The 144,179-nt window shown below is 45.8% G+C and overlaps 1 protein-coding gene across 1 annotated transcript; it reads left to right on the top strand.

Moving 5' to 3' along the window:
• Nucleotides 1-27,555: 27,555 nt before the first annotated feature.
• On the top strand, nucleotides 27,556-102,601 carry SERPINE3 (serpin family E member 3). Its single transcript, XM_086933444.1, has 8 exons — nucleotides 27,556-27,836; nucleotides 39,893-40,126; nucleotides 54,289-54,486; nucleotides 60,637-60,835; nucleotides 70,470-70,570; nucleotides 71,373-71,459; nucleotides 90,974-91,057; nucleotides 102,415-102,601. The coding sequence occupies exons 1-8, from the start codon at nucleotides 27,578-27,580 to the stop codon at nucleotides 102,456-102,458; spliced, it is 1,206 nt and encodes a 401-aa protein (XP_086789570.1). The 5' UTR covers nucleotides 27,556-27,577; the 3' UTR covers nucleotides 102,459-102,601.
• The last annotated feature ends 41,578 nt before the right edge of the window (nucleotides 102,602-144,179 follow it).

The raw sequence follows: 144,179 nt of genomic DNA on the forward strand, positions 1-144,179 counted from the left end.
AGTTTTTCTCTTTGAGAGTTTTTCTTGACTTCTTTTGTGTTTTTACTCTCTTTGGTGTCTTCCTTTGTCTTCCTGGAGTCTGTGGTAATCAAGCCTTTGGCACTTAAACTTTGGTTTACTCATCCATCAATCTCTTCTTAGGTCAAGACTAGCTAGCAGAGCATGGGCTGCTCGCTTTGCGGGTCATTATGCATTAGGGTATGTTTTAGAATTGGTGTGGAAGCCCCGCCCATATTTTTCATTGGCTGGCGTCATCGCCCATGGTACATGCTGGCGTCCGATTAATAATGAGGCTTCTTAGTCCCTCCTTCTTACTGCCCTGTCTCCTTTTGTGACCACCCATCGGGACTGGATCTTTTAGTTGCAGCGTTACACTGTCTCCTTCATTAGCCGGTAAGCATGATATTTTTTTCACAATGGCAACAGCTTGTCTGGCATTTTTATTCAGGGTTTTGGTGCGCAGCTGTAGAGCCAGGGAAACAGGTCAGCAGAGCCGCTCTAGAGCCATAGTACCAGGTCAGCAGAGCTGCTGTAGAGCCAAAGAACCAGGTCAGCAGAGCCGCTCTAGAGCCAGAGGACGAGGTCAGTAGAGCTGCTGTAGAGCCAGACATCCAGGTCAGCAGACCTGCTGTAGAGCCAGAGAACCAGGTCAGCAGAGTCGCTCTAGAGCCATAGTACCAGGTCAGCAGAGCTGCTGTAGAGCCAAAGAACCAGGTCAGCAGAGTCGCTCTAGAGCCAGAGGACCAGGTCAGCAGAGCTGCTGTAGAGCCAGACATCCAGGTCAGCAGACCTGCTGTAGAGCCAGAGAACCAGGTCAGCAGAGCCATTCTAGAGCCAGAGAACCAGGTCATCAGAGCTGCTGTAGAGCCAGACCACCAGGTCAGCAGAGCCGTTGTAGAGCCAGAAAACCAGGTCAGCAGAGCTGCTCGAGTGCCAGAGAACCAGTTCAGCAGAGCAGCTCTGGAGCCAGAGAACTAGGTCAACAGAGCCACTCTAAAGTCAGAGAACCAGGTCAGCAGAGCTGCTGTAGAGCCAGAGAACCAGGTCAGCAGAGCTGCTCCAGAGCTAGAGAACCAGGCCAGCAGAACTGCTGTAGGGCCAGAGAACCAGGCCAGCAGAGCCACTCTAGAACCTGAGAACCAGGTCAGCAGAGCTGCGGTAGAGCCAGAGAACCAGGTCAGCAGAGCCGCTGCAGAGCCATAGAACCAGGTCAGCAGACCTGCTGTAGAGCCAGAGAACCAGGTCAGCAGAGCCGCTGTAGAGCCATAGAACCAGGCCAGCAGAGCCGCTCTAGGGCCAGACAACCAGGTCTGCCGAGCTGCTGTAGAGCCAGAGAACCAGGTCAGCAGAGCTGTTGTAGAGCCGAGAACCAGGCTAGCAGAGAGAACCAGGCCAGCATAGCTGCTGGAGAACGTAAATGTAATGTAATGTAAATGTAAATGTAAATTGATACTTGTATAGCGCACTACTCACCCGCAAGGGTCTCAAGGCGCTTGTACGAATACCGCTGTGGAACCCGTCCTGGCTTTCCCTGTGAGGCGTCCACTCCTGGGTGAAGGCCAGGCATCCTTAGCGTTGTGGGGGCCGTTGTGGAGATTAAGCAAGCTATTGCCCAGAGTTGCAGAGTGGGACTCTATGATTAGAATAGGCAACGAGGCGAGAATTATCAGGTCAGTGGAATTTTGAGCCCAAGACCCGCCGAGGCGGGGAATTGAACCCTGGTCCCGGGCTAGACCTCTGCATCAGGGTCTGCCGCTCTAACCATTGAACCACACTTCTCCACAAGAGAACCAGAGAATCAGGTCAGCAGAGTGCTGCAGAGCCAGAAAACCAGGTCAGCAGTGCCGCTCTAGAGCCTCAGAACCAGCTCAGAGAGCTTCTGTAGAGCCAGAGAACCAGGTCAGCAGACCTGCTGTAGAGCCATAGAACTGGGTCAGCAGAGCCGCTCTAGAGCCAGAGAATCGGGTCAGCAGAGCCACTCTAGAGCCAGAAACTCCAGGCCAGCAGAGCTGCTGTAAAGCCAGAGAGCCCGGTCAGCAGAGCCCCTCTAGAGCCAGAGAACCAGGTCAGCAGAGCTGCTACAGAGCCAGAGAACAAGGTTAGCAGAGGCGCTCTAGACCCAAAGAACCTGGTCAGCAGATCTGCTGTAGAGCCAGAGAAATGGGTCAGCAGAGCCCTTGTAGAGCTAGAGAACCAGGTCCGCAGAGCTGTTCTAGATCCAGAGAACCAGGTCAGCAGAGCTGCTAAAGAGCCAGAGAACTTGGTCAGCATAGCTATTGTAGACCCAGAGAACCAGGTCAGCAGAGCTGCTGTAGAGCTAGAGAAGCAGGTCAGCAGAGCTGCTCTAGATCAAGACAACCAGGTCAGCAGAGCTGCTGTAGCACCAGAGAACCAGTTCAGCAGAGCTGCAGTAAAGCCATAGAACCAGGTCAGCCGAGCCGCTGTAGAGCCAGAGACCCAGGTCAGCAGAGCTGTTGTAGAGCCAGAGAAGCAGGTCATCAAGCTACTGTAGAGCCAGAGAAGAAGGTCACTAAGCTGCTGTACAGCCATAGAACAATATTAGCAGAGCTGTTGTGGAGCCAGAGAACCAGGTCGGCAGAGCTGTTCTAGAGCCAGAGAACCAGGTCAGCATAGCTGCTGTAGAACCATAGTGGCAGGTTAGCAGAGCCGTTGTAGAGCCATAGAACCAGGTCATCAGAGCCATTGTAGAGCCAGAGAACCAGGTCAGCAGAGCCGTTGTAGAGCCAGAGAACCAGGTCAGCAGAGCTGTTCTAGATCCAGAGAACCAGGTCATCAGAGCTGCTAAAGAGCCAGAGAACCAGGTCAGCAGAGCTGTTGTCGACCCAGAGAACCAGGTCAGCAGAGCTGCTGTAGAGCTAGAGAAGCAGGTCAGCAGAGCTTCTCTAGATCAAGATAGCCAGGTCAGCAGAGCTGCTGTAGCACCAGAGAACCAGTTCAGCAAACCTGCTCTAAAACCAGAGAACCGGGTCAGCAGAGCTGCTGTAGAGCCAGAGAACCAGGTCTGCCGAGCTGCTGTAGAGCCAGAGAACCAGGTCAGCAGTCCTGATGTAGAGCCAGAGAAGAAGGTCACTAAGCTGCTGTACAGCCATAGAACAATATCAGCAGAGCTGTTGTGGAGCCAGAGAACCAGTTCAGCAGAGCTGCTGTAGAGCCATAGAACCAGGCCAGCAGAGCCACTCTAGAGCCAGAGAACCAGGTCAGCAGAGCTGCTGTAGAGCCAGAGAAACAGGTCAGCTGAGCCGCTTTAGAGCTAAAGAACCAGGTGAGCAGAGCTGCTCTAGAGCCAAAGAACCAGGTGAGCAGACACGCTCTAGAGCCTGATAACCAGGTCAGCAGTCCTGCTGTAGAGCCAGAAAACCAGGTGAGCAGAGCTGCTGTAGGGCCTAAGAACCAGGGGAGCAGAGCCATTGGAGAGCCTGGGAACCAGGTCAGCAGTCCTGCTGTAAAGCCAGCGAACAAGATCAGCAGAACCATTGTAGAGCCTGAGACCCAGGTCAGCAGAGCCGTTGGAGAGCCTGAGACTCAGGTCAGCAGAGCTGCTTTAGAGCCAGGAAACCAGGCCAGCAGAGCCGCTCTAGAGGCAGAGAACCGGGTCAGCAGAGCCGCTGTAGAGCCAGAGAAGCAGGTCAGTTGAGCCACTCTAGAGCCAAAGAACGAGGTCAGCAGAGCTGCTCTAGAGACAGAGTACTGTGTCATCAAGCTGCTGTGGAGCCTGAGAAACAGGTCAGCAGAGCCAATATAGAGCCAGAGAACCAGGTCAGCAAGCTGCTGTGGAGCCTGAGAAACAGGTCAGCAGAGCCATTGTAGAGCCAGAGAACCAGGTCAGCAGACTGGCTCAAGAACCTGAGAACCAGGTCAGCAGAGCTGCTGTAGCACCAGAGAACCAGTTCAGCAGAGCTGCAGTAAAGCCATAGAACCAGGTCAGCCGAGCCGCTGTAGAGCCAGAGACCCAGGTCAGCAGAGCTGTTGTAGAGCCAGAGAAGCAGGTCATCAAGCTACTGTAGAGCCAGAGAAGAAGGTCACTAAGCTGCTGTACAGCCATAGAACAATATTAGCAGAGCTGTTGTGGAGCCAGAGAACCAAGTCAGCATAGCTGCTGTAGAACCATAGTGGCAGGTTAGCAGAGCCGTTGTAGAGCCATAGAACCAGGTCATCAGAGCCATTGTAGAGCCAGAGAACCAGGTCAGCAGAGCCGTTGTAGAGCCAGAGAACCAGGTCAGCAGAGCTGTTCTAGATCCAGAGAACCAGGTCATCAGAGCTGCTAAAGAGCCAGAGAACCAGGTCAGCAGAGCTGTTGTCGACCCAGAGAACCAGGTCAGCAGAGCTGCTGTGGAGCTAGAGAAGCAGGTCAGCAGAGCTTCTCTAGATCAAGACAGCCAGGTCAGCAGAGCTGCTGTAGCACCAGAGAACCAGTTCAGCAAACCTGCTCTAGAGCCAGAGAACCAGGTCAGCAGAGCTGCTGTAGAGCCAGAGAACCAGGTCTGCCGAGCTGCTGTAGAGCCAGAGAACCAGGTCAGCAGTCCTGATGTAGAGCCAGAGAAGAAGATCACTAAGCTGCTGTACAGCCATAGAACAATATCAGCAGAGCTGTTGTGGAGCCAGAGAACCAGTTCAGCAGAGCTGCTGTAGAGCCATAGAACCAGGCCAGCAGAGCCACTCTAGAGCCAGAGAACCAGGTCAGCAGAGCTGCTGTAGAGCCAGAGAAACAGGTCAGCTGAGCCGCTTTAGAGCTAAAGAACCAGGTGAGCAGAGCTGCTCTAGAGCCAAAGAACCAGGTGAGCAGACACGCTCTAGAGCCTGATAACCAGGTCAGCAGTCCTGCTGTAGAGCCAGAAAACCAGGTGAGCAGAGCTGCTGTAGGGCCTAAGAACCAGGGGAGCAGAGCTGTTGGAGAGCCTGGGAACCAGGTCAGCAGTCCTGCTGTAAAGCCAGCGAACAAGATCAGCAGAACCATTGTAGAGCCTGAGACCCAGGTCAGCAGAGCCGTTGAAGAGCCTGAGACTCAGGTCAGCAGAGCTGCTTTAGAGCCAGGAAACCAGGCCAGCAGAGCCGCTCTAGAGGCAGAGAACCGGGTCAGCAGAGCCGCTGTAGAGCCAGAGAAGCAGGTCAGTTGAGCCGCTCTAGAGCCAAAGAACGAGGTCAGCAGAGCCGCTCTAGAGGCAGAGTACTGTGTCATCAAGCTGCTGTGGAGCCTGAAAAACAGGTCAGCAGAGCCAATCTAGAGCCAGAGAACCAGGTCAGCAAGCTGCTGTGGAGCCTGAGAAACAGGTCAGCAGAGCCATTGTAGAGCCAGAGAACCAGGTCAGCAGACTGGCTCAAGAACCTGAGAACCAGGTCAGCAGAGCTGCTGTAGAGCCAGAGAACCAGGTCAGCTGAGCTACTGTAGAGCCAGAGAAGCAGGTCACTAAGCTGCTGTACAGCCATAGAACAATATCAGCAGAGCTGTTGTGGAGCCAGAGAACCAGGTCAGCAGAGCTGCTGTAGAACCATAGAAGCCGGTTAGCAGAGCCGTTGTAGAGCCAGAGAACCAGGTTAGCAGAGCCGTTGTAGAGCCTGAGACCCAGGTCAGAAGAGATGCTGTAGAGCCAGAGAACCAGGCCATCAGAGCCGCTCTAGAGCCAGAGAACCAAGTCAGAAGAGCTGGTGTAGAGCCATAGAACCAGGTCAGCAGAGCCGTTGTAAAGCTATAGAACCAGGTGAGCAGAGCTGCTGTAGAGCCAAAGAACCAGGTGAGCAGAGCTGCTGTAGAGCCAAAGAACCAGGTGAGCGGACATGCTCCAGAGCCTGAGAATCAGGTCAGCAGAGCTGCTCTAGAGCCAGAGAACCAGGTCAGCAGTCCTGCTGTAGAGCCAGAGAATCAGGTCAGCAGAGCCATTGTAGAGCCTGAGACCCGGGTCAGCAGAGCTGTTGGAGAGCCTGAGACTCAGGTCAGCAGAGCTTCTGTAGAGCCAGGAAACCAGGTCAGCAGAGCCGCCCTAGAGCCATAGAACCAGGTCGGCAGAACTGTTGTAGAGCCTAAGACCCAGGTCAGAACAGGTGCTGCAGGGACTGGAGAGGTTAAAAACGTAATCAGACACAGAAGAGGTGCAATGTTGCACCGTAATATTGCACATTTTGTTGCAATATTTTGCCATTTTGTCATTTTCCAACACAGTAGTACTGTCTGGGCAAGCGTTTTTCCTCATTAGGTGCACTCTAACACCCGAATATACCTCTCCGCAACAAAATGGTGACAGTTAATCTTTGCATAACGTCTGTCCCCCGTGGAACCACAGCTGATACTTTTTGAAGCCTCTTTTGATCCATCTGAGCTAGAATCAATGTCTGTAACTGGTACAGAAGATCTGAATCAAGCGGCAAGTGTGGAAAATATGTCAATACTTTGAGAACGGTCACAATATTGCGTTATTCCAGTGGTCCTGCCTATGAGCAAAGACTAGTAGTGTATGCCCTTTATTTACTGACTGTGTTGTAAATCCATAGAACTGTCCCCCAGAAGAATATTTGTGCACAATATAACCTTGAAGTACTGATTCTGTGTACTCATAAAGTAAGGGTAAAAGTGAAGGCCATGCAAGGTCACTGAAGTGAGGAAGGAATGGGCATTTCTGGGCAGCATTGTCATTCTCCAGGTAGGAATTTTTATGCAGGGCAGCGTCAAGTAGCTGGGAGGAAACAAGCATTTGCAATGCAATAGGTCTCTCATTTACGAGAGCTGAAGCTATTGCCATCGTAAATGTCTTTTATTTATGTTTTAAGAACCAAAACATAAATAAAAGGCATTGTCATTTACAATGCCAATTGCTCAAACTTGCCATAATGCGAGACCTATTGCATTGCAAATGCTTGTTCTGAGAAGTGTCAAGGAGGAATCTGGGGAAGGTCACCCTTTTCATCCCCCAGAACTGCAAATGAAGTCGAGGGCAGGCCGGAGGCTATAGCTTGACACTTAAGTATCACTGTAGTGACACTTTAGTGACACTACAGACATGGCTTACTTATAACCAAGAAGTGTCCTCAGGGGTTCTGTGAATCAAAGTGGTCAGTAAGGAAAACTGCTTTATTGCAGAAAAGTAGCACATTTCATAGATACATGGAAAGAGTGTGGTTGCTAGTTTTAGGTTCAATATGTTCAGTAGTCTGTTTGCCTTTTGGTATAGGGGATATATAAGGTATTTAGCAGTGTATCTCAGAGACCAAGGGCAGAGAGAGTGGAGAAAAGATGGCTTAGAAAGGTGGATGTGGGACAATGTGTGATAATTGATAACGTGGGTGTTCAGAAGGGTAGTAGGCTTTGCGGATTGCTAGACAAAGAAGTAGGATGACCAGGGTAGTTGATGATAGCATTAAGACAGTAGTTCTATAATGTACAAAACATGCAAAAACAAAAAATGGCCACTTAAAGATAGCACTTAAGAATCTAAAAATTTATCATTTTGTGACAAAAACATAATTTATAGCGATTGTTGAGGTTAGGAACACTATCCTCCAGGCTGAGCGCCAAATTGACAACGAAAACGAAGTTTCATGTGTTTTTATTCAGTTCATCAAACATGGTTCAAATCAGTTGATTTTGTAAGATTACATGATTATCCTTGCCAACATAATCTCCTTCTTATGTAGCAATGTCTTTAGACAATAATCCACTTTATCATAACACCCAATACATTTTACGTGCGTCGACTAGAGTGCCTTCCTGTAAACCTTATAACGTTCAGAACATTCATGTAACTTGAGTGCCCGGGATAACATTGTGTTCTAAAAACATAATTTATTCAGAGGACTAATCTAGGCAACATTTGCTGAACTGATATGTAGAATCATTTACCAGAAGTTGAAAAGCACAGAGAGTGTCGTAACAAATTGAGTGTCTTTATCAGGTATGTTCTCCCTGAAAGTGAAAATAACTACTAGGGGATAAGAAATTACGTCTTAAAACACATTATGAACTAGCTGCAAGATCCCCGTTATGCCTTTGTATATTTAGAAATTACATAATCGCAGATAGCAGACAGTCTTGAAGTGTACATATGGTTTTACTAACGTTATTGAAAGGTATAGTTTGGGTGATTTATAGCACGCTTATATCCAATACATTAGCCCTCATTACAAGTTGACTGGACTTTCTATGACGATACCTGAGGGCAAGAATTAAGTTTACCTCCCGATATCTATGCTGCAAAGTCTGATCATGACAAGGTTTTATTTTCACCAAAATGCTCATACTCGGGTTTTCTCCATTCTATCCAAAAAACGCTGACATTTTCTGCCTGTTCTGAGCAGGCGGAAAGTCATCGGCACTGCTGATAGGGTTTGGGGGTGTTGAATGTGGGGGCACTTGTGAAGCACACTGGAGCCTGTCCAGGGATCTGAAGGGGAAAATCGAATATTATTCAGCATTCCAAATATGCAAGGAAAGCCACATTGCATTATTGGCCATGAAATAAAAATAAATGTCCATCCCTCATACATTATCATTTTAACAAATCTAGAAATGTTCCTGAATGCCTGCCTTAGCCCCTAACTCTACTGCTTCTCTTAGAGGCCCTTTGACTCCGGCCCTTGAATTATTGGGTCCAGAGATTTTAAACCTGATGATTCCACGACTCGCTATAGCATTATTCGCCCAGAGTTACTACTCCAAGTGAAATAACCAGTGGGGAAGAAAAATAGAAAACCTCACTTACCGGCCGGCCGGCGCCTCTCCTCCATCCTCTTATGTTCCTGTGTACTCCCAGTAGCCCAGAGGCTCCCAGACTCCCCTAAGCCAATCATGACGCTGCTGTCATGCTGGTAATAGTATTACCAGCATTAACAGCACCGCGATTGATCTGAGCCGCCTCGTTTGCCGCTCAGACACTGCCTGAGAGAGAGCTTCGGACTGTTCTCCACCTGGCTGTACAGCACAGCCGGATGGAGAAATGCTAAGTGCGCATGTCGGTTTGGCTGTCCTAAGATGACCAGCCAAACCATCATGCGTTCTTATAGTGCCCTCCATTCCTACTCCTTGCTCCGTGGCGACAGCCCAGCCCGACCCACTCTAGATTGGCTCAGTACTAAAAAAATTAAATGTTAATAACATTGTGTTATTATCATTTTATATTTATTTTTTGCACTGCTCAAAAAGCATTGGGGCGAGGCTCCTCCACCTTAACACAGGAGCCCCTGCTGGGAATAACACAACTCGTAATAAGGACCATAGTGCATGGGCATGTTATTTAATATGCATGGATGGATGACTGAGGAACTTCACCCACAGGATAAATCTAGTGCATACAATGGAAGCACTAATGATAAATTACAATACATTACTGAACTGCTTCTGCAAATACATTCTTACTGCATCAGCAAAGCAAAGGTAAACCCTCACTTTTCTACCTTCCTTACTGACACTTTCCCACACTTATATGGGAGGGTTCGAAAAGTGCAGTGAAGCCTTTGCTTGGCAGAATCTGGGCTCTGGGAGGAGGGTCAATAGACCCCTCACCCCTGGTCTTCTGCATCACTTCCAGACAGAGTATACCACTGCGTCGTCTTCAACGTGGGAAATAGCGCAACCCCAACTCCACACATCCTGAACATTATTGTCCACATGTACTTCAGAATGCAACACGTTAGGCAAAACCCCAGAACAAGAAAAGGACTTGCAATCATCCCCAAAGTCTCATGACTTCCACGTTCCGGGAATCATCAAACCCCACATCCCTAAAACGCCAGTTTTGCCACTTCCCTATCTATCAGACAACTACATTCAACATAATCTATAGACCACCAAGAACCACACCAGATTTATCAAATAGATTACTGACCACATAACAAACACATCTCAACACCTCACCAGCAATATCTGCCTTAGGGACTTCATCCACCTAGGTGACCACTACTCAGAACTTCACTTGTCTTTTTCCCAGGCACCATCAACATTTTACAATATATGCTAAAACAATTGGATCTCCTGGACAACAATTGTGATCTAGTTATCAACTCCATGCCATCTCTCAAACGTCCGCAAGACAAGGGAGCCAGCCCTCTCAGAGGCAACTGAGGTCAGGGAGAAAGAGGGGAATGATAATCAGAACAACTAAGCTAAAAAAGCTCCCCTTTGACCTATATTTCATTACAAAAGATTGTATCTAGTGTGGGTGTAAGTACAAGCACATGAACAAAGATACATAGTTTGATAATACAAATATAATTATTTCTTTTTTTATCTTTTACTTATTATTCATGGTACCTTTTTTAACCAATGTATCATTTGAAACAACATATAACAAAAATTTGAACTTTTTTCCCCCCTTTTAGTCACACATTTTTGTTATTTTTTATATAAACATTGATACAAAAAATTCTGCCCCCCTATTGAATGATCAGCATGATATCATTGATAACCTCACTCATTCATTCAAAGCAACCATGCACAATCATTCAAAACAGATATGCACATGATTTACACAGAATGTAAAATGTCTCCAAGACAGAATTAGATGGTCTGGACACATGAGGTAGACGCACGTTTCAGTGGATTGAAGCACGATGTGAACCACCTTCATCAGGACCTTTCCCAAATAGTTTAGGTTTTCATACAGACAACTCAAAGAGGGTACGGGTTTCCTATGGGATCCCAACACTTAAAAGATGCACAGAATTAGGTAGAACTTAGGACAGCGGTGCCTATTTCACATGTGGCCTAAGTCCACTTGACTTTCCTGTAGTTTTTTTATACGCGATAATATCAGATTTTTTTTAATCTGTGTTAATAAGAAGGACCACCGCAGAGATATATGCAGTTATCATCAATTCATGTATAGGAGAGAAAAATTCTATATACTGAGTCCCTGGCTCAGAATGAAGAATGTTCTAGGCAGGTATAGAGAATTGTGTTCCCGTAGCATAACCAGAGAAGCAAAGCATTTCGTTCCCTCAATGGATGTCCCCATATTTTCGATAGTGTCCCTTCTAAGGCTCCATGTCCGTCAAGTGCGTTCGCCGAAGCAAATGGATTGGTTAGATGACCGTTCTCATTCTCACCCACCTCACACCAACTCCTTGCAAAAGAAGGCAAGATCTGTTAAAAACAGTATATCATTTTTAATAACATGGCCATCAACATAGACATTCAATACATCGTGTCGGCCAAATCAGCACACTTCTCGGCGAAAATATTTGGCACCAGCTGTAAATCTAAAACTATTTTCTCCATCGTGGACGAGTTGGTCAAACCTGACCGCGTCACTGCTAAATCCCCCTCATCGCAACTTCTTTGCGACTCCCTTAATAGCTATTTTATCAACAAAATTACAACAATAAAATCTAGTATCCCTGCTGCTATCACTATGCCACACCCCTCCATGGCTGCCTCCAACCATTCCCATTATCTTGCGTTCCCCACTCTCACTGATGACATCTTCCTCTCTCTCTTAGGGAAAGTGAAGTCGGGTTTGCCTCAGGATTGTTGCCCTCCTGATTTTAGCCATGAGATCTTTCGCAACATCCCGACGCCCCCTCTTGCCCTTCTCAACAATTCCCTCTCCTCTGGAGTGGTTCCCCTTTCCTTCAAAACTGCGGTGGTCTCCCCAATCCTGAAAAAAGCAGGATCAGATCCCGACATTCCCTCCAATTTCCGTCCAATTTCCCTCCTTCCCTACCTGGGTAAATTCTTGGAAGTCTATGTGGGTAGCTGCTTGAGTGACTTCATTGAATCCTCTCACTTCCTTGATCGCCATCAGGCGGCCTTTAGACCCCAGCACTCCACCAAGTCTATCGTCTTGGCCGTTCATGAGGAGTTAAGAAGGGGGGCGGATCAGAACATCCCTCAGGCTCTGGTGCTCCTGGATTTGTCAGCGGCGTTCGACACGGTAGATCATTCCATCTTATTTGAATGTGTCGAGCACGCCGGCATCCAGGGGCTACCATTGAAGTGGATCGCCTCCTTTCTTCAGGATCGTACTCAAGCAGTGTCCCTCCCACCTTTTCCTCGGTGGGAAAACATCTTACATGTGGAGTCCCGCAGGGCTTCTCGCTTTCACCACTTCTTTTTAATCTTTACATTCGTCCTCTCATCTCGGAGCTTCAACAAAAATCTGTCACTATTTTCAATTACGCGGATGACCTCCAGATCATCTTCAGCATCGTCTCTTCCCCTTCCTCTATACAACATGTCCACTCTGCAATGAACTTCATAAGCTCCTGGATGAATTATAATCAACTCAAACTTAACCCTGACAAAACGGAGTTAGTTCTCACTGGTCCCCACAATAAACCTTGGAACTCGCTTTTCTGGCCTCGTTCACTTGGTCCCTCTCCTTCCCCTGTTGACACTGTCAGGAGTTTAGGGATCACCATCTCCAAAGACCTCTCTATGAGGGCACAAATTAAGTCTGTGGTCTCCACTTGTTTCTACCACTTGCGCCGCATACGAAAAATCAGCAGATTCCTTTCCCACAAAGCTCTTGTTCAGGTCACCCTGGGGCTGGTTATCTCGCGTATTGATTATGCGAACTCCTTATTTGTCGGCATCCCTGCATACCAAATCAAAAGTCTTCAACTCATCCAGAACCAGGCAGCCAGGTTGGTCTATAGACTGCCTAAATCCACTCATACTAAGCCCCTGTTAAAGAGCCTTCATTGGCTCCCAGTGGCTCAGCGCAGCCTTTTCAAACTCGGCTGCCTGATTCATAAAGCTCTTTCCTCTCAGGGACCCTCTTTCATTTCTTCTCTTTTGCACCGATATGTTCCTCAGCGCTACCTTTGTTCTTCCACTCACAATCTCCTCACCCCGCCCCTTTAGGCGGAAAAAACATGGAGGCTTGTGGCTCTCCACAAAGGCCCCTTTTTTTTTGGAACTCCCTTCCCCCTGCACTGCGTCTTCTTCCTTCCCATGCTCACTTCAGAAAATCCTTGAAAACCTGGCTCTTTTCGTTAGCATACAACTGAGTTCTTCAGACTAGTTTTAGACAGCTCTTCCACCCCAGCGCCAAGATACCGTAGGTGAACGTGCGCTTGACAAATATCATTTATCATATCATAACCGCCCCATTCATCATAATACAGCCACTATCAACGCATTCCTAGCTTTATTTAGTGGAACTGGAAAAGCTGATATTGATATCCATCTCCCAATGGAAAAGCAATCCATAAAATCTAAGCCCGCCAATCAGTGGTGTATCCATATTCGGCATTGGCAATAAAAAAGGAAATAGCATACCCCACAAATAAAAGATAAGCTCACAGCACTGAAAAGTCTCTACTCTACATGCAGAAAGATCATCACCACAACTCCATTCTACATGCTTCTACTCAATGAAGCCACTAATGGAAGCAAACACCACCTTCAAATTCATTATAAACTGTGTCAACCCCTAGCCAGACTAGTCTGTATTCAAGCCAACTGAATAGTGCAAGAACGTCAAACTCTTTATAGAAACAAATTCCTAAATCAGACAGCACATCAACAGCAGTAAAAAGGCTAGTAAAATGGTACCCGTCTTACCACAGCCAATGGTTCTTCTTTAAAACAGTTTGAGCTACACACTTTAAGTCCACCCTCACTGTGTCAGGGGTTCAAGCAGTAGAAAACAATACATATATTTCCCTACAACTTAACCCCCAACACTGGAATACAGTGTCACAATGCCAACCCCCAGGAAAGTTAGTGAAGGGAAGGGGTAAATAAACACTGGATACTTCACCTGCAGTTGCCACGAGCATGGTCAGTCATGGGACCAAAACTCCAGGAACTAATATACAGATAAAAACCAGTAGCATCATAACCATGCATGCAGTGCTTAAAAAAACAAGAAAAAGAGGGCAGCGTTCTTAACAGTCTTCCTGTGAAGGCTAACACGAGACCTAGGGAAGAACCTGCCGCGAGAAGGTCCAGTTGGTCAAGGCTGCAACATTGGTCATATCATAGTTAATGTTACAAAATTATAACACTTAAATCAGGAAATACAAGACCTGAATGGGAATCAATTGGAAACACAAAGTAAAGGTCCCAAAGAGACAACATGGAAGAAGACATTTATCAGCCCAGCTGTCTGGGGATATGTGAAAGCTGTTGTGAGGTCTGCACTGATCTAGAAAATGCTGTCGTCCAGTCACAGCAAGCACTACGGGGGGTCATGGGTAAAAGCTGTCCCTAATACAATGTTTGCTGAGGTTGTTTTGTCTCTGATCTTACCGTACCTTGGAGGAAACCAATGTGAATCACAAGTTACCTCTAGAACCTTGAGGGCAGCCTCAATCCATCCTATGACCTGAATAAGTCATGGGGTGACGTTTTGTACAACTAATTTTACTCTTTATTCCTCAGAATTGACTAGTATTTCAACTGTCTTGATTACAGACAGAGCTGTGTTGGTTAAAGAATAATGTTAACCTCATGGGACTGATCAGACTCCACACAGAATATACTGTGACCAAATCTCGTTTGATGTCTGAGCACCAGGGCCAGACTGGCCTAACGAACAGGGCTGGCAAAGTTGGGCGTGTTTCACTGTCGGTGGGGGCCAGTTTAGTTGCTGGGAGCCTGCTGAGCACGTGCCTGCTTTCTGCACTTCTATATAAAAATGCAAAAGCAAATGCTTTTAATGTACACTTCAAGTACGCTTTGTAGCCCTTCTACTGTGAAAGTGCTACAAGCAGTAGCCTGGCCTACTGGTCCCCAGCGACCAAACTGCGGGCCAAGGCAATGAAACTGAGCCCCCCTCCTCCCAGCCCACCAAAAAGCCACTCCGACCTGGTTAATGACCCCCACATTTTATGCAAACATATTGAGATATCCACATCACTGCAATAATGGACCAAAAACATATGAGTCATTATCATTCACAGAGTTTGACTTCAGGGAAACGCCCTATAGACCCCACAATACCCCTGTTTAGAAAATGATCCTTGCTTAAAGGGTGAGCATCAAGAAATCTGTGATAAGCTATATGTTTAAACTGCTTGTACATTGTAGGTACACGTTGTGTGTAGTGCCTCGCCGTTTTCTGTGTTATAAAAACATCATTCATGAGTTATGGCCTCTTCCAAGAACAGCTCTTTCTAGAAATTATGGCTAAACATGGCCCATTGTTTGTTTTCTTTATACCTGCAGGAAATGCCTGAGGCAAAGAGCTTTTTACTAAGAAAGAACCATACTCTGATAGTGTGTGTTCTGTATGTCTTAACATATTTATGTTATATGTTATTTCGTCCTGACACTAGAATCTTGGAATGTTAAACAAAGCCAGAGCCCTTTATGTCCTGATGAAGGCCACTGACCCTTTGGAGCATATAAAATTGTCCAAAACATGACAACCATAAAACCCGATGGACGGATAATTATAGCCCAGATACCATCAAACCTTGCTCCCCCTCCCACTATAATCTCTTTTAAAAATAAAAAAAATGTTCTTACTCCTGCTTTATTTCCTTTTTTACCGCCTAGCTCCCCTTCCTGCTCTACTCTCATTTTTACACACCCCTTGCTCCCTGTTTACTACTTTTTCGAACCCCTTGCTCCCCTTCAAGATTTACTTTTTTTACACCCCCCAATATCCACTCATGCTTACTCCCTTTTTCAAATGCCTTCCTTTTCCTCCAGCTTTACTTCCTTTTTAGGACTCGGCCTACATCCCACGAACTGGGTGTGGCTTCAGAGTCCTTTTGAGAGGACTTCGAAAATCTAACCTACGAATTCCAGAGAAGCGTGTGAATTTTGTTCGTTATTTATGGCAGCTGCATGGCAATTGGCCCTCGCATGGCTGTGTTTTTACAAGACAGCACGGAATAGGCCATAGTCTGTAGAGTTGCTCCAATTCCTGCATATTCCGTGCGGACACGCGCAGCAGAAGGCTATAATTCATCAATTACCAGCTGTCAGGGGCCGCCGCGCATTCACCTCGTTCCAGTAAAAAAAAAAATCAGCTGTGTGTGCGCGCATGCTGGCTCCCTGCCAAAGCTTGTGGGCCCGTGGTAATTGAAGCCAGATGCCGGGCGTGCAGAGGCCTCTGACATCGCCTCTTCCAGCCTGCTCCTCACTGCAGCCCCCACCACTGGAAACGACAGGCTGGGAGCTCACTGAAGCCTCTGACATCACCTCTCCCCGGCGTCCTTTCAGCCGCCACCGCTGGAATTCGAAGCCGGACCACGACTCCTCCCTACTGGACGGCCTCCCGGACGAAATCCCCTCAGCCAGGCAGACACTCACTCACCTTCGCCCCTGTCTCGCAGGGAGGCACACCACACCACATCATCTGGCGTGACTCTCGGCCACAGTCCTCCCACTTCTCAGGGCTCACTGCGGCTCACAGTTCCTCCGTGGCACCGGGGGCCCAGCGCAGAGCATGGCGGCGGCTGCTTCGCACGGGCCAGGTGGGTCAGATCCCTGGCCGCCATACATGTCCTTTCCGCTCCTCTCTGAACCGCCATCCAGCAGGCTCACTGCACACTTCACCGATCCGCAGACAGTGCAGTATCCTCCATTCAGCTTAGGCACTCCAGCCCACCATCTTGGTGACAGAGGCCACACTCGCTGTTCAGCTCTCCTGTGAATTTCGCCCTCCTCAGTCCGCCACCATCAACAAAACTGCTATTAGCCGCTTCACTGAAAGGTCAATTACATTTCCTGTCTTTTTCAGGTGCTGTCAGTGGCCCGATCTGCAGGATAAATGGTGGATGATCCGTCCAGCCAGCAGAGCCTCACTAGGTGGCAGCCATCTTGCACCTAGTGACAAGATGCCCCCCCCCCCGGTCAATGACATCCTTAATGACATCACTAATGACAACTCAAGTGACATCCTTGATGATATCAATGATGGCATCATCTGGAGAATGTGAGTGCAGAGTTCAGAGTGCGGAGTTCAGATTCAGAGGGAAGAATGCAGATTGTGAATGCAGAGTGCAGATTGTGAGTGCAGTATGTGAGTGCAGAGTGCAGATTCAGAGTGCAGAGTGCAGATTGTGAGTGCACAGTGCAGATTGTGAGTGCAGTTTGTGAGTGCAGAGTGCAGATTCAGAGTGCAGATTGTGAGTGCAGATTGTGAGTGCAGAGTGCAGATTCAGAGTTTCGAGTGTGAGTGAAGAGTGCATTTGTGAGTTCAGAGTGCAGAGTGCAGATTCAGAGTGCAGTGTGCAGATTCAGAGTGCAGAGTGCAGATTCAGAGTGCAGAGTATGAGTGCAGAGTGCAGATTGTGAGTGCAGAGTGCAGTTTGTGAGTGCAGATTGTGAGTGCCGAGTGCAGATTCAGAGTGCAGAGTGTGAGTGCAGAGTGCAGATTCAGAGTGCAGAGTGCAGATTCAGAGTGCAGAGTGCATAGTGCAGAGTGTGAGTGCAGATTCAGATTCAGAGTGCAGATTCAGAGTGTGAGTGCAGAGTGCAGATTGTGAGTGCAGAGTGCAGATTGTGAGTGCAGATTGTGAGTGCAGAGTGCAGATTCAGAGTGCAGCGTGTGAGTGCAGATTCTGAGTGCAGAGTGTGAGTGCAGAGTGCAGATGCAGAGTGTGAGTGCAGAGTGTAGAATGTGAGTGCACAGTTCAGAGTGCAGAGTTCAGAGTACGGAATGCAGATTCAGTGCAGAGTGCAGAGTGCAGATTGTGAGTGCAGAGTGCAGATTCAGAGTGCAGAGTGCAGATTCAGAGTGCAGAGCGCAGATTCAGAGTGCAGATTGTGAGTGCAGAGTGCGGATTGTGAGTGCAGAGTGCAGATTGTGAGTGCAGGGTGCAGATTGTGAGTGCCCAGTGTGAGTGAAGAGTGCATTTGTGAGTGCAGAGTGGAGATTGTGAGTGCAGATTGTGAGTGCAGATTGTGAGTGCAGAGTGCAGATTCAGAGTGCCCAGTGTGAGTGAAGAGTGCATTTGTGAGTGCAGAGTGGAGATTGTGAGTGCAGATTGTGAGTGCAGAGCTCAGAGTGCAGGGTGCAGATTCAGAGTGCAGATTTAGAGTGACTGTGAGTGCAGAGTGAGTGCAGAGTGACTGTAGAGTGATAGGGACTGCAGAGTGACAGTGACTGCAGTGTTTGAGTGTGCAGGGTGAACACATGGATAAAACACATTGCCATTTACAATGCCATTACCTCTAACTCAAAAAGATCCGTGACCTATTGCATTTCCAATGCTTGTTTATAAACCCTTCACTCCAGTTTTTAATCCTTAACCCCCTTGCAGTTTTGCTCCAATGTTTTACAAGACTCTTTTCCCCCTTCCGTGTTACTCCCATTTTTAAACATATTTTCTCTTTCCCACTTTACTCTCTTCCTTTTAACAAACTCTTTACTCCCACACCTGCTTTACATTCTTTTTTAAACCCCATACTCCACCCCCTCCTTTAATCCCTTTTGTATAAACCTATTGTTGTAATGTACTCCTTTTACGAGCCCCTTACTCCCCTTAGCTTTACTCCGGTTTTTTAAAATCCTTACTCTGACTCTTACTTTTTCCATTTCTTCAAACCTTTACTCACCTCCCTTCCGTACCCATTTTTTTTTACAAACCTCTTACTACCACTTACCTCTTTTTTCTAACCTCTTACTACCCCTCCCACTATACTTTTTTTGAAAACCCATTATTCTCCCTCCAGCTTTATTCCTTTTTACAAAACCCCTTACTCCCACTCCCACTTTATACTCTTTTTCAAGCCCCTTACTTTCCCTCCCACCCTACTTTCTTTTGTATAACCCCCTTACTCCCACTCCTGTTGTAGTCTATTTTAAACCCCTTACTCCCTTAACTTACGTTTTCTTTCAAATCCTTTACTCCTCCCACTTCACTCAATTTTTCCAAAAGCCATTACTCCCACGCCAGCTTTACTCATTTTCAGATACCCCCCACACTTTACTCCCATCTGTTTACAAAGCCCGTATTCCATCTCCCACTTTAATCTATTTTTTCAAACCTCTTCCTCCCCCTCGAGCATTACACCTGGTATCCTAGCCCCTTACTCCCTCTCACACTTTTCTCACTTTTTTAACAACCCCTTTACTATTTCCCCTTTCTCATCCAAGTCTTCACCATTCTGTGTAGCCACCCTTTTCCCCTTCTTACCTATTTATCGTGCTTTCCTTTAAATGAAACATTTACCTTTTCCACTGAAGCATATTTTCATGGAAAAGGTATCTTGTAATTTAACCTTTCTCTGAAATGAAATTTAATCAGCCTATTTTCTTCAGGCTGGCTTTTTGCGTTTTAGAAATTTCTCAAAATTACAGATTACCTTTTTAAACACCCAAGGCCTGATTCAAAACGGTAAACTTAAATGTGTAAATTTACGATTGTTTGCTATTCACAAAGGGATTTACGAGTAGTATCTTTCAGAGTGAGGAGTAAAATTAAGATTAAGATACTACTCCTACCTTTGTGAATTTTGAGGGAAATCTACTGCTTGCCTGAGCAATATAATAAGATCTTAGGTCAGGTTTCTGGCTGGAAAGGAGTTAGAGAGTTCTGGTTTTCTTTATACAGCCTTATTGTATGTATAGTATTTTGGCATGTGTATAATAGTACTTCTCTTTTTAGAAAGTAAACCACTGACTGAACTGATAACCTTATTATCTGATATTATTACTGTGTACTGATGTCTAGTCCACACCAGCACATTGAGTAAGCTGTTGACTTCTCTGCCTCGTTAACCAAAGTACTAAATAAGAGAACTTGGTTTTCAAGGTGTGGGTCGAATATTCTAATAGGCCCAGAGCAAGAATAGTAAGTGATTCCAATTGTTCCAACTGGAGCCCTCTAGCCCTCAACTGCCCTGTGATCACCCATACCTTGCCTCACAAATAAACTTAGATGGCCTGTAACAACCAGGCAAGGAATATCAGGGGCGGGTAGCAATTAAAAAAATCGGTGGGGCATGGCATGCCGTAAAACTCACTGATATGTTGCTTTTCTCCTCTCCTGATGACGACGAGCAGGAAAGCAAGGTGGCTTACTTCCTACATGCGAATCCAACCAATCCTGGAGCAGCTCCAGGATTGGTTGGAGCAAGCTAACCCACTCCTGTACCTGCAATCCCTCCGCGGTTTTACTGCCCTGGGATTGCAGGCTCTGAAGTGCGCATGGCAGATTGGCCGGCTGTAGACAGCTGGACAATCTGTCATGAGCACTGAGCATTTGAAGCAGTCGTCCTGCAATACGCAGGAATCTGTTTGCCCTGTCCCCACCATCACGCTTGCGCTAGGGAGGTCAGCGGTACACAGTATAATAAAATGGTAATGATTTATAATTCTGGGTGTACCTGCTGTGCTCGAAGCAGGTGTGGTGACGCTCCTACACCTTAGCAGAGGAGCCTCGCTGAGGTATATGTTACTGACCTTGGAAATGCAAAAGCTATTAGTAACTGACAATACGACCCAGTGACCAATTACATACACCAATAGGTAATTAACTAAAACAACGGTATTTAACTTGTGAAAATTATATTAAGTCACACCAAGGGCATTCTAACAAAAAAAAGGTCAAGACTTGTTAACTGGGATAGGCTGTATTAGTTGCCGCAGATTGCTTTGGACAAAAGTCAGTAAAAAAAAATAATAATTCTAACCCCCTGAATTATTGGGGGAAAATGTAATATGTGGACTATATGCCCTTGCTTAGTTCACTTTTGTACCACTGTCGATGGTATTACATGAACTATGTTTCATTATTCTATTTATTGAATCGGTATATCTTGCCTAAAATGCCTCACCTGGGGTCATATCACGTAAATAGCATTTTGCCGGCACTTGTTGGTGTTAAAAAAAATCAGCTTTCTTTTATTATTTAATTTTGTTGTGCTAAATGTTTATTGAAATAACGTTGCAACAATGCAAAACATATAAGATGGTGCAGTATGTTACTTGCAAGTTGCAACACCACACGACGTTTTGCCACTGACCAAATGAAACACCACCGACACAAAATTGTTTCTGTGAGAATTGCTAAGGCATCGAAACACCAATGCACGTTTGCGGTAGTCTAATCATGAGAACATAACTTGTTACTTTTCTACACTACTTTGCCAGTACACGTTTTAGACACTTTTATCAGAGATAAGAATTAGCAAAGATAAAAGTGGTTGGCAGTTCTGATCCCTCTGTGATTTTTAAACACAGTGTATGCGGGGCCCACTGTGGCTTCTTTGTTCAGGTCTGGATTAAGTTTGGCAGTCGTGGGAAACACACAAATTACACTGTTTCGGGGCTCGTCGAGTTTTCGTTGGGCACTTTTTTTTAAGGAAAGTCGGGCGCGCACTGATCGTGCCAGGAAGCTTGAACAATAATAATAAAGGGCGGGGTGTGCTTTTGATATTTGATGAATGTCCGGGCCCTGAGTCCAGCGTGTGAACCAGAGCGGCGGGCCGCTCCTCCCCGGGTACCAATCTGTTCCATGGAGACGGATTTGCCGCTCAGGGAAATACCTCTCTGCCTGGCTGTGTGCGGAGCCTCCGGCGTCCAGGAATTTGGACAGAGTGGTACAGACATCGCCAACAGAGGCCGCGGTCACCGACCCCCCTTTAAAGGCAGCGCCGCCATGGCTCAGGCCACAGCCATCCATCCACACACCGCCGGGAGGAAGCGAGGCGCGCAGGCAGGAAGTGAGGACGGCAGCGAGGAGAGACATCCGGAGCCACCTGTGAGTAGACCTCTCAGCAGTGCGTCATCAAATAAATCTGCGTAGTCTTGTTTGCACCTCGTGGGCCTCATTTATGAGAAAAGACGCATAGCTGCGTGAAAGCAGTGATGCCTCACTTCTCAGTGCACACTCCTTGCGATATTCCTGACGCATCATGTCGCAAGGAGTTACAGATACGTCAGTATTTCTGACGTATCTGAAAGCGCAAAAGTGACGCATTGCAGGGGTGTGTCACAAAAGTGACCCAACTCCAGCAATGCGTCCTTTCACATGGGGCAAGCACCATGTCAAAGGGCCTGCATCAGGCTTACGCCTGCTGTGAGGCAGGCGCAAGATTTTGACGCAACGGCGTCCTAAAAGTGACGCAGTGAAAGCTCATGGATTTCACTGTGTCGCTTCTACGACCCTTCCTTGCGTCAATACGCCCCCCCTTGCATACATTATACCTGGCGCAGGTATAATGTGGCTCAGGGGTTTACAAAGTGACGCATCTACCTAGATGCGTCACTTTGTGATTATGGCGCATCAAGGCACATTTTTTAACGCCACTGCTGCGTCACAAAAAGTGAGGCACCGGCGGCATAAAAGTGACGCACAGCCTCATAAATGAGCCTCCGTGATTCTTTCTTCCACCATCCTACACTTCCTGTCATTAAATACATATAACTCTTACTGGTTATTTTCAAGCCCTGCTTTCCCCCTTTGCAATTGTTTTCCTTTCCCCTTCTGTCTTCCTTTTCTTCCAGTCTCTCTCTTGCTCTGGGTCCAAGTCTCATGGTCACCAGTCTCTGTACTCAAAAAAGTGCACTGGATTAATTGCAGTTTTTTAGAACTAAAAGCCTAGCAGGTGCTACTTCACTTGAATTTATGACTGAAGGAGACCACTCTATGGCATTACTGCAGCGGAGTCCAATTTCGGTCCAGGATGGCCACATACATTTTGCATTTTCGCAATCTACATTTACATTAAATGAATCTAAATGGAGTTTGTTTAAATATACAGAGGTTATCCTGAAAATCTGGCATGCTGAGTGAACAAATATGTCTTACTTTGTATTGAGTGATGTATATACAGTAGTACTGCTGCAGCGCTGCTTTACTGTGTCGATGGCCAGAGGACGAAGGCATGGCGCGCCTACCGTTCTATACCTGCAGCTGAACACACAACACCGCGGCGGACAGCCTAAATAAACCTAGATTTAAAGTGTCCCACGACCCGGCATATATCTTTTACCACCAATACAGTCTACTTGATATTATGTTATGCAGATTTGTTGAGCGTGCTCTCAGCCTGGGTGGGAGGTATCCGGGCACTGACCAGGTGTAAATCTAGGCACACCTAGGGCCTAGTGAGACTACTCGAAAAGCCAGGTCTTCGGCTTCTTGCGGAATTCATGTAGTGAGGAGGAGGCTCTTATTGGTAGTGCCAGGTCATTCCAGACTTTCGGAGCGATGTAGGACAAGGCTCGACCACCGGATCAGGTTTTCCGTGTGCGTGGGATTTGTGCAAGTCGGAGTCCAGACGAGCGGAGATATCTGGAAGGTTTGTGAAAGCAGATGCGATTGTGAGGTGTGCTGGGCCAGTGTTCTTGATCCCTCATGATGGAGGTTTACTCTGTCAACTTTGCAACATTACCGTTAATTTGTATTTGCTATAGCTTAGCTTTGAGTCTCGGTCACCACTGAAAAACCGGTCAACCCTACAGAGAAGACTATCAGAAACCAGGTGCAGCAACTCAGTTGCTTAAAGGAAGCCAAATAAATTCTTGTCCACACACCATGCTTTCTCAGCGCCCACAAACTACCCTATGACAGTACTGCTATAAAAGAGTTTAAGTGCTTCAAAAAAATGAGTGATGTGAGGAATTTCCAATCATGGAACGTGTCATTGATCACGTTGTGCCCAGACAAGCTCTGTCAGCCAGAGCTTTATTTCAGTGCAGTGGCCTTAAGATTTTGCTCGAAGCTCGCCGCCAGCACTGGTAAACCACAGTCTTGCCGAATAACAAGGCTGCAGGGGCGCAGCTTTTGATGGTGCAGTAGGCACAGTTAAATATTTGTATTCCTTTTCCTAGGACCATGTTCCATTGTTCCCTCTGGCCAGGTTCGTACTTAATAAACACACTAAATAAAACAAATAGAAAAATAATAACACTAGCTTTAAGAGAACAATAAACCCAAAAATATCCCTTGGGGCTTCCAAGAATAGAGGGATGTGGACTGTGGGAATGTGTTGCCCTTTAATGTAGTTTAAACTTGTCACTGGTTGGTTCATGTGGGCCAAAGCCATGCCAGGTTTTCAAGCTACCTCATGAGATACCTTAAACAAGCATTGGCAAAGCTAATAGGGCACACCTACGCAAGAACTATTGGCTTTGCCAATGTTTTAGCCATGCTGCACACCAGCGTGACTGCTGTGCATCATGGCTAAAAGGTAGTGGTGTAAAGGAGAGTGCTGTGGAGTGGAGTGTCATAAAAGGTAGTGTTGTTGAGTAGCGTGCAGTGTTATAGAGTGGTGTAGGGAGTCGTGGAGTGACGTGGAGTGGCGTAGAATTGTGTATAGTTGCGTATTGTGGTGTATAGTAGAGCTGAGTAGAGTGGAGTGGCACAGAGTGTCAAACAGTGGAGTGGAGTAGAGTGTCATGGACTTCAGTGTCATAGAGTTTAGTGTTGTGGAGTGGCATGCATGCAGTGGAGTAGAGTGTCATTGAGTGCAGTGGCATAGAGTGCTGTGGAGTGGCATAGAGCAGAATGGAGAGGCATAGAGGGAGTTCTATGTTGTGGAATAGAGTGTTGTAGAGTAGAGTGCAGTAGAACAGAGCAGATTGTCATAAAGTGGAGTGGGATAGAATGGAGTAGTATGCGAGAGTGGAATGGCAAAGGGTGGAGTAGAGTGTTGTGGAGAGACGTAGAGTGGAGCAGACTGTCAGAGTGAAGTGGCATAGAGAGGAGTGGAGTGGCATAAAATTGAGTGTGGTAGACTGGAGGAGTGTGTCGTAGACTGGAGTGAAGAAAAGTGGCATGGAGTGGCGTAGAGGGAGTTGTGTAGAGTGTCGTAGAATAGAGTAGTATCAAAGAGTGGCACAAAGTGGAGTAGAGTGGAGTGTCGTAGAGTGGAGTAGATTGGCATAGGGTGCAGAAGTATAGAGTGCATTTGTTTTGAGTGAAGTGGTGTAAAGTATATTGGTGAAGAATGCAGTGGCGTAGAGTGCAGTGGCGTAGAGTGGTGTAGAGTAGAGTGGTGCAGCGTAGAGTGCATTTGTGTTTAGTACAATGCCGCAGAGTTGAATCGTGCGGACTAGAGTGGCGTACAGTGCAGTGGCGTAAAGTAGATTGTTTCAAAGCAGAGTGAAGTGGCGTAGAGTGGAGTTGTGCAGGGTAGAGTGGAGTGATGCAGGGTATAGTGCAAGGGTGTAGAGTAGAGTGGCTTAGAGTAGAGTGGCACAGAGTGCAGTGGCCTAGAGTGGACTGATGCAGAGTAGAGTAGAGTGCATTGGTGCAGATTGCAGTTGAGTGGCGAAGAGTTCATTGGTGGAGAGTACAGTTGTGTAGAGTAGTGGCCTAGAATGCATTGTTGTAGAGTGCAGTGGCATAGAGTACAGTGGTGCAGAGCAGCATAGAGTGGTACAGTGTGGAGTGACATAGAACGCAGTGGTGTACAGTGGCATAGCGTAGAGTAACATAGAATAGAGTGTTGCAGAGTAGAGTATACTGGCGTAGAGTGTAGTGACGTAGAGTAGTTGGCATAGAGTACAGTGGCATAAAGTACATTGGTTTTGAGTAAGGTGGTGTAGGGTACAATCTCGTGGATTGCACTGGTTTAGAGTAGAGTGACGTAGAGTAGAGTGGTGCAGCATAGATTGCAGTGGCATAGATTGCAGTGGCATAGAGTGGAGCAGTGGCATAGATTGCAGTGCAGTAGAGTAGATTGTTTCAGAGTAGAGTAAAGTGGTGTGCCGTGGAGTGGTGCAGGGTAGAGTGGAGTGGTACAGAGTAGAGTGCATTGGTGTATAGTGTAGTGCTATAAAGTGCAGTGGTGCAGAGCAGAGTGGTATAGATTGGTGTGGCGTAGTGTAGAGTGGAGTGGAGTGGTGCAGAGTAGAGTGGGATGGCCTAGACTGGAGTGGTTTAGAGTGCAGTGGTGCATGTTAGAGTGGGGTAGAGTGCATTGGCATAGAGTAGAGTGGTGCAGAGTAGAAGACAGAGGTATAGAGTGAAGAGGCCTAGCATGCAGTGTCAGAGTGCCTTGGTGCACAGTAGATTAGAGTGGCGTAAAGTGGTTTGGCATAGAGTGCAGTGGTGGAGAGTCTAGTGGCGTAGAGTGTATTGCATAGAGTGCAATACAGTGGCATAGAGTAGAGTGGTGCAAAGTAGAGTGTAGGCGCAGAGCAGTGTGGCACAGAGTTTAGTGGTTAGTGGTCATTGTAAAATCAGGAATATCTTCAACATTGTACACCCATTATATACACCACCTAGTGCACGACTGTTCAGATTTCTTTTTAAATGCCATAGAAAAAAGTATGTAGTAGAAAAAATATATTGTCCGTTATCTCAGGAGATCTCCAGTTGTCCCTTAGCAGGCTTGAGTAGCTCATTCAATCCTGTTTTTTTTAAAACGTTGCTTTCTGGTACCTGCTGTATGTAGTTTGTAATGGAAAATGCTGAACTGCAGCTTCGCAATGCAAGGAAAAATCAGGACTTGTTCATACATAACGATGGTAAAGATTGAGAAATATGCTTCTGTTTTTGTGGTAATTATGTTTAATTAAATTAAAGATGCACAGTTATTTAATATACATAATTGTACTGTATCTGTCTTTGTTACCTACTGATTGAAAGCACATTTTCAGAGTGATTTATTCCATGTGATAGGATGGACACACGACTCGTTACACCCTAATTCGCTAGTGAGACATTTTCTCTTACCAACAGTTGTTTTCTGGTACTCAATTTCAATTCACAAATGACCAACTTCCAACAAACATTAGCTCGTTAAACGGAAGTACAGAACTATAACAATAGTGCGGATAACATGGCATCATCTGGCCCATTTGTCGGTTGACGTCAGTCGTGCGGTGGGGTCTGTCACTGGTCCCAGATCGTCTGATTTACAAAGTTGCCTATGGTCATATGTTTCAAATTCACTCTGATTAATGTAGGTGCGAAAAATGAGGAACACGGGGCCTGTTCTAGCAATTGGGCCATATTGCACCATTCATGTGGCTACTGTGCTTTGTATTAAAAAATGAAACTACGAACCCCAGAATACAAAGTGATCTTGTTTGAAAAGCATAATCTGGCTGAAGGTGTCACACGTTATTTAGTGCAACCTGCCAGGTATGACTTGTCAGCATGGCCACTGGAACTATGCGTTTTAGCAGCAGTTGTGTTTTCAGCATAATAATAGATTTGCCACATAATCCAAAATCTACAGATTTCAGGGAAAAAATGGACCACGATCAAACGGTTCAAAAATGTATTTAAAAAAAACAGCAGCAACACATTATTGCACAGTGGAAGGCCCTTCGCAAAATTTGTCTGTTCACCTTTCTAAAGCGTATTTTTGTTCTTGGGTGTCAAAGCGGTACGAATGAGGTAAAACCTTTGCCCAGAAAGTGTTAACGTGTAAAATTCAAAAATAATGAGGTAATACTAACACAAAACGGGCTTCATTTCTCCGCATAATTTGCCTTTATCTGTTGCATAATTTAGTCGACACTGCAGCATAATTTGGTCCTCACACATAATACCAGTGGCCCTGCCTATTAGGTCAATTTTTTAAATTCGAACACTCGCGTCAAACCTTCAAACACAACACATGAAACTTTGATTTTGTAATTATTAATAAAAGGAAACCATCGCCATACTCTGAAAGGTATAGTTTGTGGATTGGCAACATTGTCGTCCCCTTACAGTCCGTGTGTTCCTCTGTTTCAGGTGCGTCATTCCCGCCTCGGCGCCCCTCATGCATCCTCACTGCTTGATTGCGTTGATTTTGTCATCTGGCGCCCTCGGGAAAGGATGCTGCGGCCGGCACGATGCGCTGAAAGAGCAGAGCACGGACTTCGCCGTCAGCTTCTACCGGAAGTTGTCAGACGCTGACAACAGAACCAACCTCATCGTTTCCCCAGCCAGTGTTTCCTTTTCCTTGGCTGTGCTGCAGTTTGGGGCCCAGGGGAACACGTTCCGACAGCTGGAAAGAGCCCTTGGCTACAACGTGCACGGTACTGTGTCACGTTAAACATGCATGTTATATGATAGCAAGCGTTATATAAATGCAAACCTTTTCCCTCTTCTATCCCTCCACTATCCTTCTGAATCCAGATAACTGACTAAGACTCAAATAACTTTCATATTTCACTTTACTAATTCAGCACTAATCCTTTATGGGTTCCGGAATAGAATGCTACTCGCCGAAAAAGCGCATTGACGCCTCGTGAGGGGTAGTAGACGCTATATAAATGCAATTACAATACAATACAATATGATGCAAGAACTTTTTATAGGTCAGAGATTTAGGCCAGATTTACAAAGACTTTGCATCGGGTTTGAATTACTTGTTTTATGCAAACCCAACAAGGGGGAGATTTGCTAAGATTTTACACTGTGTTTGCATCACAAAAGTTACTCAATGCGGCAGTGGCATAGCTAGGCCTTTTGCTGCCCGTGGTGGTCCCAGCCTTTGCTGCCCTGCGGCAGCAGTAAGAGTAGGAGGGTGCTGGCAAACGAATCCTGCATTTGCAGTGCTGGCATAGGTGGGGGGGGGGGGGTGTAGGAGGCTGCCGACCACAAAACTCTGCCCGCCCGAGGCAGACTGCCCCTCCCCCCTTGCAATGCCACTGCAAATCGGCGCAAAATCGTTTTTTATGATTTACTTTTCAGCGCTAAACTTGTTTAGTGCTGGAAATAACATGAAAGTAAAGTAGAGCAGCACATAGCGCTGCTTTCCATTACTTAGCACCAATGGGCTTACCATGGGTGGAGCATGGGAGTTCCTATGCAACCACCCATGGTTTCTGACGATAAACTGTATTTACTAAATAACGTTTGCAGGGTTTAGCGTCAGAAAACTGCACTCTTTTGAAGTAGGCACAAGGAAGGAGAAATGCTTACATTTCTATTTCCTTTTCCAACTTTGTACATGTGCTGCACTTTACAGCACACAGACCAAGATGGAACAGGGATAAAGTCAGTCTAGGCATGGTATTGTGTCCTGGAAGGCTAACCATCCAGAACAAAATCTATGCTAGACTCATGGAGACACCTTTGCACCATGGCACAAAGGCGTCTCCGTGGCGCACAGCAGCTGATTTCAGTGCCAGCACTAGGGAAAGGGGAGGAGAGAGACATATTTCTGTAAATATGGTGCTCTTCTCTCTCCTTTTCACACAGCACTTTGCGGATTCTACACTGCGCTGCATGATTAAATGTTATATCTGCCACAAAGTGTTGTTCTAGTATTTTCAATCAAAGGAAAATCTGATTTGCACTGGATTGTAACAAAGACTAAGGCAAAGCTGTGAAGTGCAATGCACTGCCTTGAATTACCTCGCATGAAAAGGGCGTTCCCCGGATGGTGTATGGGCATTCCTATGCAACCACCAGTGGGTTTTAAAGCAAATCCCTATCTACAAAGAATTGTATGCTTACACAGCGCAGGCACCCTAGCACTATGACGCAAGGGTGTCTGCCTTGGCTCATGGTAGCATAAAGTGCACCAGCCCAGGGAGAGAGCAGAACAGTGCCGCATCTTTGTAGATACAGTGCTGTTCTGCTCTCTCTCCAGTCTCACAACGCAGAGCAGCAACTTTACTTGTGTGATGTATTCATCCTTTGCAATCGTGTATAGCTGCAAAGTGTGGCTTCACATCAAATGTGAATCATTTAACCATTCCTTTTTAGGCTTTTCAGACAGCAGTTCCACCAGCCCTGTGTCAGAAGGAGGAGTTGTTATGTAAACATACATAGTGATGTCAGAGCTCTATAACTTATAGCTCTTACTAGGTACTGAACAGTAGCGGTCGGTGGAAGGAGTAGCTGCCGGGCGGTGACGTGGGGAGGGTGGTAGTAAACTATGGATTATGGCCGATTACAGGTAAGTAAACATATAAATAAATAAAACGAATTTCGTTGTGCGCACTGCATCGCATTTGGGGATGCAGTGCGCGCAACGAAATTCGTTTTATTTATTTATGTGTCTACTTACCTGTAATCGGCCGTTATCCATAGTTTACTTCCCCCCGGCCTGCCCCTCTCCACGTCACCGCCCGGCAGCTACTCCTTCCACCGACCGCTACTGGTACTGAAATAGAGTAGGAACCTCCCAGACACTGGTTTAAGCAGCTATTCACGAGCCTGAACTGCAATCCAGGTTAGCCGCTGTGAATTACTGCGCCTGTGTCGCGATGCAGTGTTCCAGGACACTTACAGATATAGAAAATGGCGTCTGTGCATCGCTGTGAGGGGCTGTTGCTGGTTCACTTTCCTTTCCAGCGCATCTGGCTGAACGATCTAATTCCCTTTGTTTGGTAGTGGTGTCATGGATGTGAACAGCTGGCGGGCAGAGCCAGCACAGACAAAATATCAAACCTGGGCTCTGCGCCCAGTGGTCTATTCAAGGCAAACCAAATATAAACATGCAGTGTAAATTCACAAGTTGAGAAAATGAAGCTGTTAAAGTTTTTTTGACTAGCTCAGACTCTGGGTCTATGTAATCTGCATATGCTCTGTAGAAATGCCACATGTGTCTGTCTATGTGTGTGTGCGGGTGTATAAGTGTGTGTAAGTACTCTGGTAATTATATAAATAGATATTAAATTAATGCCAATAGGTCTGGCGTTGGCCACCAGCCTTCTAGCAATTCTTGTTTTGTTTTGTCATGACTTTTGTATAACTTTTTTGTTTGGGGATATTTCTGACCCTCAAACATCTGAAAAAAAATCACTTGCTACTTGAAAATAGTTTTTTTGTCTCAAAATACCACACATTACCATAGTGCTCTTTTGCATTGAAGGGAACTACTTAAAAGGTCAATCAGTCTGGCATTTGCTGCAACCCTTTAGAATGAATGAAAGAGACAAAGCAAAAATAATGAAAGAAGGCAAGACCAAAAGAAGGCAAAAAAGAAAGAAGACAAAGAAAAAAGAATTTAAATTTAAGAATGAAAGAAAGAACTCCAAAAGGATTTACAACAGTATTGGCTGGAGATATGCTCTGATAAAGATGGATTCTGCATCAGAAGCAACCTCAGGCTCTAAACACAAAGGCAACACTAAAGTAATGATACAGAAAAAACAAAAACAATGGCACTGAAGGGAACTTGCTTGTGTGTGGAGGTGCGCCCTTTGAGAGAGCAAAAAGCAGTCTATCAAAGTTAACCAGTGGATTATGTAAGCTGATTAACCGCCCCCTTGCTAGATGCTGTAGTGGGTGGAAGTAACATGTGAATAGCACAACAACAGAATTTTGAGTTTAGTGGGAACACCTCCGCTCGCTCAGTGGTATTCCACTTGGTGGCTTCACTTGCTGTGAACAGGCAAAATAACCAGGTAGAATATCAATGAAAATATGCAGAAACTACTTGATGAGTCACCCCCCCCCCGAAATCCCATGTAACAGTAAATCCAGGTGAGGGAAATAACAGAGGGTTTTATCAGCCAGTCGTATTAACGGTCATTGTGTTTATTACGTCCCATTGAATCTCATTTTATCAACATTACAGTAAAGACAGATCGATTTTAAACTTACTGCAAGGTATCACACACACGTCTTTGCAAGTCACATGTGATTGTGTGAACTGGGTGTATTATCAGGATTGTATCTTGCCGATACACAAGAATCTTTGTGGCACAATGATTAACGCATTGAGCTCTCATGTATGAAATACATATCTGTAACCTACACTTACACCTCATGCTTTGCAGCAGGCATATTAACCCAGATAAATCAAGACTGCAGAGTGCACACCTATGTCTCCAATATATGCATGGCGCACCAGAGTTATACCCTGGAAGGTGCTGGATACACGTAGATCTCTGCAACAGGCGCCCCAACCCCCTAAGATACCTTAAAATGCAATTTGTTTGTGACCAATTGATTAAACTAGAAAAAAGCTGTACTATCACATCTCTCTTTATTTCTAATTTCTTTTGGGTGCCGCTCGAAGCTGCGTGTTTGACTGCGCTGGAAGGACTCTGCTTTTGTGTCCCTGGTGTCTCTGGGAGCCCTATCAACTCTACTGGACGGCGAGAGAGAGTGGGACTGCGAGTCCCAGGAAGCCTGCGGCTCTGCCATCGGCCGCACCTGTGCTGACTCTTCCCCCTGACCCCGCCTCCTCCCAGGAGTTTAAAGACACGCCTCGCGGCCCCCGCTTCGCGGGTGCCGCTCGAAGCTGCGTGTTTGACTGCGCTGGAAGGACTCTGCTTTTGTGTCCCTGGTGTCTCTGGGAGCCCTATCAACTCTACTGGACGGCGAGGGAGAGTGGGACTGCGAGTCCCAGGAAGCCTGCGGCTCTGCCATCGGCCGCACCTGTGCGGACTCTTCCCCCTGACCCCGCCTCCTCCCAGGAGTTTAAAGACACGCCTCGCGGCCCCCGCTTCGCGGGGGCTGCTCGAAGCTGCGTGTTTGACTGCGCTGGAAGGACTCTGCTTTTGTGTCCCTGGTGTCTCTGGGAGCCCTATCAACTCTACTGGACGGCGAGGGAGAGTGGGACTGCGAGTCCCAGGAAGCCTGCGGCTCTGCCATCGGCCGCACCTGTGTTGACTCTTCCCCCTGACCCTGCCTCCTACTCCCAGGAAACCAATAGAATCACTGGGTACATAAACATAGAAGCTAACGCGTCACACGGGACGCGCGCGGGCGGGCGCCGGGCTAAGCCCGGGCAAAGGGCGGGCCGTTCTAGGCCGTTAGAGGCCGGCAGAGACCGGACCGGGCCATCTCTCTAACGCCCTGCCTTTACATCACTATCTTCTTCTTTTTTGGTGCGGCTCGTGCCTCACAGGCGCCCCATACACATGGCTAAGAGAGAATCCAGAAGTAAGGTTGCCCAACAGATTTCTGGAACCATGGAAAAATGTATTACCAGGGCTAACGTTGTGGTTAACAAAGGACTCACTGTGCTAGGAAACCAACTAGATGAGGGTGCAGAAAACTTGTCATTGGCTTCACCTGGCTCCTCAATTAATGCTAGCACACCACTACTGCTTGATGCCTCCCATCTGTCGCTTATGGATAGTATTGACCAGACTATTGAGTCAGTCCTGCAGCAACTGAGGACACCATCCACCACCCAGAGGGATAGAGACTCACTACGCCTCTCTGGGATTGTAGAAACCTCCTCCAATGCCGATTTTGTAGAGATAGTGTCGCAGGAGGGGGGATCAGTTGCAGCTTTAACTGAACATAAGAGCAGCAGGGGGGGACTATCCGTCTAAAAGGAAGAGGTCAAGAAAGCCAAAAGGTGCTAAAAGGTCTAAAGTCGATCGAACAATGCCCACTCAAGGCGACAATACAGACATTATGGACTGTCCCGGGGTAGCATCCACCATAACCAAGTCAGAACTTTCTAGTTCCCCAACAGCTCCATCTCTATCGGTGTGCACGGGGCCATATATTTTTTGTGGGGCCCCTCCGAATACTACAGGTCTGCTCATTAGCTCACTCACGGACATCTTTAGAGATTTTCTGAATCCCCTGTCTGTTAAACTAGACTCTATAGAGGCTAGATTGACGGCCATAGAAAAACTCTGTACGGCCAATAGTGCCGATCCTGGGTTGGGGGTAAACTCACAAAGGGCCCCCAGGGATAGTGCTAGGATCAGTCAATTGCCCCCAGTTACAATCACCCAGCCCCCAAATCCTCCACCAGTTCAGTCAGGGGAAGCCGCAAGAAACATTACTGTACCCGTCACCCAACCGGGTCCATCAGTGCCCCAAACAGGGAGGCCTCCGGTACCTGCACCTAGAAGGTCAAAACAACTTGCTCCATCTCAACAACCTAATCAGGAAAGACCACTCAGTGGGCAAACTGGTTGTCCTATTAGCCCCAACACCAGGCGTAGGACGGTTAACACCTTGGCTGCTAGGCGTTTTCCCCTCCTGTGCTGGAAAATGCTTTAGTACATGATTCATGACGAGCTCAGCTCGTCATCAGCACAGTTCAACTGTGCATCATGACGAGCTGAGCTCGTCATGAGCATCGAAAGGGTTAATCTGCCCCCTGAGGCTGTAGCATATACTGCGATCTTGGTGGGAGTACCGGAGTTTACTAGTGGTGCTTCGGAATCGCAGGATTCCCTACGTAATAAGGTAATAAATTGGCTAAATATTCACAGGCCACTCCCACCCAATCTAAAAGGACATGTTCTTATGGTCAGAAGGGTTCCATGGATTGGGTCTACTCCCAAAAAATGTGTGGGCAATTGTATAATCGTTAGTTTTAAAAGTCCACAGGTTGCCCCATATATTTGTAACTGGCTTGGCAGTGCTGGCAATACTTCTATTGAAGTAATGGCCCTTTCATACTTCTACCCAAATGCAGGTAATTCTGCCATGAGGAGGGAAGAGGGTTGGACTAGAGTTGGCTTTGCAGTGGATGGTTCACGATATAGGCCCAGGTACAATGCACTCCCTAGCTATGGTAACTTCATCCACCCAAACAGATATTCTTGCCTTGACCAGGTTGATTGACCACAAAAGGGCGCTATCCAACAGGCCCCCCAAAAAACTTCTACTGGGGAGGTGGACAGGGGGGTGAAGGGACCTGCTTGTAAGTATAACACTCGGTGCAGGACTCCCCCAATAAGAAAAGGAGATCACTTGGAAGCCTGGGGGGACAAGTAGCCAATTCTCTAAAGAGATTAACGTGTACGAACTCGACTACGGTGGCCGAGTGTGCCCCGCTCTCGACACTGGTACCTCCAAACGTTCCGGAAAGCCCCGACCCTTCCCAAGCCATTGTAGTAACCACATACGATGGGGTAGGAACATCGCGTACTCCACCTATGAGGGTCCTCTCTTGGAATGTGGCGGGGATCGCAAATAAAGTGAACACAATGGATTGGGATCTTCTGATAGATGGCAGTGATGTTTGCCTCTTTCAGGAGACCTGGGCGAGGGAACCCCTGAGTAGATCGGGGTATGAAATTTTCGAAATTCCGGCCAAGTGGAGTGGTATAGGGAGGCCTTCGGGTGGCTTGGCGATCTGGGTAGCGAGTCACATTGGGTGTCAGGCGGAAAGTATGGTTACGTTCTCGCAGGACATCCAATGTGTCCTGCTCAGATGGCCTTGCTCAGTAACCTGGGCAGTTATTAATGTATACTCACGGCCTGTTGCCGTGGCCAAGGAGTCATCTACTTTAGATGACCTCTCATCCTTTTTGGGTCAGCTTCCAGGTGATTATAAGATAGTGATGGGTGGGGATTTAAACTGCCATTTCGAACCTCTAGCAGGATTAAAGGAGGGTGTCCTCACTACTGAGGACGATTTGTGGGGAGTCCCACCATCTTCATCCCCACACCCCAAAACCTGGTCCCCTCTGGCAGTACAGATTATGTCCCTCACTCTGAATTATGCAATAAGGGCCTGTAATGGGCGTACCCCGTCTGATACCCCCTCAATGTGCACCTTCAATAGGAAAGAGCATGAGTCTAGGTTAGATTATATATTCATAGACATTACCATGTGGCCTAAAGTTCAGGATTTCAAGGTGGTATCCAGAATAGATAGTGACCACAACGCGCTTCTACTGGAGGTGCAACATCCTGCACCTGTAGATGGGCCTTCATCCTCCACTTCTAGCGTTGACCCTGGGAATCTGCTTCTCACTACCAACAGGCGTCGTGTTAAATGGGGGAACCTGATAAAGGGGGAAGGTGCCATGAATAAGTTATATGAAATAGCACTCCCCAGGTTTAAAGAAGTAGATGATCTCATAGACCAACCGAGACCCATAGATTACAATAAGAAATTAGCGCAAATTCATGCGGAACTTGTGAGTGGTCTTGCTGAGGTTTTCCATCCAGTGGTTCCACCACGTAGGAAAAAGACTCGAACCCCGACCTGGTATAACTCGATTTGCAGGAAAATCAAGTCTGAGTTAATTGCTATCATAAAAGCGGGCTCGAATAAGGTCAAGGTTGCAGAACTCAGGAGGGATTATAAAGCGGCAATGAAAACTGCTAGGGTAGAGTGGGATTGGGACCCTTGGCATGATTTATCTGAAGCCCTTGACGCTAAAGATTCGAGGAAATTTTGGGCTCTCGTGAATAATGGGACAGGGGAACTTAAATCAGCAGTGGAGCCCAACATTGCCCCCTCAGTGTGGGAGGCACACTTTGGGTCACTCTACCAAGACACCACCTCACCGCCTGATGGTACGGAGTTCGAAGCTTCTGCTTCTTTGGAGGCGGGCCTGGAACTTACGCTTGGTGAGGTGATGACTGCAATGGAGCGATTAGCGATGGGGAAGGCGCCTGGGTTAGACAGATTACCGGGGGACCTGTTCAGACACCATCCTGAAATCTGGGGTCCGTACCTCTTCATTCTGTTTAATGCCATCTTAGGAGGTATGGCGATCCCCTGTTCTTGGCTGGGGGCAGAGATTGTACCCATATACAAAAAGGGCTCTCCTCTGCTCCCGGCCAACTACAGGCCGATCAGCCTCATAGACGTCCCCCAAAAGCTATTCGCTTGTCTAATCCTGAACCACCTGCTAGACTGGGTGGAGGCCAATGATATTCTGAGTCCCCTTCAGGCTGACTTCAGGAAAAACACGTCCACCATGGACCAGATCTTCCGCCTTGTTTTGCTTTACTGGAAGATGGTAACGATAGAGGGTGGAAGGCTGTACATGGTGTTCGTGGACCTGAAGTCAGCTTTTGACCTAGTCCCACGTAAGAAACTGTGGGAGGTACTGAAAAAGTTAGGGGTACCCGCTCAGATATTAAACATCATAACCAGGCTCCATGATAACAACTATGCACAGGTCAGGTGTGGGAGGGATGGTAGACTGTCATCTAGGTTCCCTGTGCGTAGAGGGGTGAGGCAGGGCTGTGTCCTGGCACCGACCCTGTTTTGCCTCTTTATTAATAATGTTATAGCCCATCTAGCAAATGTCAAGGATAATAATGCCCGCATGGCAGGCGGGTCCCGGCAATTATGTTTGCCGATGATACCCTCCTTCTTTCCAAATCCACAATGGGAATCCAGAGGATTTTGGATGGATTGGTCTTTTCTGTAGCCAACATGGTCTAGAGATCAACACAGAAAAGACCAAGTTCATGATATTTAATCCACCTAAAAAAGCCAGACCCAATCCGACCCTGGGTAATGCCAGCCTTGAGAGGGTAACTACCTTTCTGTATTTGGGAGTAACGTTACAGGAAAATCTATCCTGGGACCCCCAGATAACAAGATCACGGCTCAAACTGTCCCAGCTGTCGGGTGCAATACTGAAAGTGGCAAATACTTCAACTTATAAGCCCATCAGCCCGGCACTTGAACTGTACAAAACCCAAGCTGAGGCAGCTGCAACATATGGGAGTGAACTATGGGGGCATAAAGTAGGCCAAGAACTAGCAAGAGTGGAAAACAATTTCCTGAGACGCCTCTTGGCTCTCCCTCGAGGCACACCGCTCTTGCCTCTGAGACTAGACATGGGCCTCCCCTCTATTACTGAGGAGCTAGAGTCAAAGCCGGTAAGGTTCTGGCATAGGCTATGGTCCACCAATGAACTTCATCACTATAGGCAGGACCTTATCCATGTCATGAACCTGAACCAAAGTAAAAAAATCTCTTGGCTCGCTTTTGTTAAAAAAGAACTTCACGCCTTGAATCTATCTGAGCACTGGGAGGACCCTGAACAGGGCTGCCGAAGGGTTCCACGCAAAAGCTTAGTCCGAATGTTTAAAGAAAAAAGACTTTCACTCCTGCTGAACGCACAAACCAGCCGCACTCTCACAGATCGGTTCCTGGAATCCAAAAATTCCTATGTTTTTGAAAGTTTTATGGACCTTATTTTTCCTATCCTTGCGAGGAAATTATTTGTACAATGGAGGCTAGGTACACTGCCCACTAGAACACTTACTCACAAATGGCACAATGGTGGCGATATAATGTGTCCAAGCTGTAACACTCATAAGGAAGATGAGCTTCATATTATGTTTGTCTGTCCTGCCTACAGTAAATCTAGAAAATACTGGTTAGCGCCCCTCTGTAGAAACTTGGGGTTCAGTAACCATTCACACGCATACAGAGTAATGAAAACCAGCACTCTCGCCCATATTGTGTTTGCAGTAGCCAAATTTTTAATGGCAGTTTGGCAGATTAGGAAAAAAAACCCTCTAATGTGTGACATTGAGTTGGCTTGCTCTAACCTCCCTTTTTCCTCCAAGGTGGGAAATCTACCAATTTTAAGACTGTATGAAATGAGTTTTTATGTAAGCAATGTTTTTATGTCTTATGTACTGTATCTTTTATGGTCTATATGACCGAAATAAAGAATTTTTGGATTGGATTGGAGATATTGTATGAACAATGGATAGGTTGACTGCCATTCACCCTGCTCCTTTTGAGCTGCCCCACTAGACTCTGGTCCTCATTACACCCCCAGCCCCCTACACCCTCTGTCATTACCTAAAATTATAGGTTGCCACAGTATCTTTTCACCCCATCACTCTTTTCACTCTGATTTCAGAATTATATTTACATCAGTTTTGATCACCTCTAGCAATATCACAAAACATCAGCCCCTCTGGCATTATTGTAACATATTTGAAGCTAACAAGTGTATCTGAGTCATGTGTGACACATTCAGCCAGCCCTGGGGTCTAGGGCTTGCAGTTTTTATTTTAACGTTGGAAGTATTATGGCCACTTCATTGTTACAAAATAATTCAGTGTTGTAAACAACCCAAGTTGGCCTGGTAAGGGATTTGAGGAGCCAAACCCAATATTAACATTTGCCCGTTTTAAGTATATGTTTGTCCATGTGCATAAAGGCTGTGCTTTACTTAGAAATAAATGGGAGTCCACCCAACTTTGTGTCCTGGAAGGACCCTGTACCACATTTTTAGAATCTTAATGTAGTACCTTTTTGTGTGGCTTGTGTAATCTCACTGGGGCCACAGTCCATTTCCTGTACCCCAATTTCTGTGTTGTCCAGAAATGCAGGTAGTTGAGTATTTCTACTCTACCAGATTAAGAACACATCACTGTTGAATTTCTAATATTTTTATATGCACACCTGCTTGAAAATGTGTGCATTTTCATATATCTTCATAGATATGTTGCTCATGTTAGGGCCACATGACACACCACGGAAGTTGCAGATGTTAGTTTTGTTAAAAGTCAGCAAAAGCAAAACATCAAAAAGGATGCCTACCATCTTTGCAAGATCAAGCGAGTGCTTACCTCCATGACATATACATCGCAAACCAAATTAATACACGTGGGAAACGGCTCGCAGATAGAGTTGCCTGCAGTGCCACACCAATGTTGATTGGCACCACACAAATGCGAATGACATAACTCGGTTGCAAAGATGAAGCAGTCTGTGGCCAGCAGCGCCTTCACCTCATTCTTTTGTGATCTGAATGGGGCCATCTAGAATTTCATCAATAATGTCTTTGTGAGGGGAGAGGTGTGTTGTCTGAGTGTGTGTGTGACATCATCCATTGGTATCATCAAAGGCAACATTGAAATCCTAAACAATTTCTCTTTTGAACATCTATTTATTGACAATCTTCTTATTGCATTCAGCCATTGGGGGAAAATTGCATATAGAAATTGGTAGTGCATCCGAAGGGTGGGCCCAAAGGGCTGTGTCATGAAGCGGATAAGCGGATTGGTTGTAGTATGAGGTCAAAAGCCACACCCTGAAGCCAAACTAACTGAGCATAGTCGCAGACCATGCCTTGCAAGCTCTGAGATTCATGCATTTGAGATCTCCGTGAAGAAACAGACAACACTGATTGATTGAAATAGTTCCTAAATTATGGGCTGTATGGTAGGGCTTCCTACTTGCCGAGACATTGGAAACTTTGCCTTTTGTTGTTGAACAAGTTACAAAAAGGCCTCCTTAAGGCCACCAGGGATTGTGGAAAGTTTGGTGTCTGGTGGTTTGGAACACAAATACTTCAGTCTTCACCTGAAAATTTAGATCCCTAAGCAAAAGTATTGGGCCACCTGTTTCTAGTGCTAAGTTTCAAAAGCCTCATTCTCCTGGTAGTAGGCGCTGTAAGATAATACTCATTCTTTCCTGCGGATCTTCTTTTTCCATCAGATGAAAGAGTCCAGGACTTCCTGCGTACTGTGTATGAGGAGCTGGCCAACGTCAGTCAAGGCAGCGTCATTCGCCTGGCATGTGCGCTTTTTCTGCAAGCTGGCATCCGTCTCTCGCCTCACTTCGTAGAGCAGACTGCGCTGTGGGCAAACAGTAGCCTGCAGCCAACAAATTTCAGTGAGCCTTCAAGGACACTTGCCCAGATAAACGAGTGGGTGATCCATCAGATTGGAGGTAAGAAAAAGATTCCTGCGACCCGCTCAAGATGGTTGCGCTACAGGTTTACAAGTCACCTTGCAATGGCATGCCAACATATACACAGCTGGGTCGCCATTTACATATAATTGTTTCCTACTAACAATACTTGTGTGGGATGTTAACTGTTGTAAGCTATGACTGGTTGATCTTGCATTTAATATTCTAATATTAAACTGATTTCAAACAGTAAAAGTACAATATTTACATACAGGAATGTTAGAAAAACCTTAGCTATAGTATGTAGGAAATGTAAGAGCTGTGAATTGACTTCTTGCAGTGGATGGGGGTGTTGAACTTTGTGAAAAGTAACTGTATATTGGTAACCCAAATGGTACATTCAGGACATTCATTGAGGTTTTTACGTTTTTAATTACTGCCAGTGGAAATTACAGGTTTATAAATATATATCCTCATTTTGTCTATGTACCCGTTGCATCGATGCTTCTATTTGTACCTTAGCAAAAGGAGCAAATGATGGACTGAATGCGGAACAATGCAAACATTCACCCCAGTCACAAAGATCTGGATTTAATCCATCGTTCTTTGGCTCACCACGCCACCCCAGTTTGGACCCAGCCACATGCAAATCAGCCTTGACCCTGTGCCTCATGGGAACAGTCCAGCCCGAACTGCCAAGCCAGGTCCTCCCTGGACCGGAAACCAGAATACTGGGACCGGTTTCACCCACATCAGCCAGGCTTGCTTGAATCCAGTGGCGCAGTGAGCATGTACCTTGGCATCTCTGTGAACTGTGAGAGTCTTGCCTGCCGCCCAGCTGTATAAAAAGGAAGAGAAAATATTACTGTAGTCTTAATAATGTATTTTCTCAAAGAACACAGAGTGATAACGAAATTAGAGCATACAGGGAGCTCACTGTAGCAGCACATCAAAAGGAGAAATAATACCAGCAGTACCAGAGAGCCAAGGGAGCTAAACTGAAATGCAAACACTACTATATTTGAACATCACACACTGTGCATTGGATTAGTTGAGATGTATGTATATATGGATATTTAAATATAATAAACCTTGCTAGGAAGCAATGAAGCACTGGGATTACTCATGGCTTAGAGTCTGTATCCATAGAAGGCAGGGCCGCTCTCTCCCATCCACCTTTTTATTTAATGTGAGCAATATTACCCGTCTCATTCACAAGCACCCGCCGCCATTTTAGAGACAAAGGCCCAGATTTACTAACACTTTGCATCAGGTTTGTGTTGCAACCACAGAGGGGGGTTGATGCAAATCCATCTTTATAAAGAATCATTGACAGGGATTTGCACCAAAATCCAAGACCTCCTTGAGACAGGCACAAAGAGGAAAGTTGTTTTCATTTCTCCTTGTTTTTCCTACTTTGCACCACATACATACAAAGTGGGATAAGCTGTAAAGCACAGTTTTTTTTACTGGAACGAACGCCTTCCATTACAAAACGTATGCTTTAGAGAACACAGACACTCTTGCACTTTGGTGCAAGAGTGTCTGCATTGGTACACGGCTGCCAAAAGTGCGCAGGTGGAAAGGAGCAACAGCTCCACTTCATAGTAAGTATGGTGCAGTTCTGCTCTCTCCCTTTCATACCTTGCGGCGCAGCAACTTTAGTTGCAAGACTTCTTACTAAATCCGGCCTAAAGTTCCTGTCAACATCTATGCAACATCTGAGCTGATGCAAGACAAATGCTTAAGTAATTATGATGTCATCATTTATAGTGCAATTGGGGGAATGCCAAGCTGTCATGATGGTGGAGACCATCACCTCTGCTTTCTCAACAGAACACCACTCTTCATAATTAGAGATAATTTTGCCGCAGGTGCAGCTTTTTATGCAGTGGAAACTCTTTAGGCAAAACTGATTTGCTCAAACGCTCCGTCCATCATCCCCTTTTGTACCGCTTTGTTCGCCCTAAGTTGGCAGAGTATGCTCAGATGTGAGTCCCTTGCTCACTTTGCCACTGGATTCAAGCAAGCCGGGCTGATGAGAATTATGAATCCGAAACCGGTCCTCGGAAGCTTGTTTCCGGTCCAGGGAAGGCATGGCTTGGCAGTTCGGGCTGGACTGTTCCCATGAGGCACAGGGTCAGACTGATTTGCATATGGCCATGTCTGAACTGGGGTGGCTGAGTGAGCTAAAGAATGGTGATGGATTAAACCCAGATCAGTTGACTGGGGGTGAGTGTTTGATTTGCTCAAACGCTCCGTCCATCATCCCCTTTTGTATCGCTAAGTAATTATTATGGCATCATTTGGAGTGCAATTGGGGGAATGCCAAGCTGTCATGTTGGTGGAGACCATCACCTCTGCCTTCTCAACAGAACACCACTCTTCATAATTAGAGATAATTTTGCCGCAGGTGCAGCTTTTTATGCAGTGGAAACTCTTTAGGCAAAACTGAAATGCCAGACGTTCACCATGCATGGTGGATGGCCAGAATTTTTTTGTTTGTTTTTGTTTTGCATAAACAAATGCCTGAAATGGCGGGTTGTTTCTTTAAAACTAAATATTAGTGGCTCCGACACGCAGGAATCCTTGCCCAAAAGGGTAATACTGTCAAAACGTATCGCTTTAAAGTTGTGTTCTTCACTTCATGATTAGTGAAAAAGCGTCCCGTAGTATTCCAGCATGGTATCGTCTCGATCCTTCCTGTTGGAGGGTATGGGTTGTATGGGTACGAGACATATTATTTTTGGTAGAAAGATTAAAGGGTCTAAAAACAAGCGTTTGTTGGTCTGTGAGGTTATCTATATTGCATTTACAACCTTGTATGCTACATTTGGGGTAGGGTTCACCCTCAGATACCAAGGACTGGGACAAGGAAGGGAGAACAAGGGGGTAATGCTGTAATATCCCGAGAGTTGTCAAGTAGCTGTAAGTAGTCATTTGGTCAAGAACTGTCTAGTGCAGGTACCAATCATTCACTGTTGAAAAGCAGCGCCTGCAGGGCCACAAAATATTGGAGAGGAATTTCTAGTCCGCTGAGTCATTCACCACAACTCTGCCCCATTGTCACAGACTTTTGCGACCTTCTTTGCCTTTCAGGACCCAGTGGTTGCCGGCTCGTGCCTATAAGCCAATGCATGAAGGCATTTTGTTCCATGGAGGCTTCCGTTCCTTGCCTGCTGTGTTCTTCTTAGTAGGCAAGGTGACAGGGGCTGAAACCATGGTTCTGGCTCACTAACATGCTTGAATGTCATCATTTGTGATCCGTGCACTGCGCTGTTGCGTGTCCACTTGCCCAATCTCAAAGCAGATGAATCCCACTTGTACTCGGGTACTTGTAGCACAGAACGTTTTTGAACTGCACAAGTAAATCTTAATTTGTCGCGTTTTTTTGTGTAGCACTATAGAATGTATATATATTTTTAACTGTTTGCCCCAATCCTAAGGGAATTGTACTTCTTTTGTCTTTTAGGTCTCGCAGAGGTGTGGGCGGAGCAGCGAAGCTGCTGCCACCCCTCTGCGAGAGATATCGTTCTAAAAAGGGTACTGTAAGCCCCGCCCTCTTTTCCATTGGGTAGCGTCAGCGTTCATGGTAAACGCTGGCTTCCTATTGGAAAAGAGGGGTTTTGGGTGTCACCCTGTCCCCTTTTCGCACTGCCCGTCCGGACAAGGTAGCCTGCTTTGTGGCTGCCTGCCGTAAAGACTTTTCTTATCTTTATGGGGCCATGTGTTTCTCATCATGTCCTAATAAAGAGAAGAAATTGGAGCCACCCATCCTGTGTGTTCTCTTTCGGGTAGCAGAGAGTCACAGCTGACTCATTTTAACAGCAGGATAAGAAACGAAAATAAAAGTGCAGTGCTAAGCGTTTTCCTGGAAATTGTACATTTTTCACTACTATGTGTTTTCGAATCAGCCACATGCCTACGTCGCTAATAATTGCTTAATGTGTTTTAAACATTTTTTATTTAACAAAGGGCGGTGGTTAAACACAGTTAATCAGATGTGAGGTTTTTAAAACCGATGTTTGACATTGTAAATTCCACCGGAGGCTCTCAGCAGATCTCTGAGACATTCCGCCTGATTACATGCCCCCCCTCCTCACCCCCCCCCCTCGCCTCAATCACGTACCCCCGCCCCGTCTCCAGCAGTGTGCCATTCGTTTTAGCTGTACACTTTTGGTTGCACGATCGCCTTGTGAGTGAGCGCTGGGACGAGGTTAGGCACTGGGAATGAAAATGCAGGAGACATGTTTAGATAAAGGAGATTCATTTCACTGCAGAATCATTTAACCCGGCTTCTCCCCAGGCTGGCCTGGAAAGCTTTCTGACTTTACTGTAGCCGCTATCTGCAGGTGTAATAATCCTCTTCTTCAGTTCAAGCGCCCATAAAACAACAAAACTACGACTTCCAGAATGCAATGCGGTTTGTAAATGACACCCCTGGACTGGCGCTTCAGCAACCTGAGTGCCAACCCTTAGTTCCATTTTTTTTAATTTAAAAATTATATTTTTTAATTTTGGAGGGCGTCCTGGTGCTGTTAAGAATTACATAGTGCGTGAAAAAGTTGTTATAGTTGCCTACTATGTTCAATCATGAGGATGACTTTTAGCCAGTCCTAGTTTTCTCCTTCACTACACTTAGCATCCTGGGCTATCTCTTGGATTGGAAACAAACTACAACTACCAGAAGGTTTTGGGCTGTTGCCTGAAATCCCATAACTGTTTGACAGTCACCCCCAGGACCAGCTGGGACATATGACGTTAGTTGGTAGTTTTCTTTCCTTCATGACACCCCCTTTCATAACTGCCTAGAGTCAGATGGGACACCTTTAGCCAGTCTTGGCTTTTTGAGCCAGCAGCACTTTGTATGTGTGGCTTATTGGCAGCCACACAACAAGTCCCTGAATGCAGCGGTTTGTAACAAAGTGTGGAGAACCGCAGCCTTAAGGCCCGGCGGCACAGGGTACGCCTGAAATCCCCGGAATTCACCTGCCTTGTCAGAAACAGAGACACAGACTCTTCGTCTGGCGTAGAAGATTGTATTTATTAGCTGCAGCTAGTACAGTGGTCTTAGAAGTCGTTGGTATAACGAGATTCAAAAGAGACTGACACTTAACTCCGTGGCGCACAGGTTTATATACGGTACAATACAACGCAAAATGCAATCACACAAGAGCATGAGACATAGGCAAAGGTTATAGACAATGCTTTAAGTCCAAAGCAACTCAAGTTCCCGGTTATGTTTATCGCTCGAACCCTTAAACAAATTACAAACAAATCCACACAATTCGATTTACAAGTAGATAAAACACAGCTGTATGTTTTAGAAGGACAGTCGTGAAACAGGAGAATGCATGAGACGTGTAGCGAAGGACAGCAGAAAAGATAACTTAAAGGAAAGAATGGTGCGAACCAACAAATAGTCCAGACGGGGATTAATCAGCTCAGACAGGAATTAGTGTACCCGGCCAGACCCTGACACTCGTTAGTAAACATAGGCAAAGAAGCCACCTGACACGTAAATGCAGAAATGACAAAAACATCGCATTCGCCGCGCTGCCTGAGTGAGGGCAACACAAGATGGCGGCGACTACAAAATGGAGGCTGAGCACGAACAAATTCGTAATTTACAGAACCTCAGACCCTCCTTTTGTCATTACTAAGGCAAAAACAAACCAACTCATGCTAGTCTGAGTCAGAATCAGCATCGATATTCATAAAATTCTCAAGCTGTTGCTGGACCATCATCCTAATATTCTCTGTCTTCTGAGTTACAGGTTGTGGAACACATAAAGTAGCCAGTAGGCCACAAACTGCAGGACCACATTGGACACACAGACAACAAGAGAATATGATGGCCAAAATTGCTCCAAGGAACGTTAAGATCTTCCATCCCCAAGTTGGCAATATTCCCCAAAACCATCCCATAAAAGATCAATCCCCTTCGTCCTGATGAATCGACTCGGAGATGGTATGCAAGTTGGAAATGGCTTGGTATATTGTCGGAGTATAAATATAAATGCAGCAGCTAGATCCGATCAATCTACAGACACCTCCTCGGTCTGCTAAGATCACATCTAGCGCAATCCGATTCTGTAATGTCATAAGACGGTCAGCCTGAAGCTCTGCTGTAATGTTACCTATCGCACCTGCAGTAACATTAATATTGGTCTCAACCACACAAACCAATTGCCTGATGTTTCTGCTGTTGACCATTGGGCCCCATAAGGGAAGGAATCCTTTAAGGAAGTCTCCTCCCTCTTGTCCTGCCGTGTCCTTGGCATTGAATATACCCAGGCTATATCTAACTCTGTGGTGGTCTGACGGAGCCGTATATGTAGGGGGAAGAAGGAAAGATATATAACAGGTTCCAGAAAAGTTAGAAGGGAGCCATGTATAAGCTCTGTCATTACAAACAAAATATGTTCCTTGAGACGGAACCAACAGAGGGAAATCAGGGGACGAGAAAATGGAGGTGTACAGACAACTCTGCTTGCTGTCAGCTTTCTTGCTGTTGACTTGGAGACAAAAATTACCTTGATAGGGTACAGTCCATACTGGAGAAGACTCACCCTTTCTAGTTTTGTCACCAAGGCTAGAAACATAGTGGGTAACATTCCATCCTTCATAAGCTCTTTTCTCGTCTAATGGAATCTTGTTCTTCTCTACAATCTTAGCCATCACCACTATACCTTTAATTAAAGGGCTGTGGCTAAAATCTAATCCATTCCCAGAAGTCTTTGTCTGTTATGGTATGCGGCCGAAAACATAGTCAGATAGGCTGAACCTTCATATGAGAAAGGAAGAACCAAATATGGCATTCCCTTTCATGTATTGTGTGGCATAAGTCAGCACACCCAACAATCAGTCATATAAATAGCCAACTGATGTTGGTGTAACAACTGGACAAACGTGTTATTCATATATTCGGCTCTCCTTATCTGCTCATGAGGAGGTAGAGTATGCATTTTATGTGAAAGGACAGAAAGAGGAGAAGGCAAAGAAGTTGTAGAATTAACAACATTTCTCTGTTGCAGAACATGTACAATCCAACCTGTGCAGGCTAATAAAATACACAAAAACATAAAAACACAAAAAGTTACACCGAATCGACTACGCAATAATTTACAATACTTCGATCTCATTTCCTGCTTCCTATTTTCCCTACCTATGGTTGTTGTACCATCCATCTTTATCTTTAAAAAAATGTCGCTCACGGCAATCTTCCTCAATCACTCAGCTACTCACTTCTGTATATCCTGAGGCACAAGCCACTTGCTAAAAGAACAAAAAAACAGGTTACATTCTGAGTCTCCTACCGAGACCCTGCGACGGATACAGATGGCACATCTAATACTAAATATCACACAAAAACAAGGAGGCAAAAAGATCAAAATGTCTTTGGGTAATAAGGAAAAGTGTTCAAAGTGTTCAGTTCCTTTGGTCAACTCTCGGCCTCAGATTGTAGCGTGTTTTGCTCGGCACGGTCTGGTCCTTAAACAAAGTCTCTGGATTGGTAGTGTCTATTCGAAGATGCGCAGGCACAGCGGCTTGGAGAATGTCGTCATCCACTTTCTCAGACTGAGTTCCATAAATTTGAGCATCACTGAAAGGCACAAAACAAGGAATCACTGCAGAATCAGATTCCTTTATGCCACTGCGGATCCACTGGTCGAAGGGTAATGGCAATGGCACCTTTTTACAGTGCATGCCATGTATCCAATTCTTCTTCCCGACCACTTTCACAGCTGTGCGGGTGACGAGCAAAACTTGCCTAGGCGCAGACCAACGAGGCTCCAAGTTCTTAGTCCGCTGAAAATTCTTGATGTAAACCCAGTCACCGGGCAAAATAGTGTGACCTGGGTCTGTGGAGGCCTCCGGCAAAGCACTTTGTACCTGTTGACGAATAATACTTAATTTAGCAGTCAAGTTATGCAAGTAGTCAGTTAACAGAGGATATGGTATGTCTGAATATTTCTTGGGACGAGGGACACCCCAAACATTAGCTGGGCGTCCGAATACCAATTCATATGGGCTAAGTCCCATACGAGAGTGCACAGTAGTTCTGGTTGACAAAAGAGCCAGGGGCAAGGCGTCAGGCCAAGCAAGGCCCGCACTGGCTTGAATCTTGGCTAGTTTAAGCTTGAGTGTACCATTATAACACTCAACCAAACCCGCAGACTGTGGATGGTTTGCCGCATGAAACTTCTGTCTAATACCAAGACCAGAACACACTTTCTGCATAATTTGACCCACAAATTCACTTCCATTGTCACTCCAGACAATACGCGGCAAACCAAACCTGGGAAAGAACTCTTTAAGCAACACTTTAGCAGTTGACAGAGCAGTGTTATCTTTCAAGGGGTAGGCCTCTATCCAACGGGAAAAGGCACATACCACCACCAGAACATACTTAAGGTTGTTGCATTGATCCATATGAATGTAATCGATCTGCAACACCTCAAAAGGATATGACGGGGGAGCGAAATGACCTGCCGGAGTTGGGGTACCCTTTCTTGGGTTATGCATTAGACAAACAATACAATGCTTAACCACATTCTCTGCACATTTCGGGATTCCTTTATTCTGCCACACAGGAGCCAAGAGCTTACATATGCCTTTCGCACTAATGTGAGCTGGACCATGAGCCATAGTCACAACCGGCAACACATAAGCGTCCGGTAATAACCATCGCTGATGTTCCGACAACTCCGTCCAACAACCCATCGAGTCTAACATTCCCGTACTTTCTTTCCATATACTCAATTCCTTCTCAGTAGCCTCTCCCTGAATCGTTTTCACACTCTCAATCATGTCTTCACACATTCCAATTTCCCTAACCCAGTTTGCAGGACCTGCCACATACATTCGGCTAGTGGTGTCTCTAGCTGTAGTTTTTGCTACCACGTCTGCAAACGCATTTCCACGACCCACATCATCTGTGACTTTCCTATGCGCGCTGCACTTTATGATCGCTATCTGTGCAGGTAAAGTAAGTGACTCAAGAAGATCAGTTACTAACTGACCATGCTAGATCTTTGTCCCGTGAGAGGTAAAGAATCCTCTCCCCCTCCATAATTTACCAAAGCTATGTGCAACGCCAAAAGCATACTGACTATCAGTGTACACATCCACTCTCTTTCCCTTCGACAACACACACGCTCTAGTCAAGGATATCAATTCAGCTGCTTGAGCTGAATTATGTCCGATACGTGCCGTCTCAACAATTGTGCATAAGGTGGTGACAGCATAGGCAGAAGTAGTCTCCCCATTTGGAAGCTTGAAACAAGAACCGTCCACCCATAGGATCCAATCCGGGTTCTTGAGCGGAGTGTCCTTCAAATCAATCCTACCCTACGTTTCTTCTTCCGTTCGAAGAAAACAATCATGTTTTTCCTGAACGTCTTTCTCATCTGGGAGTGGCAACAGTGTAGCTGGATTTAACGTGTTACATCTTTTGATATGTACATGACTCGCAAGAAGTGCCAGATCGTATCCAGACAAACGAGCACTCGTAAGATGCTGTGTTCTTGTTCTGTTCAACAAGGTATCAACTGCATGTGGAACCATTACAATGTGTGTGTTATCCAACACTAATCCAGCAGACTGTCTAATAGAAATCGCTGCAGCTGCTGTAGCTCTGAGACAACTGGGCAAAGCTTTAGCTACTGGGTCTAGTGTAGCGGAGAAATAGGCACATGGCCTCTGCTTATCTCCAAATTGCTGTGTCAAGCCTGAAATCCCCGGGATTCACCTGCCTTGTCAGAAACAGAGACACAGACTCTTCGTCTGGCGTAGAAGATTGTATTTATTAGCTGCAGCTAGTACAGTGGTCTTAGAAGTCGTTGGTATAACGAGGTTCAAAAGAGACTGCCACTTTACTCCGTGGCGCACAGGTTTATATATGGTACAATACAATGCAAAATGCAATCACACAAGAGCATGAGACATAGGCAAATGTTATAGACAATGCTTTAAGTCCAAAGCAACTCAAGTTCCCGGTTATGTTTATCGCTCGACTCCTTAAACAAATTACAAACGAATCCACACAATTCGATTTACAAGTAGAGAAAACACCGCTGTATGTTTTAGAAGGACAGTCGTGAAACAGGAGAATGCATGAAACGTGTAGCGAAAGACAGCAGATAAGATAACTTAAAGGAAAGAATGGTGCGAACCAACAAATAGTCCGGACGGGGATTAATCAGCTCAGACAGGAATTAGTGTACTCGGCCAGACCCTGACACTCGTTAGTAAACATAGGCAAAGAAGCCACCTGACTCGTAAATGCAGAAACGAGAAAAACATTGCATTCGCCGCGCTGCCCGAGTAAGGGCAACACAAGATGGCAGCGACAACAAAATGGAGGCTTAGCACGAACAAATTCGTATTTACAGAACCTCAAGTGTGTTTTTACCTTCAGCACAAAACGGGCCATTCCAGGCTGCAGCTTTCTATCTTGTTTCACTGCAGCTTTCCCTACTCCTCAATCAAACTCAGTTGACTCAGTTCTTCTACTCTTCTCACTTGCTGCCTCATTCATTCCATACCTCTTCCCATTGCGTTTGCTCCCACTTCTCCCCTTTTCCTTCCACCCTCTCTACTTCCTGGTACCACCAGCATCTTTACCCCCTTGCAGGCTTTCTTTCCGTGGCCCCCTCCCACCTCCATTGCACGTGCTATGTCAGTAGTGTAATTCCCCTTTCCATTTAATAGGGTGCTAGTTACAGGGTGTGGTTTAACAGCCAGAGCTGCCGACTTTTAAGCTGGGGAACCAGGTTCGAGTCTCGGCGTCACCTCCACATCCTGTGAGTCAGGGTAAATTACTTTATCTCCCTGAACCTACCAAAAATGAATGTGTACTTGTGTAACCTAATTGGTGATCATATAAAGTGCTCCAATGCAAAATATAACAATAATAATAATTCTTAACAGCGCTGTGGATTGGCATGCAGTGAGTAGGCACTATGCTACAAGACTTTAATATCAGGACAGTGCAGGGGTTTAGTGGAAACCCCACAAGTGACATAGCAGAGGGGGGCAGGGGCACCGTCAGGATGGCTTTTCTGAGAAACCCAGGGACTGAGAGTAAAATATTGAGCAGGTGAGGAAGGAGCCGAATTGCTATGCATTAGGCGGGGCTTCTTTGACATGCCAGGGAGTGTTTAACTGGCAGAAGCTGTGAGGTGCCTCTCCCCCAGCCCCGGGCCTGTGTATGTAGCGTTTTATTTTGTATACGAGTAATTTATTTTAATATAATAATAATGTGGCCCCTGCCATATTCAGTCGCCTCTTGTCTCCAGTGAGCCTGTTCTCTCCTTGGACTTACAGTTTTCTGTCCGGTCTAGTGGCGGCAGACATGGTTAGCCCCCAGGATTTGAAGAGTCTTTAAACCAATGGACAACAATGATTTTGATGGTCTTCATGTCAGATCGCCTTCAAACGTCAACCATTTAGTCGTCCCTTGAGTGCAATGTTGTTTTATCCAGAATTATTGGCACTAACTATGTGGACTTTTTGCGGGATGTACAAATGCAGCGAACACAATCTTAAGGACGGCTTTACTGTTGCTCACGTGTCCAAAGCTTGGACCTTGGGCAAGCGTCGCACTTCAGAACCCTCCTTTATTCAGCCAAAAATAGACCCAAAAAACTATTTGATCTCATCAAGAATACTAACTGCTCTCCCCCAACCTCCAAGCTGGAGGATTCCACAAAGAAAGCAACTGATTTCACTGTATTCTTCGACGAAAAAGTGAAATCACTGGTGGAGCAGGTCACTCATCCTATCCCTCCAGGGGAGCGCAATACACTAGTCATTTGGCAGAACTTTGACCCCATCTCTGAAGATGCCCTCGTCAATTGCATCCGCAAAACAAAGCCCTCCAACCATTCTCTTGACCCCATCCCTTGTGCCATTGCCATCGACTTCTATACCCATTCTCTTCTCTATTGGACCACTCTAGTCAACCTCTCCGTCTGTCAAAGCTCCCTTCCTGTTCCCTTCAAAACTGGGCAGGTCACCCCTCTGCTTAAAAAACCCACTGCTGATGCTAATGACCTCAACAGCTTCCGCCCCATCACTATCCTACCCTTTCTTGCGAAGATCACAGAAAGATGTGTAGTAAAACAACTCTCTTGTCATATCAAGGACAATGATCTTCTTGACAATTTTCAGTCTGGCTTCATCCAAAACTGTAGCACTGAAACAGCCCTGCTGCAAGTGATTGATGACGCGCTGCGGATACTTGATTCAGGAGGGTCTTCTCTTCTAATTCTCCTTGACCTTTCTGCAGCCTTTGACACTGTCAATCACAACACTCTCCTCAACACTCTTCAACAGAGAATGGGCATGGAGGGCACTGTGCTTAAATGGTTTGCTTCCTTCCTCTCTGATAGATCCCAAATGATCAAAATAGCGAACAGTCTTTCACCTCCTTCGGCGGTAGGTCAAGGTGTTCCTCAAGGCTCTATACTTGCACCCACACTGTTCAATCTCTATTTAGAACCACTGGGAGATCTCCTAAGTAAATCCGGGGTTCACTATCATCTCTACGCAAACAACACTCAAATCTACCTCAAAGCTGCCTCCACTCACTATCTCTCCGTCCTAAGCTCTACTCTGGACTCCATTCAAAACTGGATGTTAACACATCAACTGATTCTGAATCCCTCCAAAACTGAATTCCCCCTCCTCTCCTCCTCACTCTCTCCTCCCCGGTGCAATCATGGATGGATCATTTGAATCTACTTAACAATAGACCCATCATTGGTAATAGCGGAAAATCCCTTGGTGTCATACTCGACAAAAAACTCAATCTAATCTCCCACATCAACTCCATTGCAAAGTCTGCTCGATACCAACTGCTCCTTCTTTGGGGAATTTGTCGCTTCTTCCCAGAGCAAGACCTTAAAACTCTGGTCCAATCGCTGGTCCTCTCCAGACTGGACTACTGCAATTCTCTTCTCACTGGCCTCCCCAAATCCCACCTGTCCACCCGTAAATCTATTCTCCATTCAGCAACTCACTTCATTTATGGGGCCAAAAGAAATGACCACATCACACCCATGCTATCCACCCTCCGCTGGCTTCCCATTGAGGCAAGATCTATCTACAAGACTGACTGTATCACCCACAAAGCCTTACACTATTCCTCTCCTTGCTACCTGGCCAACAAACAAACTCTCTGGAGGCTGTAGATCATCACGTAATGCCGAAAATGTACTGCTTGAACCTCCCACTTTCAAGAAGGAAAGATCGATGGCCCAATCCTTTTCAGGCAACGCAGTGAGAATCTGGAACTCACTTCTGCCTCAGCTCCGGACCACCACCTCCTCCCAGGCCTTCAAAACGGACCTCAAAGTTCTCCTCCTTCAAAGACACTTCCAAATGTAATTCACACCCTCTCTATTATCTGAAGGAAGACCCTCCATTATAGGGAATCCTTTTCTCCATGACTATGGAAGTGCCTTCCCAGTGTGTTCTGCCAGCTACTGCAGTATTATCCTTCTACCTGTGTTTGGTACTCGTTTGTAACATGCACATGTCACTTTTCTCTTGTAACATCCTGTTTGCTACCTCTTACATTTTATTTGCTTTAGATACTTGTACAAGTGCCACCATTGCCTACGTAACGTTTGTTCTTGTGCTTGAGTGTCTGCCATTTATTGCAGTATTATACCTCTACTTGTACTTTGTACGCTGTTGTAACCTACACACATGTCACTTTTTCCTCCTGTAATGCCCCGTTTGCTACCTCTTGTATTTTGTTTGCTCACAATTGTCATTTTTGCCTCATGTAACTTAACGTTTGCTTTTGTAATTTGTTCACTTGTAATGTTCTCCTCATGTATCAGTTCTGTTCCTAGTGTGAAGCGCTCTGACACCTTCAGGTAAAGTCTGCGCTATATAAAAACGCATAAAATAAAAGCAAAAGGGAAAACAGGGAAGAAAGACTAGCAGGGCAGATACTCTGGGGTTATGGCAGACAAAGCACAGTGAGTACACTAGTGTAAATGCAATAGGTTTCGCATTTCAACTTTTTTTTTAGCAATTGCCATATCAAATCACAATGCATTTTATTTATGTTTTACAAAAGAAAAACAAAACCAAAAAACAATGTTGTTTACAATGTCAGTAGCTCAACATAATGTCAGTGCGAGACCTATTGCATTGTAAATGCTTGTTTATTTCTCAATTAGGTGGAATGCTAGACTTTCTGACCTTGGATGCCCCTGCCTCACCTTTGACCCAAGTAGCTTTGGTGAGCACCATGTATTTTAAAAGCACTTGGCAAAAGAAGTTCTCCTTTACAGACACACAGACGTTGCCGTTCATCAGCACTGAGGGATCCGTCCTGAAGGTACCCATGATGCACCAGACAGCTGACGTCAACTATGGTAAATATGGCGGCAATTTATAGTATGTTCATACACTTCACCGACTTGTGTTTTAGACTATAGCGCCATAACCCTGCCCAAGGGCAAAGTGGAAAGCACTGTTTATTTGCCCAATAGTAGGAGAATTTTGGGATGACATGGATGAGTAAGCCCAGCTCCTTGGATTCATTATTCTCTGTGAGCGAGTTCATCTTTTTTCGATAAAGGTCTGCTGCACTTTCCTTCTGCCAGCTGTTTGGCGGTTTAGATAATTGGGGGGGGGGGCATTGTTGAGTCAGTCCATTTCAGAGTGAGTGAGGAGGTATCCAACTCACGAAAACTGATTGTTATGTTTTAAGCACCACACATGTAACTTAGGTGTTCTTATATCATAGAGCATTATCATACAGAGAAGTAGGTTTATATTGTAAACCAACAGCTGTAAGGACATACTACCACGCATGGGTAGTTGAAAATGACGAGTAACAAAATATCCTTGCGTAGGTGGAGAAAATACCGGGTGTCATAGCATCCTAGCTTTGGTGGTGAACATATTGGGTACCATATAATTCGAGCTTAAATGGAGAAGCAACAACTAATTGTATATGGGGAGGTATCGATAACAGGGTGTCGAAATAAGAGGGCCATTTAATGTATGTCATATACAAGGCAAAGCAGACAGGACACTACAACACGCAACTGTTGCAATCGTCACACAACAGGTATATCAAGTGGCTCGCGTCCACAGTGTGAGCATTCCAAATCAAAATCACAACACTTTATCCCTTTTACAAAGGACAATGTAAATAGAAAACAAAAGGATAAGAAGGGTATGAAACAATAAGCAAAAAAAGAAGGACTACAACACAGAGATGATAAAATATAAAAACAATGAATTGGTTACATGATTCTTGAGTTTTATGGGGTCACGCTCGCCTATCACAATGTGCATGAGTACAGCTCTCATCGCAGATCCATTAAAATGACCATTGTTGTAGCCATTATTACTGTTACAGCTGCTGATACCTTGTTCAATCTCAGAACTAGTTGTGTCTTAGGTTAAGTTAGAATTACACCCACCAGGACGTGTTTGTTCTCCATTCATTGTACTGATATTGCATTGCTGTGTCCCAAACTGTTTAGCAAAATCTAGAAAATGAAAACGGCTGCTAGAGAGTTGCCTAGTTCCAGTGACAATCAAACTCTCCTGTGGAACTTTCCATACTCGGTTGACATTCCACCATTTCCCTTCTTTGGTCCATAAAGAGTTTTTCCTCATTTCTTTACTTGACATGGATGAGAAGCGTTAGCAATACTGTTGTGATTAAAATAATGTGCTTTTCTGATTCAGTCATTAACCTTAAAACACTTTTCTAGAACCTGTATCTCTTCTCATAATAAGTTTTATATTTCCCCTGCTTCTCCCCAATTTGGCTTTTATTTTGGTCAGGTTCTTCCGTTCCTGTAATGAAATGATTCGTTCTTTCCATTTGCATACTCGCTGAGAACAGTGGAAGATTGCCTATGCATTAGGAGGGAAAACAGTGTGTCTTCAGTAGCACTCTGTGGTGTAATACGTGGCCTACAGCTGAACTACTAGCAAAAGCCTCTGAACATAACCCTACATAATGCAGTCTGTTCCCCCTAAAAGTCCATTACCTTGTGGGTGATATCAGGCTGTGAGTACACGTTCTATACCTGTACCAGCTAGGAAATTCCTCATTTCAAGAGAAATAAACTGCACTTCATTGCCACTGCGAAAGATACCCTTCCCTTTCAAAGACTTCATTGAGAAACGTAATTATATCGACTATACTGGATTCACCAATTAATCGTCCATCAAACCATTTAGAAAATAGTAATGGTGACTATGTGCTTGTTTTTAGATCTGAATTTAGAAAATGGTCTCATAAAATCAATGGCAATAGTATGCCAATGTTGCATTGGCACTTAATAGATTCTAAATGAGCATCATGATTATGTATGGTTGTTCACAAGTGTTGCAAATTCATACTACCCGGCAGTTGTTAATTTGTGGTAAGTAATTGCTAGAGCCCTTCTCAGGTGGCCACTGCAGCTTGCACCACTCATTGCCCTTGTCAGCCCTGCCAATGACAGTACCAACACAACCAATAACCATCACACTCCCACAAGTGTGACAATTCATAATATCTCTGGCCACCCAAAGCTATAAGAATGGTGTGGGTGGCATTTATTATAAAGTTTTAGTATACATTGAATCATTAAACAACTGTTGTTGTGCTTATCTAAAATGAGACAATCTTTGAGGTAGCCATTTAAATATCTTATGAAGCATGCGGAGGATGAAAAAGCAAGAGTAGGAGATGGAGTTGATCTAAGTCATCATGGTTAGCTGGTTGTCCAGAATGATACCTAGGTTCCTAGCGTGGTCAGTGGGGGTAGGAATAGGTCCAATTTCTGCAGGCCACCAAGATGCGTCCTATGAGGACCTTTTGTTTCCGTAACCTCTGTCTTGTCTGTGTTGAGCTCCAGGCAGTTGTCCTTCATCCAGTTGGCGACGTCTGTCATGCAGTTGTCGAAGTTGGTCTTGGTGGTGTCTTCAGAGAGGGAGAGGATGAGTTGTGTGTCGTCAGCATAGGATATGATGCTGAGTCCGTTGGTTTTGGCGATGCTGGCCAGAGGTTTAATACAAGTGTTGAAGATGGTGGGGCTGAGCGAGGATCTTTGGGGTACTCCACAGATGATTTCCTTGCGTTCTGAGGTGAAGGCAGACTTTTTGCTTTCTTCCGGTGAAGAAAGAGGCAAGTCATCTGAGATCAGCTCCTTGGATGCCTCTGTTGTGCAGCCTTGTTATGAGTGTGTGGTGGGAGACTATATCAAAGGCTCCTAAGAGGTCTAGGAGGATCGGAACCAAAAGTTGTCCTTGGTCGAGTAGGGCTCAGATTGCATCGGTAGTCATGATGAGGGCTGTCTCAGTGCTGTAGTTGCTGCAGAATCCGGATTTCGAGGAGTCAAGTAGGAGGATCCATTCCAAATGTGCAGAGTTGTTGGTTGATGGCTTTTTCTAATACTTTGGCCGGGAACAGTAGAAGGGAGATTGGTCGGTAGTTGTTAAGTTTGCTAGGGTGTGCCAATGGTTTCTTTTGTACGACGTTGACTTCTGCGTGTTTCCAGTCCTCTGGGAAGGCGGCAAGTATGTGGCTGATTCTGGCTTCACCTAGGTTGAAGATGTGGTGAGGGCATGGGTTGGTTGGGGCTCCTAGGTGGAGTGTGTTCATGATGGAGGCAGGTGTCTTGTGTAGCAAGCTAGCTCCACTCGGTTATTCGGTTGTCTATGGTGGTAGCGGGGCCGTTGTGTTGCTTGAAGAAGTCGGTGGGTTTAGGTTGGGGTTTGAAGTTTCTGTAGATGTTGGCGATCTTGTTGTGGAAGAAGTTTGCAAGGCTGTTGCGGAGTTCGTGTGAGGGGGTAATGCTGCTTGTTGCAGCTGAGGAGTTGGAAAACTATTTGATGATGTTGAAGAGTTCTTTGCAATTATTTGAGCTTGATTAAATATATGAGGCTAAGACCTTTTCCTTTGATTCTCCCAACTGTCTGTGGTAGAGGTTGAGGGCTGTTTAGAAGGCCGTTTTGTCGGTCATGTCCTTGCTGCAGCGCCATCTCCTTTCCATTTGTTTCCAGTGTCATTTAGTGGTTTTGAGGTCTCAGTGTGCCAGCTGACCTGCTTGGTGGACCTTTTGTGGGTGTTGTTGCAGTTGAAAGCAACGCTGTTGGCGCAGTTGGTGATCCAATTGTTTTTGATGTTCTGGTCTAGATTGGTGACAGAGATGGAGTGGATAGTTTTGAGGGCATTAATGCATGTTTCCTTTGAGACTTTGCTCTAGCTGCAGTGTGAGGCAGAGACTCGTGAGCTGGTGATGTTGAAGTGGACATTGGAGTGGTCTGTCCAAGTGAGTTTGGTGTTGTGGCTGTACCTGATGCTGTCGCTAGAGTTAAAGATGGGGTTTAGCGTGTGGCCTGCGATGTGCATGGGGTCATTGATGAGTTGAGTGAGTCCGTTGTTGTTGAAGCTTTCGAAGTGGTTGGGAGTGTCGATGTCAATGTGGTCGTCGAGATGGAAGTTGAGGTAGATGAGGAAAATTCAGTTGTTGGAATCTATGGCAAGGGGAGCAATGAAGTCGACAATGAAGTTGCAAAAAGCTGGATGTGGTCATGGAGGATGGTAAGAAAGAGGGCCCCTGATCGTTGTTTTGCTGTCTGCTTGGAGTCAGAAGTTGAGGTGCTCCATGGCTGAGGTGATGTCATTCGTGGAGGTGCATTGGATGGATTCATTGTGTATGATGGCGATCCCTCTGCCAGGCTTGTTGATGTGGTTGTGATGGATGATCTTGTATCTTTCGTGTACTGCGGTGGCAATTGTCGGGCACAGAAGTAGGGTTGAGCCAGGTTTCAGTGAGCAAGAGGATGTCGGGTGTGAGGGTAGAAATGAGGTCACAAATTTCTGTGATATGTTTGCATAGTGAGCGTGTGTTGAGAAGGGCGCATGCAAAATGGTGTTTTTGTTCAGGTGGTGTCTGTGGTGTGTTCAGTGTGGAGGTGGTCAGTGGGCTGGTGTGTGTGTTGTGGCAGGTTAAGTGGCAATGGGGGCTGGTGAATGGTCCTACCATGGAACATGGGTCAACGCGGTGGCATTGTTTGTTGCAGAGACAGACATTCCTCCACCTCTCTTTCAACTGGGGAAAACATCAATGGAAGGTACCGGGGAAGATGGTTTAAGATCCACCATTCACTCCTTCCTATGGATCTCTGGAAATCAGCGGAGATGGTTTATTCAGCCCCCTCTATTCCACCATTTACCTCAGGTCTTTGGAGTCCCAGCAATGCAGATTAAGGCGGAGAAAGTGGATGCACTTCCGTGTGTATCATAGGATTGGAAAATTACTTTCGTTTTCACTAGGCCAAAGGCATCTTGTGGAAACCAAGTAGGATATAATTACATTCAAACACAATTAGATACAGGGCATCACAGCACCCATGCATTAAGGGTAAAAGATATAGGGTGCATTTTTTCAAATGTTTTTTCACTCGGCCAAAGGCATCATTTTGAAACCATACACAACATGTGATATAATTACATTCAAGCGCAATTAGATACAGGCCATCATAGCTCCCACGCATTAAGTACAAAAGTTATAAGGTATATTTTTTCAAATGTTAGTGAATTTTTAAAAACTTTAACATGTACCCATTTCATATGAATACATTACATCACAGTACATTTTCAAATCTGAATTATGCTTTGGATAAAAGACGGGTAAGCAGATCATTAGTTTGTATTGGATCTGTTACCAGCAATTTAAGGTAGTCTAATGGGGAGCTCCTGTCAATGCTGGAATCTATGAGCATCTTAAAATCATCTGTAACCATATTGATGCATAAGTCAGTCCTTTTTATATATTTCCAAAAGCAAACTAGGAGCGGTCCATGATGTTCTAGCTTGCTCCGTTTCAGCCTACGTAAGCAGTCCTTGAGTGGTGCTTCATTGTGACGCAGGTTTTCTCATCTACACTTCTTAGCGACCTAGCTCTGTGCTTCATTTCTTTTTTTGTTTGTAAGATGGATAGGTCTCCCTTGTATTTTAGACAGCACATTTTTAAAGAACTCTGCATCAGTACTTTTGGGATGTATCTTGAGCTATTCATTAGATTGTGTAGCAGATGGGCAGCATGTTCCAAATACCTCTGGGTAAGTATTGAACCATTGCTGTTCTATGTCTGGACCAGGCCTTTTCAGATTGGCCATCGATAGGGTGAACTGTTTCTTGGTGGCTTTGATCTCTGATTTCTCTATGTGGGTTTGGAACATTGCTGTTCTATGTCTGGACCAGGCCTTTTCAGATTGGCCATCGATAGGGTGAATGGTTTCTTGGTGGCTTTGATCTCTGATTTCTCTAGGTGAGTTTGGACCATTGCTGTTCTGTATCTAAACCATGGCCATTTTAGATTGCCCATCGATAGGGTGAACTGTTTCTTGGTGGCTTTGATCTCGGATTTCTCTTTAATATGGACCACAGACCATCAGGTATCTGTATTCTCTCAATATTGACTTGACTATGAAGAATGACCAATCATTCAAGCAGACAAAATACATAAAACACCTGCTGATGCATGATTGTATCAATTTTTCTTTAGGTCTATTTCAAACACCTTCCCAGTACCGATTTACAGTGACTGAGCTGCCGTACATTGGGAATAAGGTCAGCATGTTCGTGGTGCTTCCTAGCGACCGAATGACACCTCTCTGCCACATAGAATCTCACCTCACCGCCAGAACCATTGCCCAGTGGACCAATGGCATGAGGAGGATGAAGATGGACATTTTCCTTCCGAGGTAGATTTGTCATGTGTACTCGTTGTGGGCATGTTTGCAGATTATTTGTATATGCTAAGCATATAATATGTAAATGTAAATTGATACTTGTATAGCGCACTACTCACCCGCAAGGGTCTCAAGGCGCTTGTACAAATACCGCTGTGGAACCCATCCTGGCTTTCCCTGTGAGGCGTCCACTCCTGGGCACCCCCAAGGTAGAGGCCAGGCATCCTTAGCGTTGTGGGGGCCGTTGTGGAGATTAAGCAAGCTATTGCCCAGAGTTGCAGAGTGGGACTCCATGATTGGAATAGGCACTGAGGCGAGAATTATCAGGTCCGTGGAATTTTTGAGCCCAAGACCCGCCGAGGCGGGGAATTGAACCCTGGTCCCGGGCTAGACCTCTGCATCTGGGTTTGCCGCTCTAACCATTGAGCCACACTTCTCCACTATGTCATGTTTAGTAAATCTACTTAAATAAAACCTGTGCACAAATATCAATAGAATAAAATATAGAGAAAGGGATCAAGTAAAAAATCAAATGTATGAGTGAAGGTGGAATAAAATGGCATACCAGAGAGGTATTATGTACTAATACGCTGCTCAGTAACCCTTTGAGCATTACATAGTTTGATATTCATCAAAGCTTTTGAGCATAAATCCTGAAACTATTTTAAGACTTTCATTTTTTCAAGATTTCATTTTTTTTAACGTTAGATCTGCATGATCATCTTTGTTGTTAGTGACTTCAGTGGTAAATATGTAGAAACTGATTACAGATATGGAGCACCAACCATATCCTGCCTGTATGATCTTTCTTTATGAGAAATGGCGGCGTGAGCTATAATTTGCGCAGGTCACTGTAACAGGAATTTCAGGGTTTTTTTGTAAATTTAACTGCACTTTTTCATGGAATTCATGACATTTTTATAAGCTTTAATCTACATTAAGTAACAAGGACAATGGATAGATGGATGGATGGATGGATGGATGGATGGATGGATGGATGGATGGATGGATGGATGGATGGATGGATAGATAGATAGATAGATAGATAGATAGATAGATAGATAGATAGATAGATAGATAGATAGATAGATAGATAGATAGATAGATAGATAGATAGCTAGCTTTAAGTGGGATGAAAAAACTGTGGGGTCTCTCAAAGGGGCATTGCGACTGTAATTAAGGGCGTGGCTTAAAAACATGTAAACTAAAAATCTGCACTTAGCATAGTGTGTCACCGACTTGTATTTTGCTGTTTCTGTCATTGCATCCAGATATATGATACAACAAGTAACATCATACCTACAACAAGTCAGGACTATTGGCTTTGTCAATGGTTATTAGTTGCATAAGATAAATAAGCAGCAACTATGGACCTCATTTATGAAAAGTGACGCATCGCTGCGTGAAAACAGCGATGCAGCACTTTTCATTGCGCCCTCCTTGCAACATGCTGGATGCATCATATTTACAGTATGCCGCATCATGTCGCAAGGAGTTACAGAAACGTCAGTATTTCTGACGTATCTGTAGGCGCAAAAATGACGCATTGCTGGAATGTGCCACAAAAGTGATGCAACTCCATCAATGGGTCATTTCGCTTGGGTAAGTCCCATTTCAATGGTGCCTGCGTCAGTCTTATGCCTGCTGTGAGGCAGGCGTAAGATATTGACGCATTCGCGTCCTAGAAATGACGCAGTAAAATCTCATAGATTTCACTGCGTCACTTCTACTTGGCTTACTTGCGCCAGAACGCCCAACCTGCATACATTATACCTGGCACAGGTATAATGTGGCGCAGGGGTTTACAAAGTGAAGCATCTACCTAGATGCGTCACTTTGTAAATATGACGCAACATGTCGCATTTTTTACGCTGTTAGTGCGTCACAAAAATTGAGGCACCGGCAGCGCAAAAGTGGAGCTGGGGCTCATAAATAAGCCCCTATGGCTTTTATATAATATTGAAAACGTTTCCACATAAATCCCTAGTGACACCAGGACAATGTTGCTGCTCCTGAGTTTCAAAAAGAGAAGGGAAATCCAGAGAGAAAATTACTCTCTTTAAAGGATTTCCCTTCCCTTACAACCTCACCTGGCATGACGTCATGCCATAACTTCTCCACTAGTGAGAAGTGAACAGTGTAATCACGGCACATCGGTGTGCCTGCTGTGACTGCAGGCCGAAAAAAGAGACCACCTGTGCCAGGGAACAAAACTGAGCCCGATAGAGACCCGTTTCGAGGCCCCCTTTAAAATTCTGCTGGTGCTCTGCACCGGTGAGACCCGACCCACTTAATTCCCTAGATAGATAGATAGATAGATAGATAGATAGATAGATAGATAGATAGATAGATAGATAGATAGATAGATAGATAGATATTTCTTCTGAGTCATAAATTGTTTAGGTAGTTAGTGCACTTGTAGAATTGTTCTAAACTCGAAACAAAGACAAAGATGCTTCTTTAGAGATTGTTGGATCACATGGACTGGCATAAATTGGAAGTTCCCTCACCTAGGGTTTCCTCTGATGCAGTCCCCTGTCTTTGCCAGCAGTAAACACTTGACCTGTCGCCGTGCCTGCCCCAGGCCACCATGTCATAATGACGGCTGTGTCTTGGGGCAAGGCAATCCTTACTTGATTTTCCTGCCCAGGACCGCCATGTGGAGCGTAGCTTTGATTTCCAGGCTGAGTTTTGTGTTAAAAAAAAAGTTTGAGAGCGGGGCTAAAACGACATGGCACGAGTTAGGCAAAGTCTTCTGCTGCTGCAACTAAGGTTGTGCTAAAAGGCAATGATATCTATGCCAAGAAGCAGGCACCTCATAGTGGGGCAGGGCTAGGCTGCACTGTGCCAGGGGGACAGAGACCGTTTCCTTCGACGACCTGATGGGGCTTGCGGGCCACCCACCAATGTCTGCATGAGCTTTAAAAACTCTTAATCAAATTGTAACTGTGTTTTCTTAAAATTTATATATGTGTGTGTGTATATTTCTTAGGCAGGTGGCGACTATATGGGAATACGCGGTAAGGAAAGTAGTGAAAAAGGCCCTGTATGCCCCAGAGGCCCCGCTTTGGGCGGTGGCACCATTTTGGAACAGATGCCTATCACTCGGTGAACGGCGGGAGGTTGTGCCACTATGGAAGACTTCTATTTGGATCAGCGTTTTCTCACCAGAGAGGAGGCTGAATGGGCGTTTAACTTAGGACATGGACAATTCCTTCAGTACACCAAGATTTCGGCAATTGCGCGAGAGGTTTGGCCATCATTCCCCGAAGAGCCGCCCATATCGTTACTCTTAGGACTCTAGTCACGATGGTTGGGGGCCGCAGACTGGTGTCCCATATATATAAGACGTTGTGTGAAGACTTTGCTGTAGGTCCGTTGCCAACACAGGGCAAGTGGGATGACATACTTGAAACACCCTTGACAGAGATAGAGTGGAAAAGAGTACATACAGAGGTCAAACAAATTAGCTCCAACCTGCGATTTAAGCTTATTCAATTTAACATTGTACGCCAAACATACTTGACCCCGCACACATTACATAAAATATATTCAGACAGGTCCTCTAAAGCCCGAAGTGTGGTTATGATGATGCTAGGTTCCTACACATGACATGGAAATGCCATTCGTGTCCCCCTTGTGGGGGGCGGTCTTGGATCAGTTGAAGCAAGTTACGGGGTGGTCGATTCAGCACTCCAGTACGCAGGTACTCCTGGGACTTATATCACGGCCCAAAGGCAGGAAGCTTTCAAGATGTTTCCTGCAGCTGGGATTAGTGTTGGCAAAGATCCGGGTGGCGATTAGTTGGATGAGTGCACATCCACCTATACTAAAAAATCGGGCCAGGGACCTGGTGGAGTGGTCGACTGCGGAGGTGGTTCGCATGAGACAAGTCTGGGGGGACGATAAATTAGAAGGTGATGTAAGAGCTTAGCAGGTAATGATTCTAGAGGTTCCATTACAGGTGGAGAGGGAGGCCTCCCCTGCACGAAATACTAGGAGGACGCAGGTAGTTCAACTCGGTTTGGATGACAGAGAAGGTACACAGCTCATCCCTGTCTAGTGGGCACATGGATAGGATTTCGCAACTGATTCCCTTAACAAATTTCATGCTATGTAGATAAGGAGAGGTGTGTAGCTGGCTGACCCTGGTGGGAGGGTAGGGAGGGAGTTTTTCGTTTATAAATTTGAATATGTTTCAGATATTGTTCTTTCGGATCCCACTGTATCAGGAGAGGTACAGAAAAGGCATCTGATATCCACTGATACTTTATAAATAGAAACTGTATAGAAATGTTCTTGATCTATGTGTTGGGACGGATTGTTGGTATAGATGTGATCATTATGATTGTGGCATATTGTGATGGTTTTTGGAAGAACATGAAACAAAAATATTTTTTTTAAAGTGTGCATATATATGTGTATGTTTGTGTGTGTGTGTGTGTGTGTGTGTATATATATATAAAGAAATTCCGAGAGCTGACTGCAACGGATCGGAGCTTTGAGGCAAACAAATTAAACGAGTAATTGCAGTGCAACAATGTCGTCTGACATAGTTAAAGAACGAGAAACAGCAGCAATATTGATGTTTAAAGGGGCGAGAGCAGAACCAGATAAGGTTAACAATGTCACTGATAAAAACAAAGAAACAAACACCACACTGAAGGATAAATTCAAACTATTGGAAAAAAAGAGTTGTGCTGAACAAAGTAAATGGTGGGAATCACGCTCCTTAAGAATGTACTTGGATGTGGAAAGAGTCCCCCGTGGACAATGTATCCTCCTTGCACCTAGTTATGAGGCGCCTAACCCTTTAATGATGCGTGAATGGGCGGAATGCAATCTTGACTCCTCCAAACGCCTAATACAAATCCTGACCAAGTATGCAGACATCGATAGAACTGCACTACTGGAAGAGATTGAAAAAATAAATGGAGAAATTGAAACAATTAACCAAGAAGATGAAAAACAAAAATTACGTCCGGAAATGGTGACAAGGCTTCAAAAAGAAGAAGACAAAATAAAAGAGCGTAAAACATATACATTTTTTCACGACAAAACGGACTATGAAATGGGCCAGATAATTACCTTTTCAAAAAAATATGAGGCTTTGAGAACAAACAAGTATTGCAAAATCCAAAGGGGCGAGAACAGATACAATGTCGTCAGGCTCCTCGCAATCAGAATTGAGTTCAATTCCTGACAGTGACTCGGAACGCGAAGGGCAAGCTCGGGAAGCAATACCCAAACGTACACTGGATGAGGAGCTGGCCCTTTTTTGCGAGGACAGAAGGCAAACCCTCCGCCCTCGGACACAGAGGGCAAACTATGGCACAACAAGAACTGGAAATGGGGACAACGGCGGAAAGCAAACCGAAACCGGAACATGTGCGCAAAAGGAGAGGCGGATGGAGAAAGGGGAAATAATAGCTGCCCCAAGTTCAAACAAAACCATTGTAAAGCTGTCCGATGTGGAACTCAGCAATGAAGAAAAAGAAATCTTGAGTCTGGGTCTCACCTATTGCCCCACAAGAAATTTCAACTATGTAAATACTAGACTGGACATTTTCAAAAGTACGCGAAAGCTAAAATTGAAAAAATACTATGCTCTAAACAAAAACATGAAGGACCAAACACCATCGCGAATGAATGAAAATGTAAATATCACTGAAAATACTCAAACCACTGAATCACTTGTCAATGAAATACATGAGCTAAGGGATGCAGAGTCCATGAGTGACACTGGAGTATCAACAAGTCAGGCAAGGCAAACAAATGTAGATATTGACCAATCAACATTCCAAGCGAATCAGCCACTAACTGGATTTCAACCAAAATCAACATTCAATCCGGTCATGTTGAAAGACGCAATTGACCTTTTTCATGATCAAGTGACCAATCAATTAAAGGATTTCAACATCAAAACCCACAGAGGTAAAACAAAATACAATAAAGAAAAAGCAGAATATAACACCTTGATAACAAAATTGAAGAAAAACAACAAAGTGATAATTCGAGCATCAGACAAAGGGGGAAATATTGTCTTAATGCATAGAGATATGTATACTAAGGAAGCTCATAATCAACTGATCGATAAATCTTGTTACACTAGATACACTGGAACAGAACTAAAAACTATGTACTCCAATTTTAATAAACAATTGTCCAATTGGAGATCAGAAGGGCTTATCACCGGACAAGAGCACAAATTCCTTAAAAACAACTTCCCTGTAGTACCAACAATATACTTTTTACCAAAACTGCACAAGGATGCCAAAAATCCACCCGGCCAGCCTATCATCTCGGCAAGGAAGGGATGTCTTGAACATACGTCTCAGTACGTTGATTTCTTTTTGCAAAGTCATGTAAAAACTCTGCCATTTTATGTAAGTGACACCAGTGACTTCATGCACAAAATAGAGGATATCAACTGGGAAGAGAACTACCTACTGATAGCTTCAGATGTCAGTTCGTTATACACTAGTATTGTACACTCGGATGGCCTTAGAGCACTTGACTTTTATTTGGAAAAATCCTTGGGAAACATGCCTAAACAAAAACAAATGTTATTGGAAATGGTGGAGTTTTGCCTAAGTAACAATGTTTTTATGTTCAATAATCTCTTGTATAGACAATTACGCGGTGTTGCCACGGGGGCCAGCTTCTCCCCCAGTTATGCATGTCTTCACATGGGCTGGTGGGAGGAGCTGGTCCTCATGACGGAACACGCAGAAATAATAACTTCCAAGGTAAAGACCTGGCTTCGTTTCATAGACGATTTATTTGTAATATGGGACGGTAATATGGAGTCAGCAGAGAAGTTTGATCAGGATATCAATGTCAACAATCTTAACTTGCACTTCACTGCCAATATTAGCTCTACAGCAGTTACTTTTCTAGATACAGAGGTTTTTATTGTACAGAATAAAATTGAAACAAGGCTCCACCACAAATCAACGGCAGGGAACTCTACACTCCATGCCAACAGTTCGCATGTAAAACATTTAGTTAACAGCATTCCATATGGAGAGATGTTGAGGTTGAAACGTATTCATAGCAGAGAAAATGACCTCAAAATAGTCCAGAAGGAGAGTAAAGAAAGATTCAAAGAAAGGGGCTACTCAGATAAAATAATTGATGCTGCTATTGCTAAATCCATGCAGAAAAATAGGTCAGATATGTTGGTGGTAGGAGATAAAATCAATACTCCAAATACTGACAATATAGAAACCAACAAGGAGTTTAGAATCATTGTCCAATACAGTACACAACACAAGAAAATTGAATCTATCATTAACAAGAATTGGCCCATAATCCTAAGTGATCCAATAATAGGTGCAGGACTACCTAAAAGACCCTCGATAACCTATAGCAGAGGACAATCGATGAAAGATGAGCTCGTAAAAACTAGTCCAGAAGTCATTGAGTCATCAAGCTGGTTACAAACCCACACAGGCTTTTTCAACTGTAAATCGTGTAAAGCCTGTTTACAAAGTGAGAATAGAACTACTTACTTCTCACCTTTTGACTTAAAGGAACATAAAATTAGCAGGCTACTCACATGCAAAACTGAGTATGCAGTTAATGTATTGTCTTGCCCGTGCAATTTGCTCTATGTGGGGAGCACTAAGCTCCCTGTCCACAAAAAATCGTTCAACACCTTAGAGCAATAAATAATCAAGACAATACATATCCGGTTGCAAGACATTTTAAAGCCAACCATGACTCTAAAAGTAGAGAGCTCAAGTACTTTGTCATTGACTGTGTCCCTGCAAGCAGAAGAGGCGGAAATAGAGAGGAGAAATTGCGCCGCCTTGAGACCCGATATTTATTAGAACTAAACACAAAACAGCCGTCAGGTCTCAACATTACAGAGGATCTATTTACTTGCCTTTAAACATTCTAACATGTAAATAGTAGTAATAAATTATCTGCAATTCCATAGGGGTCACATATTGGTCAGGTACACAACAACCAATAGGAATTCTGGAAATATATGTCTTTTAAAATGGGTTTTTTAACATAAATATATTTATAGCTTATAGTTTATAGTTTACAATGGAACAAAATTATATGCACTTTTTATATGAGTTAATTACAATGATAATGACTTTTAGCCAGTATTTAACCATTTTTAAGGTTTTTATCCTATGGCCTATTTATGAATTATTTATTGTGTAACTATGACATATGATGATATGAGCATGAAACAGTTCCTTCAAATCCATCTCGGATCAATGAAAATATCCGTGAAGTGTTAATCGATACTACAGCATACATATATTTTGATTGCCACCAGATATTTATTTGGTATTCATACCGACATATGATCAATATCTCTTTTTACTGAAAGCACCATGAACTGAAAGCACCATGCACTTTATACCTGAGAATGTGGTACAGAAACAACGGTATAGCATCGGGGCTCCGATGCTACCGTTCTGGTTTTTCTGCTCTAACCCGCCAAACAATTTAAAAAATGCAAAAAACAGAAAAACTGGAGAGAAAAACAGAAATTATGCAAAACAACCTAAATGCTGCTATTTACTATGAGTAAAACAAACTTTAATTATTTTGCACTATTTTGCACTACTTTGCACACATTTATTAGGATTGTTGGTTTTGCACATAACAGCTTTTAATCAATTATGCTTTTAGCCTAAGGTCAAATTATTTATATTATACAAGTTGTTTATTTATTCTTGCATATAATGAAATTTTGTAGTTTTTACCAGGAATAGTAACTCTTCTATATCTATGCAACTTGCAAACTAAATCATGTGATTGACAATGTGTATATTTAAACAAATACCCTAGCGATCTCCTGTGTCATGTGATCAAGCGCTCTGGCCAGCGCGAAACGCGTCATGGCGATTTGAAGCACTGAATAAAAAATCTCACCTGCACAAAGTTTGGGTCCGTATCCGTTTCTTTGCCTGGAGTACCTCGAGTGTTCATGAGATCGGAATCCTTGTCGTGTGATCAAGGCCTTTCGAAGCAGAAACGTTATGGCGGCAGCACTGAAATAAAGAAACCAGCATCCGAATTTGGTGGTCCGTGTCCTTTCTTACCTGGCATCTGAGGAAACAAGCAGAGCAAGGAGATCGGAGTTTTTGAGAGAGAGATATATATATATATATATATATATATATATATATATATATATATATATATATATATATATATATATATATATATATATATATTTATTGTATCCATCAATAACAGTTGGTCATCTGAGTCCATATTGTGCTGATCATCTCAGGTTTTATTACATCTGCTTTCAAACTCCCCCAACGTGTGTGCGTGCCAGCGTGCGCGTATGTGTCTGTCTGTATGCCATAGTCACATCAGAAAAACGAAAGAAAGTGCAAGCATTCTGTAGCTGCCTTTACAAGTTTCGACACTGTTTGCACAAATGACAACAATTTTCCTGAAATATAACGCTTGGACCCGATGTTACCTTCTCTTCCAATGCTCTGGGTTTTCCCCTTTCACTGTGAGTAGAGGCTCAATTACATTTAAGGCCATTGACTTGTTAAAGTGATATTATGATTTGACGTGAATTAGCATCCATTAAAGCATGTGTTGTACATACAAATATTGTTACCATAGTCATGCATGAGAATTGTTTCCTTACGTTTAGATTTAGAATCCAAAGTAACTTCAGCCTGAAAATGGTTTTACCTACATTGGGGATCACAGACCTGTTTGACCCCCGAAAAGCAGACTTCAAAGGAATTTCAGGTAAGCTCTATCATGTCATATCTGCTCTCGGTAATAATTCTAAGTCACGTGGCTATGTTGTTGCTGTTCGGTACAAAACTGAAGGTTTAACTTCACTATAAAGTCTGTGTTTGTGAATGTTGTTTTTGCAGAATGATTGGAGACACAATGTAGACACCTAGGTGAACAGCCACTCTTCCAGCCAATCTGAAATGGAAATAGGTCGATAATTTAGAGCTGCCCAATACTAGTCTTGCTTCATAAAACACTTTGCACATCCTGAGTTATACATTGGAAATCGCGTAATAAAACTTTGCAGATCCCTAATTGCAACAAAAAATCGCCAAATATAACGTTTTTACATCTTTAATTCAAAATCAAGTAATAAACACTTTTCATATCCCAAACTATAAATTTGAAATCGAGTAATATCAATTTTTTTTAATCCTAACTATAATTTTGAAAATTGCGCAGTAAAAACTTTGCATATCCCAAACTATAAATTGAAAATCGGTTAATATAAAGGTTTTACATCCCTAACTACAATATGAAAATCGCATGATAAAAACTTTGCACACCATACCTAACAATTCAGGACTTTTAGTACCAGAATCCGAAGAAAAAACTTGGGTGGATTCTGGAAAATTGCTATCTCTCAGACAGTAACCAGAATAATTTAATGTTGTAATAGGTCAGGTTTAAAAATGTTTTTAATACTATCTACTCTAATTGTTGCCCTTGAATGTGCAAGAACGTTTTCTCTATGAAATGCCAGTGTTATAAAAGAAAGTAATAATGCTCTGCTTTTTTTCTTGATATCTAGATCAGGACAACATTTACATTTCGACAGCAATCCATAAGGCAGAGATTGAGGTGACAGAAGATGGAACAAAGGCTTCAGGGGTTACAGGTACCTATTTATCGAGTGTCACTGCAGGCTTTGCTGCCTCTTGTCTTCTAATACGAATGTCAACATACCTTTTTAGTTGGCAGATGCACGGTCTGCCATCGCACTCTAAAAACATGCCTCCAAGAAGCCGGTATCCAAGAGAAGTCCCTCGACTGGACTACATCCTTCCTCTCCGGCAGATCACAGAGCGTCCGCCTCCCTCCCTTCCGATCCAAGGCCACCGACATCATCTGGGGCGTCCCTAGGGCTCCTCCCTCAGCCCAACGCTGTTCAACATCTACATGGCCCTCCTCGCACAAGTGGCCCGCCACCACAACCTCAACATCATCTCCTATGCCGAAGACACTGAGCTCATCCTCTCCCTCACCAAGGACCCACGCACTGCCAAAACCAACATCCGCGACAAAATGAAGGCCATCGACGACTGGATGAGGAGCAGCCGGCTGAAACTGAACTCGGACAAGACGGAGGTCCTCATCCTCGGACCCAACCCCTCGGCCTTGGACGACTCCTGGTGGCCGACCACTCTCGGGACAACACCGACACCCACCAACCACGCACGCAATCTAGGATTCATCCTCGACTCCTCCCTCTCCATGTCCAAACAGGTCAACGCCGTCTCCTCCTCCTGCTACAACACCCTCCGCATGCTCCGCAGGATCTACAAGTGGATCCCGACCGAAACAAGAAGAAAGGTGACACAGGCCCTCGTCAGCAGCAGGGTGGAATACGGCAACGCACTCTTTGCCGGAATCCCAGGCAAACACCTATGACGACTACATCGCATCAAAAATGCCTCCGCCCGACTGATCGTCAACGTCCCCCGCCGCAGCCACATCACCCCCCACCTGACAAACCTACACTGGCTCCCCGTCGATAGGAGGATCACCTTCAAACTCCTCACCCACGCACACAAAGCACTCCACAACACCGGACCAGCCTACCTGAACAGCAGACTCAGCTTCCACACCCCCACCCGCCAGCTCCGCTGCACCAGCCTCGCCCTTGCCGCCGTTCCCCACATCCAACGAACAACCACCGGCGGCAGATCCTTCTCCTACCTCGCCACCAAGACCTGGAACACCCTACCTACCCACCTACGGCAGACCAAAGACCTACTCGCTTTCAGAAGACTCCTCAAGACCTGGCTCTTCGAGCAGTAGCAAAATTACCCCCGCCCCCCATCCCTCCCTCTCAGCGCCTTGAGACCCTCACGGGTGGGTAGCGCGCTTTACAAATACCATGATTGATTGATTGATTCCTGATTGCACAAAGCACCACTGTAGATGAACAGGCACGGCAGACATTACGCCTGAATCTGAGATGCTTGTACCTTCCTAAACCCTTGCAGCATCTTGAACATGGGGAGTTGTGGCCTAGAGGCTAAACTGCAGACTTTGGAATCAGGAGGACTTTATTGTAATCCTATCCTCCTTCTTTATTAAATCATACAATCCTAGGCAAATAACGTTAACTCTCTGTGACCAGGCGTCCTTGCCTGCTCAATAATCAGAGGGCTGAGAGTCTAATCTGTTTGCTTGTGTTAGCTGGACAAGAAAATGTAATTCAATATCTCCAGATCAGGGTTATGTCTGTATTGACAGCATTTTCAATCATTGTAAAGGTCGGACTGGGGTTGAAAATAGGCCCAGGCGAAAATATAAAAATAGCCTCATTTGCGAAAAAGACTGCTCAAAAAAGTCTCCCATATTCTAAAAATAGGGCCAATTTTTAAATTGTAAAGACACGTAGTATAGGTGTTTTGCAAGGTTTGAAAGACTACTTGCCAGCCGCAGCCTGTGCAGGTAAGAGCGGTGCAGCGAGGTGGGGGGGATTTCGACAGACGACGACGAGGGAAAATTTATTATTTTATTACTATTCCCTCGTGGTCATCCGTCGCATCCTCCACCAAACCTGGTCCCACTGCTCTTACCTCCACAGGCCGTGGCTGCTATATGCTACATTTAAGCTTGCTGCAGGCATTGTTTGTGGTAATATCAGTGAACTCAAAAGTAAAACCTGGGGGCGTGGCTTAGCGGCCGAACATGGCGGTCGCATAGCTGTAAGGCTCCGTGAGTGAGGCAGTGTCCCCACTAAAATCCGCACATTAATCCGGACTAATTCAACCTCTGAACGGAGGAACCCGGCTCCAGGACTGAGCGGGAATCACCCAGAGGAAAGACGGCGAAATCGGATGCCGGGAGGCAGACTTATGACCTCCGTCGTCAGACGGCCTGCGTCGATCCTGCAACACCGGGCTCCGGTAGGATTGGAAGCCGGGCGGAAGTGAGTGCAATACGGAAGAGGGCGACCGGAAGGGCGCGCTACCCGGAACACCCCCCCAGTGACACTTCGAAACCAATAACCGGAGCGCTCCCCTGGCCCCCCCGAGTGACTGTGTTCCCACTCGGCCACAGAAGGGAGAAGTCAACGAGCGGCGTCGGCGAAAAAAAGACATCGACGCACAGAGATAAGTCCCCCCAGCAGTGCGCAATAACGACGGGGTAGGACGGAGTGCCCGTTCGGGAAGGGCCCCTGCATGACGGCTCGCTGTCTGACCCCCCCCCGGAATAAAGGGGACTGCACACACGCAACTCACAGCACTCGCCGCTGCACACAGAAATTTCGCGCCAATTTGAAAAAGCGACGTACTTTACTAGGAAGCAAACTTTGCCCTTACACACGGCTGGGGAGAGAGAGGAGAGCTGGGGTGCAGCAGCAGTGGGTGCGTGGGCCAGAGAAAAACGGATGCACAGGCGGGGAGCCCTAAAACCGACATAAAGGCCCATAGACTCGCCCAGTGGCCAGGGGGAGACATTGCTTCAACATCACTCAGGCACTGAAGTTGTTGTCTGGCAAAGCATCACCGGACAACACGATCACAGCGGAAGGCAGCGACCGAGGGCGCGGTGGAACGAGGAGGGTCAGGCAAAGCTGCTCTGTACATCGGGACTGACTGCCCATTCATCAAGTAGTGGAAGTGGGTGAGCAACGCCACTGGGACACACCTTTAACCTGTTAGGTACGGACAACCCCCTCCTGGGATCATTTGCCACAGAAAAGGTGGATAACAAGAATACCGGAAAGAACTATGGCTGGCAGAGGCCCGAAACACGCCATGTCGCAGTCTAAACTGGAGAAATTTGCGTATGACAGACAGGCGCAATCCCAGGCAGAACCGCGCACATCGACGGGGAAGACACCAGAGACCGATGGAACACAGAAAGCAACACTTGAAGACGTGATGAAGGCGCTGGCGCAAGTACAGGCAACAGTGGGGTCCACGGCCACTGAAGTCTCACTCCTTAGGGCGGACTTTCAAAAAATGGGCGAAAGAGTAAAACAGGTCGAGGTGGTCACCAAATCTCTGGTTGAAGATGTATCAGACCTACAATTAGCAATGGAGCGAGTGGCGGCGGAGAATAAGACACTGAAAGAGAAGCTGGACGATCAGGAGGGGTGCTCCAGGCGCAACAACGTAAGAATTATTGGGGTTCCGGAATCGGAAGGAACCAGAGCCATGGATCTATACGTGGAAGACCTGATCAAGACACAGCTCAAACCCAAGGGTTTATCGCAATTTTTCTCAGTTGAAAGGGCGCATAGAGTTCCGGGGGGAAAGCCCAAGCCTGGAGCCCCCCCTAGACCAATACTGGCGAGACTCTTTAACTTTCGTGACCGGGATGCGATCCTACAGGCTGCAAGGGTGGCCACGCCGCTACAGGTTCAAAACTCTACGCTAGCCTTTTTCCCGGACTATACTGCGGAGGTGTCGCGCCGGAGGAGGACCTTCCTTTATATCAAGAGGGAACTGAGAGCCAAGGAACTGTCGTACTCTATGCTGTTCCCAGCTCGGTTGCGAGTGGTCGCGGACAGTAAGGTTTGGTTTTTCGACACACCAGAGTCAGCGCGCGAATGGTTGGATGGATGGCGACAAGTAGGACTACCCCGCCGCCCGCACAGAACACACCAGAGCCAACGCGGAGACAGCCAACCGAGGTTTCAGGCATCGGGTGGAATTGGATCGATGCACTCTCACACGGCGGACAACACCAACACACTGGAAGATGTGGATGAATAGTCGCCCGGCACCAAGTTGAATGAACACTGAAAAGGCTTCTTGGGTGAGACCCGACTTGGACACTGACCCAGGGGAGACCGGAGAGGGCAGGGGGCCTGTCTACTCCGGAGGACACTTCACCCAAGCAAGCAAGTAATGTTTCTGGGTTGGGTAAAGCACTCTGCTGAGTTGGGGAAACGTGCAGTTCTAGGCCCGTTTGGCAGGGAGGCAGGGAAGGGGGAGGAGTGGGGGGGTTGTTTAAATGTTCAATGCAAACCGCAAACTGAAACAGGATACACATTTCACCATGTTCAGATTGGGAAGGGAGAGGGGAAGTTAGTTGAGTTTTTTAGAGATCTACACGATGGGTCGGGTTGTGCTGGCTGGTACCCGCGTTGCTTTCTTGGTAGGGAGGGGCGGGACACCGAGGCCGCAAGACACACTGGATACATGAGCATCTACACGGCGAACTATGGCAGATTGCTCACAACGTAGTCGGGAAGAGGGTGCGCCTAGATCTCAGGGAGCACCCCTTCGCATACTAACATGGAACGTAAGGGGACTGGGAGATAAGGTCAAACGTGGGCTAGTACTTACTGCACTGAAAAGACAGGGGCCGGCTCTAGCACACCTTCAAGAAACTCATTTACAGGGTGGGACTTCCAAGGCGCTTGATAGAAGAGGCTATAAAATGATGGCGCATTCAGAGTTCACATCAGGCTCTCGAGGGACTGGTATTTTACTTAAGAAATCCTCGCAGTTTATACCAATGAGTACGAAGATTGATGAGCAGGGTTGCTTCGCGGCCCTACAGGGACAGTGGGAAGGAAGACTTATTAATGTGGTCTCGGTATATATCCCCCTGGCACTTCCTTCGGTCATGCTTCCGGCACTGGGTGAGTTTCTCCTGACCCTTCCAGAGGGCGATATCATACTTGGGGGGGATTTCAATACCACTGTAGACAGTATACTTGACAGGTTCCCAGCCACAGGTTCGACCGAGGGTCCCTCATGCTTCCAACGTTTCTTGACCGCTATGGGTCTAGTTGATATGTGGCGGCATGCCCACCCTAACATGAGACAATACACTTTCTACTCTGCTGTTCACAATAGTTTATCGAGGATAGATTACTTCCTGGCACTGGGAGAATGCATACAACACATAGACACCATAGACATTCAACCCAGAGGCATATCCGACCACTCCCCGAATATTTTAACACTCTCCACCCAGGAGAAAACACGCAAACGGCTTTACCCCATACAGGTGGCATACCTCAAGGTGCCCAAGGTCAGGAAAGCACTCAAGAAGGCGACGATGCATTACTTTGAAGAGAATCTAGAGTCAGTGCAGGCGGCAGCGACCCTGTGGGAAGCATACAAGACAGTGTTAAGGGGGCAAGCAATAACCACACTTACAGGCTATAGAAGGGAAAACGCGCTCGAGTTTGCTGAAATAGAGCTAGGGCTGCAAGAAGCAACAGTAAGACACGAAACACACCCCAAACCGGACACGGCCCATGTACTGCACCTCCAACAACACTCGTATACGGAATATTTGAGGCACCAAGTGAGGGGGCAAATAACAGAAACAAAGAACAGGATTTATGATATAGGAGATAAAGCGGGCAGGATGTTGGCTTGGTTAGACAAAAAGGGGGGGAGCTCTAGAGGTATCCAACAAGTAGAAGACAGGAGGGGTACAATGCATACAAGCCCGGAGCGAATCGTAGAAATACTCGCCGACCACTTTGAGGGTGTTTACACATCTGACAGGGAGGTGACAGTAGAAATGGCCAGGGCGGCACTAGAACCTATCCACACACCGACGCTGCAGCCGGAGGCATTAGCGGAACTGGAGGCAGATATAACCACGGAAGAAATCCAAATAGCAATACGAGCGATAAAACCCGGTAAGGCGATTGGCCCAAATGGCATCCCGATAGAGTGGTATCAGGCCACATCGGAGAGGCTCAGTAAACACCTACTTGCCATGTATAAGGATTGCTTATCAAAGGGCGAACTCCCACCAGACCAAAGAGTAGCGACCATCATTGCGATACCTAAACCTGGGAAACCACCGGAAGATTGCAATTCCTACCGCCCCATATCCCTGCTCAATGCAGAAGTTAAAATACTAGCCAAACTCCTGGCTACCCGATTAATGACACACCTACCAGACCTCATACATCCCGACCAGTCCAGGTTCATGCCGCACAGAAACACGGCACTGAATTTGCGAAGAGTACACGGAGTGTTGGCAAGAGCGGATTCGATTCCCGAACCAGCGGTTATACTGGCCCTCGATGCAAAAATGGCATTCGATCTGGTCGAATGGAATTACCTGTTTGAGGTCCTGGCACACTTAGGGTTTGGACCCAACTTCATAGCATGGGTCAGACTGCTGTACGCCAGACCGATGGCGCAGGTGGTAGCGAATGGCCATATCTCGCACACATTTCCCTTGGGAAGAGGCACTCGACAGGGTTGCCCCCTGTCACCACTGCTTTTCGCAATCGCCCTAGAACCGTTAGCACACCTGATACGGTCTACCCCACTGCTTAGAGGGATTTCCTGGGCTGAGGAATGGGAGGACCGCGTCTCCCTATACGCAGACGAAATGCTAGTTTACCTCACAGACCCGGAACATAGCATTCCAGCGCTTCTGACACTGTGTGATGAGCACGGGAAAGTCTCTGGATACACGCTGAATTGGAACAAGTCGGAACTATATGTTCTGAAGGGCCCGATCCCGACACTGAGTGCACATTGCCCCTTGAACGAAGCCGGTTCATCCTTTAAATACCTGGGCATACATGTCACCAAGGATCCAGTAGAATTTGCATAGAAAAATCTGAAGCCACCCATAGAACGGCTTAAACAGGACGTTGGGTTTTGGGCCGGACTGCCCCTAACGATGCTGGGTAAGGCAGCACTGTACAAAATGATGTCACTGCCCCGTTTCTTATACATCCTGGAGAATACGCCGTACCCGGTGGAACCAGGATACTTCAGGAAGGTGTCAGCGTTGGTGGCGGGTCTCCTGTGGAGTAACCGCCCGGCTCGCATTGCGCAGGCCAAACTGCACAAGGGGTGGTATGACGGAGGGATTGCACTGCCATCCCTGAAATTGTATTACTGGGCAGCGCAGCTGAAAAACATAAATCAGTGGATCCACGCCCCCCCAAAACGACCCAGCATTCAGAGCAGACAGGACACAATTAGGAGCAAGTACCCTATTGGCCCCCTTGTACGACCAACGAGTGGTACGCAAACTGGTGGGACCCACAAGACTCACAGCAGCGATATGGCACATGGCGCTGAAGTCACTAGGTTGGAAAGGGAGAATAACCAAACTTACTTCCCTGTGGGACTCCCGGGCTCTGGGGAACCTACGAAATAGCAAGGGCTTCTCCCAATGGGATGAGATAGGCCTGTCCACAGTGGGAAACTTGTGGGAACGGGGCACGGTGATTCCATTTGCACGGCTGAGAGAACAATATGAGCTGGGACCACGGGAGGCGTTCCGATACACCCAGATTTGGCACGCGCTGCTTAAAGCCATCCCCCCAGAGACTGAGGTACCAGAGGCCTTCCCGCTTGAAGACCGCCTCCTTACGGACTTTATGTCAGAGCGAGCAACCTCGCTCACATACCGTAAGTTAATCAATAATTTGCCAGATCCCATGGGCAAACTTAAGGAAAAGTGGGAGGGAGACGTAGCAGCTATGGACGAAAACGAGTGGAATGAAGCAGTGGCATCTCCCAAAGAAGTAGGCATCTCAGCTAAGTTCCGGCTCGTACAGCTCAAAATTCTACATAGAGTATATTATACTAGAACGACACTACACCTCATACACCGCGCTCAACACCCATTCTGTCTCCGAGGGTGTGGGGAGGAAGGGACATTCTTCCCCACGATATGGGACTGCCCACGCATTCAAGAATACTGGAGACGTATATTGCGCACAATATCACAGACTATGGGGACCTCCCTGGTCCCTGAGCCACGAAAATGCATACTTAATGTGTGGGAACCCAACGATTTGTCCAGACATGGCCAGCAATGGGTCACCTTGGGCATGGTCATAGCTAAAAGGGACATAGCACAGAAATGGGGGGCAACAGAGGTGCCGACGAGAACACAATGGTGTGAGAACATGGACAGGGTAATGATCACGGAAAGGGAGGTGTACGCTAGCAGAGCCTGCTCGAGAAAATGGAACAAGATCTGGACCCCGTGGAACACATACCGGGGTGACATTTGTGAACCCTTACCAGAAGACGAACCAATATCATCTGATGAGGAAGGGGAGGACGATTAGCGACCCTAGGGAGGGGTTGAGTGGAGGTAGGGGTAAGAACTGAAGGAGACCGTGGAAGTCGGGAGGGTGGACACAGAGGGACAAATAGGGCAGGTACCCAGTAGGAATTTCCATGTACACCTATCCTTAGTAATAAACACTATGTAAGACCTTGCAGACCTAAGTGCAGATTAATTTGTCAGAAACTTAGCACGGCACGATGTATGCGGATTCACTTCAGCACGTGGCGACCTACCTGTGATTTCTTTGTTGATTTTTACGTTGTTTATTGTTGGGGAAAAAAAAAACTATCCAAATTGTACACTACTTGTGATTGATGCGCCTTTACTGTAGTGCGAAATAACCAAACCCTGAAAACAGCAACAAATGTACGGACTCTTCCAATAATTAGACTATTGTGGCAATGGTATAGCGGCCGGCCCGCTGGGTTGCAGGCCAGAAGCTGTGTAAGACTAAAAGGAGCAATAAAGGTTTTGGAAAGAAAAAAAAAAAAGTAAAACCTGGCTTACCTGTCTATATAACAGGCCCACAAATGGACAAAAAAACACAGCCCACATTCTGACCTGTCAGACCAGCCCTTCTGGCACTGCCAGTGCAACCCTGATCCTCTTATTTACCCAATGCCACAGCCAGACTACCTGCTCCACAAGCCCAAGCTGCCCCTTTCTTCACACGTTCAAGGCACTAGACAACTCAGACCCCACATACTTCAACAGTCGCATCTACTTCCACCAACCACCCAGACACCTCTGCTCCATATTACTCATACTCGCCCATATCCCACACATACACAGAACAGGTGGACAGGCATTTTCCTACATCGCTCCTAAAGCATGGAATGACCTATTCCACATTAGTCTCATCCTCGCTTCTTGAATTCTGCAAGAAGCTGAGGACCTGGCTTTTCAATTAACCAACCTACCATAGGCAGGGCTGGGCACACACCTGCTCAGAGCCAGGATACCCTTGCGGGTGATAGTGCACTTTACAAAGACAACTAACATAACATAGAATGAAGGATGCAAGCCAATCACCAGCAGCCTGCCGTATCAGCTCACAGGAAATAATTGTTGTACATTTTAAATGTACAGACTGCCCACAGATATTTGTTCTAAGAACGCAGTGAATGACAACAACCAATAAAGTGCTACGCCAAACCAAAATAGAGACCTCCAGGAACTGAAGTCAGAAGTAGGAGACAGAAAACCCATAGGCAGAATACGCACACCATGGCCTTGAGCCACATTGAAGCTTCTGGGGGTGTAAGTCATGGAAGTAATGTGTCACAGCCTAAAACACCAACTAGATTTCTGCCTCAAGTACAAACTGGCCCTCCTAGTCTCTCAAAAGAACACAGGGAAAAAAGGGGTGGAAAATTAATAACTTGCCAGGTATCCTTTTTCTAAGTGAGAACAGAGTTAAGGGGCATTAGTCTGGTGACCTGGTCCTCCTTGCCATGAAAACGATGATGGGGAAGGAGGATTGGGACATAAGGGCAACTGTTGCCTACTCCTGTCGTTCTTCACTGGCATTTTATTGAAGGTGTAGGGGACCAGGAATGCTAATCAATAAATCAATCAGTTATGACATTAAAATTGTGGCTACCCACTAGGAGCAAGATCTGTCATTGTAAAGCTTTTTTCAAGCTCTAGGGTAAAGTATTGATTGGCCATGTGGGGTGAGGGCTGTTCAAGGTGTTTGGAGAACTGAAGGGACAATAGGGCCCCCTTTCCTGCCACCCTTGGGCATGGCAGTACGCAAGGCCAGGTGGAATTCTTTGTTCTGGGATGGAGAGCAACACAGCATACCCTGGCCCGTGTACAAGGGCTGGAGAATATTAAGTTGCAGAAGGAAGCAGCTGTATGGGCAAATCCCCCCCCAACACACACACAAACACACACAAAGCCATGCTTATTAAGCTCGATTTTGAATTTGGATTAAAGCTGCAAGGAGCGGAAATAACTCTCTCCAGTCTTTCCGAGTGTCTAGAGGGAATGTGAGTTCCAGGGATGGCTGCTAGGAGAAAAGCAGTAATATCTTACAAGGTATTTTTTCACTTAACTTGAAAACAGCTTTAAGAAAATGTACCAAACCAACACGAGTAGGCAAATGAAACTTTGCTCTGCCTGCCTATTTAATGTTGTGTTTTTTCAAGGGGAAGGGAGGTTTCAGAAGCATCCAGGTATAGAAAACACAGTTTGCTAAGAGATGGGCGATTTGAACTGTAAAATAAAGTCTAGTCAAAGTAAATACCAAGATGTCCACTTTGTATCCCTTAAAACACTTGTGCCTTACTGTGCACACATGGAGCCTGTTCCACGAGGTAACTTTCTGCCCTCCTGGAGAGACATGCCAACGATTCTCAGGAAGGAGAATAATGCAGGATTACAGGCCAGGGAGGTTTCATCTCCCTTCTGCAGGAAGCCACTTGGGTGTTAGCCCCAAAAGACAGGTTTCAAGGGTGAAGCTGCCTTTGAAAGGCAGATGTGTAACACCAGGGGGAAGGCTGCTCTATTGTTGAGGTAGACAGGCTAGCACGGGGAGCAGAGAGGGGAAAGCAGTTGCAAAACCGGGTTCCCCAGGGGCGTAAAACCCTGAGTTAGCCACACCCCAGAGGTGGGCTAGTGAGTTCTGAACACCGAAAGAGAGGTCACGCCAACTTGGGAGTCAGCAGAATGGTGCATCCTGGAATATGCAGATGCCACACTCCAAAGGAAGAGATCAACTGGTGAAAAAGAACCTAGTAACCCATTTGCTACCAACTGCATCCTGCCCTGAGGGCATTTCCTGGCATCCATATCTCAGATGTCATCTAACTTGGAAGAAGGACCTAAGAAGAACCGCCCTGCTGCACTAAGGGACTTGGTGATTCGCGAAGAGAGGGGCTGTGCCTGTTGTGTCCTGCCCAATGAGAAGCTGTCGCCAGAGCCCAGTCAAGCCAAGAGAACGCCAGGGGACAGTTTACTGGCTTCCTGTTCGCTGCAGAGGGACATAGCAGCTGAAGAAGCCTGCTTAGGCAAGTTGGTAGCTCAAAGTCTTCAAGATGCTACTACTGCCCTTGTGCAGCACAGAGGAGCAAAACACGATGCAAAGAGTTGCACCCAAGCTTGCTGAACCCAGGAGTGCCGTCAGAGAGTTGCTGGGGCCATTATAAGGTGCGTTATCAACTCAGGAGGGGTTGGCCTGTGACCAAGACAATGGGCAACTGGTAGTCCAGTGCAACTGGACTTTTGCCAGACCAAAGGGGAATACATGGGACGTCGATCCTGTAACATGACCCCCACCTCACGATCTGCTTTAACCAAAGAATCCCTCCAGGTAGACCTCTGTCGTCCCCACCGCATCCACAGCATCCTTAGAGAATCTTCAGAATCCTTCATCCCTTGCACCAGAACCACTCCATAGGAATCCATTGCTATGCAGATAAAGTGTCTGGAACTGCTGCAGTATGGCTTCTTCCCGGAAGGTAACTATTCTTGAGGAACTTGCTGGTCTCACTGACTAGCTCCTTACTAGAGTTGGTCGCCCCAAGTACTTCTAATCGACCGCATTGACACGTACTCAAGTGTTCTTTGAGAAGTGTCTAATCCGTTGAATTTGCAGAGGCTTTTTCACGGTTGAGTGGAATTGCTTTAAATTATTATTGCTTGTAAAATCTATATCACTGGATCAATTTTTATAAATTGGTGTCGGATTTCTCGAGTGTCATGTCGATTTATTCTTCAATTGTTCTGGTGCTGTTGAAATGCTTTACACTTCTTTCTCTGTTTAAGACTTGCAACTCAGTTATGGCACTGGATGGATGGATTAAAGGCAACAAAGTGGATACATTTAAGGGCTCTACGATCTATTGGTTAAGGAGTACATTTTAACATATTGTTGAGAAAGTTGCACCAGCATCTGTTGGACTCATTGTGGTCTAGCCACAGGGAGCTGGGCAATATAGCCCATGAGTCAGTAACAACAAATGTCCCTAAAAAGACCAGTCCAAAGGGTTGGCTACTGTAGAGATTGGATGGGAAATCGTCTTTATAGATCCCAAAGGGTACACAGAATCCGCCTTAGTGTCCCTGGGTGGGGAGAACGTTGAGCCTTTGGCCCACTCACCTCCAAGCATGGAGAAGTAGTGGCAGTGGCAGAAATCAATGGGGTAGAGGTGAAGACTCTGAGGGATACAGGTGCCATTATAACCATTGTCATGGTTAAAATGGTTTCCCCAGACCAGATCCTACCTGAGGAGGCACACGAGATTGTCAACACTGATGACATCACAAATCACACCCTATGGCTGTGGCTGACTTTGGGTGGGGAGTAGTTACTATCCCAAAGAAGATAGGTGTGTCCTCTGCCATCCCAGTGAAGTGTTTTTTGGGCACTGACTTAGAGACTTCTTCTTGGGCTGAAGTAGAAAGGAGGACCCAGGGGGCCGTGCTGGGCCTCTCTGAATGGATTCGTGTCACAATCAGAACACAGAAGTCCCTGAGAGAGCCAGGAGATCCTGAACTCTGAAACATTGTACCAGGTTCCTAAAGCCAAGAGGAGGGGCGGGAAGGCTGACAGCCAAGCCTCCAAAGGTATGCAAGCCCAAAAAAAGCCCAACCCTCAAGGGGAAGGCCTGGTGCCTGAAGAAGATCTGGCCCTTGGAAACTTGTCTGATCTGGCAGAACCCAAAGGGGCAGGAGTCCCTCCAGGGGTACTTGAGCAATGGGTAATGGACCAGTCCCACTCTAGAAGACCAGTAACAGTTAGCTGTTAAACAGGCACAAGGGATACCAGTGGTACCCATAAGATATACTGAGAGAAGAGGCTCCAGCACAGTGAGCCAAGGGATCCCAAGCCAGGGGCATCCAGAAAACTGGTTGTCCCTCACCAAAACAGCAATGTCAGCTGTTGGATCCTAAAGTGGTAGGACCAAAAGCTGACATCTGATTTAAAGGAGAAAGTGAGTACAACAAGCTTGCCAAAGTGAAAGAGGAATGTCTAAGGGTTGTATCAAAGTTAAAAAAAAAATAGGTTCAAATGGTGCATTACGTTTCAAGAAACCATGATGCAAAACATTTTGAAAAAAGGGGGTTCAAATTGTATCCATTACATCACCAGTTTCAAGAAATGTCATTAGAAACATGCCAAAGCATATATCACTGTCATAACATTTAGGACCACCCGCCCTCGCAGAAACCCGAGACACTCCCATCCTGCCAGCCGACACCACCCCGGAACCACTCCGATGCCTCATGATCAACACCAGATCACTCTGCAAACATGCCACTGAAGTTTAGGACACCTTCCCCATCCTCGCCCCTGATGTGACCTTCATCACAGGGACATAGCTCAACTCCTCTTCGGCCCCCAACATCACCATCACAACGCCCAACAACTACAGGATGAAACACTGACCGCACCAACAAACCCAGAAGTGGCATCGCTATCATCCACAAAGAGATGGTGGCCCCAGGGCCATGAAATCGCTCAGGGAGAGGCGTCCCTAAAAAAAAAAAGGATTTACTGAGGCCACAGGGGATGAGGTTCTCTGGGACAATAAATGCCTCAGGGAGGAGGGGTACATGCCCCCCTCTAAAAAACAAAGGATTTACTCAGGCCCTGGGGTATGGGGTCCCTGGAGCCATTAAATGGCTCAAAGAGGGGGCCCTCACACCCGCCCACACCTTTGTATTAATGATGTGGCAAGCCCATGGTACCTGGCTCACCCTGGGAAAGATTGAATTTGGTCTGCGGTAACATTAAAAATAAAATTTGGGGCTTGAGAGGGGGTCCCTCTGCATCCCCCCACTACTAGGCCAAGGAGGTTGGAGTATCCCTACTCTGCCCCTATATATGTTTTTTTTTTGGTACCCCCCTCCCTCTTTTTCTTGGCCCCTGCTTGATGGATCACCACAAAACGTTTCAGGAAGGAGCTGAGGTGGATGAAACCTTTTGTTCGGGAACGATTTGTGAATTTTCATCAAACATCACCAAAGTTATTAGCTAACCAAAGAAATCCATGGTCCTACCTATACCAACCCAGTGCTGATTGTCACTAGGTATTATTTGAGGGACGCATTTTTTATTTCTATGTATCCACAATGACTTTTGGTCCTCATCATAAGTACCAGTGAATTAATTGGTGTTCAAGCTGCCCAGAGAGTCCTCCATCTGACTGGTTAGGAATGCATGGCAGAGAAAACATGCCTGCATCTCTTATACGTGTTAAAAATTTGGATACATTGCCTGAGGTCTCTGAAGTAGTGCTATTGACTTGGAAGCAACATTGATCTTGCTTGAGTGCCTTGGCACTGCCCTCGGAAAAGTGCATAAGATTAAACCGTTTCAAATTATGGGATCCAACTGGCATTTGAAAGTACGGTGACCTATTGGACCACAGATGGCAGAAACTTTTTTAGCAGGATTGGACATAATTTTACAAATATTTGCAGCAGTGGCAGCTGGCTTGTACCGAGAGTGGTTAAGCGTAGGGGAGGATGGGGGCACAAATAATAAATAAATAAATTCACTTACCTTTGCAGCACGACGTCCTCCTGCCTCGATGTCTTCCAGGAAGCTCCCAATGCAGGAAACTGCTCGTCCCAATCCTGGTGCTGCTCTCACAGCATGAGAGCAGCACCAGGATTGGATAGAGCAAGCTCTACCAGCGCTCATAAGAGCACTGGAGGCCTGCGCTACCTCTAACCCAGCTGTCGAAGACAGCTAGTTTAGAGAATTTTAAAATGCACATGGCTGTCTGGCTGGCCCAGCCACAGAGACATGCGCATTTTAAAGCACACAGCTGCCTGATGCTGCCATTTGGTAGCACTGGCCCCGCTCCATCCTGACAGTTTGGGACGGGTTGCTCAAAAATTAAATGGTAATAAATAAACTTTGTAACCATTTTTTTTTTCAGCTCTGGAGATTGTGGGATGACGCTCCTCCGCTCAAATGGAGGTGCTGCCGCTGCAAATTTGCAAGGCCCTGAAGAAGGCTCTGTTACATACTTCACATTGGAAGTTAGGATGCTGGTGAGGAAGACAAGAGTAAATCCAATCTCATGGGTTATAAAACCTTGAAGAATAATGCGCCAGAGTGTATTAAAAACTGTAGGGTAAAATGGAAGAGGGGCTTGTGGCCAACAGAGAAAGCAGGGTGGGAGAAAACTCTCATGACTCCTTAGGAGGCGCCCGAACAGCCAAGTCTTGGGCTGGTGTAGCACAAAATACCTTACAGGGTGCATTTTACAGGTTAGGCAGTGCAACATCAGGCTGGTCGATGACTTCAGCTTCTTCAAATGCAAGTGTGTGGAGGGGCCTCTCATGTCAGGTAATTGAGAGGCTCTGTGAGTGTGGAAACATCCAAGGTGCTGAGGGTGGGAGACAGATCTAAAACAGAAACTAGCAAAACTGAGAATATTGAAGGAAGTGAATTTGTCTGGATTAAATACATCACTACTCTGGTTAGGTTTGACAGTGGCGCATAGAGATACTGCACATTTAGGGGGAGCTCAAATATTGCTCTTAGAGTATAGAGGTATGGCCTTCTGTATGTCCCCTAAAACAGCAATGTACAGAAACTGGGGAAATGTGCACATTTTGAGGCATTACTATGTCATTGGCTAAGTAACCGCAGGAAGAAATGGAGGAACTGCACGGGTGAATATCTGACCAGACGGCTTTGTAGTAACACTAATTGTTTCATTAACAGGGCTAGGTAAAAAAAATGGGCTGCAGTTCTCGGTGTAAAAGAGAGAGCCAATCCACCAATTTTACCAGATTTACGTCCTCCTACAAAGACCAAAATCGGACACAAAAGATCTATGAACTGATTCGAAATTATGGTTCTGGCAGTAGTGGTTTTTAGTCAGTTGTGGGATTTCAGGCAGTTTGTCCTGGAAAGCCACACCGTTCTCTGGTTAGCTTACAGGCAAGCCGGAATACTTAGCCTCAGGAGCTCCAACACTCTACTACTCATCCCACTGAAAACTCGTAAGCAAAAAGCTGCAGTTAAATCTTTTGCTGGAAACGCCCCACAAATGTGGAACTCCATCCCCCCTCACATCAGAACGATCCCCTCATTCCCTAAATTCAAGAACCTGCTCAAAGTCCTCTTCCTAGACTGTTATCGAGCGAAACGATAAGAGCCAAGGAAGCACCTTAGATGGCTCTCCAAATTACTGTAATCCTTTGACTGTAGTCACTGACTCGGACCCAGAAAACCTCTTGGTCTCCCGTCCTGGTTGAACAAAGAATCCCTTCGTCGCTCGTCTTGACTGATCGACACCCTACCCGCTCCTTGCTCGCTCGCTCCTGTGTCTGATCTATACCCAGTTCGATCCTGCATGCTCTATCATAATATCTGTATTGTATATTTGCACATAACTGTACATGCTGTGAAGCGCGCTCTGATACCCTCGGGTCCAGCTAGCACTATATAAAACTCCTAAAATAAAAAATAAATAGAGCATATTCAGGCCGAGATTTAAAAACATTTTGTGTCAGGTTTGTTTACAATCCAAAGCAAATCCCAATTTACGTTGGATTGTACCAAACGGAGCACAAAGCTGTGCAAAGCGCTGCCTTGCATTACTTTGCATCAAGAGGGTGAACCATGGGTGGTTCATGGGCCTTCTCATGCACCACCCTTGGGTTTTAATGTAAATCTCTATCTTCAAATACTTGTAGACAGGGATTTTCGCCAATATCCTGCGCCTCCTTGAAGCAGGCGTAAAAAACAGAAATGTTTCAATTTCTCCTCTTGTTTCCCTCTTTGCATATGTGCTGCATTCTACAGCACACATACAACATGGGAAACGCCTTAAAGTTTTTGTACTGGAAGGGACCCCTTTCTGTAGAAAACTATGCTTCCCTCAACTTAGGGGGCCTTATTTATGAAAAGTGACGCATCGCTGCGTGAAAGCAGCAATGCGTCACTTCTCAGTGCTTCCTCCTTGTGACATGATGGATGCGTCATATTTACTATATGACGCATCATGTCGCAAGGAGTTACAGATACGTCAGTATTTCTGACGTATCTGTAGGTGCAAAAGTGACGCATTGCTGGAGTGTGTCACAAAAGTTACGCAACTCCAGCAATGTGTCCTTTCAAATGGGGCAAGCCCCATGTGAAAGGGCCTGCGTCAATCTTACACCTGCTGTGAGGCAGGCGTAAGATATTGACGCATTTGCGCCCGAGAAATGGCGCAGTAAAAATCTCATAGATTTCACTGCGTCACTTCTACGAGGCTTACTTGCGTCAGAACGCCCATCCAGCATACATTATACCTGGCGCAGGTATAATGTGGCGCAGGGTTTTACAAAGTGACGCATCTACCTAGATGCATCACTTTGTAAATGTGGCGCAACATGGCGCATTTTTTACCCAGCTGGTGCGTCCCAAAAAATGTGATGCACCGGCGCCGCAAAAGTGACGCAAGGATTCATAAATGAGCCCCAGGCAGCCTTGCACAATAACTGGGCCGCAGTTTGATCAGTTTCTTTCCCTGATGTAAAACTACTTATGTCAAATAAACTGCAGCAACCCTATTTGCCTCATTCCATTTAGAATATTGAAAATGGCTTTCGCCATGTTTTCCCCAGTGCAAGGTTTATGCATCTGGGCTCAGCTGCCCTGCATAATCTGGTTATTGTGATCTAATTGTATCTACACTTTAAGCTTCCAGTGCAGTCCGTGCTGCAGCTCTGTGCTTCCCTCTTCGGAGCAGTATCATATTAAGGAATTTGGGGGGCCTGAACAAGACATTTTTGGGGAACCCTTGTACCGAATAAACTTGAGAGTTATTATCCATTCCCGGCTAATTCAAGCCCACGCAATGCCAATCAATATTAAATTAAAAGTTAGCCTTTAACAAGGTCGCGCATAACAGCTGAAATATGCTTTGTGTGGGACCCCAAAAGCGCTTCCGATGATAGTGGGTAGAGAGACAGAGTCAGAGCTGGCGGTAGCTCTAGAAGGAGAGGGGTTTAACTAGAGAAACAGAAAAGACGGAGGTCAAACAGAGAGGACATACACTTTCCCAGGGGAGGCCTTGGAAGGCGAGGGCCTGGTCAACTGCCCACTTTGCCCGTGCATTAAAACATCCCTGCTGCGGAGTCCTACACAAAAGGAACACAGATGGACATTACAGCCGAAGGTCGTCCCCTTATAGAAAGTCGTGCTACTCACTAAGGCATTGCTGCAATAGAGATTCGCAACAACTAAAAAGAGGGCGTGCCCCAGGGTGTACTTTCCAAAAAGATTGCACGCAGGCAGGCGATATGTACAATGAGACGCAAGGCTGCACCATATTCACAACATATTAACAACTTAGTGCCAACGCAGGCCCCCTTGCGCCAGACTGCAAGGGTGTCTGCGTGCAGGAGAGGATTGTTTAGGAGTAGGAAGGTATCCCTTCCTGCACTTAAATAATCCTAAAATGCATTTCTGTCACGTTCATGTGTGCTGCTTCATGCAGCACACATGAAAGCGACAAAATAGCATTTTTTAAAAAGTTTATGTACACGAAGGGACACCTTCCTGTACATAAGCAAACTACGGCATTTTGCTTTTTCCATGTGTGTTGCACAAGGCAGCACACTTGGAAAAAGCAAAAACTAGGAGAAATAATGCATTTCTTCTTGTTCGCCAACTTAAGACCAGTGTTTTCCTAGTCTTAATTTTGGCGCTGCCTCCTACGTATGCCACCCTTGTACATAGGGGGCAGCCTCAAATACAATGGGTGTTGCGGTGGAACGCCCACCACAACAACCACTGCACACCTGTCACACTAATCATAGCGTGTAAGGGTGCCTTATGTACAAGGCAGCATTAAGCCATGTTAAGTGGCTTAAGGCTGCCTTGTACATAAGGGGCAGCCCCTATCGCCACCACAACGTCTGTAAAAGTGGCTTTCGGTTGCTATAGGGGCTTGTACATATGCCCCATGGTTATGGAGGTTGATCAGATAACACAACCAAAAAAACACGTCAGCGCACTCTCAAAATGTCAGAAGGCGGCTGTATAGGTGACATTACATCCGACAACCTTCATCCCTATTTGTAAATTTGACTCTTTGGAGTTATCAGCGCTATACTACTACACAAAATACAACCCACAATAAGAATATTTTTTTGTTTGTTTTGCAGCCATGGTGTTGCTGAAAAGATCCCGGACCCCTGTGTTCAAAGCAGACCGACCGTTTCTCTTTTTCCTGAGGCAAGCGATCACAGGTAGAGTGTCAAACTCGAGTGTTTGGGCTGTGAATGGGCGAAACTCTAATATTCGGTCTTGGTGTGCACTGCGGTATCCGAGGGCCGTGGGCTCTATAAATAGTCCTCCTTGGAACGTTTCTTGTTGAGCAAGTGCTTCTGCGAACTTATTTGGGCCCAGAGGAACAGGCGAAGGTCTGAGCATGCCAGGCAGGTTTGAAAAGCACACTTCGGAATGTTGACGTATCCTGCTGACGAGCCCCAACTCACGAAGCGGCCAATCAGGTGCAGGGGCGAGGGTGACCTCAGGCATGGCTGTCTTTTCAACCACCGGCAGGAACATGTCATGCCTTGTACGTCTATCCCCATACTGGGGGAAATGGAAGTAACAGCCCTCGCATGAGCTGTGCTGGGAGCCGAGAAACGGGACTCTCTGGACTTGGGGCCTATTGACAGCTCTGAAGTCCTGTGTTTGCACATTCCGCACTTCAGTAGTGCTAGCACTTTATAATCCCGGAGGACCCATTTCACAACAAAGATGTACATTTAAACCTGGGAAAAAAACTCCTTCGATTGAGTGCAGATTCACTACTTTTTGGATTTCACAAACACAGACCTAAAACACATAGGGGCTTATTTACAAACCCCTTGCCCCACACCTGCGTCACTTTTCCCATATTAAAAATGACGCAAAAGTGGCGCAAGGGCCTTGTAAATAAGCCCCATGGAACTCTGTGCCCCTCGCAAGTTTCTTGATGTACTACTGGGAATGCAGGGCACAGTGTTGGGTAAAGAAGTTCCGGTGTGCAACTAACTCTACATTTAAGTCTGGGAAAATATTTCTCCCCATGCCGAAACGCTCTCACCTCTGCCACTTTTCAAGGTCAGAGGGGTCAGAAAGGAATAAGTAAAACTCCTGAGAGCTGCGATATAAAATGACAGAGATCCAATATGTTCTTTAATTTTCCTATTTTCATACATCCAGCAATTATCACAGTTTTTCATCATTAGGTGTATCAACCAATGAATAAATGTTTTTCCCCCCGGAGTTTTATATAGCGCGAACTAGACCCAAAGTATTGGGTATCAGAGCACTTTACATGAACACCAGTTGTGTTTCAGACGGACACATTCATTTTTTGTTAGGCACGTGGAGATTAAAGCGCAGATTTACAAGGACTGGCGCATCCCTGCATATCAGCAGGGATGCGCCAGTAAGGATGCGTCACGTAATTCTACCCTTACGCCACCACGGATGCGTCGCATTTACAATGCGGCGCACCGTGGCGCAGGGATAGACAGATGCATGTCAATATGATGGCGTAAAGACAATGCAATGCTGGAGTTGTGTCGCTAGCGCGACGCAACTCCAGCAATGCTCAGGGGCCGCCCACACCTATTGTGCTGCGTTACATCTTACACCCGATTCAAGCAGGTGTAAGGTTTTGACGCAGTGGGGAAGTAAAAGTGACTCAAGGAAATCTTGTAGATTTCCCTGCGTCACTTTTACGAGGCTTCTTTACGATGGAATGCCCATCCTGAATACATTATACCTGACGCAGGTTTAATGTGGCGCAGAGCTTTACAACATGACACATCTCACTAGATGCGTCACGTAAATAAGTTGCAACGTGGCGCATGGTTTATGATGCTGTGGCGTTACAGAAGTGACGCAACAGCGGCGTAAATGTGTTGCAAAGGGGCTTGTAAATCAGCCCCCAAGTGATTTGCCCAGACTCACAGGATGTTGAGCGTCCCTGCCGGGTTTGCGACTCAAACTCGGTTCCCCAGCTTCAAGGTCGAATGCTCTAGCCCTAAGGCTACATCCTCTATCCTTCATCAGGGCCAAACTCTGATTATAGTTGTACGCTCTTGGAAGCTGTTCACTGTTATGATTGCGTACAGCAAATATAACCTAGTATGTCGTATCACCGGTTCCATCATTATATAAATTAGAAAGTGTTTGAAGATCCTGTCCTTGAATAAAGAGAGCACTCCAACTCGCGTCAGTAATTGGAAAAGACGAAAATAAGAAACTTAAAGAACATATTGGGATAATTGAAACTCTGACATTTTATACCGTGGTGCTCAGGAGTATTACTTATTACTGCTGGGAGCATCGCTTCCCTGCGTTGGAGTGTGGTGGCCATTTCGTGTTCACGGAGCACCATATGAAAGAACTGTTTGGATTTTCGAAATAAGGAGCACACATGTTTGCGTAGACATATAGCCTTTTTTATTATTCTACATGCAGTCGCAGGTGCAGTTAAACGGTGCTTGATTTGGATGGTGAAGCAGGTGCAGTGGCACTAGGCCCTAAAGTTATCAGGACTCCTCTAAACACCTAATATTGCTATGTTTTACAACTATACAGGCAGTCACAGGCGCAGTTATCTAACAAGGGCAAGGGTCATGATTTCAATAGTGCAGCTGGTGCAGTGGCACTGGGACCAAAAGCTTCAGTCACCTCACTAATCACTGATTATTGCTATATTTTACAACTAATAGACAGTCACACGTGCAGTTATCCTTCAGGCACTAGGGTCATGATTTGAATGGTGCAGCAGGTGCAGTGGCACCAGGCCAGAGGGTTGTCATAACTCCTCTAAGCACCTAGTTTTGCTATATTTTACAGGCAGTCACAATTGCAATTACATTGCAGTTAAAAGGAGATTGATTTAAATGGTGAAACAGGTGCTGTGGCACCCGAGTCAAAAGTTGCCATAACTCCACTAAACACCACTATTGCTGTATTTTACTATTAAGCAGGCAGTCACAATTGCAGTTATCTTGCAGGCAACAGGGTCATTATTTGAATGGTGTATCAGGTGCAGTGGCACAGGGCCCAAACGTTATCAGAACTCCTTTAAACACCTAACATTGCTATTAGGTATTTGTACGAAAAAACAGCAGCGGACCTTAAAAAGTGCCGCACATAACCTCCAGTGCCAATGAGTCTATAATCAAGTCAGTTTGATGTTGTGCTGCCAACCCCGACACCAGCTGCTGTTTGGCGTCGCTGTGCTCTCCAGATCAGTTAAACAGTTTAGATACTCATGGGGGCGCACCAAAAAGAGAGTCCAAAAAGAATAAGTAGAGACATGTTCTTTATTTATCTTTGTTCAGCAAAACAAAGGGCACATCAATAAAATATATGGTGAGATCAGCCTAACGCGTTTCACTCCCTACCAAGGAGTTTCTTCAGGGCTGAAAGAACAAATAAAAGACAAAATATTCCCATCAATTTCCTGCATAGCCAAGTGTGTACATATTATCCCATTTGACATTACATCAAGGTAGATTCCTTGTAACCTGCGTGTTTCCCTGGAACCCAGGGAAAATAAAGAAAAGACACAGTAGCCTATTGCAGAGGAAAGACTGATCAATGAATATTTGTTAGCTTTAAAACTTTAAAAACATCCTTTTCTAGGCGGTTACCTCCACGGAAGGGGGAAGGTTTACGTGGAAGACCAGCAAGAAAGGTACAAAACATCCTAAATACACTGTATAATTCTCAATTGAGATTCTTCTTCAATATTGAGCATCCCCTACATGGAGAGGTAAGTATATCACTATTCATAGAAGAAAGCATATATCTCGCATTGTCTTAACACATTTAGATCTATTTTCACTATTTCACAGTCATGAATAGGTGACCTGTACAAAGTTTTACTGTTTTTGTATCATAGGTTGGAGAGAACATACCAAGGATACAATCTATACATTTTTTCGTCTTGTTGTATCATATATTCTAGACAATTTCATAGTATGTGTATATACGCATGGCACAGTTAAGAGCTCTACATCGTCTTCTCTCTCTTTTCTGACATTTATATAAAAAACAAGAGTACGTCTACCCATATTCAAGATAGACCATCCTCCTTTCCATCTAATGGGTTATATTTCATTGTCGAAGGGACATGGAGAGGGGAAGGTAATACTAATGTAGAACGCAAATTTTTTGGCAGGGAAGAGTATACTACCACGGCTATGGTTCTTACCGCTGTGAATATTTTCAGTAAGTTGTCCTTAGTAGGATCCCTCTCTGACCACACTGATATTTTCTCGGTCGGTATTCCAGCCTATTTCTAATCAGTAAAAGAAACATTGTTTTAACATCAGATCTATATTCTGTTATGTTACGCCTACGGTGTCTTATATATCTTCATATTATGCATACCTTTAAAAAAACTTTTTGGAGTATCTATCTTCCCTTCTCTTTTCTTTCCATATCTCACCATATATTTTATTGATGTGCCCTTTGTTTTGCTGAACAAAGATAAATAAAGAACATTTCTCTACTTATTCTTTTTGGACTCTCTTTTTGGTGCGCCCCCATGAGTATCTAAACCACCTAACATTGCTATATTTTACTACTAAACAGGCAGTCACAATTGCAATTCCCTTGCAGTTGAAAGGGGTTTGATTTAAATGGTGAAACAGATGCAGTGGCACCGAAGCCAAAAGTTGCCATAACTCTGCTAAACATCAAATATTAGTATATTTTATTATGAAACAGGCAGTCACAAGTGCAGTTATCTAGCAAGCACTAGGGTCGTGATTTAAATAGTACAGCAGGTGCAGTGGCACTGGGACCAAAAGCACCAGACACCCCACTAGACACCTAATATTGCATATTTTACCCCTAAACAGGCAACCCCAACTGCTGCTACCTTGCAGACAACATGGTCCTGTTTTGAATGGTGCAGCGGGTGCAGTAGCACCAGGACCAAAAGTTGTCAGAAGTCCTCTAAACACATAATATTGCTGTATTTGACTACTATACAGGCAGACGCCATTGCAGTTACCTTGCAGTTAAAAAGGGCCTGATTTGAGTAGTGCAGCAGGCGCAGTAGCACTGGGGTCAACAGCTCAAGGGACCCCACTAAGTGCAGAATATTGATAAATGTTACTACTAAACAGGCAGTCACATGTGCAGGTATCTAGCAGGCGCTAGGGCCATGATTTCAATGGTGCAGCAGGTGAAGTGGCACCAGGGCCAAAAGTTGTCATAACTCCTCTAAATACCAAATATTGCTATATTTTACCACTAAACAGGCAGTCACAAATGCAGTTATCTTGCAGGCACTAGGTGCATGATTTGAATGGTACAACAGCTGCAGTGGCACTGGGCCCAAAAGTTGTCTGAACGCCTCTAAACACACAATATTGCTATTATATTAATTAATTTTATTTGTTCCCTCTTTCTTTTCATTTTTCTAAATGTTGCTATTACTTATCCACACAATACCACTAGTAACAGCAACATATACTGCCTCTCAGTACATAAACAAGTTGTAACATTTTAACAGACTTTCTGTAACTTATATTGTATAACTGCTTCGCAAGCTACAACTTACAACAAAAAACAGCTTATTATTAATTACATAGAGAAAACCTAATGCCTTTACCATTGCTCGTTAAAATGTGGGGCTGCATGGAAACATCGTGCTATGTACAGCCCCCCACTACTGCTGTGCCCCTCCATTGCAGCTGAAAGCAGAGACAGATGATTTTCTGGCAATACATATAATGAAATTATACATGGGTAAAAAGTGAATTACGGTAATTATTTCACCTTAGCGTTCTGAGTGTCATCATAGACAACACAAGCCTCGCTCTCATTGTCTATTTGATGTCAATAAGAAGCTCTTAGTTGAAAACATCCCTGTATTTCAATATGACCTATTTAAAATTCTAAATATAATGGATAACGAAATGTTTTTTCGTCATTCACAACCAACCCCCCACCCCTCACCCCCAAATCCCCTGCGACCCGACCCCCCTACTGCTGTTACATACCAGCCACAACTGAACTTGGGATGATAAGTTAAAAGAAAAAAAAACGTATGGTCACCAGAGCGTCATAACAGATGTGTTCACAGGCGACTAGGTGCATGCATGAACATACGTCATCACGCTGAAGCCAGCCATTTTGATATTTTTTTCTCTATACCATTTAGCATCAGAAGCAAGCATTTTTTTTTTGCCAGAACTGTTCAGCATTGGCAACAAGCATTCACAAAGTCACAATATCAGTTAATACCAATGCTTTTTAAGCTTTTTAATTGTGACATTACCAATCTGTAGCTAGCAAATTACACAACTTCTGTATTGTAACAATGTAATACCATTGATTTACAACGTCACAGAGTCATGACGTAGTGTACACACGGCAGATCACAGAGCAGAATTACAACGGGCGTTCACACGATTAAAGGGAACTGTCTTTTACTCTCTCATCAGAAATATTTTCTCCTGCAAAATCCGTTTTAAGCCAATAAAATACATCTATCGTAATATGTGTGTGTTCTGCGCTGCTGGTTACTTAAAGCAAAAAAATCTGCATTTTACTACACAATCTACGTCACAGCCGGATTAAAATGTAACAATTATTAAACTATGTAATATATACATTGGGAAAACTTTACAAGCTGCATCTTGGGGTATTAGGTTTGGCAAAACATATTCCATCTTTCATGTGGAGGAGGAAGAGACCGTGGGTCGGGAGGAAGATGAGGCTGTGGGCACGTTTCTTATTTTCCCGCAGAGAACACGTGGCATGCTGTAAAAGCCCTGTCGTTTAATTTTTGGCAGTAGGCCTCACTCACGGTGGAAAGAAAAAAAATCTTACTGAACAATTCAGATAATTTGTTATTACAGGCGCCTAGCAACGCCACAGTCCCTCTGAAAGCTGCTCTGGAACAAACCTCCTTCCTGCCACTTCCCCTTAACTGAAAGTGAGATGGCAGGCTGTGTCTGCCAAGAGCCTCTTTATTTTTATTTATTGAACACTTGGCTCTTGAGGCTGAACTGCCTGCTCATAAGATAGCATGCTGCTTTGACTGAAATAACTGCTATGTGCTGGAGTTCCCTTCTGTGCTGCTAGGTATAAACTCCACCGCGCCATGCGGAAATAGAGGCATGGCTATGCAGAAAATGGAAGGTTCTAAAGTATACAATTGTAAGCCTCCCAGGATGGGCACATTTTTTTATTTAACAGGGTCTAGACTAATTTGCATATGGCTGGGTCTGAACTGGGTTGGAGAAGTGAGCTAAAGAACGATGATGGATTCAACCCAGATCTGTGACTGGGGGTGAGTGTCTGGAAGCTTTCAGCGCCCCGTCCATCATCTCGTTGTGTTTGCTCCACATTTTTTATTTCATCTATGCAGTCGGCCGAACTTGGGAGATTTTGCACTCGGGTACGAAGTTTCATGGGCCTCATTTATGGGAAATGACGCATCGCTGCGTGAAAGCAGCGATGCGTCACTTCTCAGTGCGCACTCCTTGCGACATTCCTGATGCGTCATATTTAATGTATGACGCATCATGTCGTAAGGAGTTACAGATACGTCAGTATTTCTGACGTATCTGTAAGCGCAAAAGTGACGCATTGCTGGAGTGTGTCACAAAAGTGACGCAACTCCAGCAATGCGTCCTTTCACATAGGGCAAGCCCCATGTGAAAGGGCCTGCGTCAGTCTTACACCTGCTGTGAGGCAGGCGCAAGATTTTGACGCAACAGCGTCCTAAAAGTGACGCAGTGAAATCGCATAGATTTCACTGCGTCACTTTTAGGACCCTTCCTTGAGTCAATACGCTCCCCTTGCATACATTATACCTGGCGCAGGTATAATGTGGCGCAGGGGTTTACAAAGTGACGCATCTACCTAGATGCGTCACTTTGTAAATATGGTGCAACAAGACGCATGTTTTACGCCACTGGTGCGTCACAAAAAGTGACGCACCGGCGGCGTAAAATTGACGCACGGCCTTATAAATGAGGCCCCATGTATTTACCTGAAGTCAGCGTGGTCGTTAACAGATTCCTGTAGCCGGATGTCCTGTTCAAAATAGACAAAGCCTCAAGCTGTTTTCCTGCTTTTAGTTGCTTTGCTGCAGCGAAACTGAATGACCACGTTTGGTCTTGTCATCTACTTTAACCCATTTTGAAGTTCCATCCTTGGATTTATGAACGTGGGAAAGGAGACTGAGCTCCGCTACTCCAAATAACATGCATTGGCAAAGCCAGTAGTTCTCACCTATGCGAAAGCTAATGGCTTCTGTGATGTGTTTTAGCAGTGGCGACTCCTCCGCTATGGCGTATGAGCGTCACCTACTGCTTTCAAGCAGTGTGCGTTATCAGGCGGGGCTGCTCTGCTCTCGGAGCAGGGCAGGGAAGGAGTGGTTTGCCCACTCCTAAGTGCACAATGACTGTTTGGTCAGCCCTCTATGGCTGCCCAAAGCAGTGATGCGCACTCTCACCGTTCTCCATGCAGGCTGTATGAGAGCAGGAGCGGAGACGTGGTACCCGGCAGCAAGGTACATTTTAAAAAAATATATATGCTCACTCTCTCCCGCATTTGGGAACACCCCCCCCCCCCCGCAATCTCCTGCACCTGGGTGGGGTATAGACCGGAGTGGAATGGGGCAAAGATTGGAGGGGGGCAGATTGGTTGGTTGATAATTGGGTAGAATGGAATGGAGTGGGTGTAGATTGGGGTAGTTTGGAGTGAGATGGATTGGGGTGGAGTGGGGTAGATTGGGTGAGTGAGGTAGATTGAAGTGGAATGGGGTAGATTGGACTGGGGTAAATGGGAGTGGCATGGAATGTATTGGGGTAGATATGGGTGAAAGGGGGTATATTGGGTGGGGGGTTGATTGGGGTGGAGTGGGGTAGATTGGGGTGAAGAGGGATAGACTGATGAGGAGTGGGGTAGATCGGGGTTGAGTGGATTGGGATATATTGGGGTAGATTGGAGTGGAGTGGGGTAGATTGGAGTAGGCAGATTGGACTGGGGTAGGTAGGAGAAGGGAGTAGTATATTGGAGTGGAGTGGGGTAGATTAGGTGGAGTTGGATAGAGTGGAGTGGGATAGACTAGAGTGGGATAGATTGGGTGGATTATAGAAGGTAGATTGGAGCGAAATGGGGTAGATTGGAGTGAGATAGATATGAGTGGGGGTGTTTGGGATGGAGTGGGGTAGACTGGAGTGGAGTTGGATAGAGTGGTGTGGGTAGATGGGGTGAGGTAGATCGGAATGTGGTAGATTAGGTTAGGGTAGAGTGGAGTGGAATAGATTGGAGTTGAGTCGAGTAGAATGGAGAAGGTTGGAGTGGGGCAGATTGGATGGGGTAGATTGAAATAGGGTAGTTTGGGGTGGAGTGGGACAAGGTAAATTGGAGTGGGATGGAGTGGGTGGATAGGGGTGCAGTGGGTTAGATTGGACTAGAATGCATTAGATTCGGGTGGCATGTGGTAGATTGGGGTAAAGTGGGGTAGATTGGGTAGAGTGGAACAGTGTGTGGTAGATTGGGGTAGAGTGGAGTGGTGTAGATGGGTGGATTGGAGTGGGCAGATTGGAGTGGAGTAGGTTGGGGCAGATTGAAGTGGGGTAGGTTGGGGCAGATTGGATAGGGGTAGATTGGGATGGAGCGGAAATGGATAGGTTGGAGTGGAGTCAAGATTGGAGTGGACTGACATAGATTGGGGAAAAGTGGAGTGCAGCAGGTAGATTTGAGTGTAGTGTAGTGGGTTAGATTTGAGTAAAGCGGAGTGGTGTAGATTGTGTGGATTAGAGTAGGGTAGATGGGAAAGTAGTGGGGGAGATTGAAGTGAGGTAGATTGAAGAGGGATGATTTGAGTGGGGTAGTTTTGAGAAGGGTAGATTAGAGCGGAGTGTGGTAGACTGCAGTAGAGTGGGGTAGATGTGAGTGGGTTCGATTGCAGTGGAATAGAGTGGGGTGGGGTAGATTGAGGTAGAGTGGGGTGGAGTGGAGTAGATGGGGTTGAATGGGATGTATTGATTGGGAAGGGATAGATTGGAGTAGGGTAGATTGGGGTAAAATTAAACATGTTCCCAGTGCGGGCAAAATCCAAATAAAGTGTAGAGAAAAATCAGGAGATACTTGTGACATGAGTGGGTCTCAATGTTTCTCTGAGCAGTTCCTGACAAGAAGTGCCCCAAAGATTTCACCAAATCAGGTGTGGCTGCTGAAAGCCACAAGCTGATGCTGACAATGTCAGAAAGAAAGAGAAGTCACCATTAAGTAGAGCCTGGAAGGCTACAACTATGTGTCGTTGTTGAGTAGATCCTGGTCAGCCAGGGAGATTGCAGCTGCCAAAGAAGTCAGCCCATGACGTCTGGGTCTATTGTACTTTAATCCTCCATCGATGCTGGCACCAAAGAGAGGCTGCCACGAGGACAGAAGGCATAGGCTACCCTCGTCACATCAACTGATCTTCCAGACCAATGCACATGTACTGTGAGGCTTCAAAGGCAACCAGAGCAAAGGAATGAGATGCACTGCAAAGAAATAGAGCGAAAGGACGTGGGACTTTCTGCCCAAACTAAACCTGAGATCAGAACTTTTAAACTGAGTTGCACATCTGAATCCATTGAGAATAACAGTGAAATAATATGTACCTGTGCTTAATACATGCCTCTGCCGCAGAATACTGGGGATGTGAAGATACTTGAATCACCCTGGTGGGGAAAGAATATTGAGCCGGGGATGGTGTTGCGCTTACTGAGATCAGTTCCACGGCTACACCTGCATTAGCTAATTATACTGAATAGCGTAGAATTATAGTACTGCTGTTTGATTAGAGTACTTACATTTACAAAAAGGCAAGCACTAGGTTGACATTACGTTATTGTGTCTGTTGGTTGACTGTTGAGTTCTGAGCTCTTGCCCCGTACACCACAGCCCTGCAAATCTTATGACTGCGCTCCCTTGCTACCCTGATATTCTGTTGTGGACAGGCTTGTATTTTGCCTACTTTGCAGAGCCATAGTAGGACGGACACCAGTGACAAATGACTCAGCCGCACTGAAAGTCAGTAAAAACCACAAAACTAATATGAAAAATTCTTCGAAAATTGCAAAAATATTTTTTGCAACTGCGCATTTCTCAAAGCTAGGAAGATTGACTGTGGTATGGTAAATCTTTTGTTGTCATTCTTGGGGGGAAAACACTCATGCACAGCATGTTTCCCATCACCCCACCCCATCCCCAAAGAAAATGTTACATTTTGGCTACTTTCTCCGTCTCTTTGGGGGAATCCACAATCCCTAGGTACCGTTAGAATTCATTTTAAAATTCCCAACATGCGGGGAATAGGTTGCAAATTTGACTTGCATGCCTTTGGTACAAAACAAGTTGTGCAGTCATAAGTGTGGACTGGCCCCAAAGAGCAAAAAAAAAAGTATCAGCACTGCGGGGTGGGGTGACTATCAACGAAGTGGTTAAACTTTAAGACTACCTCTTTAAATATATTTGTCATGAACTCAAAAGATTTGGATTGTTATCTACTATTCATTGGCTGGATTCAAGGATGAATAATTATGCATTGTATTTGTGTTCTTTTTTGTAGGTGCAGTTCTGTTCATTGGAAGAGTTACAAATCCCCTGGAGTAACCAAAATGTCATAGATTCACTTTGCCTTTCTCTGCTTAATTACTCTGAAGAAAAAAGAAATATTTATTGAAATTCAAAATCAAAAACTTTTGAAAACATGTTTTTTTATACATTTGCTTGTGAATAAAATGTTACTACTTTTTTAGTTGTGTGTCATTTTGTATTTCATTACTCTTTCAATATACTTTAAATCTAGCAACCTCTCAGATACAGGGTGTACAGCTATCCTACTATCTTGGGGATCACATTCTGTCTTAGAAATATGAAACTATCATGAAGAATTTTCACGATTGCTCAGCCTTAAGGAATTCTCCAGTAGGAAGCGGAACATAGACAAACCTGTACATGAACCGTAAGTGTAAAATGATAGCGGCAGTAAGAGGAAACATAGTTTGAACTGAACCCCATAAATCAGGTGTTACTCAAAACTTAAGAAAACCACCTTAAGAAAATCATCTTTAGATCACACACTGACAAAGTCGAAATCATCAAAATCTGTGTGAGACTGATAGAGCAAATTTGTTCTTTATAGGTCGCAATCTGACAAAGACATTGATTTACACCCAAGACACAACTGGTAAGCTGAGTAAACTGAATACCACTAGCCTTCTCCCAAAAGATCTTTACTGATGACCATGAATGTGGAGTCATTCTGCACCAGCAGTCTCCACAAGGATGTGACAGAGGGTTTCAAAAACAAAATAAGACAAATTTCCCAGGATCACAGGACCCACTAGCTGCCACAGAGTCCAGGAGTATCAAGTGTAGCACATTATTAACTAACACGCTACACTCAATACTGACTGGAATTTGGAGTAATCATACTAGTAATGTGCTAAACACAATACTAGCTGGACATTGGGGTTATTGTGCTTGTGGAAAGTATTCAGACTTATTAATTTCACTGCCAGCCAATTTCTCATTTGATTGCGCTAACAGTGTTTAATTTTAATAACAGACCTTTTGGCTTAAAGGACCGTGTCTGTTGTACTTAAAACAAGAGGCCAGATTTAAAAAGCAGTTTTTCTGTCGCCAACACTCATTTGGAGTTTGTGAGAGATAAAATGCGTTTAGCAACGTACTAAAGCAATTTTAGGAATCTAACTTAACTTTACCTAAATGGGTTTAGAAATGGATAAGGAATTTCTATTTACAAGTCGAGTGCTGTAGGTGTCTCTTCCAAGTAGCGATTCCTATCTATATGTATCTAAGGTTTAGGACCAAAACAGAGGTCGTAAACCGTTGAAAAGTTACTGACCCCCTAAGTTGGGGTGGTAACCCACTCGCAAAAGGGTAGGGGTGTGCTAGGGACCTATTCCGTGTTGCGAATACAGTCAGTCATGCACCTACTAAAACCTTCATCCAGACAAAAAGGGGGGTCCCAAAACGCGTTTTTCCCATTCATTTTTCCATAGGGCGGTTGGAATCACTTTTAGCTCGAACGGCTGAATGGATTTACACGAAACTTGGCAAAATTGTAGATATGGTTTGCCCAAAGTGCCTTTGCTATGTCTCAATATATGTGCTCCAGTGGATTTTGAGAAATTAAGGTTTCAAAAAACAGATATATCTGTGACAGCGTCCCGGTTAGCGCCCCGGTTCGTGTACCTGACGCGTAATGGAACTTCGCGAGGAGAAGCGGATTGGTTCCCCGGTGACTGTGAACATTCTAAACAGTCCGGAGCGGCCACCATCTTGTGTCTCGGTAGGATCGAGACACAAGATGTGGCAAAAACAAAGGGGGAAATGAGCATAAGGCGGCGGAGTACATCCTCCCTGACCCCCTAGGTTTGATGAGGGGGCTTTAAAAGGGCCCCGTGGGGTGAAAAAAACAATATATATATTTTCGGTTTTTTTGCGGGGGGAGGGCACGGTACGCGCACCGGGAAGCGGTCCGGGAAGCGTAATATTGGGAAAATGGGATGAAAGAATGTTCAAATATTGTATGTTTATTGATTGTTCTTTTTGTTTTTTTTATTTAAGTACCAACATGTAGGTACCAATGCAGAGTCTAAAAATAAATATACACCGTTTTCTTTGTAAATATCTTGCATGTTGTTTCAGAAGTTATTGTGGTATATGGAATTCATAGCGTAGTCTGTCAGGAAAGCAGAAACACCATGGAGGCAGGAGATGATAAAGAGATGTTAAATACACATTGGAGATAATATAGTGGAAGAAAGGAAGTAACTATGAGCAAACTTACTATGTAACACAAAAAAGTTGCACAGTATATTTAAAGTCTGACTTTACATTATAATCAATTTGCTAGTACTTTACAAAATACATATAAAAATGAATAATGTGTCAAACAATTTTTGAATTATTAAATATAAATTTATTTTTCTGATTCGTTTTCAAAATTAAAAAGAATTTCTAATAATTCATTGTCAGAATTTTTTTCATTTTCAATTAGGAAATCTACTGAATCTACACATTGCAGAAGTTCAAAGTCCCGTGATTCATCATAGAATTCAGAGTCAATTTTTGTATCTGTGTTGCTTCCTGCAACAATTTCCAAGTTCGTTTTATTCTCTCCTTCCATTTTTGTGCTGTAAAATGAATTTTTAAAAAATATATCAGTACAGATAGGGCACTGTTGGGTTTAAGTACAGACAGGTAGTTTGTTTTTTTAAACAGTGATTTTATCTTTGGGCAGTGTATGGTATCAGACTGGAAGTAGAAATATAAAAAAATGTATGTGATAAAGCCTAAGTTAATTCTTAATTATACAAGACAAGCCTAACTCCATCCATAACTAAAACAGAGAAGTCTATCTTATTCTATAACTATTACAGAGGGATAGTATATAACTATTAGAAAATGTTTTCCTAATTAACTTAAAGTGCAGAACATACTACAGATTTTAAAATAACATCTTACCTTTCAAAAAGAAGTTTAAGTTCTCAGTTGAAATGCACTTGATATGTACTTCAGGAAGTAGTAGTCAAAATGGCTGTGTTTCTCTCTCTTTCTTTATATATATTCAGGTACATAACCAATCAAATGTCATGAAATAATAGAAGATATTGAAAGTAGCATTTTGATTGGTTGTCAATTCTAACACTTCATAAGTGTTTTTGTTTGGTAATTTACCTCAGGATATTTAGTCAGGCTTACAGCATAATTTTCTCAATGGAATTCCATCAAATTTGGGTAAATGGTAGGGACTGTTATGTAGTAGGGCCTATTCTATATTTGATGAATGTGTCTGTAGTGGTTTTTCTGTAAATTACTTTCCCACCTTTTTTATCGAGCGCTCACCGGTGCGCTCCCCGGTACGCGAACCGGCAGCGTTACGGGAGTCCTCCATTTTGTGCATTTTGTGTATCTGTAGAATTGAGTCATAAGATGGAGGACAAACAATGTTCGGAATGGGTAGAAGGGGGCACGGTAGACACTTTGTGACCCTCTAGGTTTTCTGAGGGGGGATTAGGATGGTGATATATGCAAAAATAAAAAAAATAATTTTTTGAAAATTTCGTGGGGGGAGCGCCCGGTACGCGCACCGGTAAGCAAACCGGGGAGCGTACTTTGGTGAAAAAAAAAAAATTAGAAAAAGATAAACGTTTTGAATGATCAGAGGTAGGGTAGCTCGGAAAAGAGCTATTGGGTTCTGTGGCTAATTAGGTACCTACAAGTAGGTTCCAATGCACACTTTTAAATAAAGGACGAATATTCTATTACCTTCATCGTAGAAGTGCACACCATCTCTTCTGTAGATGTGTTGAATGTTGGAACGCAAGTTATTGTTGTATATTAAACTCATTCCATAGTCTCTCATGCAAACAGAAACAGATTTATTCACATGTTTCCGTGCTTTCTCAAATTGTGGAAAAAATTGGTTGGACCACTTACATTTCTGTCTTTGACATATATTGGAATATACCAAGGCAGTTTGGGGAAAAAGTGTCATCAAATGAAGAAAGGTGTTCTTTAAAAGCATTTCAAAATCATCTCCAGTCATAGTGCCCAAATCATTTCCACCACAGTGCACTATTAAGAGGTCAGGGTTTGGCAGATGCATAATGTTTTTTAAATTAATACATATAAAATATATTTTTCCTTTAAAAGAAGAATACATTTTACAGCTTTTGATATTTGCTATTAAAAAACCATTGAAATTCACTGAAAAAAACATAGGTTATAGACCATATATAGTTAGAAATTAGCATTTACAAAACCTTAAAAAATCACTGAAAAAACCATAGGTTATAGACCATATATAGTTAGGAATTAACATTTACAAAACCTTAAAAATTCACAGAAAAAACCATAGGTAATAGACCATATATAGTTAGGGATTAGCATTTACAAAACCTTATTTTACTCGCACAAAACCATTGAAATTCGCATATATAGTTAGTTCCACTAACTATATATCGCGCACCCGCAATCCACTGCTAATGATGTCACATATTACATCATTCATGACATGGTCAGTGACATCACTGATGACATCTCAAATGACATCACTGATGACATCACTGATGACATCTCATTTGACATTACTGATTACATCACTGATGATATCATTCATGTGATAATACGTTGAACCTCTTCAGACTCTAATATAACCTTACATACACTCAGTGTAAACAGACACCCACAGACTGTCACTCATCCATGGAGTTACTCACACACCTACTCAGTCATGCAAAGAATCAATCACACCTCCATTTCCTCAACTATACAGTTATACACACCTTACTTATTACAACATATACTAACACATATTTACTCTTTTATAAAATCCTTGATTGAAGTTCACAATGATCCATACAGCCACTCACACATTCACTGGCTCTTACGCACAGTTATTTATATATGTCAACTCTCACATGTGCTGTGTTTTACATATGTACTTACTTTGACATGTAGCACTGAGATATCCATTCACTCACCAATACACTCATGCACACAGTCAACCGCCCATACAGCTGTTTCCACATGCACTTTTGAAGTCATACATCTAGTGAATCAACTGCTCACACATCTATGCACAGAGTCATACCCCTCCCAGCCACCCACACACATACTCAGTCTCCCATACAAATATTTGGACAACCAATCAATAAACCATATACTTACTCATATAGATACTGATTAACACATGCAGCAGTTTACAGAACAACAGACATAATGATGCACAAATTAAGACACTTTAGTCACTAACCCATGCACTGAGTGAGACACATTTAATCACTCACTCATACAGTCAGTCATGCACCTACTAAAACCTTCATCCAGACACTGATACATCCACTCATTCTTCAATATGTAAGACATATTTTAACTCTACAGAAACATACAGTCACTGGATGTTGTCATCAGTGATGTCATCAGTGATGTCACTGACCATGCCATGAATGATGTAATATGTGACATCTTGCAGTGGATTGCGGGTGTGCGATATATTGTTAGTGGAGCTAACTATATATGCGAATTTCAATGGTTTTGTGCGAGTAAAATAAGGTTTTGTAAATGCTAATCCCTAACTATATATGGTCTATTACCTATGGTTTTTTCTGTGAATTTTTAAGGTTTTGTAAATGTTAATTCCTAACTATATATGGTCTATAACCTATGGTTTTTTCAGTGATTTTTTAAGGTTTTGTAAATGCTAATTTCTAACTATATATGGTCTATAACCTATGTTTTTTTCAGTGAATTTCAATGTTTTTTTAATAGCAAATATCAAAAGCTGTAAAATGTATTCTTCTTTTAAAGGAAAAATATATTTTATATGTATTAATTAAAAAAAAATTATGCATCTGCCAAACCCTGACCTCTTAATAGTGCACTGTGGTGGAAATGATTTGGGCACTATATATGGTCTATAACCTATGGTTTTTTCTGTGAATATATATATGTATATATATATATATATATATATATATATATATATATATATATATATATATAATATGGCCTCCAATCAATGTGATTCGCAACTTGCAACATACCTCATCGAGATTTATGAGGTAGGTTCGATTGTGACCCACTACGATTCGGAGTTTTAAGAACTGACCTATTAGCACATAGTTCAGTTATTAGGATTCTGTATGCAGCGCAAAAATACTGCTCACAAATGGCGGACAGTAAATAGTACATCTTTCCCAAGAAGCCTTAGCACTGTTTTTCAGCCTGAAAAGAAATGAGAGATTGTTCATTACCCGAACAAGAGACTCTTAAACATATTATGCTGAAACATGTTGGCTTTTGAATCTTTTGCTTTTTAATGATTTGGCATTCTCTCTTGTCAATGAATTGACAGTCCAAATGTTTACAACTTAGTGCAGCTGTTAACAACTGGACTATTTTCACGTATTATGGAACAAGCAAATAAAGAATTAAGCATCAAACGTTTAACTAGTGGGTAAAATATTATTTTAAGACCTCAATGTGTCTTCTAAAACATATAACAAATTTACATACCATGTGATTTTAATTAAGGCATCAACCCATTGTGGAGGAGGTTGGGCAAAGAGGAATCTCTGGGAAGTTTATGTTCACCAGAAATATCGCTACCAAAGAGAAGTAGCTTTCTTCTGTTGTATGCATCTTTCTACAGACTCCTCACCTTATAAATGAGGTCCTAAAGCAACCCCTACCTGGTAGGTGAGAGTTAGAGGTGCCTATTAAAAAACAGAAATAATGCAACATAACTTGGGCAAAGTACCGTTCACTGTGTGCAGTATACTGGAGGTTATATTACTAGAAAAAGTATGCAAAAATAACCATGTATCCGCCCAGCAGGTATCTGCAGCCGGGCCGATGCTTGTAGAGAGCCATGGATGCAGATATGACTGTAGTGAAATAAGTATAAATGCCCTCTGGAGGGCATAGCAGATTTTGACACATAGGCTAACCTAGCAAAAACTCTGTGCACTTCAACAACACTGTGCCATTTTTAGCTGTCCTGATAAGTGCAGTTAATGAAATAAGATACCACATTTATGGGGTTAGGCGTCTTTTGTCTATCCTCCTTGGTTAGATGTAGAGGGAGGAAGAAAGATGGATGTGTGATAGAACGTGCAATATAGAATGCAGAGATCTCCTTGGGTAAAAAGGCTAAGCCAATGTGAAGAACCAGCTTGCTTGTGGTAAAAAGCCGAACTGTGGATACACCGAACGGCCTGAAGTTCTCCAACCCTGTGGACAGAACTAATTGCTTCAATCAGGAATGTTTTTAGAGTCAGAAGTAGAGGTAGGCAACTGTGCATCGACTAAAATCAACATTTCACCAAGAAAGTCGAAAGAAGAATCAAACCCAACTGAGGAACAATTAATGAAGTGGGATGGTACAAGTAAAAGAAGTCTTTCAAACAATTCACCACGCTTAATAGGGGACGTTCTTTAGGCAGATACAAGAAGGCAGGCCCATGATTTTCTTTCTCATAAGGGTTATGGAAGGTGGTCCAGAAGCTAAAATGAGAGCTTTAAGTCTGTAAATCCACACTACTTTTCTCAGTCATATGAAAATAAAATCTGACATTCTCAGCAAATCATGTACTTCCAACAGGAGCAGCCTGTCAGATGATTCCCTTGTGTTAAACTGCAGCATCCCAGAGTGTTCTTAGGAACAACTAGAGCACTGACAGTCTTACTTATGACAAAAGTGTGACACACCTGAAGCCATCTTGATTGAATCAAACTGATAAAACTTAAAACATTTAATTTAGAAAGGAACAAAATTAATGAGGGAGTTGAGTTTGTCAAAGAAGGTATGGTTAGTGCTGTAGAAAGAAAAATAAGGGCACATTTGAAGTGAGTTTGCTAATATCTTACTCTCCTATTTCATTTAAACATTCTTACATGCAAACAAAAATATGCACTTTCAAAACCAGCAGCAGACTGGCAGTTAACTCCCTGGTGAGCAGCAGCTTTACTACAGTGTTTTATTGAGCAACTAGAGTGCTAACATTCTGAATTTATGCCAAAAGTGTGGCACATCTGAACACCATCTTGATGGAATCAGAGTAGAAAACTGAAAGCATTTTCCACTGAGGATACTGCTGTAAATGAGGAAATTAGGGTGCTTCATAACCAATAATTTTCCCAAGATGGCCACCAGAAAACAAACCCCTTAATATAGCACAAATATGACACAAATTTATAGCTAGATCCCGGGCACACATACATAATTTCAACAAGACATACAAATATCATTTGAAGCAATTTGTACAGAATTCTTGGGTGATGTCATAATTTCTTTATTCTGATGGAAAACGCAACCAGCCGACACGTGTTTCGTCGGGGAAAAGTAACCCCACGACTCTTCAGGGCTTAGGGAAGTTGTCAAATGCTGTAATTTCCCTATGCCGGTGATAATTCCAACCCGGCACAGCACAAGTTAAAATATACAGTTGAATCCAAGGTGATAAAAAGTAAGGCATCTGGAAATTGGAGCTGCAGTGTTGCGTGGTCGGAATGGCGGTGATAATTACAACCCGGCAGCACTCGATACAGGTGAAAGTGCGCAAGTCAAAATGTCCTGTGAATATCTGTAATGAGTTAGAAAACGGCTAAAAACCGCCAGTAGCATATACATGCAAATCAAAAGTCTCTATAGTCTACATGCAAGGTGATTTCACCTATTCGTCGTGTATGAGTACATTCAAGGAAGAACACGTGTGCGTGTTCACCGTATCCATTTTGATACAAAGCAATGCTGAATATTCTAGAACCCTATTTTGGCTACCCCCATCTGACGGTTATGGGAGACCTGAATTTCCATCTCGAAGACCCATACTCCAGTGAAACCCTCTCCCTTCTTGACTCCCTGGCTGCTTGTGGTCCTCGGCAATTAGTCAACAGCCCTACTCATCGGGCTGGACATACGCTAGACGGGGTATTTACAAATGACCATAGACTAACAACAGGTTCTCCCATTCCCCTGGTATGGTCTGACCATCTAGCTGTCCCCTTGGAATTTAAATTACCTCCCTCCTCCACTAGGTTGAGTGTTCCCAGGAAACTGGAACCTAAGCGGAACCATAGGAAAATTTCTAATGATACCCTACCCCCCTTATCCCGAACGTTATGCCAGCCTCACTGAAGGATGTCAATGTGGCTGCGCTTAAATTCTCTAACTCTATTGCTACTGCAGTGGATCTCCTAGCTCCCGCCTTATACCGTTATTCTGCGAGGAAGAGACCCTCGGCCCCCTGGTTTTCAGAAACCCGCAGACTTTTAAGACAGGGATGTAGGAAACAGGAGAGGCTCTGGCGAGTGAGCTGGGATAGCCGGGAGAGGGAAAAGCATAAACATCTTCTTAGAGAGCATAAAGCAGAGGTAATTAAGGAAAAGCAGGCTTACTTTTCCAACTTAACCGCCTCCTTACTTCCCCCAGGGAACTGTTTAAAATTGTAGATTTCCTGTGCACTATGCAAATCCCCGACCCCATTGTCGGTTCTCAAGAGCTATGTGACCAAATTTCTTTATTCTTTTACAAATTGCCGACATCCATGACGCCCTTGAATCACAAAGGGACCTGTTGGGTTCTCCTCCCCTCTTGACCCCTCTATCCACAGATTCTCAGACAATGGACCCCCCTTCGAGCCTGTCCAATTTCCCTTCCCTTACCCTCCAGCAATTAGACCTGCTTCTAACTAAGACCAAATCTGGATCCCCATTGGATCCATGTCACCTCAAAATTCTTAAATACTGTAGGGAAGTCTTACTGCCCCCCCTCCTTGACATGATGAATCTCGCCATGAAGGAGGGCATCTTTCCATCTTCCTGGAAGAGTGCAGTGGTTAAGCCTCTGCTAAAAAAAAACAACTTTAGACCCAGAGACACTAAAGAATTTTCGGCCTATATCCCTGCTCCCTGCCCCAGCAAAGATGATTGAAACACACCTCAACCTGCATTTGACGGCTTTCTTGGACATCTCTGGCCTCCTGGACCAGTCACAACATGGTTTCCAGAGGTTTCACAGCACGGAGTCAGCGCTCACTGTAGTGCTCAATAACATCCGCACTAAGGTCGACCAGGGCCATACTACCCTTTTGGTCCTGCTCAACCTGACAGCAGCCTTTGACACCCTGTCCCCCTCCATTTTAACATCTCGTCTTAAGGGGATAGGGGTAGAAGGACCGGCACTGAGCCTCTTGGCCTCCTTTCTTGACCAGAGGGAACAGAAGGTCAAACTGGGAGAGTTTCTATCCCCGCCCATACCTGTGCAATGTGGGGTCCCACAGGGGTCAGCCTTGAGCCCCACGCTATTTAACATCTATGTGGCCCCACTTGCCAGGTTAGTAAGATCTTATGGGATGGAGGTGGTATCGTACGCCGATGACACCCAGATTATGGTGTCCCTCTCCCACTCGGCTAGTACCTCCGCCGTCAGCTTCAGGAACTGCATGGAGGCAGTTTCTCAGTGGATGATCTTAAATTCACTGAAGCTGAACGGAGAGAAAACCGAGGTCCTGATTTTCGGCGAAAATCAGAACATCTGGTCAAATGACTGGTGGCCATCATCCCTTGGAACCTGCCCATCACCCACGAACTCAGCACGCAACTTGGGTGTGATGATCGACCCCTCACTTTCCTTGACACAGCAGGTGAACAGGACTGTGGCCACCTGCTGGGGTGTCATTAGGACCCTCAGGAAAATTACCCACTACCTTTTCCTGCAAACCCGCAAACAGATCGTGGTTGCCTTAGTCGCCTCGCGGCTGGACTATTGCAACGCGCTATACTTTGGCATAAATAAAGGCCTTATACAGCGCCTGCAGTCTGTCCAGAACGCGGCGGCCCGATTTGTTCTCGATGCCCCTAGGCTCTCGTCTGCCACTGTCGCTAGGAAGAGTCTGCATTGGCTCCCGATCCAGTCCAGGATCTCTATTAAGATCATGTGCCTGGTTTATGGGGCCCTGTCCAGGCGAAGGCGCTGGGGGCGTGAAGGCCCTGCTGGTTCTCTATGTCCCTGGCAGGAGCCTTCGCTCCTCTAACAAGAACCTCCTGTCGGTGCCTCGATTTCGCAGAGCCAAATGGGGAGGAAGGGCCTTCTCCTTCTTGGCCCCTAAATTGTGGAACACCCTCCCCTCTGAATTAAAAACTCAACCGTCCATCTCGCTTTTCAGGAAGGCATTAAAGACATGGCTTTTTGCAGAGGCTTATCTATAACCTGGTTCCCGGCCCCTACTTTACTCTTTCTGTTAGGCGCCTTGATGCCCACCGGGCAAAATTTGCGCGATACAAGATTATTTTCATTCATTCATTCATTCAATGCCAACGTCCTGGCGGGGCCGGTTCCCTCGATGACTCCATATTCACAGGACATTTTGACTTGCGAACTTTCACCCGGATTGAGTGCTGCCGGGTTGGAATTATCACCGCCATAGGGACATTACAGCAACTTCCCTAAGCACTGAAGAGTCGTGGGGTTACTTTTCCCCGACGAAACTCACGTCGGCTGGTTGCGTTTTCCATCAGATTTTCCATCAGATTAAAGAAATTTCAACATCACCCAAGAATTCTGTAAAAAATGCTTCAAATTATATTTGCATGTCTTGTTAAAATTATGTATGTGTGCATGGGATCTAGCTATACTTGTTCGTTGTAAGGTTTCCCTACACACAAATAAAGGGTTACAAGGGTCTCCCCTTAATAGGCAGCACCATATGCACTATTGCGACCCACATACACTAACGTAAATTTGCTGTGCGCCATTACGTCCTGTATACCAAAACCCTCAACCTCCATTGACAGAAGTGTGCGAAACACTAAATTCTCTTGTTTTTCTGAAGTAATATATAGTGCAGTCGTGACTCGAAGCTTTGGAGTGCTTTACATGAGCAGTAGTTACATTGCACAAGGACACATTCATTTTGGTTTGAGGCAAAGGGAGATTATCCTCTCCCTTAAGTGTAACATATAATCAAGTAATCAACTGGCTAAAAAAACACAAAGATAGCAAATTATTTAAAAGTGCTTTGTTGCTATTTGAGAACTCAGAAAATATGCTCTCATTTTACTTGTTTGGAGCACTAACTATCATTTCTGTGGGAATAAGACCCTCTCATTGAGGAGGGTGCAGAGACAAAAAGCTGGCCATTCTGGGCAGGTGGGAGGGGCATTGCCAGCACAACGGACCATGGAGGGCAGAAAAAATGGGGGCAGGGGCTTCAAGCCAGCCATGCAGATCAAACAAGAGAGGCTGCGGCAACATAAAAGACCACTGGGGAGAGAAGGACGAGGCAGTGGCAGTACAACCATACATACCAACAGACCCGATTCAGGCAGAAGACTAGTTGTTTTTAAGCTCACAAAGACTTCATTTTATCTGTCACCTGCCTAAAATCTCCTCTTTTTCAATGCAAGTCAAAGGTGAAAATCAATTTCCCAGGGTAGATATCAGGGGTTGCAGCAGCACCATACACCACACAGGGCAAGTGGGACCGCAGTACAGCACAATGAACCATGGAAAGTAATAGGGAAGGGATAGGGCAATGCACATGAACAATAAAGAGGCAAGGGCAGGAAACTGGCCTTACCGGACAGGCAAGAGGGACTGTGCAGCATAACAGACCATGAAGGGCAGGAGGGAGGAGGCAGGGGGATGACAATTGACCAGACAAGGCAGGAGGGAAGGGATAGGGGTATGCACATGCAAAACAGGGGGCAAGGGGGCAGGGCAGGAGCAGCAAGCTGACCATGGGTGGCAGATGGGATGGGCACTGAAAGCACAAAACACCATGGAAGGCAACAGTGAGACTATGATGGCATTCATGCAGACAATGGAGTGAATATGGGAGGGGTCAGGGGCAGCCAGCTGACCACACCGGGCAGTTAGGAAGGACAGCGGCAGCACAGAAGAACATCATGCCAAGCAGGAGGGTCAGTGGCAGCACAATATCTATAGTGGGCAAGAGGGAGGGAGGAGGGGTATGTATAAAGGAACATGGAGGACAAAAGGGAGGGTTAGGGCACCGGCAGCAGATTAGCCCAGCATCATGTGACTCTGGGCAATAGCTTGCTTAATCTTCCCGACGGCCCCCAGCGCCTAGAGACCCTTACAGGTGATTGCGCGCTTTACAAATGTGGATTACTTACTAGGGGTGGGACACAGACTTAGGAGGGAAGGGACATCACAACAGACCGTGCAGTACAACAGAGCAGTAAAGGCAGAAGGGAGTGGCAGCAAAAGGAACCATGGAGGGGATAGGGGCAGGGTACTTAGACAGGCGGAGATGACAGGGACCAGCAGCAGCCATCTGACCATGCTAGGCAGGTGGGAGGGGCAGTGGCAGCTCAACAAAACACTCAAGAGTAAATAGGAGGGGCAGTTGCAGGCCCATGGAACATGGTGGACAAAAAGGAGGGAGCAGAGGCATGCACACAGACATCAGAGGCAGGGGGAAGGAGATTGGGGCTGAAAGCTAAGTACAGAGGCTAAGCTGGAGGTCAGGAGAAGTGGGCAGGGACACCAAGCTAAATGGAGGGCAGTAGTAGCACATTGGACAATGCAGGGCAGATGGGGGTGGGCTGGTGCATGGACTCAGACAACAGAGGGTAGGGAGGAGGTGGATGGGACAGCAAGCTAACTGTTTAGGGCAGGCAGAAAGAGCAGTGGCAGAGCAATGGCCACACACAGCAGTAATGAGGAAGCAGGGTCATGGACTTGGACAATAGATGGCAAGGAGGAGAGGGGCAGGAGCAGCAAGCTTGGGTGGGGGTAGCACAATGCCAGGACCTGCATTCAACTCCCCCACCGTGCTTTGCGATTAGCATCTTACCCTAAAAATTCCCTTGCTGCAAAAACCCATATCCACCCTAAACCCTAAAAATTCACTTGCCAGTCAAAAGCCCATACCCACCCTAAACCCTAGAATTTCCCTTGCCATCCAAAAACCCATACCCACCCTAAAAATTCCTTTGCCATCCAAAAACCCATACCCGACACTTATTTTATATAGTTAAGAGGAAAGAGCCTTGTTTGGTGGAGATTTACCTCTTTGCAGGCTTGTTGTCTTCTCTATTGGAGGATTCATGTTATCACATATTTCTGGATGAAGATGCAACAGGGCCAATCACATTGCTAAAACTTACACAACGTCGTTAGTGACATTTCCTTGTGCTCCATTGCGCAGTTGTAGTGTAGAAAGCGTACTGAACATTTACCCAAGGAGGTAGCACTCAGAAGAAAGTACTCCACTTGGGTAGATATTTGTGCAAAACTGTGGACTCTTGTTGGATAAAGGGTCAGGTTCCTTTGTGGTCCACTCATTCACACAGCTACTGACACACACCCACCCAGACACTTAGACATCCACTCAAACAGTCCAGCACTCCCATACCCACTGACAGAACCACTCAGGCACTGATACACCCACTCACACACCGAGTCAGACCCATTAAGACACTCTCACACACAGTCATAGACCCACAGAGTCACTCATGCTCCCAACTCAGACCCTCTCACACCCACTCACAAACCTACTGTCACTCTTGCACCCACTCACAGAACCACTCAGACACTCTCAGAACCTTTCACAAATCCTTTCAAATCTAAAGGTTAAAAGGTTTGTTGTAGTTAGTAAATACAAATTTTTAGAAACTGAGAAATTCATCTAACAAATCAAAGGTTACAAGTATGTTATAGTTAGGGAACAGCATTAAAAAACTTACAAATTCACTGCAAAAAACAAAGGCTACAGGGACGTTATAGCTAGGCTCAGCTACTTAGTCACCGATAGCGCCACTCACATATCTACTCACAGACCCATACAGCTACTCACACAGCCATGCACTCACCCATACAGCTACTTACTCAATCAGCAGCAGGCATTCAGACAGCCACTCACTCACCCATAGTCCCTCACACACCCACTTATACACCGACACAGCTACTCACACACCCATTTATACACCCATTCAGCCACTCACACACTGTAGGAAGCTGGTTCTTTATGTGATATATCAATAATCTGATATACCATGTAAAGAGTCCAGGGGTTCCCTTTTAAGTGGACAGGGTCTTGTTCTAGCCATCCCAAGGTTCTTTATTAGAGGTTGTGTGGTCGAGCAGCCTTGTGCTTAACCAAAAGGAGTGCAAGACATCTGCAAATAAACACAATGATCTATAAATGACACATACAACTCAAAAAGGAGAACCACACTAATTTATATTAATAGCAAGTACCTTTCTATACGTTTTGGCATCAGAGAAAAATTGCTCAGGTAAGTAAATTTTTAAATATGAAATATTTTAAGTTTAAAAAGAGGATACAGTGCAATTTTTGAGGTCTGCAATGTTAGCCCATGGAAGGAAGGACAAGTTCTGCAAACAGGCATAGTACAGCGACTTACAGGGCCAATCTCCAGGATTTAAGGTGAGTGGTGAGCAAGGTCCAAGGCAGCACCAACAGTACACCATCAGCAGCAGGAGGGTAGCGGGGTGCAGGGTGCAAAACTGCATAGGAGCCCAATGTTATTCTATAAAGATTGGGCTTTGCGAAAAGAGGCTGCAGGCTCCGGCTAGGAGGCCAGTTGGGGTGAGCCAACAGGGGGGATAATGCATCAAGATGCTGGGACATAGGGACACCTTTGGTCCTCTTTTCCATGGCTCAGGGATGACTTGGCGTCTGGGTTTTTCCTTACTGGACCAGTCGTGGTAGAGGGGGCCTACGTGCAGAGGCTGCAGGTGATGTCGGAGGGCCCAAGAGGGGTGAAACTACGATGGACTCATGTTTTTAATGACCTTGATGGCACTATTGGCCCCCTTTGACTCTGGCTTGGAGCGACGAGTGCAATGGTGGCTTCAAGTGTCGGGTTTTGGCAGTGCTGGAGGCCTCAGAGCCCTTTCTTTTGGAGTTGCGGCAAAATGCAGGGAACAGTTCCGCTGTCCCATAGGAGGTCTTGGTTCTTTATCGAAGGCAGACAGTCCTTCCAAGATTCTGAAGTCAACAGCTGCAGGATGAGTCAAAGTCAGCGCAGTTTTCGAAAGGGATGCAGACATGCGAGAGGGACTGGTACCAGGTCAGCTCCTTCTTCTCTCCTATCTGCTTTTGGGGCTCTTCAGTGTCCTCTTTCTTCTTAGGTCATCATGATATGTTTCTCTGGTGACAGGGACTTCCCTAAATACTGAATGTAGAGGCGTTAGGGGAGTGTAGTGTAGGAGCAAAGGGCGACAGACCCTTGGGGTCACTACTTCCCCATATGACAACTTCCTATGAGAAGTGGGCATAACCTTTTCCCCAAATTTCTAGGTATGCCATCATAGAGATGGTTGCGTATGAAAAATTGTGTCTACCTCAGTGCAGCCCACCTTAGGGATCCACTTTAGGCCTGGAGGTGGCATACCTACCCGACTAGCTACATTTCTCACCTGTCCAGGTGCCAAGGGGGTCCTTGACAAGGGGGTGGCTTTCTCTCCTGTGAGGGGAACCAGACTCTCATTACAAAGGCTGCAGCTCTCTGAAGCTTGCCGGCCTGATAAAGCTAATCGCATGTAATTCTGTGGTTGAGACTGTTACAACACTTCCCGGACAGGCTTTTGTTCTTAGCCTCCTGGGAGCAGAGGCTCTCACTCTAGGAGGTCAGCACAGTGTCGGTGGTGGCAGGCTGGCAGAAACCAGCACACTAGAGGCTGGTAGGTGTTCAGGGAGCACCCCTAAGGTTCCCTCTGGGTGCATGTATTAATACATCAGTGTGGGTTTAGCAATAAGAGATGTTTGATAGCAAACATTCATATTTTCAGGGAAGCCATCATGTAGCTGGGGAATGAATTTTCATTAGTGTCGAGCACATGCTTTAAAATGGCTTCCATGTCCATTAGTACTGGCAGTAATAAGACTGACCAGCACAGGGGCATATCTGCTCATGCAGATATACCCTCACATGGAATATTCACCACCTTGCCTTAAGAGTGTCAGGCCTGCTGTAGGGGTGGCTTACAAATATCACATGCAGTGTATGGGGACATGGCACACAGGGATGTAGAACATGTTGTGTTTTTAATTTTGTCTGCACCAAGGCATGCACCTGCAATGGCAGCCTTATAAGTGCTTGGTGAGAGGTCCCTTAGGGTGTCATAGTTTGTTCTGCTGCCCCTAGGGACCCTCTTTAGTACCAAAGGCCCTAGGTACCAGGGGTACCCTTTACTAGGGACTTATAGAGGGTCCTAAAGGTTTTGCCAAGTGGGAAAACAATTGTGCAATTTTGAGAAAGAACTCTGGCACTGGGGACCTGGTTAGCAGGAACCCAGTCACTTCCAGTTGAAATCACATTAGTTACCAGGCAAAAAGTGGGGTGACCTTGTCAAAATGGGCTACTTTCCTCCACACACCCACTTACACACCCATACAACCACTAAGACATGGATACACACAGTCACTTACATAATATATGTTAGAAATAGTATCACTCATTAACAGTACACAAAGTGTCCTAACACCTTTTGTGATATCTTGGTATGTATGTTTAACACTCAAACTTTTAGAAAACACTCTCAATCACTGGACGATGTCATTAGTGATGTCAATTGAGATGTCATCAGTATTGTCATGAGTGATATCACTGACCAGGTCATGAATGATGTAATATGTGAGGTCATAAGCAGTTCATTGCGGAGGAATACGTTTTAGTTAGCTCAGGTTAATTATAATTGCTGAATTTCACTGCTTTTGTATGAGTGGAATTTGAACCCAACTATAACTTACCTTCATTTTTTTCAGTGAATATATATTTCCTACTAGTGGTTGCTAGTAAGTATTTATAGTTAGGACCTTGTTTCCACAGGTAAGTGTTTTTTGTTTTGACAATAACTTTGGCCTCGTTTGATGAATCCTTGCAAAATTTTCAAAACTAGTTTGCCACTCACTTCAGCTGCTGTATTAAGTTTCTGGGTGATCCGTCAAGCAGGGACCGAGATAAAGGGGGGTCCCAAAACACATTTTCCCCATATAATTTCCAATAGGGATTTTAGACACAGCAACAGCGTGAACCGCTGAATAGAATTACACAAAATTTGGCAGAAAGGTAGCTATTGGTCTAGAAAGTGACTGTTTTGTAAATTGATGTAATTCTATTAAATAGTTTAGGAGATTTTTTTTATAAAGTGTATATATAGGGATATGGATCGGACAGTCACCGTGCTGAAATCTGATTGGCTGCCAACACTCAATCAGGAAGTGTTGGCAGTAATCTTGGTACTCTGCTTCAGCCGAGTCCCACAAAAAAAAATGTAAAACAAAAAACGGGGCAGAGTAGGAATACCCTGACCCCCTAACTGTGGTCCCAACAGGGCCAAACAGCACTTTAAAAAAAAAAGATTTTGCTACAGGAACACGATGGAGGTGCGAATCTGTGGTAAAATAAATAAATAAAAACAACAATACCAAGCCCTGTGCTCGTTTTGTTTAGAGCCCCCGGGTGGGCAGGTCACAGGGGCATTTTTCTTTAAAAATAGGGGGAGCACAGCGCCACCCTCCTAAGGCTCATTGATCCTAGGAACAGTATTTGCTATATTTCAGGGTGCCCATCCCCGGGACTTAGCGGTTTGTTTATGCTTGGCGGGAGCTGTGACAGCTCCCACAAAGCAAAAGCAAACACTCTGCTTCCAGCAGGTGGGAGCTGTCAAAGTGCTCTTGCGCATTGGAAGCAGAGGTTTCATCTCTTTCCCTGCTTGCATATCTGCAAGTATTGCTCCTCAATGTAGGCAGCAGCATTTCCAGCAGCTCCTTATGCAGCAGCAATGCCAGCTCCTGCAGGAGGCAGTGAGCTGGCTGGGACCGCATTGAATTGAGGCTTCCCCCGTTTCCCAGGGGAATGGACAGAAGGAAACCGAGGAGAGGATGTAGCCTTACGGCTAGAACGGTCAACCTCGAAGCTTGGGAACCGGGTTCGAGTCCCGGCTACAACATCCCGGCTATCAACATCCTGTGATTCTGGGCAGCTCCCTTAATCTCCCCGTGCAAGACAAAAATGAATATGTCCTCAAGTAACAAAACTGGTGCTCATGTAAAGCGCTCTGAAACCCAATGCTTTGGGTCTAGTTCGCGCTATATAAAATTTAAAAAACAAAACAGAAAGAGGCAGAATTAAGATCAGAAATTAGCGGAAAGAGGCACGATAAAGGTGAGAAACTAGCAGAAAGAGGCAGAATAAAGGCCAACAACGAGTAGAAGAGGCAAGATAAGGTTGAGCAACGTGCAGAAAGAGGCAGAATAAAGGTGAGAAATGAGCTTAAACAGGCAGATTAAAGGTCAGAAGTGAGCAGAAAGAGGCAAAATAAAAGTCAGTAACAAGCAGAAAGTGGAAAAATAATGGGGAGAAAAGAGCAGAAAGAAGCAAAATAAATGTCAGTAGGTAGCATAAAAAGGCAATATAAAGGTGAGAAACAAACAGCAAGAGCCAGAATAAAGGTGAGAAACAAGCAAAGAGGTAAAATAAAGGTGAGAAAAGAGCAGAAATAGGCAAAGTAAAGGTCAGCAAAGAGCAGAAAGAGGCAAAATAAAGGTCAGAAACTAGTAGAAAGAGGCAAAATAGAGGTCAGAAGGGAGCAGAAAAAGGCAGAATAAAGGTAAGAAACGAGCAGCAAGAGGCAAAATAAAGATCAGAAACAAGCAGAAAGAGGCAAAATAGAGGTCAGAAGGGAGCAGAAAGAGGCAGAATAAAGGTCAGAAACGAACAGAAAGAGGCAAAATAAAGGACAGAAACTAGCAGAAAGAGGCAAAATAAAGGTCAGAGGGGAGCAGAAAGAGGCAGAATAAAGGTTAGAAATGAGCAGAAAGAGGCAACATAGAGGTCAGAAACCAGTAGCACGAAGCAAAATAAAGGTCGGGAAAGAGCAAAAAGAGGCAAAATAACAGGCAGAACCCACTGAGACAGACACACACACAGACCCACTAAGTGATTCTCACATACACTCATACACTCATGCACCCACTCCGACTCTGAGACTCATACACCCACTCACAGGCCCACTCTGAGACTCACACACACAATCACAGGCCCACTCAGTCACTCGCACACTGACTCACAAATCCAGACACTCGCGCAAAGGCCTATTCAGAGACGCTTGCATGCTCTTCCAGGCCCGTTCAGACACTTGTCCACCCACTCAGGCACTTATGTTCCCATTCACAGATCCACTCAGAAAATCCCACAACCACTTCCAGGCCCACTCAGACACTTGCGTACTCACTCACTTAGACTCCTCCATCCACTCAGACCTTTAAAGACACTAATGCACCCACTCACAGACCAACTCAGACACTCATGCATTTACTCACAGATCCACACAGGCACTCCTACATCTTTTTACACAGCCATGTGCACACCCATACAGTCATTCGCACACTCATACAGCCACTCACACACCAACAAACCCACTCACATGCCCACTCACCTACCTTTAGAGTCACTAACACACCCCCTCTCTCAAAGGTAACAGTTAGGAAATAAAAAAAATTTGAATGTTGAAATTCACTTAAACAAAGCCAAAGGTTACAGGGACACTCTAGTTAGAAAATAGGATTTTAAAACATAGAAATTCACTGAAAAAAAACAAAGGTTACAGGGATGTTATAGATAGGAAGCATAATTAAAAAACCTTAGAAATTCACTGAAAAAACAAAGGTTACAGGGACTTTATAGTTAGGCTCAGAATTTACTTGTACATAGAACGTAAGAACCTGTATTATTGTCACAAGTAGGTCCTCTACAGAAGGATTGCTTAGACCTCTAAGGCCCGCTTCCTTTCTCAACCACTCTTGAAAGGGACTCCATGGCGCATTCCTGGGTGGGGGGTGAAGTCTAGGGGTGAGCATGCCAGTAAACTCAGCTCAACCAGGGGTTGGCAGAGTCTTTTCTGAACTGTGTGTTCCCAAGCAAGGCACGAAGTGGCAGACCTTCACAAACTCCGATGGCAGAGCAGAGTTTACTGCCCACCCATATCAGAGAGAGAGACATCCACTCACAGCCCCACTCATACTCTCTCACACCCACTTACATACCTACTCAGACACTCATACACCCACTAAGACACTCATGCCCTAAGTCACACACTTAGTATCAAAGGTTAGTGGTTACAGTTAGGAAATAAAAATTTAAAAAACATTAAAAATTCACCAAAAAAACAAACTAGTTTTGATCATTTTGGAAGGATTCATCAAATGGGGCCAAAGTTATTTTTTTTTTTTTAACGCTTTTTCTGTGGAAACTAGGTCCTAGATATAACTACCTACTGGTGACAGCCAGTCGGTAATATATATTCACTGAAAAAAACGAAGGTAAGTTATAGTTGGGGTCAAATTGTACTCATACGAAAGCAATGGAATTCAGCAGTTCATACAATCACTCATGTGCCCACCCACTCATCTAAACACCACTCACAAAAAATACTTACTGTACAAAACAGCCACTCACACACCTACCCACTTACACATACAGCCACACTCTTACCCATACTTCCACGTACATACCCAGTCACTCACCCATAGCCATTCATACAACCACTCCGTCACCCATACAGCCACTCACAAACACACTAATCCACCCATAGAGACAGCCACCAGTCACCAATTACTCTACTCACAAAGCACAAGTTACTTACCTTCGGTAACGATATATCTATAAGAAACAGTAGTTAGTATTAGATTCCTTACCTTAGAATATCCCCAGGCGTCAGACTGGATCCGGACAATTTTGCGTAGCAGTACCCTTGCACGTCGGTAGGCGTCGTCTGCAGCTTTGCGTCAGTCGTAGGCATCGTTGGTGCCGGGATGACATCGCCGGAGTACTTATATGCCGCCCTCGCGCGCTGACATCAGTAGTTATAGACAGCTTTTCCACGCCAGAAACGCAGAGCCATGATAAAAACTAACACTGGTGCCCTGAAACTATGGCCCTGAAAGGGGATGACCTTAACCCTAGATATTGGTGCGCAGAATGGGGAGGATGGGTGGGGCGGTAAGGAATCTAATACTAACTACTGTTTCTTACAGATATATCGTTACTGAAGGTAAGTAACTTGTGCATCTGAAAGAAACAGGTTAGTATTAGATTCCTTACCTTAGAATAGATACCCCAGCAATACCAACCCCGGTGGTGGGTCTGCAAACCAATGATCACACCAGAAAGTCCTGGAGAACGGAACGGCCGAAAAAGCCATCTCTCCAGACTTGGCTGTCCAGGCAGTAGTGTCTTACGAACGTGTGAAGCGAGGTCCATGTAGCTGCCTGACAGATGTCCTGCAAGAGGACTCCCCAGCCCAGGGCAGTAGTAGCCGCCGTGGCCCGTGTAGAATGGGCACGTAGCCCCACAGGAGGCTCCTTTCTAGCCAGAGAGTAACAAGCCTTGATGCACAAGACGACCCATTGAGAAATGGTCCGTTTGTGCACCGCCCGTCCCTCCTTAGCGCCCACGTTACCCACAAAGAGTTGGTCATCCACCCGGAACTGGCGTGTGCGATCCAGATAAATGAGAGCACACGTTTTGGGTCCAGACGGTGGAGCCTCTCTTCCTCTTTCGAGGGATGCCGAAAGAAGGAGAGCAAGGTGATGGACTGCCCGATGTGGACGGCTGTGACTACCTTGGGCAGGAAAGAGGGTCGCGTCCGCAACACAACTTTGTCCGGATGGACAAAGGAAAGGAGGTTTAGAAGAAAGGGCCTGGAGCTCACTCACTCTCCTGGCAGAGGTGATGGCAACCAGGAATGCAGTCTTAAGAGTAAGGAGGCGAAGAGGACAGTTATGAAGTGGCTCGAAGGGAGCGCACATCATATACGTCAGAACAAGGTTCAAGTCCCACTGAGGCATCACGAAAGGAACAGGAGGAAACATATGAGTGATGCCCTTCAAAAACCTATTTACAACTGGGGACTTGAACAAAGAAGGTTGATCAGGGAGCCTTAAGAAGGCGGAAATGGCAGAGAAGTAGCCCTTCAAAGTGCCCAAAGCAGAGCAGAACCTCTGAAAGAAGGACAGAAAGGGGATCCACAGCCTTTGCTGTGAACCATGCCACAAATTTGTTCCACCTGCAGGCGTATACCAATTTTGTGGAGGGATGCCTGGCTGCCAGAATCACATTACAGACTTCAGGAGGCAAGTCAAATGGCCTCAACTGCCGCCGCTCAATATCCACGCATGTAAGTGGAGACTGGACAGGTTTGGGTGGAGGACCGTCCCCTGCTGCTGCGACAGGAGGTCCTCCTGAAGGGGCAGACGAATCGGGGGATCGATAGACATGCTGAGTAGCTCGGGATACTAGTATCTTCGTGCCCAGTCCGGAGCCACAAGGATGACTTGGTCCCAGTCGCACCTGATCTTCTTCAGCACTCTGGGCAGAAGTGGTATAGGCGGAAAGGCGTACAACAGAACGCAACTCCACTCACGACGAAAAGCCTCTCCGAGTGAGTGCCGCCTTGGAAATTCCAACACTCAGAACTGATGACATTGCGCGTTCTCTTCTGTGGCGAATAGATCTAACCAAGGCTCCCCCCACTGCTGAAAGAGGCCTTGCGCCATGTCCGAGTTCAGATGCCATTCGTGATCCATCATGCACCGACGGCTGAGTTTGTCCGCCCTGGCGTTCAGGGAACCTGCCAGGTGTTGAACCACCAGGGTCATGCCCTGATGTTCCAGCCACTGCCAGAGGTGCAGAGCCTCCTGGCATAGGGTCCACGATCCCACCCCGCCCTGTTTGTTGCAGTACCACATGGCGGTGGTGTAGTCCGTGAACACCTGCACTACACTTCCCCGGACAGAGGGGAGGAATGCCTTCAGTACAAGCCGGATAGCCCATGTGAGAAGTTGGCCTGATATGTCGTGCTCACTATTCTAGTGATCACTGTGTATCATTCCAAACGACCCTTATTGATGATTGGTTGTAAGTCAACCTTTTAGACCAGCTATCCTAGTAGCATGGACAAGAGCAGTCTTTAGGCTAAACTCTAGAGGGCATGTTAAGCCAGCTGTTATACCATCACATATACCCCTTGAACACCAGGATGGCACCGGACGAAGTCACCTCGACCAGGTGAGTGGGCGACGCTGGGCTCTGCAGTCTCTCGGACCAGGAGGCGTTGTCGGCGACCAGGATGGAGGAGCGAGCTTTCCCACGATGGTATCTGCTGTCGACGTCGCTGGACCCAGGATTGGGGCAACAACTCTTGGCAAATGCAAGCCCACGCGGTGGACTCAAAATGGCGCCTGGAGTGGACCAGGAGGGTCCGGGATGCTCCTCTGTTGGAGGGGAGCAAGGGCCAGTCTGGAGCAACCAGACCAGCGAGGAAAGTGTCGTCGTTCGTCATCAAGAGGGCTACAAGCCAGCAGGCAAGTAGCCGGACAACGCGGTGAGCAGCAAAGAGCAGAAGGGCCCCACGCAGATCTCGTGGATGCTGGGGGGCTGGACTTCGATGCTGGAGCTGCTCAGGGTTAGGGCTTCTCAAACCCCAAAGTACTCACTCGAGGATCCCTGCTGGATAAGCGTCGTGCAGTTCTGAAGATGGCCGGTCCCTCGAGGTCTCGTCACACCCACGGATCTCAGCTGGGCTGATGATGTAGGTAGAGGTCAGGGGTGCCAGGGAAGCCGGGTCTCGTCGCGCTGGTCGGTCGGATTCCGGAGGAAGGACGTGCAGCAAACCGCAGTGTTCTTAGTTGGTGCCCGCAGATGCAGGGTGACTACTCCTTAGTCACAAGGGAGAAATCTTGAGAAGAAGTCTTGAGTTCCTTTCGTAGAAAGTAGTTTCAGGATTCAAAGATGATCTAATTTGGAAGGGTCCTCGCTCCCACCTTTATACTAAAGAAAGGGGCTGGTACGGGACTAGGTCCTGGCCATGGGTGGGACCAGGAAGGAGGGTGGTTACACCCCTCTCCCATGCCGGACTTTTCCCAGCTCAGGGGCTGGTGTGCCCCTGGAACTGGTTCAAACTGGCAGAGGCACAGTGAGCACCGGGGTGCCACTTGCAGTCACCTTCCTATTCAGCCCTGCCTACCTAGGATACACAAAACCCTGTCTGGGATGGTGCTAGCACCGACCCTGACAGGAAACCCTTTGTCCAAGCTCCCCTCGCTGGAAGGACTCCCAGCTGCAGGGGGTCAGACTTGTGTCTGTGGTGGCAGCATCCATTTTGTGATGCTGAGGCTCGAGTTAACTTTAACCGAGGTTCACAGTTACATACATGTCGTGTCCCTCTAGAAGGGTGGAATGCTAACCCCGTCACCAGAATTGGCGAGGGGTTAGTATTCCAATTCGTATGACACCTTACTCGACATGTTTTGATAAAGCGATACCAAAGATAGCAAATAACCGCGAGGATTATAATGCACTTAAGAGTATATGGTACGCGTTATCATAGAACAGCTATTAGGACTTGGTTCCCCAAGCTGCAGACGGGCTCAGCTCATGCCAGAGCACCATCTCACATAATTCCAAGCACTCTGCCTTCAGGATTGTTAAGGCCTGCCATAGGAGTGACTGATAGGAATACATGTGTCTATTTTAGGGTTAGATATAGGTATACTATATCTACAGCAAAGGGTGATTACACCACTTTGCCCCAGCTGTCGTGCAGCCAGTTGTGTCAGATTTAGATGGCCAGCCAGGGGTGGCATAATACATGCTGCAGCCCCTGGTAGGCCCTGGGTACACCTATGCCCTGAGTTACAGGGTCTGATAAGGTGGCCCAGTACCAATTGGTAAATGCACCTAAGGTACATGGAATCCATTTTACAGAGAGAGCAGTAGGCCTGGGGTTCTGATTGGCAGGGTCCCAGGCCAACTATGTCAAAAACCAGCTAAAACACAAGGTAAAAAGTTGGGGGCAACCATAGTCAGGAGCTACCTTCCTACAGCCCGCAGCTCCAGAAGGTTGATGTGGAGCCAGGACTCCACCGGAGACCAGAGGCCTCTGATCTCCGCCTTTCCCATGTGGCCCCCCAGCCCTGGAGGGAGGCATCCGTCACAACAACGTGCTCTGGTTGGTGTTGGGAGAGGGATCAGCCGCTGACTCAATCGCGGTCCGTGAGCCACCACTGCAACTGTCTTGCAGTGCCCTCCGAGATCAAGACATGGTCGGACAAGTTGCCCTGATGCTGGGCCCATTGAAATATCAGATCCCACTGCAGAGCCCGCATCCGCCACCTGGCGTGATGCACCAGAAGGATGGAGGAAGCCATCAGCCCCAAAAGCCGCAGCGTCAACCTGACCAAGACTAAGGATAATGGCTGAAAGATCGGAATCAGAGCCTGAATATTCTGAACCCGCTGTTCGGGAGGATAAACCTGAAACTGCGCCGAGTCTAGAAATGCTCCGATGAAGAGGAGCTTCTGAGAGAGAGCCAGGTGTGAATTCGGCACATTTATGGAGAACCCCAGAAGGTGCAGGAGGTCGGCCATAGTCTGGAGGTGGCTGACTACTGTCTGGGGCGAGCCTGCCTTCAACAACCTGTCGTCGAGGTAGGGGAAAACTGAAACCCCTAACCTGCGCTGATGAGCTGCGACCACCGCCATCACTTTCGTGAACACCCGTGGGGCGCTGGTAAGGCCAAAGGGGAGGACGGTAAACTGAAAGTGCTCGTGGCCTACCGTGAACCGCAGGTAGCGCCGGTGGACCGGCAGGACGGGGATGTGAAAATAAGCGTCCTGCAAGTCCAACGCTACCATCCAGTCTCCCGGGTCCAGGGCAGCTAAGACCTGAGCCAGTGTCAGCATCTTGAACTTCTCCTTCCGGAGGAAGCTGTTGATGTTCTGCAGGTCCAAGATAGGGCGTAGGCCCCCTTTGCCCTTCTTGGGAACCAGAAATTAGTGGGAGTAACAACCACACCCTACTTCTGGCCCAGGAACACGCTCAATGGACCCCTTGGCCAAGAGGGCCGTAACTTCCTCTCGCAGAAGATTCAAGTGATCCCCCGACATGCGGTGTTACTGCGGTGGTATGGCTGGAGGGGTCGCCTCGAAGGGGAGGGAGTAGCCCCTTCGGACGATTTGCAGCACCCACCTGTGACGGTGATGGCGAACCCTGCCCCCCACTGGCCTCACGTGGGCCTGAAAGCTCAGACTAGGAGGGCTTTGAGGCGGATGCTGCGGGGGTGGATGAGGACTGGCCGCGCCATTGTCCCCGGGAACCACCACGACGGTTACCACATCTGCCACTGTGCTGGATTTTAGTCTGTGGCCCGTGGCTGGCAGGACATGTGGGGGCACCCTTTCCTTGGCCACGAAAGTAGCGAAAGGGAGCAGTTTGCTGGCGCTGCCCGATTGGCCCAAGGTCTTGGCCGTAGCCCTGGAGTCCTTAAAGGGCTCAAGCGCAGTGTCTGCCTTGTCGCCAAACAGGCAACAGCCATCAAACGGCATGTCCATAAGGGTGTTTTGGACATCTGCCGAAAAGTTGGCGGACCTCAGCCAGGCGTGCCGACGAATCACCACCGTCGTTGCCATCCCTCTGCCCAGCGAGTCAATTCTATCTAGCCCACACCGTATGAAATACCATGCTGCATCTCGACCCTCCGCAAGGGCTTGGGCGAGTTTAGTCCAGGCCTCCTCCGGACATTGTGGCAGCATGTCGGCGACCGTGTCCCACAGAGAGTGGGGATAACGGCCCAAGAGGCACGCAGTGTTAACTGACTGCAACCCCAAACTCAGGGGGAAGAACATCTTCTTACCATACTATTCGTACCTCTTGGATTCCTGATCGGGGGAGCCGTCGGGAATGCGATCTGGGAGTTAGAAGCCTGTATGACCAGGCTCTCGGGAGTGGGGTGGGTGGACAGGAAGCAAGGGTCGCCCGGAGCCGGGCGGTGGCGTCTGGCCACGTTCCTATCTACAGGGGGACCTGTAGCGGGCCTGGACCAGGTGCCCAGAAGAACGTCAGACAAGGCCTCATTAAACAGCAACAGAGGCTCTGAAGAGCTTGCTTGCGGTTTAAGGACCTCAGTGAGGAGGTTAGTCCTCAAGGTCGCGATGGGTAGTTCAAGGGATAAGGCCTTGGCCGCTCGCGTCAACACCACACTATAGGCAGCCTCCTCCTCCGAAGCCACGGTAGGAGGGGAGACAAAACCAGTGTCTGGTGAAGTGTTCAAACCACTGGCATCCCCTAGCTCCCCCGCCCAGTCCTGATAAGACTGATAAGACTGGCACTCACATGCCAGAGGGTCCTCAGACTCCTCCCAATCCGCCTCGCCACCCATCTTCTAGTACTCAGGGTAAAATGATGGGGCCGGATCATAGAAGAAAAAGTCTTCTCTCGACGTCGAATGCGGCGTCGAGCGGCACCGCTCTGGCGTCGGAACCAGGTAGAGGGGGGACCGGGGATGACGTCATCTGTGGACGGCACCGGGGGCGACATCCCAGGGGCCGGCGAGGTCGTAAGGTCGACCAGCGACGACCCGGATCCGGAACCATATCCAGCGGGGCCCTGCGGGGTCGAGACCAAAGTCGCCGACGGCGCCGGGGACGAAGCACCCGACGGCGCTGTGGACAAAGCACCCGGCCCACTTGGGCTCCCAGTCATGACCGCTTCGCCCGAAGGCGCCACGGAATCCAACGGAGGAGTGAGCGACCTCATGGCCGTGAGGAAGGCGTCGATCTCCTCCGGGTCGTGTTCTGCCCAGGGACTGGTGGGTATGGAGCAGGCCGCAACACCTGCGGCTCCAGCGGAGCCGCGTGGGCGGTGTCGCCCGAACCCCCGGCCGCGTCGCGCGAGCGCCGGGGGGAGTCGGAAGAGCGGTGTCGCTTCTTCGACTTCTTGTGCCTCTTACCTGAGGACTTGGAGCTCGAGGAGTGGTGTTGACTCTCCGAGCCGCGATGACTCAGGCCCTGTGACCGGTCCCTCGACCTCCTTCCGGACCAGGACCTCGAACGGCACGGGCCGACTGCCGGAGCTCGAGGCGCTTGCAGGACCACTCCCGCCTAGCCTTCGACGTCAAGCCCGGCAGTCGGGGCACGACTTGTCATCGTGGTCAGGCCCCAGGCAATGTAGACACTGGCGAAGGGGGTCGGTAACCGACATCAGTCGGTTGCAGTCGACGCAGGGCTTGAACCCGGGCATCCCTACCAGCGCCGTCGGAGTCGTTCGACTTCGAAGAAAGATCAGAAATGATCGAAAAAGTTTAGTCAAAAATTGACTAAGGGTACCACTTTTTCCGAATCGGCGCTTGCTTGCGCAGAAAAAAGAAGAACTGACGTCAGCGCGCGAGGGTGTCGTCTAAGTACTCCGGCAACATTATCCCGGCGCCTACGACGGACGCGGAGCCGCAGACGACGCCTACCTACGCACAAGGGTACTGCTACGCAAAAGTTTCCGAATACAGTCTGATGCCTGGGTATATTCTAAGGTAAGGAATCTAATACTAACCTGTTTCTTTCAGATCTCACACATCCGTACAGCCACTCTCAGTCACTCACTCATACAGCTACTTACATACACACTTATTCACCCATAGAGCCACTCACACACCCATAGAGCCACTCACAGACCCACTCCCACACTGATACAGACAGCCACAGTACCACTTAGATGACGCATATCAGAAACAGTACCACTCATTAGTAGTACAAAAAGAATAGTAATTGAATTTATGCAGTTGCTTAGTACATATCTTTAAATCTCAGAAACTTTTATGAAACACTTACACTCACTGATGTCATGAGTAATTTCATGTGAGATTTTATCAATGATGTCATCAGTGATGTCACTGACCATGTCATAAGTGATATCATATTGTGGGAGTGTAAGGTATATTTAGCTCCGGTAACTATAACTGCTGAATTCCAATGGTTTTGTGCGAGTGAAATCTGAGCCTAATTATAACGTCCCTGTAACCTTTGTATGTGTGTGTGTATGTGTGTGTGTGTGTGTGTGTGTGTGTGTATATATATATATATATATATATATATATATATATATATATATACACACACCTATATCTAATTATAATTCATATTTGTAATGTGCAACATATCGAACATATCACCCCTTAAGGGTTTCAATGCGCTGGGGGGCCGTCGTGGAGATTAAGTGAGCTATTGCCCAGAGTCACATGATGCTGAGCTGCCGCCACCAGGGATCAGGCCATGACCTCGTGCTACGGAGTCAGCCGCTTTAGCCACTGCACCACACCTCTATCTATGAATATATATATATGTATGCAAAAAAGAAGCAGAGAACTCTTGGTTGTTCTCAAGTTTAGGTGGAAAGCAGCTCATGTAAAGAGCACTCTCAACACCAGCGACACTCTAGATCTGCTAAACTCAAATGTCTGCTTTTCTATCAAAGTCTTTAAGCATAGGATTGGCACAGTGCCATCCACGCCGAGAAAGAAAGGGACAACGTCTTTGCCATTTCTACAGCAAAGTCTTTAAGCTTAGGACTACAAAAGTGCTGTCCATGCTGAGCTGTACAATGACAAAAGCCAATTACCACTCCAGGCACAGAATTACAGCTGCTCCCTTGAGCCTGGACAAAGCTTTACCACTCTGAAGAGCTCTAATTAGAGTGAATCACTGTCAGTGGTTGCTTTTACTAATTTCAGGTTGGCTTGCCCAATTCAAAGTTGTAATACTGTCCCATGTCAGTTTCTGCCAAACAATCCAACAATCAATCAATCAATCAGGGGAATAGTTACCGAGCTACTTACCCGTGAGGGTCTCATGGCGCTAATGGGGTGGGGAGGGGAGGGGGGGTCCAACAGGACTGTTTAGCCGAAGAGCCAGGTCTTGAGAGTCTTCCTGCAGGTGTTCAGGAAGGGGGCCAATGTGATGTCTGCCAGTAGATCGTTTCAGGTCTTGGCTGCAATGTGAGAGAAGGATCTTCCGCCTGCTCTGGCTATGTGGATGCGCGGGGTTTCGACCAGTGCGAGGTTGGAAGATCAGAGATTTCTTTTGGGTACGTACAAGTTGATTCTGTCATTGAGGTATTTGGGTCCGATGTTGTGTAGGCATGAGTGAGGATTTTGAAGGCGACTCTTTTCCCTACCGGGAGCCAGTGGAGTCGATGTAGGTGTTGTTTGATGTGTTTGTGCCAAGGGATGCCGAGGAAGAGTCTTGCGGCGGTGTTCTGTATTGTCTGGCGTTTGCAGAGTAAGGACTTGTTGATGCCAGCGTAGAGTGCGTTTCCATAGTCCAGTCTTCTGGTGATGAGTGCGTGGGTTACTGTCTTCCTTGACTCAGAGGGGATCAATTTGAAGGTCTTGCAGAGGATGCGGAGGGTGTTGAAGCAGCTGGAGGTGACGGCAGTGACCTGTCGGTTTATGGTGAGTAATGAGTACTATGCCGAGGTTTTTGGCAGGTGGGCTTCAGAAGGCTGTCGGCCATCCGGTGCTGTCCCATGCTGAGGGGGTGGTTCCAGGGAAGAGGACTTCCGTCTTCTCGGCATTGAGCTTCAGGCAGTTGTTGGTCATCCAGACTACAACGTCTTGCATTCCTTTCTGGAAGTTGAGTTTGGCAGTGGTGGGGTCTTTGGTGAGGGAGAGGCTGAACCGGTGGTGTAGAATACGATGTTGAGGCTGTGTAGTCGGACGATGGCTCGAGGGGTGCCATGTAGATGTTGAAGAGGGTCAGGCTCAGTGATAACATAACATGTGTATTTGTAAAGCGCGCGTTCGCCAATAGGTCTCTTGGCGCTGAATAACAGATGTTTATTGTTACCCAGCTCAATGGTACGCATTTTATCGACCTCAGATAAATGAAAGACTGAGTGGACCTGCCGGGATTCGAACCTGTGACCATGAGGTCAAACACAGGCCCCTGAAGTGGATGCATTAGTCCACTGAGCCACCAGACCCAGTGATGACCCCTGTGGGACTCCGCAGGTGATTTTCGTGGGATCGGAGAGGAAGGGTGGTAGTCTGATCCTTTGGCTTCTTCCGGTGAGAAATTATCGGATCCAGGCCGCTGATAGGTCCAGTAGGATGAGGGCTGGGGAGTGGCATTGGTCCAGGAGGGTGCGGATGTCGTCTGTGGTGGCAAGTAGGGCAATCTCGGTGCTGTTGTTGCTTCGGAATCCAGATTGGGATGGGTTGAGTACGGCGTTCTCTTTGATGAATTGAGTCAGTTCCCTGTTGACCGTTTTCTCTGCAGCTTTAGCTGCAAAGGGGAGGAGCGAGATGGGCTGGTAGTTCTTGAGGTCGGTGGGGTCAGCTGTGGGCTTCTTGAGCCGGGGCCAGACTTCAGCGCGCTTGTACATTTTCATTGTAAAGGCATGCTTAGTAAAGGCATATGCTTGGCAAACTTTTGTGTGGTAGAGGCATATGCACTGTAATGGATGTGTTAGAAAGGCATGTGTTGTTCCGTCATACATCCGTGATCCCTTGATGAAGAGAATTTGGTGCGAAATCTTTGGGGAATAAATATAACAATGGAAACAAAGGTTGGTTATCAAGCAATTAAATAAATAAAGGAAATAAAAAAGGATCAACAGAAAAACTGTATGGATAAATTTACGAAAGGAGAACCCTCTTAAAAACCTGCTAGGGTGTTTTGAGTGGTGCGGGCCATGAAACCCAGGAGAGGAGTGGAAAATATGAAAAAGTTGCATGAATATAGCACAGTGATCTTCAAACGTGTCAGTATCACGCCCTCTTTAGTGAAACCCATTTTGGTTGGGCCTCCCTAATTTTCATGGTTTTTGAGAACTAATAGGATATGGAGAAATGAAATTTACTTCAAGAAATCTTAACAAGGGGCGTGCCTTCGACCTGGAGCGGAATGGCCGCTTGATTTCCTAGCTTCGTAAGCCCTAGCCTTCCTCTGCCTATCCTAATCATCATCCGACTTCCCCTGAAGTGAGGAAACACACCCCGTTGTGAGTGGAGGCTGCTCGGCTGATTCCCGCTGCAGAAGATCGCCTGAGCAGTGAGTTCCGGGTTACGGCAGCTGTGGGCCCAGATGGGACATAGAGCAAGGGACTCAAGTGGAAGACTCAGCCGCTAAGAAGACGCAACAGTGCAGCCCGTAACCCCAGCGGCCCCTGAGCGCGAACTCCCAGAGTGCAGAGACTTGCTGAGAGGCGGCCGACAACAACCCCGTGGCAGTACCCGCCTCATGTCCTGACCTGGGTGCGTCGCTGTGGACATACAGCTCTGGCGTGTAGCGGCTGATCTGAGGGCCCACCTGAGACATGACCGGCGGTAGCCTTCAATCAGACCTGGGGATGCGCTGAGGAGAGGTGAGGCGGTCCAGTGGTGCCCCGGCTGCGAGGACAGTTTGGATTCCTTCCCCCCCCATCCTCCCCCACTGATTGAATTTGCTGCAATGATCCAGTGGCCCTTGCAGGGGCCCAGCAGATAATAGGGAGGTGGCTCTCTCTCATACACCAGACTGAGGCCTGGCAGAAAGCGGCAGGTGGTGGAGGCCATACGCAGCCCTGATTTCCCGCAACCCGTTTGGAAAGGCTGAATTCGACCCTACAGGCCCTGGCCGGCCACCTTCCCCAAATTAGGCTGCTCCAATGCTGGGAGAGTGCTGCAGGATGATCTGGGTGGCGCTAGGGGGACCAGAACTCACCCACATTGGCCATCATCCACATATCGTTTGAACCATCCAGGGGAAATTTAGGGGTGCCATTGTTCCACATCCAGCATACACCTGGTAACAAACAGAACAAAACTGAATTAAACCGCTGAGCTGTGTGGGCCCACAACTCAGACCGGTCACAGGAACACGCTGACCGATAAAATATTGACGCAACCCACAATGGAGGCGGAGAAAGTTAAAGCTACTGGGGAGAAGGGTCCTAAAACTATACAAACGAATAGGCTTGACCGTTACATCCACCCCACAGACATGCTCCCAGAAACAACAGTCTGGGGGTGGCCCCACCGCTGACCATGGAGGGGAAGATCAGGAACTGTTACTACTAAAGGACGTCATGAAGGCAATCACCACGGGCCAATCCGCGCTGGAGCACAAAATGGACACCATCGCTATTGAGGTCAATCTCATCCAAACTGACCTCACCAAACTTAATGAAAAGGTCAAGCAGGTGGAGCTCACCAGTTCCAGCTTGGTGGACGATGTCGGACATCTTCAGGGTGAACTGCAACACATGCAAACATTCAGCGAAGCCACTGAACTCAAGCCTTGCGACTACGAGGGGCGTCTGCGCCGCAATAACCTGCACATCCTAGGTGTGCCGGAAAAGGCAGAGGGGAAGGCCCCTGACCTTTTTATAGAAGACCTTATCCTGCAGCATCTGAAACCTAAAGGCCTTAGCAAGCTTTTTGTTATCGAAAAGGCACACAGGGTCCCTGGTGGTCGGCCCAAGTTGGGAGCCCCCCACGGCCGATACTGGCGAGAGTCCTAAATTTCAGAGACAGAGACGTGATCCTATAAAATGCCAGAATGGGGACCACACTTAAATTAAAAAAATTCGACATTTCCTTTTTCCCCAGACTTCACACAACGTGTGCAGTGGCAAAGGTGATCCTTCACTGCGGTGAAACAAATACTAAGAGAAAAGGGACTGAAGTACTCTATGCTATTCCCGGCGCGTCTTTGAGTGGAAGCTGAAGGAAAAACCTGGTTCTTCGAGCAGCCGGAGGAAGTAGCGGACTGGCTTGACTATCGTTTGGAACAGACCTCCCAGGAACGCGGTGCTGGGGGTGAGGCGGCTTCTCAGGCACACAGACAAAGAGACTATTATTGGCACGAGATCTCCACATGGTGGGCCGACTATTGTGTTTTGACGAGACAGGTAACATGCTCCAAGGCGGCCAGATCCCAGGGAATGCCTCCCCCACTTTATGACCGACTCTCGAAACACTTGTATGTGACCCACGAAGGGGATTCATTCGTTTGTAGTTTTAGGGGGAGGGATAGGAATATGGGCTTCCATGTCCTACATTTTCTACTACTAGTTATTTTTCAGGGCAACAGGCACTCTGCAAGTTTACTATGGGCAGTTTTGAGCCCAGAGTGCAGGGCAGCGGGGAGGAGGGCAGTTGGATGGGGGGAGGGAGATTGTTGGGTTGGGGGGTTACAGTTGATACATCAGTATTCTCTTTTACTACCATCGCAGAGGTTCTGGCATCGGCCATCTAATCTATAAACAACATGGAGGACAAAAATGCTAAAATATTGAGTTGGAATGTCAAAGGGCTGGGGGACAATATCAAGCGTATCGTGGTTCTCCAATATATTAAACGGCAAGCCCTGGATATCGTCCTCCTACAAGAGACACACCTAGTTGGAAATCTTTGCAAAGCAATGCATGGAGGGGGGTACAAAAAGGTAGCACATGCTGGATTCACCTGTGGCCCCAGAGGGGTCGGCATCATGGTTAAGAATTCCCTCCCTCTGAATGTTGACTCCACAGGGAAAGATGAGAGGGGCAGATACGCTGGGATTTCAGGTACGTGGGAGGGCCGCACACTTACACTGATATCTGTCTATGTTCCCCCAGGCTTACAGGGCGCCACCTTCACCGACCTGGGTACAGTTCTACTCACAGTACCAGATGGCCTCCTTATCCTCTTCGGGGATTTCAAGGCAGTAGTCTAGGGAACATTGGACCATTATCCCCCCAGGGAGATGGGACCCTCTGCACGCTGGTTGCCTAACTTTCTTGACACTATGGGCTTAGTGGATGGCTGGAGAATATACCACCCAGACCAGATACACCACACATTTCACTCAGGTGCCCACAACAGTCTTTCCCGCTTAGACTACTGCTTACTCCCGACACCTGGCCAGTGTTATTTCTGACCACTCTCGGTGTGGGTGCACATCTTACTTAACCAAGTCATTGTGGGTAGACTAGCTCCCATTAACCCCTGGTATCTTCGAGACCCGAAACTCCATAAAAATCTCATCAAAGCCATGGACGACTACTTTTCTGAAAACGTGGGGTCTGTATCTTCATCCCAGTCCCAGTGGGAGCCATGCAAGGCCGTAATCTGAGGTCAGGCTTTGTCCTTAATCGCAGGGGTGATCAAAGACAAACAAAAAGAGGTTCTTGCCATAGAGGCCGACATTTACCGACTGGAGGGCGACCTAGAAACTGGTGTGACACTGGAAAAGCTTCATCTCCTGAGTTTAAAACAGTACGACTACAAAGCCCTGGTCACTGACAAGGCCAAACTCTTGGGCATGGAGCGTCAGGGTAGAATATATGACCTGGGAGACAAAGCAGGGAGGCTAATAGCTTGGCTAGACAAGAAAGACTGGGAATGCAGGCTAGTCCCGGAACTCAAAGTTGAGGGAGGTGCTTCCCTCACTGAACCACAAGAAATAGTGGACAGGTCTGCTACTCACTTCTAAAAACTATACTTGACAGTGACCTCAAACACAGAGGAAGACATAACAGACCACCTTCGGGACATTCAACTCCCCTGTCTCTCCTCAACAGACCGCGACTTCATGGACAGTGACTTGACTGCAGACGAAATCACGCAAGCAGTTTTTGCATTGAAATCGGGCAAGGCCCTTGGACAAAATGGTATCCCTATTGAACTGTACAAACTGCGGCCCGATAAACTTTACCCATACTTAAAATTGATGTTTGAGGAATCTAGAGAACTTGAGACACTGCCGAGGGAACAAAGAATAGCCACCATTGTCACTATACATAAGGATGGAAAGCCCAAGACCGACTGTGCCTCATACAGGCCGATTTCCCTCCTAAAAGCCGAACCCAAAATGTTGGCCAAGCTCCTGGCTACCCAACTGATTAAGATAATAACCAAATTGATACACCCAGACCAATCAGGCTTTATGCCTCCCAGAAATACAGCCTTGAACCTACGCAGGATACATGGAGTGCTAGGCAGAGCATCGACCACCCAGGAATCGGCTGCGATTGTGTCCCTGGACACGACCATGGCATTTGACACTGTTGAATGGCCCTACCTTTGGGCAGTTCTCGCAAAATTGGGATTTGGCCCTAACTACGTGCGGTGGGTGTATCTGCTATACCGGGAAGCCTTGGCCCAGGTTGTGGTCAACAATAAACTGTCGGCCACGGTTCAGCTTAGCCGTGGGAACCGCCAGGGGTGCCCGCTCTACCCGCTCCTCTTTGCCCTTGCCCTAAAGCCTCTGGCTGCTTGGATCCGACAAAATCGCATGACACAAGGGATGAGATGGTCCCTGGATTGGGAGGACCTCATTTCTCTATATGCAGACGATATCTTGTTTTATCTGGCCTCCCGACAATATCCCTCATAGTAGTGCTAGATATATTAACAATATTCGGCAGATTTTCTGGCTTCACAGTCAACTGGGTTAAATCCTTATTATTCGCTCTTAGAGGAGACCCCCCCACCCCCGAGTCACCTACCCCATTCAGATCAACACAGATTGCTTCAAATACCTTGGAATTTTTATTTCGCTTGATCCATCAGCCCGGTACGCCCAAAACCTTGTTCCGCCCCCGAGTAGACTCAAAACAGACATTGCTAGCTGGAAATCGCTTGCCCTCTTTAAAATGATGGCTTTACCTAGATTTCTATACACTGCAAATCGCCCTGGACCCAGTCCCCGCACAGTACTTCAGGGAGGTAGAAGGCCTACAGAGAGAGATGCTCTGGGATGGCAGCCCACGTATCACACTAAACAATCTGACCATAAACTGGTATGACGGGGGCATCAGCCTCCCAAACATCAAAAAATATTACTGGGCGGCACACCTTGCTGCCATAAATCATGGCACCTACGGTCGAGGCGATGACCCGGGGTATGCCATGGATAAGTGGCTCCTCCCTGGGGGATAACTATAACAGAGCACTCTATTCGCGCCCCAGTAAATACACCCGGATGGGTCCCACAAACCATTCGGTTCGACTTTGGCATGAGGGTACCAACTCTCTTGGGTGGGGACGTAAACAGACGACAGCAAACCCACTCTGGGATGATGAAATCCTTGGTAGCCTATGGAGATCTAAAGGTTTCGATAGATGGGACCTCTTCTCAAGTCAGAAACATTTGGGGAGAGGGGGGAGTCAAGTCCTTCAACACATTACAGGCTGATTATGACCTGGCCAGTACTGGATATTTCCGTTACGCTCAAAACCTACATTTGCTTCAATCACTCCTGCCCAAGGGGACAGCCCCTCAGGAAGCCTCGCCCTTGGAAGACAGAATTTTTGATGGCCATTTGCCAGAAAAAATGATTTCCCTAATGTACAAAAAGCTGATTAACAACATGACAGATCCCCTGCAGGCATTGAGGGAGAGATTGGATTGAGATAGACGACGAAGACTTTCGAGAGGCAGTTTCATCCCCCAAAGTGGTCGCCATTAACCCTGGGTGAAGCACTACGCTACGCTCGCGGAGTTTGCGAAGTTTGCACAACTTCGCACTACGCGAGCAGCACGTAGCACAGTGCGAACACGCGGAGTACAGCGTAGCGTAGTGCAGCGCTCATTTTTTGCTTGTTCGCGGTCCTGAACGTCATGTTCGCGACCGCGAACAAGCAAAATGACATCCCGGCGAGATTCACAACGCGGGGAGGTAAGGTTTCTCATTGTGAGTGGTTGTGCATGCTCGCGTCCGCTCTCAATGATAAACTACCAGTTCGCGTTGAGAAAGCTGCAGCTCGAGTAATAATCTACTCGAGCAGCAGAAAACTATAGCTCGCACTGTGCAAGATGCTGTTTTCAATGATTGCACAGTGCCGGATGCTTGTCCGCACTGTGCAATAATTGAAAACACATCTTGCACAGTGCGAACATGCTACTACGCAGCTCGCGTAGCGCTACGTGAAGTTCGCGTAGTGCTACGTGAAGTTTGCGTAGTGCGAAGGGCACTTCGCGTAGCTTCGCGTAGCGCTACTTTGCGAACTACGCCCACCCTTAGTCGCCATACCGGCGCGCCACAGCATATGGGAATGTCATTATATTAGATCCTTCTGGCAAGAGGTACAGAAGACAATGTCTACAGCACTACGCATCCGGTTGTTGCCGGAGGAGAGACGTTGCCTCCTTAACATATGGGAACCCACTGACCTAAACACTCACCAGACACAATGGGCCACCCTGGGGTTCATGATAGCTAAAAGAATCATTGCGCAACTGTGGGGAGATGTTAAACCGCCATTGCTAGAGGCCTGGGAGAGGGACCTTGACTGGTGTATGTTTAGAGAGAAAACGGTCTATGTTGCCAGAGGATGCCTCAAAAAATGGATCCGTATCTGGAGCCATTGGAATAGCTACCGAGGAGAAATTTGTACGCTGCCAGACTGTTCTGAATTGAATGTTCCCCTTTCCCTGTGATGTTCCTCTCCTATGTCAAATTTGTAATTTTCCTCCTCTATATGCCTCTACAATATGTCATTTGGTGGTGCTTTCTGCATTGATTATTTGTATCAATGTTTTTTTCAATAAAAAGAATTATAAAAAAAATGAAGTCTTAACAAAAATATAATTGTCCGTTGTGAACATTAAATATGAATGTAAAAAATTAAGGAAAATAAAAATACCCTACAATGAAATTTAGGGCAGGTGTGTGTTTGAGGGTAGATGACACTTCTGTTATCCATGTTTTACCTATTTTGTTTTTTAATGGGGGAAGGTGTGTGCATGTGTGTTCTGTGTAGAAAAGTTTCCTTGAAGCAATTCCTGTGATTTATGAATAAAGCTTGCATTGTTGCTGCTGATGTGGGACGTTCTTTCAGTGAGTCTCACCCTGATACTGAGTGAGAGAAGTCTGCAGAGCTGCCATCTATGTATGTGGGTGTGAAGCATGCTGTGCTGCTGCCAATGTCTTACCTGGTGTGTGTGCGCATATAAACCTAGCATTTCTACCTCCAACCACGCCAAGTTGCCCATACATGATTAGCTAGCTGTTCCAATGCAGCTTTTTTTCTCGGCATTACGCGACTTGTAGCTGATTTAGCTTATTATAAAACCATAACCACAAGTCTCAGAATAGAAAGGGAAAAAAACAGGACTAGCCCACCTACCCATGCATGGACTAGGAAACCTAACCAGCTATGCATCTCATCCAAATCGTCACTGGTTCCTCCTTCCTCACTTCCACTCACGTCTGTTACTGCTTCTGTAGTCCTTCGCTGCCCTCATCTTCTGCTGCGCCTCTTTCCTGCTGCCACCACTCCTGCTACTCCACCTCCTTCCCAGCCACAGCTGCTAAGATCAGTTTCTATCATCCCTGTGCTCTAGCTGGTGCCTCTGGGAGACTGGGGCTTAGGCGCAGGTAGGCCGCCAAGCAAGTGACTCTATACCAGCACTGCCATAAATCTAAAGGCCTGGAGAGGGACACACCTTTCTGAAGTGCCCACTTGTTCTATTGTGCTCCTTTATCATACAGAACAGAAATAAACATTTTCAACTTTTTACTAATCAGCCCACTCACTTCGCTTCAACTTCATCAACAGCAATCTGCTCTAAGAAGTAGGAAACGAGGACTGAGAACAAGCCCAACAGCTGTAACAACAGAAGACCGAAAAAAACTTAACTCACAAAATAAAAGCGATGTATGAATCGGATATATGACGTTACAACGCGTACTATTACAACGCATACCATTACAACGCATTTTTACAACGCTAAAACTATTCCAACGCATGTTTTTACAACGAGTACCATAACAACGCAAAATAGTAAATTAAATGTAAAAATACCATTACAACGCAACAAATAACATCGCATACCATTACAACGCAAATAATATATTTATATATTTTTTTTTTGTATAATAAAACCTGGCACGGGATGCAGGGAAAATAGGGGTTTTGGGTGGGGAAGTGTATTAAATAATGAGAAAAGAAACTACCATATTATAAACAAACCAGCGCGGAAAAAAAAATTAATACTTGAGTATGAAAATTAATACTCGGGTACTTAAATTAATACTCTTTCTGCTGAAAATAATCTAATTTTACCAGACTACATTCCGAACTCGAAAACAATAAAACGTATACTTAAATACATTTATTTATAAATAATTTACACAATATTTAACACAAAACAAATTCTTACATATATGAAATGTAAAGTAGAGGCCATTTTGAGACAGTATTTCATAGATTAGTCCTACTATTATTTTTATCAATTAATACCACAACACATTATCCAAAATGGATGCCAAAACGGCAGAATAAACGCAAAGCAAATATCTTTTAAGTAATTTTTAAAATAAACGTTTACAGAGAAATAAAACAAAGAAAAAAAAGCAGATCTAACGCATATTTTAAAAATTAAAATAGAGTCAGTAACCCAAACTTATAAATACGAGGCAGACACCATTTTAGAACCAGTTGATCCTCAACTACCCGAGTGACCAGACGTCAAACCTGAGTCTCTGACCTATTCACCTTTTGAAATCCGTTTTCAGAACTGAGCAACATTATTAATCGATTAACAAGTGAGTAACGTTATTGGTAAACGACATAACGAAGAAAGTAGTTTATTTTACACAGATTTACAAAAATGTTAAAATGTAATAATAATATTATTTAAAAAATGCAATTACTTTTCAAAATATATTTCTGAATAATAAAAACAGATAAACGTGATGAAAATCCGTAATTTTAAAAAATGCAAATATATATTTCAAAATGCGACTATTTTACTAAACAAGAAATTAAGAACGCAATAATATTTTTTGGGATAACATATGGTAACAATTTGTTTAAATTATTAGTCGAGGAATTCACGACTTGGCCGATAAAAACGTGTAACCACAGAGAATATTCTTCAGAACACTACCAACAGTACTGCGCTAAAATAAAAAAAAGGTACATATTCACAATTATTTCGATTAATTTAAAATAAAGTAGCCGAAATAAATCACTTAATAAATTACTGTTTTTAATTACTT

The sequence above is a fragment of the Lissotriton vulgaris genome, chromosome 8 (genome assembly GCF_964263255.1).
Source record: "Lissotriton vulgaris chromosome 8, aLisVul1.2, whole genome shotgun sequence".
Classification (NCBI taxonomy): Eukaryota; Metazoa; Chordata; class Amphibia; order Caudata; family Salamandridae; genus Lissotriton; species Lissotriton vulgaris.

What these genes read in the sequence shown, in the direction of transcription:
- SERPINE3 (XM_086933444.1), top strand. Translation starts at nt 27,578, where the DNA reads ATGCATCCTCACTGCTTGATTGCGTTGATTTTGTCATCTGGCGCCCTC. An exon ending in GGTGATCCATCAGATTGGAG is followed by an intron (nt 40,127 to 54,288) that starts GTAAGAAAAAGA and finishes TTTCTCAATTAG; the next exon opens with GTGGAATGCTAGACTTTCTG. An exon ending in ATGGACATTTTCCTTCCGAG is followed by an intron (nt 60,836 to 70,469) that starts GTAGATTTGTCA and finishes CCTTACGTTTAG; the next exon opens with ATTTAGAATCCAAAGTAACT.